Source organism: Gossypium raimondii, chromosome 1, assembly GCF_025698545.1.
Source record: "Gossypium raimondii isolate GPD5lz chromosome 1, ASM2569854v1, whole genome shotgun sequence".
NCBI classification, from domain to species: domain Eukaryota; kingdom Viridiplantae; phylum Streptophyta; class Magnoliopsida; order Malvales; family Malvaceae; genus Gossypium; species Gossypium raimondii.
The window spans coordinates 50483683-50625210 of NC_068565.1; the positions used below are offsets into that span (position 1 = coordinate 50483683).

Below are 141528 nucleotides of genomic sequence, written 5' to 3' on the forward strand. Positions count from 1 at the left end.
TTTTTCTTTAAATAGCACTTAGACATTGGTCCACAATCGGCGCTGCCGCCCTAATTTTCATTGTCATTTCTCAACCCATCGGCCATGAAATTAGTCCCCCGTAGGTTCAAAGTGTAGCATCTAACAATACTTACAGGCTCCATATAATCTATAAATTAAAGTAATTTGCCTACATTTCAACCACTGCCACTCACACAACTTTGTGTAACCTATTCAACGGCTTACTACCTTATTCTTGGTGTTTAACACCCTCGGATGATAGCCAACCTAATCCCCATTCAAGGCCACTAATAGTACTTAAAAAGATGTCCTTTTAAGTCTAAATCTTTTCACCGGTGTATTCGAATGATGTTTATGTTGTTTAATGTGTTATAATTTAGTTTAAGGTTAGGGTATATCACTGGTTTTATAGAGAGCTGAAAGTGGTACTTACAGATCATCCATCAAATGAGACTATTGATGAGACTCGAATTTTGATGCTTGTCAAAGTGTTAATGAATATTCAGCCAATTGAAATACATCATATTTGTGTCGTTTTTTAGTTAAGTTTTTTCACGTTTATATTTGTATTGCACCAAAAATTAATAAATCTTTGTTTATATTTGACTTTTCTGCATCCACTAAGTTGAGGATTAGAGTATGTCACCGGTCAACTTCATAGAGAGTTAAAAGTGGTACTTACAGATCACCAATCAAATTAGATTACTCGTGAGACTTGAACTTGGATGCTTATATTTGATAATAAGTACTCAGCCAACTTAAATATACCATATTGGTGTCAATTTTTAGTTAAAATTTTCATGTTATATTGTATTCTATCATAAACTTTTGGGTCTTTTGTTTATATTTGATTTTTCTACATCCATTAAGTTTTGGGTTAGAATATATCATCAACTAGTCTCATAAATAGTTAAAGGTGGTACTTACAGATTATCCGTCACATGACACTACTAATGAGACTCAAACCCTGTTACTTGCCAATAAACTAATGAATATTTAACTAATTAAAATATATCATATTCATGTCTTTTTTTGATTAATTTTTTGATGTTGGGTTTTTGTTTATATTTTGATTTTTCTAGATCACTAAGCTTTTGCATGAAATAGAAAGGAAAAAAAAAACACTTATTAATGGCTACCATAGAATTGATGAATTTGGTAGCTCCCGAGTCCATCAATTTGGAGTCTAAATTTTACAGCTAGAAATTCAATTAGGTCCTCCTCTACATCTACTTAGGTTTTGAGAGAACCAAAAATATTTATGCTCTTTGTAATTAATGTTGGTGAACTATTTTCAACTAATATTTGCAAGAATGAATAAAGTCATCTACATAGCTAGCTCATGGTGCCAAAAGCAGTATCCACATCTCTTAGGAATCTTTGTACTTTCCTATTCTGGTTTCTAGATTTCTCTTTCAAAGGTCAAGTTGTTTTCATCAAGTGTTTTGATGTATTTATAATTTTGTCACATATTTAGATATATTTAAACAATCTTATTTTTTTTTCAAAAAAAAATGGTATTTTTATAAGTAATGAAAAGCAACTGATTGAGCTCTAGCTAAGTTGATATCATTGTTATTGTAGCAATTAGTAAGACATGATTTGAGTGTGCTTAGGTGGGTTTTTGCTCCTATTTAAGGGTTGTCGAGTCCTTATAATATGAACTTAAGAGTAAATTAGTTCATCTATTATAACTTAATCTTTATTCATTTAATTTTGAAGTCAATAGCTACAAGTGTAAACTACATTAAATTCAATGGTAAGGCATATTGTATTTCAAGGAGAGATGTAGTTTCCATCCTTGAAGATGACATTATTGAAAGGGACAGTCACAATCCTCGAATATAGGCAATTTTAAAATGATATGAAAAAAACAATGAGTAATTTAGTCCTTATAATGTTTAAAGAACTGTTAAACATTGATTTATTTTCATATATCTATAATAGAAAAATTAACTTGCACTTCAATTTCGGGTAAAATGCCCCCTAACCCAGCGGATAAAGTATATTACATAGTCCGTTTTAGGGACTGGCGACTTACCCATTTCGTGACTTTGACACAGGATGTTCCAAAAATGGGTACTATCGGGTCGAGTGAATTCAATAATAGATGTCTGGTGGGATTTCAGCTTTTCTTCTCCTTTCAGGACATATTCGAAAGAGAATCTAGTACTTCTCGATCGTGAATATTCGAAAGGGAAACCAATCAAGTGGTTAAATGTTTCATGTGATTTAATTAGGTTAAAAAAAATTTTAAAACTAAACTCAAATTTAACCCGACTCGATCCGACGGATGATCCTAATTTAATTTTATTAAAATGAGGAAGGAAATAATAACCTCAGTTCCATCTTTTTGCTTAAATGCAATCATAACAGTTTCAGACTGAGATGTTTGCAGTTGGTTTTGATAATAAAATAAGGAAAAAGGCATTGGGGACGACCACACATTGTTTCCATCCTCTCTCTCTCGTGTGTGTGTGTATATGATAAAAGCTAATTGAGAAGCTCTGCCTGCAATTGCTTTAAATTGATTCGTACCCCTACTATGAAACCCCTATTGTTTTACCCTATTGTAATTAGCTTTACTGACATTTATCCCGTATCTGTAAGGGAAAAAACCCAACTTTTTTAGGTAAAAAGGTGAAGTTTTCATTTGATATAACATATATTTTACCGAATAATGTCAAGGAAATTAAGTTTAATCATTGGGGTAAATTACATTTGTAATCAGTAAGCTTTTTTTGTTATTTAATTATAAAAGTTACAAAATAGTCCTTCAATTATTCAATATTTTCCTTTTAGTTACCCATGGTTAGTAGAAAGATGATGTGGTACCTTTTAAAATTGACATAATAACAAATTTAGCCCTCAACAATTACATATTATGTCAATCTAGTCTTAATTTTTTTTTAAATTTTAACCCTCAATGTTTATATATTACCTAATTTTATCCTTTTTTTGCATGAAAATATAATTCAATATACAATATGTAAATTAGAAATAAAAATATTTTGTTTAAAGAAATCCGTTTATTATTAAACTAGACTATCCTCAAATATGTTATTTTTTTTATATTCCAAATGACTAAGAACTTGATATCTTTCAATAATAATTAATTCATTTTCTCTTAGCTTGAGTTGATCACCGTCATTGATGAAGCAAGTCAAAGATTAATTTTTTTTTTAAGTTGATAGACTTATAATTGGGTTGAATTAACAATGCGGTTTTTTTTTTTCAAACAATTGAATTGACTATTTTTCAAATTTTGAGTCGTTTTGTTTCTTGTTGTTGTTTAATTTTCCATTGAATCAAATACAAAGACGTCAAAAAGGGTCACAAAGAGCAAAACTGCAAAAGGATCAAATTAACAATGTGTAAATATTGAGTGTTCATTTTTTTAGAATCAAGACTAAATTGGCTCAACTTATAAATGTTGAAGGTTAAAGTTATTATTATGTTAATTTTAATAGTTACCACGTCAACTCTGTGTTAGTCATTTAACGTATGGTGACCAAAAAAGAAAAAAATCAAATAGTTTAGTGATCATTTTATAATTTTTCATAGTTAGGTGACCAAAATGAATTTTTTAATAATTGAGTGACTATCCATATAATTTACATAATTATTTATTATATTTGAAATAAACCCTAGAAATATAATAAATGAACAAAAAGGTGTGGTCCAAATTGAAATTTTAAAATCTTTTGGGATCCATATTTATGGTTTGTATCAAATCTTTAACCACAAAGAATTCCAAATTTTGTCTGTGCATTTGGTGTACATCTTTATTGTACATAAACAGTTTTTGAATATATAAAAATATCTAATTTAATTTAATTTAATTTATTTCTTCCTTGTTTGCAGATGTCATAAATTCCCAATGTTCATGGGAATTGAGAATAATGACTTTTGTCTTCATTTGGAAGAAGTGTAAATTACTTTCCCCCGTGATAAACACTTGTCGATTCATAAATGTGATTCAAAACATGGGAAAAAAAAGTTGTTACACCCCACTAGATGGTTCGGGGGGTTAGGTCCGTAAGCAATACAAGTAGATTCCATAGATTTTCATGAGTGTTACGTGTTAACCTCTCGTATGAATTTTTGGACTTATAATTTATTTGATAAATGAATTCATTCATTAACTGTCATATTAATGCTTAACTATCACGCTCCATCTAAGATAACTCAAGACACATCATAACACTATTCTACTTAAGCTTATGACACCAAATCACTTGTCATTTATCTCTAATCTACCAATAGTAAATCAACACGTGACACCTCGAGACGAGAGACTCAAGGCACGTCATAGCACCATTCTACTTAAGCCTATGACACCAGATCACTTGTCATTTATCCCTAGTTTACTAATAGCGAATCGACACGTGACACCTCGAGATGGGAGACAACATGTAATAAGGCTCAAGGCTTAAGGTCAAATGCAGGCAACCTACGCTCGACTTTCTCCTCCTTACCTCCTATTCCGGCCACTTAGACTTCTTTACATCAACTGAAGTGTTACTAAATATTTTTGGTACTGATTAAATTCAAATTTGAACCGGGTCAGATCTCTAGAAGTAGGGTAAAGTCCTCTCAATTATGTTTTCTCCATCCATAAAATTCAACCCAAACTTTACTTAAACTACTCCATCCAGGAACCAACGAATAAGACCCAAAAAAGAGGTTCCAAAAATCTCTCCTGTTTACTGAAGTTCAATGCTTGATTTCATTTTTGAGGAATTGACTTTGGGATTAGAGGATCTGGCAAGGTATCTAGAAAGAAGATATAGTTGTAAAACTGTAGATGTTCCTGAGCTTTGCTTTTATGAAAAGTGCAAGTTTCTTGCTATTAAACTAGCAAAAAAGGACTGAACATAAGCATTTAAAGCACGAAGAATCCACATTTTCTTTTTCTTTTTATTCTCTCAAACAAAATCTCTTGGGTTTTTCTTTCTACTATCGTTAATGAATATGAAGTGTTGTTGTCACCTTAATTATAATAAAATAAATATATACTTTTTATATATAGTAATTAATTTTGGGCTCAATGAATATATTATGGGATTGAGTAAACAAAATTATTATAAATTAATGCATACTATATTAACACTGTGTATAATATGATTAGAGGTAAAATATAACGTATTATTACACTCGACATTTTGTCGAAATTAAAGTATCTATCACCGACAACAATAACTAGAAGTAAACATTTTTCATGAGTGAAAATCTATCCCTAATCATATTATTAAAAGACGAAATAAACTACATCATACCACATCTCCTGATTGTATTTCTGATATATATAATCAAATCTTAGTTCTTACCGTTAACTTGTATTCGCAGAAAGACACTGTCATTGCAATCTGCATGCAGTGATGATAGGTATAGGGACGAGCCCACACTAAATCATTGATTTCAAATTGACATTTGGGTTTCAACCAAATCCAAACCCTACCCACTCATCCGTACAAGATCACTGAGGGAAAAAAAAAAGTAGAATGACAGATTTCTTGGATCTACAGACAATCATTTTTAATTTGGTTTATACAATCATTTTAGGGTTAATATTACAATTGACTCCTAAACTTTTATCCAACGTGCAATGCGGTACAAATACGAATAAATAAATATCATGTGTCATTATATGATTGGTTCTGTATTGTGAATATAATTTTCGCCATTTAGTTTTCAACGGGTAAGTTTTGGCTTTTTTGTTTAAAGTTTATTTTCTTTAGCTTATTGTTTGCAAAGAAAAACGGAAGGAAAATATTAAATAATTTAATCAATTTGTAAAAATCATATTCAAAACCCCAAACCAATCAAATAAATGATAGAGTTGTATGACCCGAATTCTTGTTAAAGAAATAAAATACCACGCCGCACAAGTTGACTCCGTATAGAACTACACTTCTTCTATTTGACATTGATTAGAATAGGGCTTTTCAACTTTTAAATAGATGAAGTCCAAACTACTCTTGTATCATTCAGTTCTCAACATTAGTAAATTTCTCTTCCTCTGCTCGTGGTTTTTTTCCCGAAAGGGTTTCCACATAAAATCTGTGTGTTTTATTTTTCCTTTTCTTATTGCTTTGCGATGGTTCTATATTGTCATTATCGATGTTTAGTTTTAACAATAAAAAAAACATTGTATTCATTTATTTGTTGTTGCCAAGTTAGCATATAAATTAAACCATGTTAAAATTTTGGGATACATTGATATATATGGCAGATTGTTACATGTACTAAATGAAACATTTTCTTTATACAGTATCAAATTGCACATTAAATGAAAGTTGAGAGGCGAACTTTGATACAAACCTTGTTTATCTTATTATTAATGTAAACTCCACGTTTCTTTGTATAGAGAAAAGAGAGATTTATTTTACATTAATTAAGGTGGTATTGGAAGGTGAGGTGAAAAGTATAGGATGAGCCCAAGTTATTTATTTATTGTGCTTGTCTTTGTTCTTTATTGTTTGCAGCAAAGACTAGTAGTGTATTGAATTTTCAAGCCACCTCCTCTATCTTGAGGTCGCTTCCTAATGTTGTAATGTGGCCTCACCTATGCCTCTTGTTTTCACTTTTCTGTCTTCACATGTATTTTCTCTCTAATCTTTTTTTTTTTTTAATTTTAATAAATAATATAATGTAATAAGTTGATATTCTATGGTTTTAATTCTTCTTTCTAGACTTAAATGTATCATATATATATATATATATATATGAGAAGAAAGATTGCATGATATTGTTTACTATTATAAAAGATTATTTAATTTAAAAGTGGTTAAAATGAATCTTTTGTTTAAAAGATTAAAATTAGTTAGGTTTATGTTATCAAATAAAGTATAGGTTGAATATGTATAGATACTTGAGTAAATAATTTCTAATTGATGATAAGATAATTAGAAATTAATGTAAATGTGTAAGTGTTACATATTAGGATTATGGTCTCCAAATTATGTTGGAAAAAAAATCTCGGTTTGAAAACAGTTTTGTTTCACAGCGAAAAGTTAAACCAGTTTGTGATATTTATAGTAATAAACCTTAACCGAACTCGTACCTGTGTTTTTGCCTTAGTGGACGTTCGTTGTTTCTGACTTTCAACCAAACGATTTTCTCCACTATTCTCGTACCACGAACTATTTTGAGTGTGGGCTCGAACCAATTGAATCGAAACACAGAACTAGAAAAGGTTTTCTCTCCTTTTGGGGTGAAAACGAAAGTTCTCTTTTCTTTAATAAAAACCGGTAGAATTGTTATTCTCAAAAAATATAGATGTAACAATTGAGAATAAATTCTCTCTATTTTTCAGTAGAATAACAATCTCTCAAAATTGTGTAAATAGCTCTATTGGTGTCATATATTTATAGGAAGAGAAGCTAGAACTCTTATAAAGTTGTAAAAGTTTATTTCCACTAGAAAAACAATATCCTAGTTTATCTAAGATATAGGGGTTGACAACCCTAGTTAATGATACTAGGGTTTTGTTGTCCCACCTCCTTACATAAGGGGTTTTGGGCCTTTCTCACATCAGGTCAAATTACGAGTACTTCTTGGGTCTTTCTGACCTAGTACTTTATAATATGATCCAACCCGATTCAATTTTTCTATTTCCCAAAATAAACTTTAATATCTACATATTAAATAATTTTCTCACCCCAATTTTACCCCAGTAAAATTTTGACAATTTTACCCTCGATAAGATTTTGACGATTTTACCCCCAATAAAATTTCGAGAAAATTCATTCAATATGTCACAACTCAACATGTTCACTGTGATAGGATGATTTATTTTCATTTTCAGGCTTCAAAATAGTCCAAAACATAAACTCATTCTTCCATCATTTTTTAAGTATTCCTATATAGGATTGCAAGTTTCTATTTCCATTTCCATTTCCATTTCCATTTTTGGAAATCTACATTCATTTTCAAATGTTTCCATTTCTCCATTTCGAAGAAAACCATAATCATTCCTGAATATTTCTCATTTCTCTTTTTCTATTCATTTTGTTCATTTCTATTCAAATACGCAATTCATTTCTGGTTTCAACGAGTTAATGAAGGGATCAGTTGGATATATGTGGTTGAGGCTCAAATGATTTATAATTAAGTTCCAGATTTTCACCTATTAATTATAAACTTATTTAGTCACGAATTCATTCCACTACAGTATCGTGACTGAGCTCTCCTCAACGACATACCATTACGAAAGCAACTACTCAGTGTCTATCCAATGACCTTGTCATAAGTGTGTTACCCTCATAGGATATCATTGATCTCTTTGGGATAATATTTTTTCTCCCAATATGATCCTATTTTACCTCATGGTAATAATTACATCTTCTTTCATAAAAAGTCAATTATAATCAAATAATGATCAAGTCATCCATCACAAAGACAGACGACCCGTGACCACATTTACTTTTCATCAATCATGTAATGCAAATAAGAGGATATCATTTACATATGTTTTGGACTATGAATTCCACTATTATGAATGGCACTACATACTACAGAAGTCATACACCCAACGTACCAGCTTTTGATTCTTTATCTATTTGAACTTAGACTTTTACTTACATTAAACTGTACGAGCCACACATACATAGTCCGTCATCCATTCAAGATTTAGGTATGTTACATTATGAACGTCACAAGTGAATAAATCCATAAATGGATTCAGGATCTATTCTTCTTGGGTCATGTCTGATGTACTATCAATCTAGTCATTCACATCTATATCTCTATCTTCTAAGAGTCATCCACTCCGATGCCCAAGACAAGGCATCTCTCCAGTTGGACCTAATAGATGATATATTTGTCTTTCAATCGGTTTGCTCATTTTCAATTAGACTAATGACATGTTTGGGTTCGTCTACTAATACAAATTGTCTTTCTGTATTACGATCCGACCACGTAATACTGGTTAGTATTAGTTAAACATTTAGACAACCAATGAGCAACATTTGCTTCCATTTTGCTTTGCGTGCAAAAATCATATGAGGAAAATTATACAAAGTATATTAATGTAATCAATGAATTTGTTTTATTAACCAATCTATTAAAAAAATTACAAGTGTATATTTACGAAAATATTACACTTAAGGCACCAAATCCAACAAATTATATGTAATGTTTCTAACATCCCGTCTTCATAAAAGAGAGAGCCACAATTTCTAAAAAAATGTGTAGAAAACAATTGCTTTTTTCAAGTTTTAAAGGAGCAATCATAACTAGCGTGTATAACAACTAAAGAACATCAACATAAAAATAATTGGTTATGTAGTTTGGTAAATACCTATATCTTTTGGGTCTTACCCAAAGAGTTAATCCACTATCTTCAACCACATATAAAGGATGATTTAAGTCCTACCATTCACTATTGTAACAATCTCATAATTGTACCTAAGATCTATATCACTTTTCACTGAGTTTTCTCCTTAAAAAATTAACTTGTAAAACCAAGTAACCTGCTTATTTTACTTATAAAAAAATGCATTCACTAAACAAATACATAATGAACAGGTTAAGTGCTAAAATGAACAAATTAAGTGCTAAAACTCTCATATCTTTAACCTATACAAGTCTTGAATATATAAACCATGACTACTAATATTTTAATAAAGTCAAGGGTAATTCAGAGGTCACCAAGATATTCCTTTAAGCCAATTGTGCCAATTTCCCTCAAACAGGGGATTTGATTTACTTGATCTGGATTGATTCAATGTTTAACGATTTATTTTTTCAATAGACCGATCTTCATAGACGGGCCAACATACTTCCATGAAATCAACTTTAAGTCATGCCCCAACTATTTTTTGTTCAAAAGATTGCCAACATCAAATTAAGGAAGTTATGAATCTTTAGTATTTGGCATGGACATCCAACTTGAATCGTTTAGCATGAGTCTTCAACTTCTCCATAGCTTTCAACTAATTCTTCAAGTAAGTGATGGCCTTGACATGTGTTGCAATCTTAGCAACCAAGTGCTCAATCAATGGCGGCCCAAATATTGAATTGTAACAAGCATTGGCAGGAACAATTATAATTAGTCTTGTATTAGCTCCCGTAGTTGTCTCTTGATTTGGTTCCTCCTCACTAGCTACAACTTTAATGTTCACTACAACATGTTTTTGACACCCCACATCTGACCCAAACGACGAGTCTGAATGCAAGATGTCACATTATGTTGCCGAAGTAACTCGAATGTCTTTCGTTCATTAATTGGACTAAGAAATTAAATTTAAAAACATTTGTACAAAATTATGGAAAATAAATAAAATAAACTATAGGACTTTAAAATCATTTTAAAATCACATTATGTTGCCAAAGTAACTCGAATGTCTTTCGTTCATTAATTGGACTAAGAAATTAAATTTAAAAACATTTGTACAAAATTATGGAAAATAAATAAAATAAATTATAGGACTTTAAAATCATTTTAAAATACTTTAGAATCATTTTCTAGGTGTGTAACACCCCTTTCCCAATCCTATCGTCGGGTTCGAGCTACGAAATGCTACAGTCATTGCCGGAGCAACTACGGACAATTAACAATCACATTAAAGCATAATTCATGAAAACACAACCATTATAGATCATAAATTCATTATACAATCTTTCTCGGGTCTTACACGATCCTATGTATGCTCTAGAATTAACCCAAAATCACATTAGGACCAAATTGCAACATTTACAAAATTTCAAAATGACGTTGCAACATGAGGAGTTCCTCGTCGTGACGTGACCTCTTGTTTTCCCTTGTTGTGACGACGGGGTTCCTCGTCACGCTGTGGCCCAAAAATCAGATCTCGTCACGATGACTATCGCCTGACGTCGCGACGTGAACTCTGTTTTTGGCACAAAATAGGTCTTTTATCACCTAATTCAAGCCAACTATACCATTAATTCATTTGGTGCATAATTACACCTTTATTCCTGCACAAAACCAACTAAATTGCATACTATATCATCATTCAATCTTTACCAAAATCATTCAATTCAACATGCCTTAATTGGGCACCAAAACACATCAAACAACTTGTTAAAACACAAACTAATTTTCCATGCTTCTAAGTCATTCAAAACAACATTTAACCATGTCATTTTCATGTTCAAATCATACCATTTCACATTTAAATTTGTCATTTAAACACTATCCATATGGTCTCAACATATGACCAAATCATGCCATAATACATGTATAAGCATTAACATCTCATAATTCACATGCTAGACAAACTCAAACCAAGCTAATAATTCAAAGTTAATACATTTACAGCACCTATGTACATGCCACAAAATCGAGCCTTTGAAATGTTTAAAAGACTATCGAATCAATGACAAGATAATGTGAGCTTCTCGTAGATCCAATCAACATGTTTCGCAAAATGGTAATTTGACAAGGAAAGTGGAAAACAACGGGATAAGCATAACGAATGCTTAGTAAGTTCATATGTATTTAAACGATAAACTTATCTCAATTTACAATTTAACAACTCAAACTAATAATTTTGCAAAGATTGTCTAACATAAAATATCACAATAACAAGGTGAGTGTTAATACAAAATCAATCATGTAATGTACCAAATTTATGATATATATATATCAATATATTACATTTGAGTACTCATAATATATACCAAAGCTTTACGTTCAACTCATTCTTTAATATTATCTGTATTACTCGATGAAACTCAGTAAATGAACTCGAATATACCGGCGTTATCACATTTTTTGCTCGTTCGAGCTGAACATATAATCATGTCAGGTTACCCGTTTGAGCTAAATCTTTATGTTGACACATCAAATAGCTTGGCCAAAGCTATACATGTACATGACAGGTTACTTGTCCGGGCTAAACCTCTGTCACATGTATCTTTGAGTCCGCAACAAATGCTAGAGCTCAATAATCACTGGTAATTAATCTTTATCTGTATCCATGTGTACGATAATTTTTCAAAGTTTCATCAAGGTAATTTCAACATTTAAGTTCATACTTACTTCTTTACAATATAGTCCAATTCTCACCTTTTGTACTAAATTGTAAACAATTCAAATTTAAATAAATTATACATATATTCACAATATTAAATACATAAAGATTTAAACACAATTATACCATATGAACTTACCTGAAAAAATCAGCAAACAAGTTGAATTGCAAGGACTATTCGGTAATTTTACTTTTTTTGGTTATCCTCGATTTTATTCAAATCTTGATCTATATAATAATTCAATTCGATTTATCAATTTAAAATAGTTTATAACAATATACTAAATGTATAAATCAGCTCAATTTTCATTTTTGAATGTTCCTAAAGTTTTACATTTTATTTAATTTAGTCCCTAAAATTGAAATTGCCAAAACTTTCAAATTTGAGTTTTGATTTCAAAATCACTCTCAATTTTATCCTTCTACAGCCCTCTATTATCTATAATTATAGAAATTTAACATCAATTTTGAAATTCTTGCACTATAGTCCCTATGTTCAAAAACTAACAATCAAACTTTACAAATTAGTCATTTTTCATATCTAAGTTTAAAATCTAAAAATTAACACCAATTTCATCACTCATTCAATAGTGGCAATTTTTAAAACTTTAATAGTTTTGAAAAATAATGTTCGGATTAACTAAATCAAGCTTCCATAATCTCAATTGTGGATATGATGAAACATGAAAAGAAATGGCTTTGTTAATTTCTATTTCATGTTTTTAAATAAAATAATAATATAATTATAATAATAACATTATTTACATATAAAACATCACCTAACCTTCCACTACCTTCTGAAGTGGGCTAATTGCCCTTTTAGATCTTGATTTAATTACTATTTTAGTTCTTTATCAATTAAAAATCTATAGTGATTGAACTTTTACCACTTTTATAATTTAATCATTATACCTTAAATTAACTACTCGATTGACAAAATTAAAGGGTCAAACTTTAATTAAACCTTATACTAACCTCATAAATATCAAATAATAATATTTACGGACTCACTCATCGAAAACGGGGTCCCGAAAACACTATTTTCGACACCATTAACTTTTGGATCGTTACAAGGTGTACAAGACCAAATATGAGCCTTGAAGGGTCAAAACAACTCAAAATTGGGGAGGAACCCTGTTCTACCGTATATGTATCAGTACAAGTGGGGAGATGTACCAATACATCTCCCTCCTACTATAACAGTTGACACACTGCTTGACTTGTTGTGTTACAATTGGGCCCAAGTATCAATACCTTTATGCCATGATCTAAAAATTGCCTTAAAACTCACTTTTTTTTTACCCATAACAACTACATACAAAACCTTGACTTATAAAACTCAAAAATCAAGTTTAAAATATCAAAAACACATACCATGGCACTTCCAAACATGATGAACATATCAATATTCATCTTAAGACATGCGCATCATTTAAACTTACATGTAATCAATAAATAACCATCATTTACACCATGTTAATGTTTCATTCAAGTGCTCCAAAACATTAAAAAAGAAAAAACTCTCATTGTAACCTATACTTAGGTACATGCTAAGCCATTAACTAATTCAAAAAGAAGATTACATTGATTTGATTGAGCTGAGGAGTGAGCCTTTAAATGCCATGTCGATTTCACGGGCGTGTGGTAGGTCGCTTCGATTTCACGAGATTACACACCGAACAAAAAAAATCACAATTTTTAGGTTTTTCGGACATTCTAAGACATATATATGATAAAAAAAAAGAAGAAGAAGATAGGAGTGAGCCGTTAGAGAATATTAAAAAATAACTCGAAAAATATCATTGAAGCCAATTTTTTGAAGCAGATTTCCGTCAAGATTGAAGATTCTCAGTTTATTTCTTAGTAAGTTATCACGAGTTTCTTTATTTTTTCGGTTATATTGTATCTTGGATGTTTCTATTTTCAAGCATGAACTAATTTTCTAAATACCTAGGGGAGATGAACCCTATGATGGATTCTGTCGCTTGATTTTTATTTTATGCAATAAATATTTAGTTTCTTATTCTCAATTATGTGTACTTAATTCTTGGTTTAATATTTCTAGAGTATTGATCCATGTTCAATGTGCTTAAATCGGTGGTTGAATAAACCCTATTTAAGAGTAGATCTTGCGTAATTGAGAGGAGTTGCATACAATCCTAAAAATAGGGTGATATAAATCTACCGGATTAAAGTCAAATCTAATAGTGGAATCCATAGCATGAGTTAATGCGATAATAGATGTTTTAATTAGAAATGATTTCAATTAATCAACTTAGAATTAGTTGATCTTATGTCATAATTTAGGTATTTCTACGGATCAATGTGCTAAGTAAAAGAAATTGTGTAATTTAGATTAATAGTGATAGATGAAATCTAGGCGAATTATTTCCTTGGTATTGTTTCGCTTATTGGTTGTTAATAAACTATTTTTCTGATTTGTTCTTTGTTGTGTTCGTTAGTTAATTAAATTAATTCATTTTAGTATTTAAGTCTATCACTTGAATTACTCGACTAAATAATAAAAAGACAGTAATTACTAATACTTTTAGTCTTCATAAAAATAATATATTTATTCACCATAACTATACTACGTGGAATTCTCTTAATCAAATTTCTAGTTATTTTCGTCACATATCATTACGAATTTAACACTTATTACATACTTTCCAGCTCTAATAAATAAGACCTGATTAAAACCGAGTCGATAACCGGTTAGAGAGAGCTAAAGACTAGACCTGTCCATGGGCCGGGCCGGGCCGGGCTCGGAAAAAATTTTCGGCCCACCTCCTAGGCCCGACCCCGGCCCGGCCCAAAATATGGGCGTGAAATTTTGCCCAGGCCTGGCCTGGGAAAAATATCATAAGCCCGAGCCCGGCCCGGCCCGGCTCATTTTTAAAATAAACATTAAAAAATATTTTAAAAATAAAAAAATAAAAAAATATTTTAAAAGTATTTTAAAATTAAAAAATAAAAAAAGTGGTGCCCGAAGCCCGGCCTATTTTTTAAACGGGCCTCATTTTTTTGCCCAAGCCCATATTTCGGGCCTATATTTTTACCCGAACCCTCCTATATTTCGGACGGGCCGTCTGGCAGGGCCGCCCGTCCCATGGACAGGTCTACTAAAGACAGGTAAGGGTGAGGCGTGAGAAAATGAAGGCATAATGTCAGTTTTGATGGAGGCAGGTTTACGGGACCAGATGGAGACCTGTGATTGCACCTTTCCATTTCTCTCTCTCTCTCTCTCTATCTACCTCTTTCCCCCATTTTCACTTCTTGTTATTAGCCGACAAGAGTCCAGCTATTTGCCCCCCCCCCCCCCGCCCCCTTTTTCTCTCCCTTTAAATTCACACACATTAGCACATATTGGTTCCATGCACCCCAAAAGTGAAGTAAAACCCCTGCAACCCCCCCCCCCCTTTCAGTCTCCCCCTCACGCATTGTTGCACCCCCCAAAAGCCAATGTTTTAGACACTACCCTTTGTTAACTATCACTTTCCATGCTTCTTTAAGCTCACTCTTTGGTCTCTTCTGCTCTGGTCTGGTCTCACTTGGTGGTCCTTTTATATATATATATATATATTACAAACGGAGGATACTCTTTGGAATATTGGAGAGAAAGCAAAAAAGAAATGGATTGGAATAACACTTTTCGACCCTTTGTTTCACGACCAGAACCTTCTCTTAACTTCCTTTATAGTAACTATAATTATGATCAATATCCAGGTAATATATACATGTACATATATACATATATATATGTACTCACTTTCTTTTAATTCTATAAGTGTTTATGTTTCTCCTTTTTTTTTTGGTAAGGTATGGAGATGAAGCAACATCAAGGGTTTATGGAAGTGGGTAATGAGATGGTTCTTCCAGGTTTGAATAAGAACAGCTTCAACAACAACGTTAATCAAGACAAGAAGAAGAGATTGACAAGTGATCAGTTAGACTCGTTGGAAAAGAATTTCCAAGAAGAGATTAAGTTAGATCCCGACAGGAAAATGAAGTTGTCTAGGGAACTTGGACTTCAACCAAGACAAATCGCTGTCTGGTTCCAAAACAGACGTGCTAGATGGAAAGCTAAACAGCTTGAACGCTTGTATGATTCGCTTAAACAAGAGTTCGATGCTATCTCCCGGGAAAAACAGAAGCTTCAAGATGAGGTATGTCGGTTTTATAATTCATAATTCATGTTTGATATTCGTAATAAAAAAAATTGACATAGGAAGCATTTATCATACAAATCGTTAAACCCTGTCTTGGGGTTTAACCTATTTCTTTGCTTATACATATATATATATATGTAACTATGTATGTATATGGAGCAAGTACTAGAATTGTTCATGAATTTTGAGATCTCCTAGTCCTTGGATCTTGGAGGATATTCATTATTAAGTAAGAGATAATTTAAGATAGAAACTTTCACTAAAGAAATTAAACAATAACCCTAATTATTCCTTTTGAGTATGATATCTATTACTATTATTCAAGTAAATACTTATACATATTCACATCTTATGTATAGCTTTATTCAAGTAAAATATTCGTAAAATTGAATAAAGAAAAACTTAAAAACATTAAAATATTTTATAGGAAAAATATATATATAAAAATAAAAATAATGCAATATCTTATTATATGCAGGTCATGAAATTGAAAGGAATTCTAAGGGAACAAGTGACAAGGAACCAAGTCTCCACAGTTTATACCGAAATCTCCGGCGAAGAGACTGTCGAAAGCACCTCAATCCGTAGCTCGAACAAGCCGAAGATCGCCGGAAACAACCACCACCCCCACCCAGTCGCCGCGTGCAACTATCTTTTCAATGTAGACGAGTATAACCCAGTTTCATCCCCTTATTGGGGTACTGTTCAACTGCCTTCTTATCCCTAATAAGCTAATTAGTGACTTAAATTAATCTTTAATTAGACAATTAGCTTTAGCTTAATTAGTGTTTTGTTAGTAAGATGAGGGAAGATATGTAGTTGTTGAAAGCCATTGTTGAAGGGCTGACATAACATTAATGAGTAATATATATGTATTGTATGTACTAAAATGTTTTAAAAAGCCAAAAGGCTGCTTTAATGAATATTGGATCAAGAGCTTGAACTACTTTTTTTTTGCATGAATAAGGCTGAATTTTTGTTTCTTTTTGTTTTTATACTCTTTTTTCTCGTTTATTGTGCTATTTTTGGAAATTTGAATGAACACTGTGTTGAGAAAAATTTGTCTTTGAAATTTATGAAAATTTAATCTTATCTTATTATTATACTTAAAATTAAAATCTTTTATATAAAAGTAATGTAGATTAGTTAATAAATGGTTTGACGATAAAAGTATTATGAAGGCTCTTGTATTAAGAGTTGAATTGTATTTTGCACTCTTTACTTAAAAATTGTTAAGTTAATTCGATTAAAGAGCAAACTTACCATACGATCCGTTGTATAAATTGGCAAATGTTCTTTTCCATTATGGATAGCGACAGTATGGTCGATCATTGTGGGTATAATGATAGATGTCCTGGACCAAGTTATTTCGATTTTTTTTAATAAATGATTTGCTACGAAAAGATTTTTTTTAGTGAACGTGTCATTTTTTTACTTTAAATATATATATATATATATATATATATATATATATTGTCTTTGTAAAGACGAAGAAAGAAATAATCTCTCCTAAGTGGAACTTGACATGTCACGCGTACCTCGTGCTGGCATGGAAGGACTAATTCAAGTAAAATGGATGAAATTTTTTATGTGGAGGGACTAATTCAAACAAGCAGACAGTAATAGGTCATCACTTAACAGTAGAAATGAAAGGAATTCAAAATTTTTAAAAGGACTAGCTTGCTAGATAAAGACTAATTTACTCATTTTTAAAAATAAAAAATAAAATACAATTTGATTTTTAATACAAAAGTCCTCATAATACTTTTACTATAATTTAATACAAAATAACAAAATATATATAATAAATAAAAAAAATCTAAAAATTTAGCAAAAGTGAGTCATAACTCCTATAATTTATGTTAGTAATAATCCAACTTCATTTCATTGGCTTTTCGCCCAAACATATCGACACTTCCATTGTCTTTTCGAAGGACATGAAAATATAGTCATCCCTATAACTTAGACCAAAGTTAACAATCAAATAACAACTCGAATAATAAATCTATTGACTCAAGTGAGTTAATCCGATGTTTAAAATCGAGGTTTAATCTACAAATTCGTCTATGTGAGTGTAATATGTGTGTACGTAGAACTTATACCGTAAAAAAAAACAATCAAATAAAAAATAATAATAATGTTGTAAATACATTAAATGAATGTCTGTAAGCCGTTAAACATATTAAAATAATGAGATAAAACTCTTTACTTCATTAATAATCGGAGATCATTAAATGGGGTAATTAAGAAAGCTTAATTCATGGAATGTAAAACATTCACTAATTGAATGTAAAGAAGCTTATAAATAGCACCTTGTAAGTGAAAATTAAACAATGAAAATTCTCCGTATTTTTCACCCACTTTTACTTATTATTATTTTATTAATTTTCTATAACAAATATCACATTTGATGCCTGTATCTAAAGCAGTATATGAACTTTCATAAATTGTTCAATATGGTACATAAATTATCAATATATATTTTATTATGGTACGTGCTATAACACATTAGTGGATGGTTAAACCAACCAATGAAAACTCGACACGAATTTTGTATTATCCATGCGAACTTAATAGTTTGAGTACTACATTAAGTATTTTCACAGTACAAATATCACATTAGACATTTTATGAAACAACATTTATCAAATATTAAATTTTAAAAATTAGGAGAAATAACAAATATTGAATTTGAATTAACACAATAAATTTAGATATTAAACTAAAGCATCAAATATTAATCCCTTTTAGCCTAATTGAGTTTTTTAATTATTTAAAATTTTAATACAAATTGAGTACAAAAATCCTACTAACTCGATAAAATATTTGAACAAAATTCAAAATTTAAATCTAGAATTGAGCTTCCTTGTCAAGGTTATTTGAAATGGATTCAACAAATTGATCAAAAACTGACCAAAGCATCAATCCAAATTAAATCAAGCAATTAAATCGATTGAACTAATGAAACTAATTTTAATATTTTTATTTTTTAATGATTTATTTAATCAAGATCCAATCAAACTCTTCGAACAATATATATATATATATATTTACATGTTTGGAGGAAAAAATAAAGGACTAAGGTGTAAGCTGAAAACAAAATAAATCACTGAAAACGGCATTCTCAACTTGGTACAAGACCAAGTATGCATGGCTGAAAAAGTATAAATTCAAAATCCATAAAAGCACTTCATCACAAAACTTCCAACACTGGGTTCATAGTATAGGATCAAGCATAAATGCAAAAACATCATGGCCATCAATGCCATTAACTCCATAAAATTGGCTTCAAAATAAACATACTAACCCTATTTTTATCTGGCTAGGGAAAAACAGATAATAACTTTAGCAACTTAACGCTTTCCACCACCGCCACCAAGCTTGGGGCCTTTCGGTGCTCCACCCTTTGGAACGTTACCCTTGCCCTGAGTCTTTTGTTGCTTTGCCGCTACTTCTGCTTTCTTTGCCTTCTTTTCATCCTTAGTTTTCTTGATTCTTTCCTTGATTTCTCTGCAAAATTAAGATAAATATACAGATTATTTCCCATAAATACAAAGCTTAATACATGTGAAAATCAGTGATGAAAAGATGGACACACACCGGAGAGCAGCTTCCTGGCAGCATCACGGACTTGGGTTTCTCACTTCTCTTCTTCTGGATAACCTCTAAGGTGGCACCAACAATGGATCGGGAGTAAGGCTTCTTGGCTGCACGTCTTCTCTTCTTCACGGCCTCTTGGGCAATATCCTAAATGCAAGTAAACATGGAGATAGATAAATGATAGGGCACAGAAATGATAAAATATAGACGGTAGCAATTTCTAATTCAATCAACTAATCATTCAACCTTGCCCCAACTTTTATCGTATCGATGAGACGTAGAGGAGATGCACAAATTTGCTCAAAAGTTACAAACTCATATAATTACTTCAAATGCAGAAATTTTCTATATAAACTCGGATTTGCAATGTTGAGACTAACCTTCTTATGCTGCTTCCTATACATGGCTGTCCATGTAAGTTTTGAGGGCTTCAGACGGTTGTGGAAGTACCTCTTGCATTTCGAATTGGAAAAGAGGAAAACCTAAAAGAATCAATAAAGATGATTATTCGTTACAAACACAACAAAATAATATTAACTGCTTCAAATCATAACACAATGAAAATTCACCTGAGAATCTCCACGAACAAATCTGATGCCTTTCCCAGGGTATATCTTGGCACCACTAAATCGGCAAAGCTCCGTCCTAACATGCCAACATCACGCAGTTTAGTAATGCAAGAGCATCAATAGATAATAACAATTTCCACAAGGTAATTTTAAACTGAATCTAATGTATCCAAGACACGAGCCTAATCTTTCACTCGATTATTACTTAATCTGCAGTTGAAATGAACACTAGCATTTTTCAGAGTAACATAAGCTGCAAAAATTTCGATGCCAGAACTAAACTAAAACTCCAATTCCACTCTCATAACACAAAATTAATTACATTTCCTGTTTCCATCAGATATTTTAGTAGCCAATCAATCTATTTTATTTTCTCTCATTGATTCAAAGCATTTAGCTTCATTAACTTATCAAATGGTATATTAAAATTAACCGATTTAAAATATAATAATACTTCAAAAACAGAAATTTCTGGCTTAATGTTCTGAATAAAATCAATGAACATGAAACCTTCAATCACATTTTCAAAATCAAATCAAACCAAAAGCAGATCCGGGTATAAAAGATTGTTTATCCATAAAGAAATGTATTTTTTTTTTTAAGATCAGATCATTAAATTTCGATTAACGAACAATTTCAAAGAAAAACGAAATAGAGAAATAGAGAATAAACGTACTTGAGAACCATGGCTGCTGCTGCTGCTCTGTTCCTTTGGTATGGAAACCCTAGAAACCCTAGCAGGCGTTGCTATGTATGTATATAAGGGTTTCGTATAATCGGCCCCTATATCATTTTAAAATTACGACATTTTAAAAATAAAAATAAAATACAATTTGATTTTTAATACAAAAGTCCTCATAATACTTTTACTATAATTTAATACAAAATAACAAAATATATATAATAAATAAAAAAATCTAAAATTTAGCAAAAGTGAGTCATAACTCCTATAATTTATGTTAGTAATAATCCAACTTCATTTCATTGGCTTTTCGCCCAAACATATCGACACTTCCATTGTCTTTTCGAAGGACATGAAAATATAGTCATCCCTATAACTTAGACCAAAGTTAACAATCAAATAACAACTCGAATAATAAATCTATTGACTCAAGTGAGTTAATCCGATGTTTAAAATCGAGGTTTAATCTACAAATTCGTCTATGTGAGTGTAATATGTGTACGTAGAACTTATACCGTAAAAAAACAATCAAATAAAAAATAATAATAATGTTGTAAATACATTAAATGAATGTCTGTAAGCCGTTAAACATATTAAAATAATGAGATAAAACTCTTTACTTCATTAATAATCAGGAGATCATTAAATGGGGTAATTAAGAAAGCTTAATTCATGGAATGTAAAACATTCACTAATTGAATGTAAAGAAGCTTATAAATAGCACCTTGTAAGTGAAAATTAAACAATGAAAATTCTCCGTATTTTTCACCCACTTTTACTTATTATTATTTTATTAATTTTCTATAACAAATATCACATTTGATGCCTGTATCTAAAGCAGTATATGAACTTTCATAAATTGTTCAATATGGTACATAAATTATCAATATATATTTTATTATGGTACGTGCTATAACACATTAGTGGATGGTTAAACCAACCAATGAAAACTCGACACGAATTTTGTATTATCCATGCGAACTTAATAGTTTGAGTACTACATTAAGTATTTTCACAGTACAAATATCACATTAGACATTTTATGAAACAACATTTATCAAATATTAAATTTTAAAAATTAGGAGAAATAACAAATATTGAATTTGAATTAACACAATAAATTTAGATATTAAACTAAAGCATCAAATATTAATCCCTTTTAGCCTAATTGAGTTTTTTTAATTATTTAAAATTTTAATACAAATTGAGTACAAAAATCCTACTAACTCGATAAAATATTTGAACAAAATTCAAAATTTAAATCTAGAATTGAGCTTCCTTGTCAAGGTTATTTGAAATGGATTCAACAAATTGATCAAAAACTGACCAAAGCATCAATCCAAATTAAATCAAGCAATTAAATCGATTGAACTAATGAAACTAATTTTTAATATTTTTATTTTTTTAATGATTTATTTAATCAAGATCCAATCAAACTCTTCGAACAATATATATATATATATATTTACATGTTTGGAGGGGAAAAAAATAAAGGACTAAGGTGTAAGCTGAAAAACAAAATAAATCACTGAAAACGGCATTCTCAACTTGGTACAAGACCAAGTATGCATGGCTGAAAAAGTATAAATTCAAAATCCATAAAAGCACTTCATCACAAAACTTCCAACACTGGGTTCATAGTATAGGATCAAGCATAAATGCAAAAACATCATGGCCATCAATGCCATTAACTCCATAAAATTGGCTTCAAAATAAACATACTAACCCTATTTTTATCTGGCTAGGGAAAAACAGATAATAACTTTAGCAACTTAACGCTTTCCACCACCGCCACCAAGCTTGGGGCCTTTCGGTGCTCCACCCTTTGGAACGTTACCCTTGCCCTGAGTCTTTTGTTGCTTTGCCGCTACTTCTGCTTTCTTTGCCTTCTTTTCATCCTTAGTTTTCTTGATTCTTTCCTTGATTTCTCTGCAAAATTAAGATAAATATACAGATTATTTCCCATAAATACAAAGCTTAATACATGTGAAAATCAGTGATGAAAAAGATGGACACACACCGGAGAGCAGCTTCCCTGGCAGCATCACGGACTTCGGGTTTCTCACTTCTCTTCTTCTGGATAACCTCTAAGGTGGCACCAACAATGGATCGGGAGTAAGGCTTCTTGGCTGCACGTCTTCTCTTCTTCACGGCCTCTTGGGCAATATCCTAAATGCAAGTAAACATGGAGATAGATAAATGATAGGGCACAGAAATGATAAAATATAGACGGTAGCAATTTCTAATTCAATCAACTAATCATTCAACCTTGCCCCAACTTTTATCGTATCGATGAGACGTAGAGGAGATGCACAAATTTGCTCAAAAGTTACAAACTCATATAATTACTTCAAATGCAGAAATTTTCTATATAAACTCGGATTTGCAATGTTGAGACTAACCTTCTTATGCTGCTTCCTATACATGGCTGTCCATGTAAGTTTTGAGGGCTTCAGACGGTTGTGGAAGTACCTCTTGCATTTCGAATTGGAAAAGAGGAAAACCTAAAAGAATCAATAAAGATGATTATTCGTTACAAACACAACAAAATAATATTAACTGCTTCAAATCATAACACAATGAAAATTCACCTGAGAATCTCCACGAACAAATCTGATGCCTTTCCCAGGGTATATCTTGGCACCACTAAATCGGCAAAGCTCCGTCCTAACATGCCAACATCACGCAGTTTAGTAATGCAAGAGCATCAATAGATAATAACAATTTCCACAAGGTAATTTTAAACTGAATCTAATGTATCCAAGACACGAGCCTAATCTTTCACTCGATTATTACTTAATCTGCAGTTGAAATGAACACTAGCATTTTCAGAGTAACATAAGCTGCAAAATTTCGATGCCAGAACTAAACTAAAACTCCAATTCCACTCTCATAACACAAAATTAATTACATTTCCTGTTTCCATCAGATATTTTAGTAGCCAATCAATCTATTTTATTTTCTCTCATTGATTCAAAGCATTTAGCTTCATTAACTTATCAAATGGTATATTAAAATTAACCGATTTAAAATATAATAATACTTCAAAACAGAAATTTCTGGCTTAATGTTCTGAATAAAATCAATGAACATGAAACCTTCAATCACATTTTCAAAATCAAATCAAACCAAAAGCAGATCCGGGTATAAAAGATTGTTTATCCATAAAGAAATGTATTTTTTTTTAAGATCAGATCATTAAATTTCGATTAACGAACAATTTCAAAGAAAAACGAAATAGAGAAATAGAGAATAAACGTACTTGAGAACCATGGCTGCTGCTGCTGCTCTGTTCCTTTGGTATGGAAACCCTAGAAACCCTAGCAGGCGTTGCTATGTATGTATATAAGGGTTTCGTATAATCGGCCCCTATATCATTTTAAAATTACGAATTACCCATCACTGAGAGGGCTTGCTAATGGATGGGTAACTGGAAATGGACTAAGCCCAATATCTTAAATCAATTTTTTTCTTTATTTTAATGTTAATACAAAGGGTGAATTGCAACCAAGGTTACTAAACTATCAGTACGTTTACATTTTGGTCACTTAACTTCAAAAGGTTTCATTTAAGTCATTGAACTATTCGAAAATTATTATTCAAGTCATTGAATTATTAAGTTTTTTTTTTTTAAGTCTGGCTAACAAACTCCAAGCGGCTTCGATGACTAATACGATGGATCAGTACTCATTGAAGAGTAGAAGAACATACCTTGGATCCAAGTCGATCTGACAGTCAATGTTGAAGATCAAAGAAGAAAATTGTTTGAATTTTGGTTCGTAAATTTGTGGCACTTAAAGTTGTTTTATGAAATACAAATTGAACTGTAGAAGAAAAGGGGAAAGAAGAACTTTTGATTAGTGCAGGTGTTGCGAATAGAGGATGACATACAATAGCCATTTTACAAACCCAATAATTTAAATAAAAATTTTCGAATAGTTCAATAATCATTTTGTAACTTTTAAAGTTAATTGACTAAAATGTAAACTTACTAATAGTTTAATGATCATGGTGTAATTTACTCTAATTTTTATTATATATTTTAATATATTAATTTTTTTTGAATAATCTCATTATAATTTCTGATCATATCTGTTATAACTTCTCCTCAACCCATAATATAAGAGGATAATGTGCTTTAACGCACTCGAACCCACGCCTTCTTACATTGACAATAATATTTATTCCAATTAAATTAAAACTCAATCGGCTAAATTTTATTATTTAATTTTTTTTTTTAACTTGACAAGCATATCATTAATCTCCCTTGTAGATATAGGGAAAAAAAATCCCACTAATGAGATAATTATCCTTTAGAATTACTATTAAAATGATACACGGCCGATATTATTGAGAATTCCCTACCTTGACCAGGAATCTCAATTATTAAATTATTAAATATTTTGAGAAGATGGCGATGACACCTCACTCAGCCAATCTCATCATCACGAAGGATCCAAGCCCCTCCTTAAACACCACTTGTTAAAATTTAAGGTAAATTACACTCAAGATCATTCAGCTATTAGATAATTTACACTTTAGTCACTTGATTTTTTTTATAAGTTGCTAACGGGAATTAGATGTGGCGATGAGTAAATTTACAATTCGATCACTCAATATTAGTAATTGTACAAGTTGGTCATTGATTATTAGTAAATTCGTAAGTTTACACATTTGTCACTTAATCTTTGCACTGTCACTCCCTAAGTTGATAATCCAAATAATATTGACAACAATTCAAAGCCACAATCAAAGAAAACAAAAGTACAATGAAAGAAAGAAATAAATTATATGGTTTTAATAAGCCCCCAGATAAGACGTACAAAAGGAAAGGGATATGATAAAATCATGGAAAAGAGAATCGAAATATTAAAAAATGAGACTCAAACATATTGAATTTAGTCAAGAGTTAGTCGGAGAATTCCAAGCAACGAGCCTCAATCCAAAAGGTCAATGAGAAAGTCTCGTTGAAAAAAGGAACATATTAGAGTTAGATAGTCATCCGACGAAGATGTAAGGAGATCGAAGTGCTTCTTTATTAGGGCTTTGAGCTTAAATCAACGAAGTTTCAAACTATTTTAAGAAAAATTAAACCATAAGGTTGAAAGAGAGGGAAAAAGCTCTGGTTCAGTGTGTTTCTTTGTTGGAAGAGAAGGCTGGACGATGGCGAGATTACTGGAATATAACTGTGATGGAGTGACCTTGGGTGTGTTTTAGTGACAAACTTGTAACTTTTTTGAAATTGAGTGACCATAGTGTAAATTTACTAATAGTTGGTTAAAGTATAGTTTACCTCTTGATGAGTAGTCAAACATCAAATATAGCAACTTAATGATAAATGACTTAAATGATAACTTTTGAATAGTTTAGTAATTAATTTGTATCTTTCCGAAATTAAATGATCAAAGTGTAAACTCACTAATAGTTAAGTGACCTTCCATGAAATTTAGCCTAAAATTTTAAAACAACTTTAAGAGGAGGAAGAGGATCGTAAAATCAATAGAAAGAAAAAGAAAAACACCAAATTTCAAAGTCCCTCGCACCGGGGGAATTAACAGTAACACTCCCGCACATTTCTTTTTCTAAATTAATTTTTCCTTCAATCCAAACAGAAAAAGAAGAGGAAATTTCCTTTCTCTTTCTTTAACAGTAGCTACAAGATCTACTAATCCAGCTGAATTTAATCGAAGAACTGTTGATTATTTTTTTGGTAAAAAGATAGTTTTTACTTTTTAGATTTGGAAGAGAAGGAATGGGGGACAAGAAGGAGGAAGAAGAGTGGAGTGGAAGTGAGAGTAGCGATTACACGTCGGAAGACGAAGGAACGGAAGATTACCGGCGGGGCGGTTACCACGCTGTTAGAATCGGCGACACTTTCAAGAACGGACGTTACGTTGTGCAAAGCAAGCTCGGTTGGGGCAATTTCTCCACCGTTTGGCTCGCTTGGGACACTCAGCTCTCTGTACATCTCTCTAGCTTTATCTTACTCTATTTCTGTACTTGTTCAGCTTAATTACGACATCGTTTAGTAAATCTGTGTACTTTATTCGAGAAGTTAGCTGCTGGCTTTTTAGCTGTAGTTCTTTTTGTTTCTTTCAGTAGTCAATCCTGTAGTTGAAGAAATTTATCTGAAAAAAAAAAAGCAAATTATTCCTCTTTTTTTTTTAGCAATATTTTGATTTGACTTAATGTTTAGAAATATACAAGAGGGAATATGCAGGAGTATAAGAACCATAAAACAGTGGAAAATCAATAGGAAATTTAATTTATTCTTTTTAATAGTTAACTTGCTTTTCTTTATGTTGGATTTTAATAATTCGCTGTTGTTGTTGTTGTTTTTGTTTTTTTGTTTTTTTTAATTACAGCGTTATGTAGCTTTGAAAGTACAGAAAAGTGCAAAGCATTATACTGAGGCAGCAATGGATGAGATAACAATCTTACAACAGATTGCGGATGGGGATAAAGAAGATAAAAAATGTGTAGTGAAGCTTTTAGATCATTTTAAGCATTCAGGTCCAAATGGACAGCATGTTTGTATGGTGTTTGAATACTTGGGCGATAATCTTTTGACGCTCATCAAGTACTCTGATTATCGTGGAATGCCTATTCATAGGGTTAAGGAGATATGTTTCCATATTATAGCGGGGTTAGATTACTTGCATAGGGAGCTTTCCATTATACACACTGATCTGAAGCCTGAAAATATTTTACTCTTGTCGATGATAGATCCGTCTAAGGATCCAAGAAAGTCAGGCACCCCTCTTGTCCTTCCTAATAACAAGGACAAGATGTTGCTGGACTCTTTAAATTCAACTAATGGGGACTTGAGTAGAAATCAAAAGAAAAAGATTCGTAGAAAGGCTAAGCGAGCAGCTCAAGGGTGTGTGGAGAAGGAAGTTTCTGCAGCTGCCGGTATGGATCCTGAAACGTCTGGTGCAGCTGAGTCATCTCTGAGTGAATACACAAATGTGGATTCTATTGAAGAACATCCCGCTTGTTCTAGTAATGCCAATAGATTGTCTGATGCTGATACTACCAAGGATACTGATCAAGCAAGTGTAGGTAATAAGAGAGGAAGCCGCTCCACAAGGAGGAAACTGTTGGCATTAGTTGACTTAAAGTGCAAATTAGTTGACTTTGGTAATGCATGTTGGACATATAAACAGTTTACTAATGATATTCAGACAAGACAGTATAGATGTCCGGAGGTGATACTAGGATCTAAGTATTCTACGTCAGCGGATCTTTGGTCATTTGCTTGCATTTGTTTTGAGCTTGCAACGGGTGATGTACTCTTTGATCCTCATAGTGGTGATAACTTTGACAGAGATGAGGTATTTTATTTACAAAGCTCGTATCTGTTTTATGTTTGTCTTGGCACTGCATATGATTGATGTTTTTGTTTTAATGGTCTCTCTTATGAACTTTTCTTATTCATGCTATTGAAAATGGGGTTGGGGGGATGGGGGATTTTCTTTGGAGTCATCAGTAATGCGATAATCTTATTCCTTTGATTTAGTTCCCAGCTGAAATCCTGTAGTATGTTATTAAGGGGACACAGTACTACTTTGTTAGGTTATTGTTTTGTAGAAGGATAGAAAATGAGAAGAGTGAAAATAATAGAGGTGTCTTGTTTCTTCACTTTTGGAGGGATTTGTAAAGTTTAATAGTGGGAAATCTTTCATTGTGTTTATTCACGGTAAAATTATCATGGAAGCCCTTGTACGAAGAGTCAGATAGCGTTTTGCTTCCTCTACTAAAAAAAGGGAAAATTAGTCCATATACGTTAGATCAAATAGCAAATTGGTTCTTCTTTTACATATTCCATCTATTTCTACTATTAAAAACTGGTCCTTGTACGTCAGAATGAGGTACATGTGGCACGCCACATGTAACTGTTTGGTTATTCTATCAGTCACGCCAGTTTTTTAACAGTAGAAACAGATGAATTTTTAAATGAAATGATTAGTTTTTTCTTTGATCTAATATACAGGTACTAGTTTGCCTATTTTTTGAGTAAAGGTGGCAAAATGCAATTTGATTATTAGTATAAGGGCCTCTATGGTACCCTTACCGTCTATTCATTTATATTTTCATTTATTTGTTATACTTCACCTTCTTCACTTCTTTTAATCCAAGATACTTTAAATTCTGGTGTTCATTTCCACTGTGTTGTAACCGTAAGTTAGTATTTAGTGTCTTTGTTATTTAGACTTGGGTGTGATGGTTGGATAAGGATAAGTCAGATATAAGTATGTTCAATTTTTTCTTTCTTCTATTCATTTGGAGAGTCATATCCATATCTATGGCCCAATATGTATTGGACACATGTATTCCAAGAAAAATAAAGAGTTGGAGGAGTATACTTTAGTATTATATTATTGGAAATGATAGCTGAGCAGAATGTAAGCTATTCATGAGCCCAATATGTATGCATGTACCTATGTCTGCATATGTATACACATATTTTGGCAGCATTGTAGAGTTTATCTTACGTTGTGCTTAGGCATGAGTTCCATTAAAAAAAAGTAAGCTATTCATGTTTGAGATAAAAGTTGAATGATCAATATGGTCTTTTTTTCTGATCTAAATGGTTTGAAATGCCTGTATTTTTGCTTCCTTTTTCTGGACCCTAAACTCAATTTCATAAAAATAACATTTTTTGGTGTACGCTTATAAGCTTATGATGGTGCAAGGATATTGTTTCCGAGCACTATAATGAAGAGTGTTCCTTACTTTGGTTATGTGCTTCTATAACTTTTTGTTTTTGGTATATTTGAAGAGTAGTCACCGGTCAATGTAACTGATTCAGCTTTTAGTTTTGAAAGTGCTCACGAAGCGTTGAACATGCTAAATGGCTGAATGCCATATGTGGATTACTTTTAATTGTTGTTAAATATCTAGAATTTGCCATCACAGTTTATGATATGTTAATAATAATTTTCTGTATTTTGGAATATTTATGTTATGCATATGCCTTGTGTATGCATGTACCTATGTCTGCATATGTATACACATACTTTGGCAGCATTGTAGAGTTTATCTTTAGTTGTGCTTAGGCATGAGTTCCATTATAGAGGACAAATGAACTATGGGGAAAAGCTTGAACTCGAAAACTTAAGAAAATAAATGGGCCGAAAGTTGTTTGTTGTACGGATGTTTTGATTCTGCTTTCATTTAAACAAGCACCGATCAAAATATATGCTTTACATGAATGTAATGTTATTATCCCATATGTTCAGGACCATTTAGCTTTAATGATGGAGCTTCTAGGAATGATGCCACGCAAGGTGAGAATTCTCATTTCGACCTATTAATATTTTTTTGCTTTCTTTTAAGACTCCTGCATTTCAACTTAAATCATGTATCGAATTAATGCGCAGATTGCCTTGGGTGGTCGTTATTCACGAGACTTCTTCAACCGATACGGTGACTTAAGACACATCCGTCGGTTGCGTTTCTGGCCATTGAATAAAGTCCTTATTGAAAAGTACGAGTTCAGCGAGCAAGATGCAAGTGACCTGACTGACTTCCTGGTTCCAATCCTTGATTTTGTGCCCGAGAAACGGCCTAGTGCTGCTCAGTGCCTTGTTCATCCATGGATTGATGCTGGTCCCCGACTTTTAGAGCCATCAGGGTCTTCATCGCAAACCCAAGTAGCGGTTTCTGAGAAAAAAACGAAGGAGATGGATGATATGGAGGCAATGGAGGTTGCAATGGGGAATATTGCCATAAGTGCAGATTCTAAACATGCCAAAGATCACCAGCCTCCTTCGAAACCCTCCAACGCAGCCATTTCTTCTTCCAGGTAGGAGCTTGCCTCTTTATTTTATATATGCGTAGGCTAGTTTTGTGTCTGTATCTATGCACGGAACATGTAATTCTTTAAAAAAACATATTTTTTATAAAATATAACTGAAAATGAAATTACATTCATATGCACTGGAAAATTGCTCTTTCTTTTTAAATTATTTTTCATTTTCCAGAATGTTTTGTTTTCTTTCATCACTAGAAATAGATTGGATAAGTTATAATAATTATTATGGTGGTGTGGGAAGATAACAATAAACAAAGGTTTCAACTTTCTATCATTTTCTTTGGTTTTATTTTTCATCCTTGTATATTTTGGTATATAAAAGAGTTACAATAAAATCATTGAATCTTAAGGATACAATAAAATCTAATGATTGTTTACCTTTTGTATCGATAAAATAATTCATCGAGCATTCAGCAATGTATAACAAAGCTATTAATTTTAGGGTAAACTATCATGTTAGTTACCCAACTTTCATAAATTTTCATTTTGAATTCAAAATAAAAATTTGCAGCTTGAATATTGTCCTTGTATAGTTTTATCATTTTAACCATTTGTTATCAATTTGTCATTACATACTCGCCAACTTCAATAAATTTTTATTTTGGTCATTTTTTCTTTAGAAATATTTTTAAAAAAAAATTTTGGGCTTTTAGAGGAAATTGAGTTGTTTAGCTCTTGAGATGAAACTCAAGTTTACTAAATTCCATATAAATAGACCTGATCATAGGTCAGGTTGATACAAGGCATCTAAGCTTATTTTTTAGGCTTGGGCTCGGGTTTGTCCCAAAAAATAGGCAAAAAATTATGTTCAATCTCGGTCTAGATTTAAAATGTTAAACCTGAACTTGATTTGACCCGTCTATATTAAATTATTTTAGATTATTTTTATATAAAAATAAAATTTTTAAAAATATAATACATCAAATACATTAAAAATATTAAAATAAATGTTTCCCAACACATTGAAAATGCGTTAAAAAATTATGCTTAAATAAGACTAAGATAGTTGTAACTTAGTAAGCAAATGTCTTTAAAATAGTAATAAAATTAATAATAAAACAAGAGCTATACAATATCTAAACAACAACAATAAAATAGTGAATATAATAGCGAAATAACAATATGACAGCAGCAAAACAACATTAAAAGTATCAGTGATTAAGATTCGGAGGTTGGGTAGGTTTTTGGGTTTTAACTTTTGTGTAATAGTTTTTGTTATAATTGAGTTAGTGATTTAGTATAATATATATAACTATATATAAAATTAATATAATTATATTTTATAATATAATACATTTAGGTCAGGCTAAAAAATTTTACTCGAACCTTAATTTTTATTCAAGTTCATTTTTCATATTTATATTTTTGTTTAAACTCTCTCACTTTTCAAAGGGGTCTTTCATTTTGAGTGAGTAGCCTAATCCATGATCAGGTCTAAATGTAAGTGGCCAAAAAAATTTCATGTAAAAATTCATTTTTTTTCCTATAAAATTCAAGCAGTTAAAACACCATACTTTTTTCTTTTTACTAAAAAACTAAAATTAATTTTAAAAATTAAAAATAAAATAAAATTTCTTGTAAAAAGTCAAGTTTTTCAAATAAAACCCCATATAATTTCTTATAAAACCTCAAGTTTGTCCCTCTTACTAATAAAACTAAAATTAATTAAAAAAGAAAGAAATTGAAGAAGATAAATTGGTTCTTTTTATAGTTTTTCTTGTAATTAAACCTCGTATTTTTTTTACACTTCTTTTTTGTATTTTACGATTCATGATTTTATGTTTAAAGTTTGCGGTTGTTCCTCCTAACGTCTTCTTCAAGGATTGAATCTGTGTTCTCTTCTTAAGAGTGTAATATTCCTTACTATTAGACTCAATACTCATTGAACTTTAAAAAATTGAATTTGATATTCTTACGCAAGATATATTTAAACAAAGATATATTATTATAGTTCACCAAAATCCTTTAAATATATGAAAATCTTGAAAAAGAAATAGTATACACCCAAGTTTGACACTCTTATTTAAATTCAGTTACCTAAATCCGAGTAAAAGAAAACCCATCACCAAAGTCTAACATTTAATCTTCTCAACCAAATAGAATGAAGTATCATATGAAAAACATCATATCTCTTTGGTGTAGAATTCAACTCAAAATGCCTTTTAACTTGAACAACTCTTTTTTGCATTCTTTTATATTGCCTTTCAGGTATCCCCATCAATCTTTTCTTCAACTCCCCGATTTCCTCGATCGGAACCGTCACCGAAAACGTTTTCCAATCCAAAACATCGCTAAACGGCGGCACGTAATCTTTCGATATCAAAACCGGGACGCATCCGTTGTACAAAGCCTCCACAACCCTGGGGCTTGCAACTTCGTAGCCACTGGGACAAAGGCAGTATTTACTTTTTCTCATCAAGTCAATGTAAGATAATCCTTTCGGAAGGTACTCGTAAACTTGGATGTCTTGATCTTTTCTTTTCCAATGCTTGAACAATATTGGTCTAATGGGACCATGGTTCCCTCCTGCAAAGAAAGCTAAGATCGAACGCTTCGATGGAGATAGTCCACCGTTATTGAGCCCTTCGAGTTTATTGCCTTTGATATTGATTTCTGGGATCGATACATCTTTCATCGGATCGAACCTTTCGGAGGTGTTTGCGTTGCATAAAGCACGAATTGAGTTTCTCACTAGCTCCGGAACATAGAAGCTACTATAAGGCCCCTGAAACACAACTGAAAAAAGTATTTAGAAATAGGCTAATTCATTAGAACTTCTATCAACCTAGCGCTAAATGTTAATTCGAATATAACGTGAAAAATATTTAAAATATAAGAATAAAAATTTTGAAATGTATGCTTATTGCATGAATAACTTGAATCTGGTGTATTAAAACTTAAAAGTAATGACGTTCCTAAGTTTTAAAGTTAAAATATATTTTAAGTCTCTATACTTTTCAGATATTTAAAATTTAATCCTCTTACTTTCATTTCAATGAATTTAGTCCTTCTACTTTTCAGATTTAAAACTACAAATTCAATTGTTAACATCGTTAAAATTCTTTTGTTAAATTCAAATTCATTACAACATAATTTTTAAGTTATATGGTTATCAAGTAAGTCTTTTTTAATTTCAAAATGTCACACCAATAAATTTAACAAAAAAATAACGATATTAACAATTAGACCTGAATTTTGAAATTGAAAAGTTGATGACTAAATTCTTGGAAATAAGCGTACATAGATTAAATTCCAAATTTGAAAAGTACAAAAACTTATAGCATGTTTTAACCAAGTTTTAATAATACAATATGTTCTTTTAATTGGTTGATACTTTAAATTGATCCCAAATTTTAAAATGTTCTAATCGAGTTATCAAATTATTATATCGTTAAAATCCTTCATCAACTTAGGCTTTAAATGTCAAATTGATTCAGACATGGATCATATTTAGAAACATATAGATCAAATTTTAAACACATGTATCCATTGTATGGACAATTTAGCTTCAAGTATTTTAAGCACATCAAAAATCCAAATTGTCTATACAACAAATATACATGTGTTAAAAATTAGTTCCACATGTCTTACATATGATTAGTATCATATCCGAGCAAAGCATTTAATACTCAAGCTAACGAAAAGATGTGATTGCTTAAATCGATAGAAAACATTAACCCAAAATCATAAATGACACAAAAGGTAAAGTTACCCAATCATGGCAAGCAAGGATGAAGTGATCGGCGCCAAGGCTCCGGTTCCAGTGTGGGTGTTTAGCGGTGATAATGTTGACGTAGTCGGCGACGATCCTCCCAAAGGAGCGCAAATCATGAAGGAAATGACGCATTCTTGTGACACTGTAAGGTAAGAAGAAGGCATGGGCATGGTGGGGATTGTGGGTGCGAAATTTTGTATTGATTTCCATCTTATTGATGAATTGTCCTTCTATGGTGTATATCATCCTGCATGGGCCGTCGTGAAATAATGGAACCTCCCCTTCTTTGTACACGAATATCTTAAACTGTATCTCCATTTCCAGGTAGCTCCTATTTCCATATGGTGATTTTTTAATTAGTTGGCACAATAAGAAGGGTGAACTCAGAAGTTATTTTAGGAAGGGTCGAAATTGAATTATAGATTTTTTTGTGAAGTTAAAGTGTAATTTTATTTTATATTCACTTATGATTTCATCATTTTTATCATATAATAACTTTTAATTCTATCTTTTATTAAGGGCCGATACCTACCCTCTAAATTCACCCTACATAACAAAGGATAACAATGTTAAAACAAGACGGGATGTACCATAATGATAACCAACCTCATCGGCAATGCTCATTTAGTGCCTAACTTTTGTCTTACCAATACGATTATCTAAGTGGCACTATAAGATAAGGAGTGACTCATTATATAAATTCAGGAGCACAAGGGAGAGTGGGATGGATTCCACAACCTCCCTGCCTTCTCATTTTTTACGGCTCCTCGCCCATATAGGTAAATCAGCCTCACTTTGATCACCTCCTACTCTTTGTTGACACTTGATATCAACAATATGTAAGAGTTCTCAAAGTTTTTATTATCAACATTGAATAAATTACATATTATGTGAATTGGATTGGTCAAACTAAAGTCTCGTTTTAAATTCAGAAATGTTTAAATAAAAGTATTAATCAAATTTTGGTAATTGAATTGGTCACATCATCAATTTTCGGTTCGATCAAATAAGTTATTAAAATTTATAAAAATAAAGTATTATATAGAATTTGAGATTTAGTCTATGTGCTTTAAAAGTTAAAATTTCAATCCTCCTATGTTTTCAATTTAAAATTCCTAATTCAATCATTATCATTATTGATAGTTTCGATCAGAATTTGTTAATTTATCATGTTTATTTTCTGTCATTAATCATATGTATTATCATTTAAGGACGACTTAATCAAAATTTCAAGTTGACAAATTTTGACAGAAAATTCTTACGATTTTAATAATTAGACGGAGACTTTTAAATAAAAATAGAACTTATTTTTAATTTTTAAGTAGAATAACTAAATCTCAAATTTCGTCAAAGTATAGGGACTAATAGCATATTTTAACTAAGAAAAAACTGTTTCAACCAATTTAAGTGGTTTTTTAGCTCAGTTCAATCAATCCGTACTAGTTTATAAATCAACTACTTTAACTCATCTTTTTGAATTGATAACCCGACTAATTTTCAATCCAACTCATCCGATCCGATTTATATGGAAGTGATTGAAAAGGTTGTAAGATGCCCACTTTATAAAGTTAGAAAAGAAAGAGAGAATAATAATATGATAACCTAATTATTAAAGTTAATTAGTGATGAAAATATATGAGTACCTGTGAAAGACTTTAGCATTCCAATAAATAGGACCATCTGGGCTATAATCAGGGTCTTTTAATCTACTCCCATTCATAGCTTCTTTAATGGCAGCTCTTGCTCTTTGTAGACCTCTTTCCAACCTATCCAAATCACTCCAATACCACTTTCTTCTTCTATGCTTCAATGGCCGATCATCATTTAACTATGAAATAACAGTTAAATCAACAACGAAAAAAAGCTTGTTTAAAATCAACAAAATCAAACATACCCTTTTCGATATACCACAAGTTGCAGCCAAAAATGAAGAGAGAAAAAAGTATAAAAGAATTGTTTCTTACAGTGTATTGAACATGTAGGAGCTGTTGCTGTTGAGCAACACTTGATGAAGAAGAAGAAGAAGAAGAAACAGAGTTGTTTTTAATGGGGGTCTCATTTGAAAAACCTTCTTTTATGATTTTTGAGTAAGGGTTAGTGTAACTGAAACCCCCAAAGGACCTTTTTGAAACTAATGAAAAAGATAGAAAGCTTGTAAGCAAAATCAATGGTATCGCCACTGATAATAATACTACTTTCATGGATGATGATGGTGATGATGTTTTAGGAAGAGCAACAAGTTTTGAACCTTATCACCATAGCTGAAGCTTTAATGGGTTTTTTTAACTTATGGTGATTGCCAGTTTCTTTCTAGGAACTTGATCTTTGTGTTGGGATTTTTTTTTTCTGAGAAAATCAGCTGTTTATGATATTCAGCCAATAACTGGTTCTAGAAAAGGATAAATATATTTATCATTGTGCAGGACAAAGGCTTTTTTACTGTTTTGAATGGTGATAACGGGGACCATTTTGCAAATATTTAAAACAGTATTATTGAGTTTGATTATAATTTTATATGTTTTTTACAAATGAAATGATTTTCTATTTGGGTTGAAATGTATTGTTATTTCTTATGTTTAAAATTTTAAATACATTTTTCATTTAATAGTTAATATTGTTAGTATTTTCAGTCAAAATTTGTCAACTTGACACGTTGATTAGGTTATTTTGTATGATATAATATATAATTGACGAAAAATAAATATAGTAAGTTGACAAATTTGACTACCAACAATAATGATGATGATTGAACTAGGATCTTTAAATTAGAAAAATAAGAGGATTGAATTTTTAACTTTTAAAATATAGGATTAAATCTCAAATTTTATAAAGTATAGAGACTAGTAGCATATTTTAACCTTCTATTTGATAGGGAAAATCAAAGAGAAAATCAAGTTTGCTGATTCCAGAAAATAAATCTTTATTTTAACTAATTAATCTTATTTTCTTTAAATAAAAAATTAATCAAACACGAATATATATATATATATGATGATTACAATGAATTATTTATTTATCAATTGGGCATAACATCGTTACCATCACTGACCCTAACATTCAATCTTCTTAGCCAAATGGAGTGAAGGATCATATGGAACACATCGAATCGCTTCGGTGGCGAATGAAACTCGAAATGTCTCCGAACTTGCAACACTCGCCTCTGCATTCGTATGTATTGCCTCGATGATATCTTCATTAGTATTTCCTTCAATCTCGGGATATCCTCGACCGAAACCACCACCGAGAACGACTTCCACCTCAGCACGTCACTGAATGGTGGCACGTAGCTTTTCGATATTAGCACCGGGACGCATCCGTTGTAGAGTGCCTCGACGATCCTCGGGCTCGCAACTTCGTAACCACTAGGGCAAAGGCAGTATTTACTACTTCTCATCATTTCGTAGTAATTAATACCTTGCGGAAGGTATTTATGTACTTTGATCTCATCATCCTTACCTTCCCAATGCTCAAGTAGGATGGGTCGTATCGGTCCATGAACCCCTCCTGCAAAGAAAGCCAAGATTGGTCTTCGAGATGCCGATGGCCCGCCGATCAAACCGGTTAATTTGCCAGTTCGAAGGTTCATTTCCGGAATGGACACATCCTTAACCGGGTTGAATTTTTCCGAAGTGTTTGCATTGCAAAGAGCACGGATCGAGTTCTTTCCTAAGTAAGGATTCGAAAAGCTAGCTTCCGGCCCCTGTATTTTTCAAGTCTCGGACTAAATATCTACAATTTCTCTATAATATCCAAATTTGAATTAAATGAAGTCAACAACTTACCCAATCATGGCAAGCAAGCATGAAATGATCAGCGCCGAGGCTCCGATTCCAATACGGGTATTTCTCCGATACAACATTCACATAGTCGATGACGGTCCGTCTGATGGGACCAAAATCACGCGAGTCGCGCAAATAAACGAATCGGACCATCTTTGCTACACTGAACGGAAGGTAAAAAACATGAGCTTTTTCGGGATTGTTAGTTCGGAACTTCGTGTTGACATCCATTTGGTAGATGAAGTTTCCTTCCATTGAATATATGCTCTTGCAAGGACCATCATGAAACACCGGGGGCTCCCCTTCTTTGTATACAAACACCTTGAATTGTTTCTCCATTTCCATATAACTCCTACAAAAAATTACCAAGACATTAAAGACAAATCAGGGACAAGATTGAGATTAAATTATATATTTTTATGAAAGTTAATATGCAATTTCACTCTGATTTATGATTTTTAAACATTTTTTAGAGGCCAAATTATAATTTTATTATAGATTAATTTCAATGGCATGGGGGACATAAATAGCAACTTAACAATGTATTAGGCCCCCACTACCTCTACAAGCAAGGAAAATGACTATTCAAGTATCGGATTATTCCTTTATCTCAGCATATATTCGACTCATTTTACTATTCATTTAATAAATAAATATTTCGAACTTCAGCTCGACTCGATCTAACCATGAGTAATGCGGTTTAACTATGTCTATAGCTAGACCCGAGCCAAGTTTAGATCAAGTGGTATCCATGTTACCTATAGGTGTGCTATATAAAGTATAAATCTCACCAATTTTCTTAATGGGTGAAAGTGTTTTCTTTTTGTAAACCCGACGAGACTTTCAATGAAAACAAAAGAAAAATCTTATCGAGAACAATACCGATCGACCCATTGACGGGTTTATCGACTTCAATGTGGTCCCTATTTAGAGACCCAAAACTCATGTAATCATGCTTATTGGAAGATCCAGTTCAATGATGATGACTAATGATATCAAAATCATGACAGAGGAAGAATATAATTTCATAATGATACTGAATGTTGAAATTTAAAAAATATAGAGACTAAATTTTAAATTTATAAAAGGTACAGGGACCTAAGGCATATTTTAACCCATTTCTTTTCACATGGCTGGACAAAAAATCATCAAATCAAGGTCTATGTCATTCCTTTTTCCACATTGTTCTAATAAGATTAGAACGAAGAGTGGTAAAAAAGATGATACGAGAATTCTTTTGTTTTCCTTTTTACCTGTGAAAGGCCTTAGCATCCCAATACATGGGACCTATCGGAACGTAGTCGGGATCGAGTAACTGACTCGAGTTTTTAGCGTCTTTGATCGCGGCTCGAGCTCGTTGCAGTCCTGCTTCGAGCTTATCCAATTTGGTTCGGACTCGTCGGTTTCGTTTTAAAGGAAGAGATATCGACTCGTTCAGGGATATCGTAGCGTTCGGGACACCGGTGACGGAAATGTTTAAGTTGTTCAGCTCGTTGGTGGTGATATTTAAGCTAGCTTCCTTTGTTTCATCCTGTTGGATTCACCCAATGGCGGAGTGTCACAAAAATTCAGTGATAAAAATAATAAGAGCATTATATTTATATTATGGTTCAATTCGGACAGATAATATACAGTATTATAAACTTTTAACCGAAATTATACTAAATATCAAACATAGTTGAACCGAACCAAACATTTTTCAATTTTTATTCAAATCTTTTTGCTTAACCTTACCTCATATTTGTTGAATACTTGAATTACAACTTACTCATATCAATATTTTTCGGAAAAAGTATTTTTTTATACAATATTAAAAATGAGAGATGAGTTGATAGGATTTGAACCCGTGTCAAACGGGTTTGTCTCATAAAAACTTCAACCATTATTCCATACAAACCAATATTCAAGAAATATTTTATAGATCTAAATTCATATTAAAAAGAATTGTTTTTATTTAAATTTAATTATAAAAAGTTCGTGTCAAAAAACTCGAATTCTACTAGATCCCACGACTTAATTTTACTATTCATACATTATAAAATATTAAAAAAATTATAATAATAATTAAATAAAAATATTTCTTTATTATTTAATTTGAATTTAATAAAATATATTATATAAATCTAAATCGAACCTGATAATCCGACTGGTGGCTCGGACAATATAAGTAATAAAATTAAAAAAAAAAACACCCAAGAGAAATGTTTGACCAGCGGCTGCTAAGGGGTATAATTGTACTTTCTCACATTTTCAATGTCAAATGCCAATCTTCTTAGAAACCAATTAAAGGCTGCCGAACTTATGAAATAAAATTTTAAAGGTAAAAATATGTAATAAGTGCTTATATGTTTTATAAATTTAAAATTTAATCCTTATATTTCTATTTTCAAGAATTTAGTTCTTTTACTTTCTAAATTTTAAATTTTAAGTTCAATTGTCAATGATATTAAATATTTTGAAATAAAAAATACTCATTTGATAGCAATATAATTAAAAGTACATTATGCTAAACTTGAATTTAGCAAAAATAATTTTACGAGTGTTAATAGTTAAAACCTAAATTTTGAAATGTGAAAAAATTGAATGGACTGAATTCTTAGAAATAAAAGGTATAGAGACTAAATTTCAATTTTAAGAAAAGTATGGGAATTATGACATATTTTAACCAATTTAAAAACCCATTAAAATAAAATAAAAAACTAAAGAAACTTGATTATTAATTAAGAGTTAATTTTTAACACTAATTAATAATTATAGCATGATTTACCCAATTGTTTTCTTTATATATATAATATTTTCCAGATTAAATTATTTATTAAATTATATATTTTTCCAAAAATTTAAAAAAAAATTAAAGGAAAGGGACATGCATTATATCCATATTAAGGAATATTAGGAATATAATTCCTGATAAGAATATCAATAAAAAAAATTTTGCATGAAAGAGAAATCACTTACAAATTCGTGAATTTCCATGACTTGAGCTTCAACATCAAGTGACTTATTAGTTGACCGATTAAGCGTCGCCTCACCCGACACAGCCACCGCTTCCGCCGCCGTTGATACTTCTTCACTAACTGCACCGAAATTCCCAGTACTGCTATTTCCAGAAGGAGAAACATAAACCCAATAACTTGAATTCCTCGGAACCAAAACGAAAATGATGAACGAAACAAGAATCAATGGAACTGTAATCATCAAAAGCTTGATCGCCGTTGATGAAGAACCCGCCGGCGTCGGAAGAAAACAGTTTTTGAACCTATCCCCACTCATTTCTTCCCTTTTTTTTTTGGGGGGGGTATTTACAATCTGTTTCCTACCAAAAAATCATCTTTCAAAGCTTTAAAAGGAGGTGATTTCTTGTTTTGTTCTTTATAAATTTTTGTTTTTGATAAGTAAGAAACAGGTGGAAAGAAAAACCAAGAAAAAGGGTATTAAAAGTACAAACATGAATGACAAGCGTCTTCCAGTTTATGTTCTCTTTGTTCGAGTTTCTTCATGCAATTTTGTTTTTAATTTTCCAATTTCACCCTTCTCCTCCAATCACCGATTCTCTCTACTTATTTTGCCTTCACGCGCCCTGTTTTTTTCTTTTCTTTTCTTTTTTCTTTTTGAGTTCATTAGTTTGTAATAAAGTGAATTTACTTTTTATTCAATGATTTCAGAATCGGATCGGTAGTCGTAACTCACAAATTCGGTTAACAAATTATTTAAAAAATTATAATAAAAAAATTAATTTAATCCGTCTGTATCGATTCTCATGTCAATTAGATAAATACTTTTATCCAAATTGATATCTCGACCAATTCGATCAGTTTAAACAACTTTACATTTTTCTTTCCAAGACTTCGATGTTACTTTTTCATCTTTAAAATCTGAACTCGAAATTTTCCTTAAAAAATCCAACGACTTAATAGACATTAATGTAGGTAGTGGACTTATTTGTATGAGATTGGAATAAAACAACATTTAATCTTTAAATTTAGTAATTTTTTTGTTCGTATTAGTTTTAGAATTTGACTTTTTTTCAAATTTGGTTCCTACAATGATACGACACTTTAATATTATGTGATATTAGTAGCTAAAAATAAAATTTTAGGTGATAAGATGTCGTAATTTCATAGGGACATGTCATCAAAAGAACCAATCCCTAAAATAGAAAATTTTTCATTTAAGTTCTTTAAAATATTAACTTAGTAAAGGTAAAATTGCATCGGCCCCTAAAAATATAAAATTTTGATTTAATACTTTAAAATTATAAACAAAGATATAGGCTATTAAATGATGAAATTATATTTTTACCATCGTAAAAATTACAATTTAATTTTGTCCCCTAAAAAATTTTCGGTTTCGCCCTAAGAACCAAAATTGAAAATTGTTATCAAGTTCCAAAACTAATTTGGATCCAAATAAAATGTCAGTGACTAAATTCAAAAGATATTATCAAATTTAAGGATTAAATGTTGTTTTATCCTATTAAATTTTTATTTTTAATAAAAAATTTATTTAATTTTCAATAATTACAAAATTATTCAATTTTTGTACACTATATAAAAATTAAATAACTAAGGCTTCTATTAATTAAAAAATATTTTATTCGTTATTTTTATAATTTTTTGGTAATTTTTTATATATTTTTTGAACGTAAATAAAAGGTAAAGCATTAATAACACTTCCTATATTAAAGAGAACATTAATTAATGTGATTAGGCAGATACTTTTCACATTAACATAAAGTAAAGGAATTTATGAAATTAGGTCATACATAAGTTTCCTATTTTTGGTATATTTTTATCTGGTTAATTTCTATTATTAGTCTTTGTACTATGCATAAATTGTTAATTTGGTCCTTTTTAGTCTTTATACTTTTTAAATTTTAAGATTTTAGTCCTAAATCAATGGTAGTTATTAATTTCATTAAGTTGCGTTATGCTATTTTCAAACTTTGATGCGGCAAACAGTTAATAAATTTAATGATTGTGGTTTGTATTAATCTTGAAATTTTGAAATTGAAAAATATAACAACTAAGAATGATCTAATTGGAGAACATGTACTAAATCTATAATTTTATGCAATACAAGATTAATAGCAAAACTTAATCAATCAGATTTAACTATAATTTTTTATAGGGCTAATAACAAAATTGATCAAAAGCATAGATATTAAATCCACAAGTTATGCAAAGTATAGGGGTTAATAGCAAATTTTGACCTTTTCTTATTTTTACTACTGAAAGCCTGAAACAGCACGTGGGTCGACTTTCACCTTCATTTTTACTTTATTGCACTTTTTGTAAATATAATCTTCATAATTAATAAAAACAGATTTTACTTTTACAGATTCATCTTTAATTTTTTTAGTTTCGATTTTGAGTAAATTAATTTCTTTTAAAAATTAGAGTAATTTAATCTCGTTTATTTGAAAGTGAGTAATTAAGTATAATTAATTACGATACTAATGTTATTCATCAATTGTACATAATTTATATTAGTATAATAATAAATTTAGTCTTCGATATTTATATATTTTATATAAACATTGACTGAATGTGTAATTGTTATGGCTAAATTTATTAAATCGAACCAAAATTGATAAATGTGTCAACTTTAAAATTAAATTTATTATTATATCAATAAAATATGTTATAATTGAGAAAAAATTAACGTTATGACTAATTACCCTTAACTGCTCGCCCTCAAAATTAGAAAATATTAAATTGCTCTAATTTTTTTAGAGGGACTAATTTGTTTAATATAAAATTAAAAGGACCATATATGTTGTTTTACCTATACTTTTCATATTACAGACATTGATCAAACTTCTCACAGCACAGATCATTAAATTTCACATAGGAAGGCTATAATTGTCCTTTTCTTGTTATTTTTTGTTTGTTAGTTCCACTGTCGAGAAAAGCATGCAAGGGGTAGTTTGGTCTTTCAGACATGATTTTAATTTTGCATTATTTATTTATTTATTTATTTTTGCAGTGGGCACCTCCAGTTTATATGCAGAGTACAGAAGAGAGCCAAATTTGAAGCATTGAACTTCAAGCATCAGCACCCTAAATTTGTGCACTATTATTGCCTTTCTTACATCATACCCCTCACATGCAATTTCTTTTATTTTCCAAAAAGTCCACATGCAATTTTCAACTATAGAGGAAGTAACTAGTCCAACCTTCTCCGAGGCGAAGTCAGAAAATTATTTTGGAGGAGGTCAAAAATAAATCATAAAATTTTGGAACGTCGAAGTGCAAGTTTATCATTATATTAACTTGTAATTTTTTAAATTTTAAAGGGGCTACAAGTTAATTTTACCATTGGGAGGATGCCATCGATTACCCCTTGTCTATGCCCCTACCACATCTCATTTGAGATAACCCAAGGCACATCATAACGCTATTCTATTTAAGTTTATGGCACCGAATCACTTCCCTTCACCTATCAATAGCAACCCAACACATGACACCTCGAGAGAGAAATTTTATTTTCTCCTACTATTTCTCTACTCCGCCTACTATTTCTCTTAAATTAATTCTGGGAAGTCAAGATTCAAAAAAAGGTGAAGCCCTTTGAAGAAAGTAGCAAAGAACAAGGACATGATTAGACGATGTTGGATGTGGAAGTTAATTTGATAGATAAATGTATGATCACACTATAAATCTAAAACGATGAAACCACAATGGTGGTTCTTATACTAAGAGTCAAATTATATTTTGCCTCATTTACTCAAAAAATGAATAAATTACTCCTTGTACGTTAGATCAAAGAGTAAATCGATGTTTCTGTTAAAAAATTCATTCATTTCAACATGAGGTACACGTAGACGACACATGTCACTAGAGGTGCTCATGGGTCAGGTCAGACCAGGTTTAGGTTGAGTCTAAGCATGATATTAACATACTTTATGCTTGCCCAAGCTCGGCCCGACCTAAAATTTTGCCCAAACCCGCCTATATTTGCAAAAGACTAACTAAAGCTCATTTTAGGCCCATCCATTTTATTTTTTTATTTTTTTAAATGTTTATATTATATTATTTTAATATTTAATAATTTTTTATTTATTGAAACTTATATAGTCATCTTAACATTATTTTAATGTTTACATTAGAGTAGTATTATATATTTAGTATAAGTTTTTTTTTAATGTATTCTGAATTACATAATATATAAAAATAACATAATATAAAGTATTATAAACTTAAAATAGGTCGAGCTCGGGCCTTGAATGTTCAAGCCTGAGCCTGATCCATATTTTAACGGGCCTAATTTTTTTGCCCAAATCCATTTTTTAGGCCTAATATTTTTATCCAAACCTTCCCAAATTTCGAGTCTGGGTGGGTAGCCTGGCCCATGAACATATCTACAAGTCACGATTTGGTTATTTCGTCAGCCATGTCAGTTTTCAACAATAAAGATGGATGCATATACGATTTAACAAATTAAAACATAATAACATAATTTAACCCATAAATAACATAATTTTTCTATTTTTCATCATAGGTAGTTTTGAATGGTACATCTCACCTTCTTATTTGGTGAAACATTAAATATTTTTGCAAAGAAATAGCATAGTATTGAATTAGGTAGTATCACAATTAGTGGAGTTATTTCCAATTATAGTCCCTTTGATATTTGTTGTTTTCAAACTGATCCGGAAGTACATTTATAGAAGAAATAGCAAATCACATGATAATGTCATCAACAACACGACACTCTTTCTAGTAAGTACATCACATGCTTATTATCAGCATGATTTATAAATGTTTGAATATATACCAATAGTTGTGCTTCTAGAATTTGGATTTATATTTTAAATATAATGTAAATTATAAAATGGTTATTAAATTATTCAAAATTTTTATTTAAATCATTGAGTTGTTAAAATTTTAAGAACGATTGATGTGGTCGTTAAATTATTGTTTAGCATATATAACATAATATATAGTAGACATGCAATTTCCACGTGATTTTTACCGTCACGACTAAAAAGACTCGAACTTTATCGTGTATAAACGTCATGTGCGGGTTCTTTTAAATTTATTTAATATTATTTTTTATTTGTAATATATTTATACCTATAAATTATATATATGATTAATTACAAACCAAACATGAAACTTTTGGCAATTCCTTTCTAAAATTAAACTAACACAACACGTTACAATATATATATATATAAAAGAAAAATGAACTTCACAATCAAATTAATAAATTAAAATACAACTAATTAACTTTAACATAAATATCAATTTGAATATTAGTATACATCCTCTTTAAAATAAAAAATTATATATTTAAGGTTAAAATGCGTTTTTAGGCCTGTACTTTTTATACATTTGAAATTTAGTGTCTTTACTTTTATTTTCAAGCACGTAGTCTTTCTATTTTTCAAATTTTAAAATTCAGGTTGAATTATTAAGATTGTTAGAATCAAGCTAAATGGGCAATATATGTCGAATTTTTTTATTTGGTCAAATAGGTTGTTTTTTTTTTTTTTTTAAGATTTAAGGAAATAAGTTGATTTTGGAGAGAGTATGTGAAAGAACGTCTAACTGGGTGAGTTTTATGCTAACATGTTGGGAGAGCACGCACAGCTGGAAGCGTTTTCTGAAAATTCCAAAGAAAACGTGTATAGCTGGACGCGCTTTCCCTGACATGTCAGCAAAAAGCTCACCTAGTTGGAAGAGCTCTCCTACCAACTGTGTAGAAAGCGTGGCCAGCTGGACGCGCTTTCATGCACTCTCTCCAAAATTGACCTATTTTCTTAAATGTTGAAAAAAACGGCTTATTTGACCAATTAAAAAATTCGGCATATATTGCCTATTTAGCCTTAAAATCTTACTGTTATATTTGTTGATATGACATTTTGAATGAAAGAAATACACACTTAGCAACCATCTAACAAAAAAAATACATTGAATTGAACAAATTATTTTAAGCTATGTCAACAATTAGACTTACGTTTTTAAATCAGAAAAAGAGAAGGATTAAATTTCAAATGTGTAAAAAGTAGAGGGACCTGAAGCATATTTTAACTAATATTAAAGAGTAATCTTTTTACTTTTTTGAAAAAATAGAGCTTAATCAACTCTTAATTATTGAAGAGAGAGAAAAAAGTGAGTGTGTATGAAGCAAGCGTGGCATGGTTGCCACGTGTGATTGAAGCCAAATAAAGAATAAAGACAACACGTTGTCTCTCTCTCGCGTCGGTCCCCACACACTTCGTTTTCTCCGAATCTCTAATTATTTTGGTTAAATTATTTTATTGATGGAGGCTTTATATTATTTTATTTTATTTTATTTTAAGATTAAATTAAATTGATTTTTTTATGTGAGTAAAATAATAGTTTAGAAGATGATAACGTGGAAAATAAGAATTTTTTTTTAAAAATTCAACATTTTCGGAACACGAAAAGAAAAGAGGGATTAAAGTATAATTTTACTATTTATTAACTTAAAATTATATAAAATTTAAAAGTCTAAAAATTAAAATTTTCATTTTAGGGGCGGAGCCTCTGTTAGCCCCCTTCCCTCCGTCTTTGTTTCTAAGTTGATCCTCGATTAACAAATGATACTAATTTGATAAAAGATTTTATAATAAATACAAGTAAGAACTAAATTACTGGATTTTTTTTCAATGTCATTCTAAAATTGGAAATGCTAACATTTTTTAACTCCAACCTTATTGCCATTTACAATTTTACTTGTTTGCTTTAAAATTAAATCATAAGGATTAAATTGTTGACTATAGGTGGATTAATCTGCTTTAAAAATTATATTCAGGGACTGCTAGATAATTTGACCTTTTTCATTTTGTCGGTAATTTCTCAAGCTACTAAGCACGAACAAGCCTGACCGCGAAAACAAAAACACATGAACAAGCCTATTTCTCATATTTGAATCGGTTGAATCGGTTTGACCATTAATTCTTAGTCCGTTCAGTTTAATCTATCGGTTTGTCTAGTTCAATTAAATAAATTATTAAAAAAATATAAATATTAAAAAAATTAATAAGTCAACCAGTCCAACCCTTTAGTCCAGATCGATACCTCCATAAGTTTCCAATTCTATTAGTCCGGTATGGTAGTGAAAGCAGTGGTAAAAACTAATAGGGTAAATTACACTAGTAACCACTCAACTATTGGGATGTTTATTTTTTCTTTTTGCCACTCAATTATGAAAAATTACAAAATGATCACTCAACTATTTGATGTCGTCTTTTTTTATCATTAGCTGTTAAATGGCTAACGAAAAAATAATATGACAGCTTTTAAAATTAACATAATAACAACTTTAACTTTCAACATTTACACATTGTGTAAAGGTTTAAATTTTTAAAATGAAAACTAAATTGATACAATGTATAATTGTTGAGTGTTAAAGTTACTATTATACCAATTTTAAAAGATTCCAACTTATTAGAGGCTAGTGACCAAATAAAAGAATTTTGAATAGTTAGTGATCATTTTATAACTTTTATTATTGAGTGACTGAAAAGAAATTTACTAATAGTTGAGTGACTACCGTGTAATTTACCGAACTAATATTATGTATATTTCCATTGGAATCAATATATAGCAAAGATAAAATAATCACCAATAATCTTTACAACAACACTGCCCATTTCTAAAGCAATGAAAACCAGAAGCATCCCTCACCAAAATCTCTCTCTTTGTAATAATGGATACATATTTCATGAATGTATGGCAATCTCCACACATATGGATGTTCTTCACTATCCTTATGGGTTCCCCATGTTTGGTCATTAAGATCCCATATGTTGCTGCTAGTTTTGCACTATGATACAGCAAGAATTCCTTCTTTTGATGCTCCTCGACCTCGTGAAGGACGAAGCTTGTGTCTGGAACATACCCAGCTTTTTGGCATTCCATCACGAGTATTTCTAACCCCCGATAGATGTCTTTCGTTTGGGGATGTGATTTGTCCCTTGTGTAGAATGGGTGTATGTTGTTTTGATGAATGATCCAACTTCGAGCTGGGTTTTTCCGGAAACCCTTTTCTCTCATGTCTTCCCTGACTGTTTCGGAGCAATGCCATCTCCCTGATGCGGAGTATAGATTTGATACGAGTATGTATGTTGATGGATCTTGTGGCTTCATTGCTAGTATGCGCTTTGCTACTCTTTTCCCGATTGTTGTGTTCAAGCGAATTCTACAACTGTCAAGCAATGCACGCCAAACGGATGCTTTAGGCTCGACAGGCATATTCTCGATTGTTTCTTCGGCTTCTTCGAGAAGACCCCATTGTCCTAAAACACTAACAAAGGAAGCATGATGCTGTGAAGTAGGCTCAATGTCGTAATCGGTTCTCATGGAGAGAAATAGTTTACGACAATCATCAACTAAATCCAAGTTAGTGTGTCGATAAGCCGAAAGAACTAAAAACAAAGTAATTGTATCTGGCCGTATCCCGGCTTCCTCCATTGCGGACCAAACAGCCAACGCCTCATCACCCTGCCTATGAAGAATATGACCAGCAATCAAAGCATTCCACGAAACTACGTCACGTACAGGCATAATATCGAAAACTTTGATCGCATCATTCATGTTCCCACATTTGGCATACATGCTAATTATGGAATTTAACACTCCCAAATCAGTCACAAACCCGGTTTTAAGAGCATAGCAGTGAATTTGTTCTCCCATCTTTTCAAACCCTAAAGTTCCACATGCACCGAGTATGGAAGTTAAAGTTACTTCATCCAAATCCATTGTTCCTTCTAGTCGGCATCTTAGGAAAAACAAAATTGCCTCATCAGGTTGCCCATTTCGGGCATACCCACATAACATCGATGTACAAACAACAGAGTTATCGTGTTCAACTGGCCATATCCGGAACATTTTCTCAGCATCCGCCATCCTTCCACACCTAATGCACATATCTAACAATGCTGCTTCGACACAAACATTTGATCCAAAACCAAACTTGAGACAAAAGCCTTGAATTTGTTCACTAGCTTTCACATCCATGACCAACGCACATGCGTTAATAACGCTACTCAAACTGAAATCTGTTAACTCTAAACCTTCCTCCACCATTTCGATAAACAACTTTACCGCCTTCAAACCTTCACCATTTTTGCAAAATCCCGCCATAAGAGCATTATAAGAAATGCAATTCTTCTCCAGCATCTCATTGAAAACCTTCATAGCCAAATCCACTAACCCGAATTCCATATAGGCAGTAATCATTTGAGTCCAAGTAATAACATCCCTAATCGGCATGCTCTCAAACAAAACCGCAACATCTCGTACTCTACCAAATTGAGTATAAAGTCCGATAAGCACATTATTCACACTCAAATTACCCTCTAATCCAATTCTAATAGCGTGAGCATGAACTTCTTTGCCTTTCATAAAAGCATTACTTCCTTCACAAGCACTCAGAATAGAGGAAATAGTGAAAAAATCAGCTCTAAAACAACCAATTCCTTGCATAACACGGAAAAGTTCAAATGCTTTTTCATACATCCCTTCCTTCACTAAACATGAAATCACGGTATTCCATGATGCAACATCTCTTTGAGGCATTTCATCGAACACCTTAAAAACAAGCCTCAAATTCCCAGTAAATTTCCAGTAAAACCCCATTAAAGCATTGGCTACAAAAGTACTATCCAAAAAACCCATTTTAACAACCAAACCATGAATTTGAAATCCCAATTCTGACTCCAAAACCCTAATACAAGCACTTAAAATTGCAACGAAAGTGAACTCATTAGGCTCAATACCTTCAGTCCTCATCTTCATAAAAAGTTCTATCGCTTTGCTTCCTTGATTCGATTTCGCAAAACCCGAAATCAACGAAGAGTAAGTTACTAGATTAGGGCAAGAAAGAGAGGCAAAAACGTTGAGAGAATGGTTAAAAAGACCCAATTTCAGGTAAGCTAAAACAAGAGAATTCCCTAAATGGGTGTCTTCTTGAAGCTTGAGAGAACAAGCATGAACAGCTTTTGCCAATTCAGCGTCGGAGTACTGAACTGAAAGGTTAAGCAAAGTGAGTAAGGAATTAACGTCATTACAAATGTAGGGTTTGTAGTAGAGTGTGTGACAAGAGACAGCGGTGGTGGAAGCGAGGAGGAGGGGGCGGTGGTGATGGGATTTGGGTTTGGGTTTGGGGAAGGAGAGAGAAGAAGAGCACGGTGGATATGGCGGTGGTTTGGTAGGGAAGAGGTGGCGGTGGTGGGGGACTGGGACTGGGTGGTTTTGGGGATGGATAATGGTGGACATGGATTCAGACAAAAATTAGAGGCGCCAAACATACCTTTCTACTATAGTTTCTTTTAACTCTTGTTTATATCGTTTTATTGCTCGTTAAATTATTACTAAGTTATATTTTATTCATTCTAACTTTAAAAAATTATAAAATAGTCATTAAAATATTTAAATTTTTTTATTTAAGTCATTAAATTATTCGAAAATTTTTATTTAAGTTATTAGGCAGTTATTTTTTTAAAGTCTGACTAGCAAGCTTTAAGCGACAAATCAATGATTGGTATGATGGATTAGCACTCACCGATGAGTAAAAGAATATACCTTAAATTTAAGACGATCTGATAGTTAATGTCGAAGACAAGAGAAATTTTTTTAAAAAATTTTGATTCGCAGATTCATGATGTTCAAAGTTGTTTAATGCAAAAAAAAATTGAATAACAGTAAACAAGGAAAATGACCACCTTTAATTGATATAGATAATACAAACGAAAAGAGCTATACAATAACAATTTTAAAAACTCAATTATGAAAAATTAAAAATAATCATTTAACTATTCGATTTTACATTTTTATCACCGATAATAAAATGAGTAACAAGTATGATTACTTTTAAAATTGACATAATAATAATTGATGATCATAATAGTAATGGGTAATAAAATTACACAATGTATAAATATTAAAAATAATTTTTTTAAGGGTAAATTACACCCATTGTCACTTTTGTTTATCTTAGGTTACATTTCAGTCACTTATGTTTGAAATGTTACGTTTTAGTCACTTACGTTATTGTAACATTTTAGTCACTGAGCCGTTAATGGTCGTTAATGGTGTAATGGTAAGCTAACGTGACATGTTAAATTATCATTTCAAACAAAAACTTTAGGTTAAATTATACAATTAGTCCCCATAATTTTTCGTTTTGAGCAATTTAATTCTTTTATGTTCTTTTAACTTTCTTTTCTTTATTTTCCATTCTCTTATGCTTCTCCCTCTGTTTTCCTACATTCTTTATTTCTTTTAACATATCAGGAAGTCGAATTGGTAGTGAAGAAAGAAGCATGGTATGAGTTTATGGGTTTTAGTTATAGGGTTTTGGTTATAGGCAAATGATGACAGTCGACTTTCTACTTTTTTCACTGCCAATTCGACTTCTTAATATGTTAAAAGAAATGGGAAAGATATGAAAACAGAGGGAGAAACAAAAGAGAATGGAAAAAAAAAAAGGAAAGTTTAAAGAACATAAAAGAAAAAAAATAAATTTTTAAAACAAAAAATATAGGGATCAATTGTATAATTTAACCTAAAATTTTGTTTGAAATGATGATTTAACTTGTCACGTCAGCTTACCATTACACCATTAACGACATTTAATGGCTCAGTGACTAAAATGTTACAACATAGTAACGTAAATGACTAAAACGTAACATTTCAAACATAAGTGACTAAAACGTAACCTAAGGTAAACAAAAGTGGCCATAGGTATAGTTTACCCTTTTTTTTAAATCAAGACTAAATTGACACAAATATCTAAAAATAACAGTTAAAATTACTATTATATTAATTTTAAAAGCTATCAAATTATTTTATTGACTCTTTTGATCAGTAATTTTACATTTGTTAAGGAAAAATTGAATAATTTTATAACTTTTCATAATTTAATTTAATGACTAAAATAATAATAATTGGTTGACCACAAGTGTAGTCCACCCTGAAAAAAATACACTTTTTAAACCATGGAGAAGATTTGGATGAGGGTTATTTCAAGAGGGAAATTCATTTCAATCAACATATTTAAGAGTAAAAATCTAATTGCCTCACTTGGCTAAAAGAGAACATTTGGATGTTGAATTATGCAATTTCCCCTAATTTATGTTATGGGAAATTTCCCCATCGTTCTAAATATTTTTTCTAGCACAAACAGTATGGTACTGCCTGCGTGCAGAGAAAAAGAAAATCAACTAGCAATAGCATGAGCACCAAAAAAAAAAAAAGTGATTAATTATTTGTATATGAGAGCATCACGACCAGGTCCGACACCAATGTAATGGATAGGCACACCAACAAGTTCCTCTATCCTCTCGACATATTGTCGTGCAGCTTTCGGAAGATCCGAATAATTTCTGATAGAAGAAATATCGGATTGCCATCCAGGCAAAACTTCGTATTCCACCTATACACACACAAAGGAAATGAATTGCAAATTGCTTTGTATTGACCTTCTGACAAGTATGTAATAAGCTATTAAGGTAGAAAGTTTACCAACCTTCAACCGTTCGAGAAGCTGAAGATCAGCTGGGAACGATTCCACCGGTGTACCATCAACATGTTTATAAGCAACGCCTAATTTAATTTCCGGAAGATCAGATAAAACATCCAATTTGGTGAGGTTTAGAGAAGAAAAGCCGTTAATCTGACAACAGAACTTGAGAGCAACTACATCAAGCCAACCACAACGACGAGGGCGGCCAGTTGTCGTGCCAAACTCCTGCCCGGCAAACCTAAGGATATCACCGCCTTGACCCAGGATTTCGGTGGGGAAAGGACCAGAGCCAACTCTTGTGGTATATGCCTTCACCTGCACACAGTGTTTAAATTTGATGAACCATTTGATTTTATGTTTGCCTGTAATTCAAGCCACCAAGAAAAATAATAAAAAAGAATATTCACTTACAACTCCAATTAGATCACCCACAACTCTAGGAGCAATACCGAGCCCAGTACAGATTCCACCAGCTGATGGACTGGAGGAAGTTACGAAAGGATAAGTACCGAAATCAATGTCGAGCATAGTAGCTTGGCCTCCTTCCACCAATATCCTCTTCTTCTGTGCAATAGATTCATTCATTACGTGCACAGTATCAGCAATGAAAGGCTCCAACCTCTCGGCATATCTCTTGTAGTTTTCAACCTCTTCTTTGAGCACTTCTGGAGTATAATTAAAATCCGGGAACCTTGAATTCGCGTCAGATAATAGATTATGAAGCTTCTGAGGGAAAGTATCCATGTGCCTCAAGTCACTGACTCTGATACCATTCCTGTTCATCTTGCTCGAGTAAGCAGGTCCAATCCCTCTTCTAGTTGTACCGATAAATGACTTGTTAAGTTCAGCTTCCCTTAATCCATCAACTACTTGATGAAAATCAAATAGCAAATGAGCACGATCAGATACCAATATCCTCCCTTTGCAAGAAACCCCATTAGCTTCCAACCCATCGATTTCTTTGAATAAACCTGGCAAATGTACTACCACCCCATTTCCGATAACACATAGGGTCTCCTCGTTAAGGATGCCAGAAGGAACAAGGTGAAGGGCAAACTTCTTTCCCTCTGAATTGTAAATTGTATGACCAGCATTTGCTCCGCCCTGACATCAGAAAAGAATAATTAGAAACCACAAATTTGAGCTGGCTAATTAAACTCTTTATATTATCATTACACGATGTACTTGCACCCTATCTAATGACTGTGCTTATGCTGTAGGAGTATAGTAGTCATACAAAAGCATGAAACAAATCAGTAATTAGTCTCTACTGTGATATGAACAACAGAACACATGCGTGGGCAAGTCATATCAAGTTACTTCTGATCGGTAAACAAATCAGTAAATAGTCCCTATTGTGATATGAACAACCGAACTCATACTTATGTGTGATGAACAAATCAAATCTAAAAATACCATGGAGGCCTCTATGCTAGGAGTTGATTGCATTTTGCCCCCTCTACTCAAAAAAATAGAAAATTAGTCCCTGTATGTTAAATCAAAGAGCAAATGGGTCCTTTCGGTAATTTCATCCATTTGTACTATTAAAGCTAGCGTGGTTGACGGAATAATCAGAAAGTGACACATGGCGTGCCACGTGTACCTTACGCTGATGTACAAGGATTAGTTTTTAACAGTAGAACTAAATAATTTTTCAACGGAATGACCCGTTTGCTACTACTAATTTGCCCATTTTTTGAGTAGAGGGAGCAAAATGCAATCTGACTCCTAGTACAAGGGTCACCATGGTACTTTTACCAACAATCAAACTCGTATGATATGGAAGGGCAAGTCATACCATGTTACTTATGATCAGTAAACGAATCAGTAAGTAGTCCTGACTGTGATTTGAACAATCGAACCCGTATGCAAGGGCAAGTCATATCATGTTACTTATGTATGAACTGTAAAAGTTCCTAAGACTACCTAAGTCATATCAGAATATATATACACATGATATAAATCTGCTTAAAAAAACGCAAATAGCTAAAAGCTAAATATTCAAACATAAATGACTAATATAGAAGTATAATCATACAAAATATATTTCAGTCATTATTCAATAAAAAAATCAGCTACTATATGTGATATTCCGAATAACAACAAAATTAATAAGATTCCATTCCACCTCAAGCATTTCGTCGACTTGCTAAGTTACATTGCAGAATCAATTAAGCTCATTATCCAAAAATTAACAAATAATAACACTGATAATTAATAATTACTCTTTTCTAGAAAATAAATGAAATTTTTTTCTAAATACATCTAAAATGTTGCCAAAGCAAAATGATATTATAATACATTAATTAAAATAATAATAAAATGGCTTAATTTGCACATCAGTTATCATCTAATCTTCCTCGGCGAGATTGTTTTAATCATCAATAATTCAAAAATAAAATGCATATAAAAATAGGCGTATAGGAGTAGTACCTGACAGCGAGCAACGATGTCGAAGTGTTGAGCCAAGATATCAACAAGCTTGCCTTTGCCTTCATCACCCCATTGAGATCCCAACACACCGGAAACCTGACTCAGCGAACCGATTCGATTCAGAGACTCGCTGGAAGCTGACTCGGCAACGCTCAAAGAAGAGGAGGCGACGGGCTTCAAGGAACAGAAAACGAAGTTACGGCGGTGGTGTTGAAAGTGGAGAGTGGGCCGCCGGTAGCAACACCGGGAGGTGGCGACTGGGGTGGGGTCGAGTACGAGAGATGAGCAATTCATTGTTAAATAAAAACAGGCAATGAGGCGAGGGTTTTGGTTTTTGAAGGCAACAGAGAGAATGAAGTTTTAAAGGAGTTTTTACGCTAAAATTTAGGTCAGCTCTTGGGAGCCGTTAGATCTAATATTTTAAAATCTGAACCGTTTAAATAAAGAAAAAAATCTAAAAAAATAAGGGTACCCTACTTGCTATAATATGGTCACTTAACTATTCAATCCGTTCTATTTTAGTTATTTTAACTATTAATTTTTTCGATTTAGTAACTTAATCTTTTTGAGTTGAATATTTTAGTCACTTTCCTCTTACTTGTGGATAACTCGAAAGTCTTACGTGGGCTTTTTATTGGCTCAATAATAAATTTAGCCTTATAATATTTATATATTTTATCAACTTGATCACAAATAAAAAATTTAACAAATTTAACATTCAATGTTTACAAATTTTAGAATTAAAATTAAAATGAAAAATTCTCGTGGCTAAATTTGTTGACTTTTTATATTTAGGATCAAATTGATAACATTTGAGGCTAAATTTATTATTAAACTAATAAAAAACTCACGTTAACGGTAACTAACAAGAGAGTAACTAAAATATTTAATTTCAAAAGTTGAATGACTAAATTAAAAAATTAATAGTTAATTGACCAAAATAAAATCAATTGCATAGTTAGGTGATCGTTTTGTAGTTTATCCAAATAAGGATAAAAGCATAGAAATCTCGGTTAAAAGAAGGCTTAAATTCCTTCGATACGGATTTAATCATTACACTTTATTTTGGTCATTTTAGTCCGGTTCTTTATGAATTTTAAAATTTTAATTTATTATTTTCAAAATTTAATATGACAAACATATTATCACATATATAATACCATGTCATATTGCTATTTAAATATATTACTCATAAAAAAAGTCAGTTATGGATTTAAAGACTAACGCTTGTGTTGATGTCGAAATTTCAAAAAATATAAGGACTAATAATCATATAATTGAATAACATGGACTAAATCAACAACTTTAGGCATAGTACCAAGGATGTTTGAACCAAACAAAACCGGCCGACTAGGGTCCCAATCCAAAGAATGGTTCTGAATCGATTAGATCGAGAATCGACACAGAACCAGTTGAACTAGTTAAAACAAATGGTTGAATCGACAGTTAAACTGGATTTTTCATTTTTCATTTTTAATAATTTTTAATCGAACCAGTTGGACTGGTTCGACTACCAATGTAGTCTAAAAAACATTGTACACGGCTAATAGCAAAATTTAACCAAACAATTTTAATTTCTATTGTTTGACCCGCATTAAAATTTTAAAATTTAGAAAGTAAAAAGACTAAAATTGATTAATTCAAAAAGTACAAAAATTAAAATTGAACAAAACTAAATTAACAACTTATGCAAAGTAGAAAGACTAATAATAGAATTTAACAAAAAAAAATCCAAGAAAGTACCAAAATAAAATCCAACCGTCCAAGACAAAATTCGATTTTTTGTTGGCAGTTGACAAAAAAAACTTTAAAAAAAAACAAAATTATTTGAATTATTACACTCGGAATTAAAATATTTATAACATATAAAACTTAAAATTATTTGAATCCATCATAACCCGCTTGACTCGATTTGAACTCAAATCCCAAAAGTCTAAACCTGAAAAAATTTGAGTTTTAAAAAACTCGAGTCCGAAAAAATTTGAGCTTGTAACAAATCTGAACTCGAAAAAACTTGAACTTAAATTAACCTAAACCCGAAATAAACTCAATCCGAGTTCGCCCGTTTTCTAACTCTACTTGATATTAATTAAAAGGGAAAAAAAAGAGATAAATATCAATTTATAGATGAAATTTATTGCAATATGATTTAATCCACGAATTACTAACATTATTATTCCATATTTAAGTTATAAATGAAAATAAAATGAATATATTATTTTAAATTCAACATAAATATAATATAATTAAATTATTTCACATCTACTGTATGAGTGAAAAACAAAATTATATAATAAATATATTTATAAAAATTGATATGAATAAAATATTAGCTTTTTTGTTAGAAAACAGGTTAAGTTTTAGTTGAGATGGTAAATTATAAATTTTAAAATTATAGAAGTTTGGGTAAACTACATCATAGGTCATGATAATTTTCTTTTTGATCACCAACTATGATTCTGTTTTAAATTGGTCATCTAACTAATTGAGATTGTATTTTTGGTCCATTTCATTAATTGCACTAACGGGAGAGTGACATGGTAGTTGAAAATTGATATAATAACAAATTTAGCCTTCAAATTTGATATATTATATCGATTTAGTCATAATTTAAAAAAATTAACCTTCAAGATTTACAAATGGGTTTAATTTGATCCTAATTCTAAAAATTCAAAAAAAAAATACATAAATATTTAACAAATTAAAACTTATATTAATATTAAATAAAAATTAAAAAACCTCTCTCCCACTGTTTCTTCCCTAAATTGGCCACCTAACTAATCTAGAGTGTAATTTTTTATCCTAATTCAAGGTGATGGGGAGGGAGGGGGGACGGTGGGGGAAGGGTTTTTTTAATTTTTATTTGATATTAATATAAAATTCAAATTCAAATTTATTATTATTATTTAAAATATTTGTGTATTTTTATATGTTTTTTTGAAAATTTTAGAATTAAGGTCAAATTGATATCATTCGTAAATTTTGAAGTTAAGTTTTTAAAATTATGATTAAGTCGACATAATATGTAAAAGTTAAGGTTAAATGTGTTATTATTCCAATTTTTCAACAGCCATGTCACCCTCTTGTTAGTGCAATTAACGTAAATGGACCAAAAAATACAATCTCGATTAGTTGGTTGACCAATTTAATAAAAAATTATAGTTGAGTGATAAAACAAAAGAAACAAATTCATAGCTGGTTGACGAATTTAAAAAAATCAATGTTAGAGATTAGAGAAAAAAATTATTTAAATTATGATTAGCAGACTCATGATGTTCAAAGTTGTTTAATGCAAAAAAAAAAAAACCTATAGAGGAGAAGAGGAAAGAGAGTCTTCGATTGATGTAGGCGGTGCAAAAGGAGAAAGTCATACAACAACGATTCGATTTTGCCTTTTTTTTGTCCCAAGTAATTAAGCGGCTAACGAAAATATGATATGGCTACTTTTTAAATTATCATAATAACAAAAATTAGAATCATTTAAAATATGTTTTTTTTTCACGTATAACGTATTCATTCATTTAGTTATTAAATTTATTAAAATATATAAATTTATGCTTTTTACATTATTAAAAAATTAGATGGCAATTAGATACTTTTAGACAAATTCGGTTATATATTAACCTAAAATATAATATGTAAAAATTAAAACCAAACTGAATGTTTACATTGTACACAAACAGGGTACTAATATAAGAGTAAAATGCAAAATTTAATTCTATAAAAATGACAAAAGAGAGTGTTTCCAAATTAATTATTGGAATCAATATTGACTTTAACAAGGTTAAAAAACACCTGTGAATAGTAAAAAGAATTAGGAAAAAAATTAAGCTAAAAAAATGGGATAAAAAGAATGATGTGGGTATGAAAAAATTATGTAGGTATCCTATTTTTTTGACTCAAGAGATCCATATCCAAATGGGTTCTTACTGGCCCAGTTCCATTGATCCTTGCACATCTCTTCAATGCCATACTTTGCTCTGTGAATACATCCAAAGTTCAACAATATGAGTGGTGTTTGACAACATGATGTATGCAAGCAGATACTGAAGCTACAATAATATATGTAAAGCTCTTACTTCCATTTCAATTCAGTCTCGGCCTTTTTTATTGAAGCATAAACGACTTCGGCATCGCCGGGTCGACGTCCGGCTATTTGAAGAGGGATTTTCTGATAAATACCATGAATAACAAAAAGTACAAGTCAATATATGAAAATGATAAAGAAAACTACACAAGGGATCATTTACCTTCCCCGATGCCTTTTCAAATGCAGTAACCATTTCTAAAACTGATGTTCCCTTTCCTGTTCCCAAGTTGTATACCTCACAACCTGTGATTGAATAGGTAATGAGGACCAATTCTACTGAATTTTGAACTTCAATATGTATACTATGTTATATAATGCAGATATACCTATTTTAGGATCAGATAGTTTTTTTAATGCAGCAATGTGGCCATCTGCTAAATCAACAACATGGATGTAATCACGAACCTGAAAAGACACAAGGAATATGAATGAAACAAGATTCATTGGAACCTAAGAAGGTGTCATACAGAAAAAATCTTACCCCGGTACCATCCTTGGTTGAATAATCCTTTCCAAACACTGTCAATGCTTGCCGCCTACCAACAGCAACTTGTTGTACAAAGGGCATGAGATTGTTTGGAGTACCCCGGGGATCCTCACCTATGTGGCCACTGGGATGAGCACCAACCGGATTAAAATATCTTAGTAGTATGATCTTCCACTGAGAATCAGAATTCCGGAGATCGCGGCAAATCTCTTCAATGAAAAGCTGAACCACCATGTCAGGTATGATTAGATGACACTATTCCTTGAGCTGCTAAATAGTATGCACTTAAATGCTCATTGCATACCTTGGTTCGTCCGTATGGATTCACTGCAGACAGGGGGAACTCTTCTGTACAAGGAACCTTCTTTGGCCAGCCATAAACAGTAGCAGATGATGAAAAGACAAGCTGCAATGTATCATATTAGATCGATCAACTTGTAAAACTCAAGAAGCCAAAACAATCCATAAACTGAATCTTGGTTCAATCTCTGGTGCTAAAGATGCCAAAAGGGAAAAAAGAGAGCAAAACAAGGGAGGGAAAGAAATGTACATTTTTACATCCATGTGCAGCCATGACTTCCAACAGGGTAATTGTCCCAACGATATTGTTGTCATGATAGAGCAATGGTTTACTTACACTTTCACCAACTGCCTTTAGTCCAGCAAAATGAATCACAGCATCAAATCTGATAATGTAATAACCTTTGAAATTTGAGCAAGTAGACAAGGCACAATAAAAAACCAACATATAATATAAATTCCTGACAGTACTTTGTCTGAGCAAATACTTTTTGAATGGCTGCTCTATCACGAAGGTCCACCTGCAGTTCAAACCAGTGGTCCAAATATTACTTAATACATCAATCACTTCATGATTCTTGTTAAATTTGGGACAACAATACAGCAGCACATGATGGATTTGATTTATGCAGACAAATCCCAATGTATATTAATTGAAGCAAAAACATAATAATAAAGACCCTTCAACAGCTTTCCAGATGCTAACAATTAATTACCAGAGAAATAATTATGTTTAAAGCTTTTAAATATCATCAAGAAAAACAATCAATAGATCTAATCATTTCCCAATCAAAGAGTCCTTCCATATATATATATATATATTAAAAAGGTAAAATACAGATCAAAAGACATAGGAAAAACACTTTTGGGTACCGACAATAAAATAATACTATTGAAACAAAAACAAAACCCAAAGGACTATATTATTATATTTTTATATTTAAGGAATATTTGTGAAATTTTTAATTTTGCAAGTAAAATAAAATCCGCCGAGTCTCTTTTAAACTTTTAAGTATTACTAATTAATATATTGATTGAGTCTTAACTTGATTGACATAGATATTATTTGTGTCGAATATAAATTTAAATGCGCATTATTCTCTGTACTTAATTCTAAACATGTCACCGAAATTAGTCTACTATTTGCAATTATTTCAACAGTTTTTTTTTTTTTTGTGTGTGTAAAAAGAATTAAACATCATATCACCGAAATTTTACAACGCAACACGTTGCCGGCTATAGCAAATTCGATTAATCAAATTTAAACTAATTAGACTAAATTAACAATGAATACACAAAGATTAAATGAGATTTCTTAGCGACCAGGGGCATGGCCCCTAAAACTGTAAATTTTCAATTGAGGTGTTCGATAATTTATAAAAGTTTAAATTAATAATGATAAAATTGTATTTCGACCCTTCAATGATAAAAATTTAATTACATTTTAAAAATTATAAATATAATAAATATAAAAACATATAATTTAATTCCCAGAATTTTCTGCCTGCGCAACTAAATCTAGCATTAACATAGTTACAAAACTACACCTCTTCAAAATTTTTTTATTTAAATGAAAACAAAACGTAAATAGGTGAATTCAATCGTTCAACGAACCTGATAAAAGGAAAGGTTCCTGCCGAATTCACCGGCGAGTTCTTTGACTCTCTTGAGAGCAACATCCGAGGAATTGTCGAGATTATCAACAACCACCGTTTTGTAACCGCTTAACAACAACTGCAACACCGTGTGGCTCCCGATATAACCGGCTCCGCCGGTCACCAAAATAGTCTTCGACATATTCGATCCAATCAAAACCAAAAAAAAGGAAAGAAGAAGAAACTGAGAGAAGAGGCGCACCTAACAGAAGGCTAATAATAATTCTTTGAAATTAAAAGGGTTTAATCTTATTAAAGAGTGAAGAGAATTAAAACGAAAAAAATAGAAGAGAAAAGAAAAGAAAGAGAGATTCTGCGAACGCTTCCGTTTCAAGAAGATGGGAAAAAGAGAGTGAATGAGAAGAATGGCCACGTGGAGTGAACAGGGCGGAAATATAAAGGCCGGGGAGGCTCCTTATGACGTGGGGATTTTGGATGGGATGGGTTTTTGGAGTAAACTATTCTTCTTCTTCTGCTGCTGCTGCTGCTTTTACATTTATCGCTGCTAAAATGTAAACCTTTATTGTGTAAGGTGTGAGCGAAGGAGGTAAGCTAAATAAAAGGGCAGAGGAATGGACAAGTAATAGAATAGAAGGTGAAGAAATTCACAGCTCATATTTGGTATGCTTCATTTTGTCTTTATAGTTACAGCCTCCTTGATCCCCCATTATTCTTAGAGTAGAGAATCTGACAGCCATCGATAAGGACTGGGGGCGGTCCATTTTCATGCCTACTAATTTAATATCTCCATATTTTAGTTTTTTCTTGGGTAAATTACGTCTGAGGTTACTAAACTATTAGTATATTTACGTTTTGATTATTTAATTTCAAAAAGTTATAAAATGGTTATTGAACTATTCGAAAACTAGCGAGCTCCAAGTAATAATTCAACGATTGGTATGACGGGTCAGTACTCATCAACGAGTAGAATAATATACCTTAGATCCTAAGTATATATATGATTGTCAACGTCAAAGATCGGAGAAAAAACTTGTTTGAATTTAGGTTCGCGGATTTATGATGTTCAAAGTTGTTTCATTAAACAAAGCGAACTAAAGAAGAGAAAGGAAATGAGAACTTTCGATTGGTGTAGATAGTGTAAACAGTGAAGGCCATACATTAATAATTTTAACAGTCCAGTAACTTAAATGAAAGCTTTCGAATAGTTCAATGACCATTTTGTAATTTTTTAAAGTTGAGTAAGCAAAATATAAACTTATTAATAATTAAGTGATCTCGGGTGCAATTAACCATTTTTTTTTAAAGAAGGAAAAGAAATTATGATTCTCATATGTGTTATAAACTCACTTTTAGTTGTACCGACGGGAAAGTGCAAAACCTGTGAAATAAATAAATAAAATAAAAAGAGCTCCACATGGTTTTAGAAAACAATGAATATTTGATTGAAATAAAAAAAATTAAAGTTTCTTGAAGATAAAATAAAATAAAATAAAACATTAAAAATAATTTTTAAATTAAAAGTTGAAGCTATGAATTTTAATTTTAATTTAATTAATGAATTGAAATTGGTAAAAAATTAAATTAAATTGATGATATCTAATTCAATATTTATTTATACATCTAATTATTGTTCAATAAAATTGAGTAATTAATTTTTTAAAAATATATATCGTGAGCTTTTATTAACCAACATCAATAATTTGTATATAATCATATTTATGAATACAATCGAATTAATTAGTGTCAAGCAGATTGAATTTTAATTCAATTGGCATGGACATTGTTGGTAATACAGGAGGAAGTGAGTTTGAGTACGGTGAAGCGCATTATCCTCCTATTTATGAGTTGGGGAGGGACTATAAGTAGTTCTAAACATTGTGTAAAAATGAACTAATATAGTCAAAACATATAATAAGATTATTCAAAAAAGGACACGTGTCAAACAAAATCTTAATAATCAAATATAAAAATAAAAAAATAAAAAAATCCCAAACCACCATATTATAGAAATATAAATTTTGAGCATCAAGAATCTCATGTCACATCACATGATATAAAATTTATAATACCACCAAAAATGAATGATTTAATGGATGACAAAAAGAAGGTTCATTGGACTTTTTAAACTCAAATTTGGCATTAGGAGTTTTTTACCAAATTATTATAAAAAATAAAAATATATCAAAATATTATATATATATTTTATTTACCAAAATATACAAAAAAAAAAAGACTGATGGAGGGAAAGAGAATGGCGGCACCAATGGTGGCACCACTAAAGTTTAAATGTGGCTAATTACCTTCTAAGCCCTCTTTATTTATTATTTTCTTTTTATTCCCCTTCAACTCACTTTTTTATTTAATAAACAAGCCCTCAACCTATTTTTGTAGTCAAATAAGCTCTAAATCTATGATTTTTACTCATAAAAGCCCTTTATTTTATTATTAAAGTAAATATATTTTATGTTTATGTGAATTTGATGAGAATAATTTATTAAATAAAAAATTTACTAAATTTGATGATAATAGTTTATAATTATAATTTATTTTTCTATTTGGGTTACATTTATGGGTGGTCAGTTTTATTATTACTTTTGGTTTTTCAATAAAAGGTGCCTGGTATTTCTATTAATTTTTTAATTAAATCTAATATTAGTTAAGTGATAATTAAGATACTTAGAATTCTAATTAAGTAATAATTAACTCTACTTTACTTTAATAAAAGTAGCATTCAAATTTTTAACTAATAACAATAAATTATAATTATAATTATCACAATTTTTTTGTCTTTTTCCTATATTTTATGCTTAGAATTCTATTTAAATAACAATTCTATTTTAAAATTAGCACAATATTTTTAATAATAATTGCAGTTTAAATTATAATTATTTTGAAATATATAATTCTCACAACTTCTATTAAATTATAATTATTTTAAATTTATAAAAAGTATTTATATATATAAAATATTTTATTTAATTAAAAACTTGAATTCTTATTATTTTAAATTCATCCAATTATATTCAATGATTTTATAGATTTATAGTTTTATTAATTAATAATATACTATGTTTTTTAAGTAGAGCCTTTATAATATATGACCAAATTAATTAATTTGACATTAATATATTATTTTTTAATTATATTAATAAATTATTATTCTAATGTAGTTTAGTAATATAATTAACAATAAAGGATATTTTTGTCGGTTCAAAAGTTTTTCAAGACTCATGCTTTTATATATATTATAGATAGATATTTTTATGATTTTTATCGGAGATATGAAAGATTAAATCACAACTTGTCATATTTCATCATCTAATTGGTCCGTTAATTGATTTTAATGGTTAATGTAACGAAATGTGAAAATTATTAATGCAAGAGCTTAGTTAATTTTCAGGTTAATGATAATGGCTCAACTGGGTTCAAATTAAGTCAAGGGGCTTAGTAACTTTTTTTGGTTTTTTCTTAAGGGACTATTATAGCTATAAGCCTTTGATAAACATAATTTTTTTTAGTTAATAAATTATTCTCATCAAATTCACATAAACATAAAATATATTTACTTTAATAATAAAATAAAGGGCTTTATGAGTAAAAATCATAGATTAAGAGCTTATTTAACTACAAAAATAGGTTGAGGGCTTGTTTATTAAATAAAAAAGTGAGTTGAAGGGGAATAAAAAGAAAATAATAAATAAGGAGGGCTTAGAAGGTAATTAGCCACATTTCAACTTTAGTGGTGCCAATGAGAATGGCACCAGTGGTGCCGCCATTCTCTTCCCCCCACCAGCCTCTTTTTTTTTTGTATATATTTTTTATAATAATTTAGTAAAAAACCCCTATTCTGAGCCAATGGAAAATTTAAAAAATTGAAATAGGAAGCTTGTAAAATTAATTAATTTGGATCTTAAGTATTCAAAAATTGGTTGATGATTTTATTTTGAAAAAATTAGAATTTTTTTTTCTTTAGTGAAAAAAATTCCAATTTTTTTAAAATTAAATGGTCGATCAATTTCTTTTAATAAAAAAAACAAATATCTAATACATAAATAATTAAATATTTTAATACACTTTTCAAATAATGCTTTAGTTAAAATGATAAAATTAATTGTTTTAGATTTATTATGTCTTGAGGTCAAATCTCATTATAATTTAGTTTTTATTGATTTTATATAAAATATAAAAAATTATGATAATAATTAACTTAACCTATTTTGTATATAAAAGGATATTTTAATGATTTTTAGTTGAATTGGTGCCCAATTAACTCGTTACACCAATTTAGTCGAGGCCTAAAAAATTATGTAATAAATAGATTCGTTAAAAGTTTATATAAAACCAAATAATCCTATGTTTAAATCTATATAAAACCAAATAACCCTATGTCCGATTCGATATAAAATCAAACCAAAATAATTGAATTGATGCCTAGTTGATTATATACTCATAATAATACAACTTACATTAAGGGTGAGTAAAATCCGATTCGATTCGAAAAATTCGATAAAAATTTTAATTTTGAATTAAATAGTTCGAGATATTGAATCAACTCGAATAAAAAATCAAAATTTTCTGTTTAACTCGAATATGAATTACACAATTCGAGTTATCTAAAAATATGAATAAGAAAAGGCAAAATTACGTCGTTCTGATAAATATTTACCTATTAAGTTAAAAGACAAAACCATTATATTGTTTATATATATAGTTAAATAAGATTGTACTTCGTCTACTAGTTAAATAATCGGTCCATGTAAACACAACATTGAGTATAAATAATAAGATTTGTTAACTCGATTCAAAGCTTTTTGACTCGATTCGGAAAAATTTAAATTGAGTTCGGTTGCTAAAATAGGATTTATCAACTTGACTAACTTGAAAATTTTCCTCGACTCGATCGATTGCTCACCTCTAATTACATTCTAGACTATAGATACACAAATATATAAAAATCTATAAATATAAAATATTCACGTATGAAAATTAAAATATAAAAAGAGAAATTATAGTAGCAACCTGTAATCCCTTTATAGGCAATGATTAGGGAAGTAAGGTGGTATGTTGTCCATGTTTTTGTTGCCACCCATGTTTCCCGCATCTTTATCCAGCTGTGTAGTTATTGAAATGTTTCAAATGGTATTGAACTATTGTTTAAATTTTTCAAAGTTGATGCCCCAAATTTTGACCAATCCAGCCAGGACAAGAATGTTATGCACAGCCTAACTAACTACATGTGTCGCCCATTGGTTAGCCATAGAAACTGAGTTCTTCAGGGCACTGAAAACGGAAAAAATTTGGAAAATATTGTTCACATTTGGCCAGAAATGCAAATAAAATATTTCAGGCTTCCTCAGCAGAAAAGCTTGTTCTGTTTACAAGCTCAAGTTGGGGTTGGCTGAAACACCAGCAGCAATGGACAATGGTGCAGAAAAGCTTGTTGTTTTTACAAGCTCAAGTTAAGTTGGGCCGGGTTGGCTGAGCAACACCAGCAGCAATGGACAATGGTACAAATGGGTGCATGTTACATTACAACTTTCTCAAAAAAGACCCAGAATCAGAATGATTAAAAAAAGGAACATATTTTTTTACGGGTATTGAAAACCTGGTCCATACATAGTCCATATACCTCCTAACCGGAAGAAACTCCAACTCTGGCATATTTATCGATCATTCTAAGAGTATCAGATACCCTTAACGATGGTTGCCAAGGCAAAGCTCTAACGGGAGAGACAAAAGGAAGAGGCGTTGTTGTATACAAAATTTTGGGTGAAAGTTTTCTGTTTGGAGGAGGAGCGAGACAACAAAGATGAAGAAATGCTAATTAAAAATACAGTGGAGGCATGGAGGTGCGGGGAATCGAACCCCGTGCCTCTCGCATGCGAAGCGAGCGCTCTACCATATGAGCTACACCCCCTCATTGTTTGGTTTGAAAGCTACGTAATTTTTTAATATAATCATTATGGGTAAGTTGCCACAAATCTTATGTAGTGCTTTACATTAGAGTTGGCAAAACAAGCACGAGCATGAAAGCTCACCCGTGTCGATCCAACCTATAACGATTCAATTTTAAGAAAGCTCAAGTTCGTAAGGGATCCGAGTCTGAGAAAGCCTAAGTTTAAGAAAACTCGAGCCCATAACAGGTTCAAGTTCGAGATTAATTTGGCCTGAGCCCAATATAAATTCAACTCAAAGTCCAAGAAAGCCCGACTTTATGACTGAAGAACCATAATAGACATTAATAATTAATATAATTTTATCATATTACTTAAAATAAAAATAAAATATAAATAAAGGATAACTTTTTTTTTTTGAAAATGTATTCATACATATTGCATATTTATATTAAAATTTTATTAATAGAAAAAAGTAAATAATAAATTTTTATATTAAATTATAAAGTGAAATAAAAATTGAAAAACATTGATTTAATATAATATTTTTTTAATAATCTCATTTTAAATTCTGATCATACCTGCTCTTTTTGACACAATGCATATAACTACCCGTAGCCCCTCCCCATCTCATAAATAGGAGGATAATGTGCTTTAGCATATTCGAATCCACATCCTCCTACATTAGCAACAATGTTCATGCCAATCAAGTTAAGACTCAATCGAATCGAGTCGAGTGAAATGAAATTCAAGTCGAGTCAAATCAAATTGAGTGAAATTGTTTGAGTTAAATTAAAAAATTAAACATGTCAAATTAAAATATTGTTACAATATAAATAATTCTATGTTAGAGAACATAAATTTGAAACCACATATATTTGAAAACTTAAAAAAAAACTTTAATATGATAAACATGAATCATTAATTAACTTATTTAGGTGGTCAAAATTATTATTTTAGAAAATTTTAAAATTTTAACTTTCTTTATATATTCTTTGGAATTTTTTAAAATTTTATATATTTTTAAAAATATGAATTTTGAATTTTTATAAATATTTTGAAATTTAAAATTATTTTGATTTTTAATTTGTAATTTTGTTGAGAGAAAGACAAATTTATTCATTTTCAAAATTGACAGCAATCAAAAGGGTAATTACACCAATTTGTTATTCAAATTATTCGAGTTGTAAAATTCAACTCGACTCGAACTTGAAACTCAAATTATTTATTCAAGCTGACTCGAAAAAATCGAATAACTCAATTCGATTAACTCGAAAATTAATTTTTTTTCTGATTTTTTCAAATTAAATTTTGATCGCCCCTACGTGGTGCAATGTTAATTAGTCATCTGCGTATTTGGCAGCTAGAAAAGATACTTATCCTCTACAAACACCATTAAGGTATTAACACTTCTCCCAGTGCTCTAAGAACCAATATACAGCTGGTTTGCCACAATTTTCACATAAAAGCTTGAAAGTAAGTTTATGTCCACTAGCAAGTTCCAGAAAACAAGAAGCCGAGCTTGCATCTGCATAGGTAGGCAGTGTTTTTGTCAAACAGCTTGTCCTATCCTTCAGTTGCCAAACCGGCTTCTTCCCCAAGGCATTCTTTGTTGACCACCACCGTTGCGTTGAAAAGCGTTGGTCTGACGTAACAATGCCCTATTCCGCTGCTCCTTCATATTGGCAAACAGTGAGTCCAGTGTTTGAGGTCTATGCTTTCTAACTACATTTCCTTGCTACTCCTGCTGTTGCTGCAAAGATAAACAAATTTCTCACTTGGCAGTCGGCATCAATTCAGTATGACTACTGTAACATCATGTTTAGACATTAGACTACCTTTGGATAGGTGGTCCTCCAATCCTGCACGCAGAGATGAAAACCATAATTGGATGGATGGTTGAAACCGTATAAAACGATTAGAGAGTTCAAGTCCAACAATAGCTTTAACCCAACAAGCCTAGCAACCAGCAGCAAATCTTACCATCAGATGAAGACTATATCAGTTTCCAATAAATGCAAAGATAATACAAACTTCAACAACATAATCATGACTCTAAACCCCAATCTGTAAATGCTTTTCTACCACAAAAACCAGAGAGAAAGCCCTCAAATGCAGTAGCAAAAATGAGGAAAACTGTAAGGGTAAATGCTCCAGACTGTCAAAGAAGCAGCAAACTTCCATTTGAGTAACTTCCCCAAGTCCCATCTTCTGAATAAAGTCAACATATACCAAAGATGACACAAAAGGTAGCATTAAGATGTCAAATTTACTCTAAAGAACAAGATAAAACCAACTTAGTCTTTCAATACTCCCAAACCCAATATTCTTCCTCTTCCTTATTTCTAGCTCAGAGATTTCAATATGGCACCAGGATGTTTTATTGGATCTTCCTTAAAGTAAATTGGGTGTTGTTTATAAACAAGTTGACCGTACACCGGTGGAAGCATTCCCAGCTTCTTCAACTGTTCAAGAAGATGAAGATCAGCTGGGAATGATTCCACCGGTGTACGGTCAACTTATTTATCTAATTTAATTTCAGGTTGATCCGATAAACCATCCTATATATTTATGTATTTTTTTTATGATTCTTGAAATAAATTTATAAAGTAAAATCATGCAATATTGTCCTACTAAATTCATGCTCTCTATATTAATTCTCAACTACATTATTTCTCAATAAATATTGCATTCTTTCATTTAATCACTTCTCACTTTTGGTAAAATTGTAATTTAATCAATCTTAATTTTTCACTTATTCAATTTAGTCCTTCATGCCAAGTCCATGTCATAACAAATTGAGTTATTTTCATTCTTGATCCTTTAACTTACTTATTTTTACACTTTTACCCTCAAATTTTAATTATTTACACTTAAGCCACAAACTTTTCACATATTTACAATTTAGGCCTTGTTTTAAATTAATGTATCACAACATACTTCTTAATTAAAATTTTCCTTGGTATCACTCAACCTTTCTTTTATCACCTTTATATACTTTTCTCACTTTATCGAAAAATCAATTAGACATTATTCAATTTAACACACTGTTCAAAATTAACAAATTTAGTTATCAATATTTACAAATTTGAAAAATTAGAACTAAATTGACAAATATTTAAAATTTTGAGGGCTAAATTTTTATTTTTAGAATTAAAATTAAAATGACAAATTCTCTAACACTAAGTGCTAAAATTGTTGAATTTTTAAGATTTAGGATAAAATTAATAGAATGTGTAAACATTTGAGAGCTAAATTTATTATTAGACTAAAGGAAAAGCCCACGTTTACGACAACTAACGGTGTAGTCACTAAAATATTTAATTTCAATTTCAATTTTAATTTTTATAGTTAATATCTTTATAATTTTTAAAAGATTAAATCAAATTTTTATAATTTTAGGGGCCAAAGTGTAATTTTACCTTTACTAATTCAAAATTTTAAAATTTTTAAAAGGCCAGCCCCATGGATTCGCCTCTAATTGTTTTCAAAATTTAGTATGATAAACATATTATCACATATATATAATGCCATGTCATGTTGCTATTTTAATATATTACTCATAAAAGATGTCAATTATAGATTTAAATACGACATTTGTGTTAAGGTTGAAATTTAGAAAGTCAAAAAAATACTGGTTATAATAATGATCTAATTGAAGAACATGGACTAAATCAACAACTTTACGCATAACACCAAGGATGTTTGAACTAGACCAGACCAATTGCCTAGGGTCCTAGTCCAAAGAATGGCTTTGAACCAATTAGACCTAGAATCAATGCATACCAGTTGAACTAGTTAAAAAAAAATGGTTGAATCGACAATTGAATAGGGTTTTTAATTTTTAATAATTTTTTAATCCAACTAATTGGATTATTGGTCAGGGACTAAATTCACAACTTGTGCAGAGTACAGGGACTAATAATACAAATTTAACCAAAAAATCCAAGACAAGAACCAAAATAGAATCTAACCGTCCAAGACAAAATTCGATTTTTTGTTGGCAGTTGACAAAAAAACTGACAAAAATTAAGGAAAAAAAACAAAAATATTTTAGCTTCGATTAGCTTCCTTTGGATAATCATCTCTCAGTGATGGAGGAACCTCGAAAACAACAGGTTAGGGGCCTTTCGCTTGATCTATCAATTCGATTAGGGCTTTCTAATGATTCAGATATACAATTAAAATATTTGTATTTTCTTCTTTTCTGACTTCATTAAATGTTAAAATCCTCGATTGGGTTACCCCAAATTCAGGTATCGTTGAGAGGAGCAAGCGCAAGAGAAATATCAAGAGATGCGCTGCTTGAGAAAGTTTCTCAAGAAAGAGAGCATCGCAATTATGCAAGAAAAGCTGCCTCCGCTTCAATCTTTATCCAGGTTTACTTTTCACAATGTTTCTGTGTTTTTTTTCTTCAATTAAGTTGAGTTGTATTAAAATTTCTCTGGTTTTTTTTTTAATTTATATATATTTGTAGAAAGTTTGGAGAAGCTATGGTGAGACAAGGAAAGTGGCTATGAAATTTCAAGAAGAATGGGAAAGTTTGGTGAAGTATCAAGCTGGAATTCTGACCGGGGAATTGATTTCCAGCAGTGTTTTAAGGCCTTTTATTTTCTTCATTACACGTTTATCCATTCGGCAACGAAAGATTCTTGCCAGAGAATTAAAATGTATGCAGACTTGCTTTGGGATTCTCTTGGAAAGCATAAATTCAACTGGTATGCTAATACTTTTAAATCGAATTCAATTATCCATTGCTCTATGAAATGTGCTGCTATGTATTAGATGTAGGACCTCCTTTTCTTTTTATCTTGGCTAGGTTAATAGACAGTTTTTATTGATTTCCTTGTTCGCTGGATAGATTCAAGGAAGAATATTTGCTCCCTGATTGTTGGCACGACTGAACAGAGAAGAACATCCATGTACCAAATGCGAAAGCTGATTTCACTCTGCTCATTTATTCTCTCTGAGTGTGATACGTCTCGTGCAGGAAGTCAAGATATTGTTGTTCTGACATCTCTTGCATTGCGTTTTGTTGTTGTCTTAACTGATCTGAAAAGTTGGAAGATTGTTAATGATGAGAATATTGGGGTTGCAGATGCTGCAGTGAAGAACTTTGTTAGCTTTATGGGTAGTTATAGAAGTGGTCTTTATGCATCTCTGAGAAGATATATAAGCAGAATGGATGCTTCTTTTTCTGCTAAAGTGAAAAGTATTGTCCAAACTGATGATAAATTCTTGATCAGCGCAAGTGCAATTACTATAGCTATTCGCCCATTTAGTCTGACAACCTTCAACCCAGCTGATTGTATTAAGTTTGATGTGCATTCTGCTGCTGAGCAGTACTGTTTGTACTTACTCACAATTCCTTGGCTCACTCAACGTGTACCAGCTGTTCTTCTACCTGCTCTAAAGCACAAGTCTACTCTTTTACCATGTTTGCAACTTTTACTGGTAATACCCTATTAAATCCCAATCTCCCTGTGTCCTCTTTCTCATGCATTTTCAAGAATTTTGCTTTGCAATCATGCATATGACCATTAGTTATGCTAACGGAAATTCATATTATCCAAGCATTTGATGCTATTTTTTTTCTTTTTGTTTCTCAGTCATCATTACTTGTCTTTGTTGGCAGTTATATAAAATTTTTTTTCTATGATTCAATTCAGTTCATATATAGCCTACTTTTATTGTTACTCAATATAGTACTCCTTTCAAAGGCCATGTACCGGCTTCCTATATAGCAAGCTGAAATCAATGAAGCCATAGCTAGCATTAGTCTTACTAGTTAAAATAGAGACTAATAGATGTACCCTGGGGCAAGCTGCGGTTATTTTCACTAATTATTGCATCTTTTGGAAGTTCTATGCAAATGTGCAAAGTGCTACTAACTTGGTTCGTTTTGTATTCAAATGAAAGCATAGATTTGCTTTTATTGTCTCTAGAATATCATATTTTATAGAATGTGGCTTTCATATAAATCCGTTACTTGTATACTAGGTTGCCTTTTCATTTATGCTCTTTTACTATTTATCCTTCAATTCATGTTGAAAAACCCTAAATTTCAAATTGTTTTACTTATTAGACAACTCTATGATTTGAGGCATGTGGAACTGATCAAACTATGGCAGGTGATGACAGACTTCAAAAGATAAAATTGTCAGAATGATGTCAGACATTGATCAGTTTAGCATGGACTGTTCTCTGAATGCAGTTCCACCAATTGGTTGGGCTCTTGCGAACATTATAGGCCTAGCTGCTGGGAGTGAGAATGACTTTTTGCATTCTGGAGCCTTAAATCAAGGTCTCGAATATGCATCCTATGTCCATGTTGTAACCATTCTTGCAGACAACTTATTGTCATGGCTTCATGATGCTGGGTGGAACGAAAAGGGGAATCAGAATCTTGAAGGCAATGATGGAGCTTATGAACCACCTGTCAGTATCCAAGAGAACAAGACAATATGTGGGTCCTTAAAGACATCCTTTATTGACCTATTTAGACCTGTTTGTCAGCAATGGCATCTTAAAAAGCTTTTGGAAAAATCAAAAACATATGCTTATACAGATGAGAGTAAGACCAAGATCCTACCTCCAAACAACTTAGAATCTTTGGAGAACTTGAGATTGCTTGATATTGCATATTTTTACTCATACATGCTTAGGATATTTGCGGCATTCAATCCCATGATTGGACCGTTGCCTATTCTCAATATGCTATCTTTCACTCCTGGATTTCTTGGCAACCTTTGGGGAGTGCTAGAAAGTTCCATTTTCCTAGGAAATAGTCACACCATTGGAGATGCTAATTATGCCAGAAGCAAAGTTTCAGGGAAGAAAAAAGGAGTTGATAAAAAACTAAAACAGGCCAGTAATGACGGAGTCAGTAAATGGGCTAATGTATTGCAGAAGTTAACTGGCAAATCACAAGTTGATTTTTCAGATCCAGCTGATGATCATCAGGTTGATGAGGATGCTTCTGATGTTTGGGACGTAGAGCCTTTGAGGCATGGTCCTCGAGGTATTTCAAAAGATATGTCATGTCTGCTTCATCTGTTCTGTGCCACTTATTCTCATCTGCTGTTAGTTCTTGATGACATAGAGTTTTATGAGAAACAGGTAAACTGGTTATTTAATTATCTCTCAGTTTTCTATCTTTGTCTCTGTTGTTCATTGGAGTATTTTGTGCATGATTTAGGTTCCATTCACCCTGGAGCAACAACAAAGAATTGCTTCAATGCTCAATACACTGGTCTATAATGGCCTGTCTTGTAGCGTGGGCCAACAAAATGCTTCCCTTATGGATTCTGCCATCAGATGCTTGCATCTAATATATGAAAGGGATTGCAGGCACCAGTTCTGCCCCCCTGCTTTGTGGCTTTCACCAGCTAGAAGGAGCCGACCTCCCATTGCAGTAGCTGCTAGAACTCATGAAGTTGTATCAGCTAATATCAGATCAGAGGATGCTGTTGTTGTTCACAGCACGGGTTCTGTAATCACCAGTATGCCACATGTATTTCCATTTCAAGAAAGGTACTAAATCTTAAGAAATTTAATTGCTATACCATGTAATTTAGGTATGCACTTTTAACTCACCTTGTTCACCAGAATTTCATCTACCACAAAGTCAATGGTTCTATTTTGAATGTGCTCATAATGTTGTTGTGTTCAAATGAGAAGTTACATCGGACATATATTAGATGATCACTAAATCCTCCTATTACTAGATATAGAATGGCCTAATTTATTTGATCGAGCCAAAGCCTTTTGGTTGACATAGTTTGTATCTTTGGCAGGGTTCAAATGTTTAGGGAGTTTATCAGCATGGATAAAGTCTCTCGGAGAATGGCTGGTGAAGTAGCTGGACCTGGTTCCCGATCAATTGAGATAGTAATTCGTCGAGGTCATGTCATTGAAGATGGCTTTCGACAATTAAATTCACTTGGCTCAAGGTTGAAGTCATCAATTCATGTTTCATTTGTTAGTGAATGTGGCCTCCCAGAGGCTGGTCTGGATTATGGTGGATTATCTAAAGAATTTTTAACTGATATATCTAAAGCAGCTTTTGCTCCTGAGTAAGTTGTACTGGTTTTTATGCTGAAAAAGTTGTTTTATTCTTCCTTCTTTTTTAAACTTTTTAAAGTTAATTTATTTTTTCTATCTAAAGGTATGGATTATTTTCCCAAACATCAACTTCAGACAGACTTCTAATACCTAATGCAGCTGCAAGATTTCTAGAGAATGGTATTCAGATGATTGAGTTCCTTGGAAGGGTTGTTGGTAAAGCACTTTATGAAGGAATCTTACTAGATTACTCTTTTTCACATGTTTTTGTGCAAAAGCTGTTAGGCCGATATAGCTTTCTTGATGAACTGTCAACACTTGATCCTGAGCTCTACCGGAACCTTATGTATGTCAAGGTTAGCCCTCATGAAGATCACATGTGTTATCAATTTGATCTTTATTCTTTTTTGAAGACGACTCTCCTAGTATGGCTAAATTATCTTTTGACTAGACAAATAGCTTTATAGTTTTAGTTCGTATGCCACTTGATGTTTATGTTGCATTTCGAAGGGTTAATGGAAATGAGTTTTCTGGGTCTGCTTTGCATATTGAGCTCATTGTTGGGCAAGAATTAGCAAGATACTGCCATGGGAAGGTAATGAGGTGGGATATGTGTTTAATCTGCAAGTGACTCCTGTAAGTGATAGGATGAAGTATATAATGTCTGCATTTTTCGTCTATTTGATCAAGTCAACAAGGACTGAAACCAAGGCATAAAATTCCTCTAGCTTGCTTCCTGGATATTTGATGATATTTCCTTATTATCTTTTTTGGAGGACAAAATTTTTTATTTTCTTTTCGTGCTCGTTATAACATGGATTCTCCATAAACTACGGGGAGAAGGAAAATGGGAGAAGATTTTAAGCTTCACCAATCATTTGATCAACGGTGAACATAAAGAATGACGAAGAGGCTAAAGAAGAAACAATAGACTTTTTGAGATGGAAAGGCAAGAAGGCATTATATATTCAAAAGGGGGGAAAAGAAAAAAACTAAAAGAGAATGTGATGTTTATATGTTCTCTGTGCAGTATTTCTCCATCTATATGGTTACATACCCAGGCTCAACTTGTTGACTTTTTCAAATAGAAAGTTTTGCCAATCTTTCTGCTCATTGCGATTGCTTAAATATTCCTCAAGGGAGAACAGACTACAAAACCTATATCCCATCTTATGGATGCTACATTCCATTTTTTCCTACATCACTCTTCTAGGATACTGGAAGTATTACCCCCTTTGCATCATGATCTAAATTCTTTTAGATTAAGGATCTAGTATTTGCTTGTCTTGTCTGCTTTAATGTAACACATTTATTTATTTTTTTCCTGTACACGAAGGTCCTAATGTTTGAGATCTATGCATGTAAAGGAAAATCTTACAACTTTTTAATCTTGTTGAATACTTTAACTGCAGCACTATGAAGGTAATGTTGAGGATCTCTGTCTAGACTTCACTGTTACTGAAGAATCTTTTGGTAAACGGCATGTTATTGAGCTTAAACCTGGTGGCAAGGATGTTTGTGTGACTAATGCGAATAAGATGCAGTATGTTCATGCAATGGCATTTTACAAACTCAACCGACAGGTCTATCTTTATTTATTTCATAAATATTATAGAAATATGTCTATGCATCTATTAACTTGTTTTCAATGTTGGATTGCAGATGCTTCCCTTTTCAAATGCATTTTATAGGGGGTTAACTGATCTTATATCTCCATCTTGGTTGAAGTTATTTAATGCAAGTGAATTTAATCAGGTATACTCCTGATGCTTCTTTGTGGAGTCATAATTGTGAATAGTATTAATTAATGATGGGCTGACTAGTTTTCTTTTTATCACTTACTGATAGGCTGACTAATAGCACACAATGCTGACCCACATTACTGCCTGTATGCAGTTGCTTTCTGGTGGAGACCATGATATTGATGTTGATGATTTAAAAAATAATACACGGTATACTGGTGGCTATTCTGAGGGAAGTCGAACTGTTAAACTTTTCTGGGAGGTATTAGCATAATGGAAGTTTAATTGATTTTTCTCATGTTTGACTTAGTTCCTCAAATGTTTTAATCATGTAAACTGCTGCATGAATACAGTTCTGTTTTAAATTTCATTTAGGTTATGAATGATTTTGAGCCCAAAGAACGTTGTATGCTGCTAAAATTTGTGACCAGCTGTTCGCGAGCTCCTTTATTGGGGTTCAAATACTTGCAGCCGGCTTTCACAATTCATAAGGTTCGCTGTTATATCTGTTAAAAGTTTTCCCAGTTTCTACTTAATTAATTTAGTGAACTAGATTGCAACAAACAAAAAAAAAAGGAAGAAATTTCCCAAGATTTAAAAGAAAAATCTATTGTAAAGGGCAGGGATGAACGATAACTGTAAATGGAGAAAGGGGTACACGACTATCCTAAAATCTCATCTACAATTGAAACTAAGTCAGGAATCTTCTTGATCTTGTATAGGTTGCAAGTGATGCTCCTCTTTGGGCTGCAATCGGAGGTTCAGATGTGGAGCGACTTCCATCAGCTTCTACATGCTATAACACTCTCAAGGTACAATAATGGGGGATGGATGCTCTCCAGTTTAATAATTACTATGTTTAAAGGCTCCATAACAACATCAAACTTTAACACAAGTGATTTTTTATCATCTCATATCTGTGTTTTCTTTCTCTATTGGATGGTTACAGCTTCCAACATACAAGCGGTCAAGTACTCTGAAAGCAAAGCTTCGTTATGCAATTAATTCTAATGCTGGATTTGAACTTTCTTAAGGACCTGAGATTTTTAACTGGCGCAGGTGAATTTTCTTATTATCTAAATTCATTTCTATCTACCATAAGGATTTTAAGATATTAAAAATTTTATGTATGTCTGTGCTAAAGGTCAAGTGTCTTTCAAGTTTTAATTGACATATAGTTTATTTATGGTTAACATTGGAGACTGTTCGGATAAACAGAGAATTGTTACAAGAATGGAAGAATTGATTAAATAGAAAATGAAGCCTGCTTGTGGAAGACCTTAAATATCTTGAGCATAATTAAATGATTTCATCATTCACAAATTTTGATTATGTAGGAATATGTGATAGATGTGAATCCCAAAGTTGCATGCTAAATAGGGCAGACTATGCTATAGATGTGAATCCCAAAGTGCAATGCTTACACTATCATATGTCTATATTATACAACAGCCTGCATTTGCTGGCATGCTTGAAGAAAGCTATAACTAAATTATTCACAAAGCAACCATATCATTTTTTATTGAGGCAAGGATCAATAAATTAACTTCCCTGGCAGAAATGCTGCGATATACCCCTGCTAAAAGCATAAATAAGGAGTTTTTACATGTGAAAATATCCTATTAAAACAGTCGTACCAACGAAGTACATATTTTAGACTAATAGTAATGTCAATATCCTCCATATGAGAAGATTACAGGAACAGGTAATAGTGTTTTCCTTTTTCTTTTTTCCTTTTACCCCCTTCCTATGACATAGCTTCAAGATATGAGGGACACTCCCTGTGCTAGCAAATCGCCTGCCAAGACCTGGTTAGCTGCTTCGGAGGGATGGAATCCATCCCAAAATACATATGATGTAGCATTGGAGCATGTCCCTAGGGCCCTGGAATTGCAAAGCAAGGAGGTCTCTAGTGTACCTGTTCCACAGCAAGCTCTTCTTGACTCAAAGAAACCTGCAACAATAATAACACCAAATTCTCAGGGAAAAAGTATATTAATGAATAATGAGTCACTTCATTCAACTGCCAAATCATGCAAGTTTACTAGATAATAAAACAATGGAAGGATCCACATCATTATGAAGTTGATATACATGACTAGATAATAACCCAAAATTTTACTAGTGTCATGTTACTATTATTAGTAAAACTTTATCTTATAATACTAGGTTTTCCTTGGTTAAAGAATGAAATTTGGTAATTGAAAATTACTTTCGGAAAATCCGATCTTGTTGATTCAGTTCACTTCAAGTTTGCAGCGGAGTATATTTCACCACGGAAACTTTATCTTTTAATTTTTCCTACTCATACGGAAGGTTGATTCATTGTATTGACTAACTACTCTATTGCAGAATAGGTGGTTTACCATTATCACTAGGCTTTGTAACCATGTCCAAGAGAGGCTGGTATATGTCGAAGACCACAAGTTTGAGACCAGGCAATCTGTCCTGTAGGCTTAGTGACGTGCTGTTCAGTTTATTGTTGAAGGCAATGGCATCTTGGTTTAACCTTGCAACACACTGATTACTTCCAGCACCAAATAGGGTGATGGCTGCAGGTAAACAACCCGTTGGTGGTAAGGTTGTCACTCCAATCCTCCTTGCTCCCAGTCCATACAGATTCTGTTTCAATCATAAAACAGTTGTGTGCTTTAAAAAAACCAGTATGTAAGAAGCTCGCTTCTCTCTTTTTCTTTTGTTTTCAATAAATGTTGTTTTGAGCTTCCATACAAAAATTCTTTTTTTTTTTTTTACAGTTCACAAGTATATTATTTCTTGTAACATGGTGTCTACTTTCCTGAATGGATAGAGATACATACAAACATGATTCACAACAGACATGAATTTCTCATGTAAATGGTCCAGATATTATATATGTTAAAAGTTGCGTGATCCTCATAAGCGTTTTCAGAAAACATAATAGCCCCTGTAAGTAAATACAAATGCTAAATGATACCTGAATGAAAGTAGTGTAGGATCTTATGAGAATATCAGAGAACTGATCGGGTGTATAGATTCTGCTAACTAGAGGATTGATGTAGTAGTTCTGAATATAATCACTGCTTCCTGCACTCAAAAGATGTATGGCACCAGAGATTATGTTGTTGGCTCCATTGTTTCCTGCCATGTTCACCAGTTTCGTTTGGTACTCCCTGTAGTAGTTTAACTGCTGGGTCAATGTTATGGCACGCTACAAAAACCAATAAATCAGCTCATCTTGTTAGATAATCAGGCTTCAGAGTCAAAGAGCATAGAGAGAAAAAGAGGGTGAATTGAGGGGTTAGGGATCTTAATTGTTTTACATATAGGTTTGCAGTACTGTCATATAAACCAGAGGCAGCTGAAGCAAAATTGGCTCCAGTCAGGAGAGCATTTCCTATGGCATCTCGACTAAGGTAAGCCGGTGGGTATGAAGTAAACCCAAGGTACTCAGCTGTGCATGCAAGAATGAAAAAGCTCCATGAGAGAAGAAGGTGAAGGAACCTAAATTAATGAAAAAAAAGGTACGGGTTCTCAAGGAAACATTACCAGTGAAATCTGTAGCAAGTTTTCCATTGCAGAATCTTCCAGTTGGCCTGTGATTAACAAAATCTCTTCCATATGGTGGAAAGTTTGATTTGATAAGTGTGTTGAGATTGTTGTTATTCCCCACATCAACAACCGAGTCCCCAAAGATGATGAGTGCAGGAACAAGGGGATCTCCATGAGCCACTGAAGAAACCGAAACCAGCACAAGAACCAAGGTAGCCAAAAACTCACTTGAAGCTCTCATTTTCCTTTTCTCTTTTGCTCTTTGACTTAACTGTAAACCTCACAATGCATGTATACTAGAGAAAGAGAGAGAGGTGTAAAAGAGAAGTGAATGGGGTGAAAGAAGGGGCAGGTGAAGGAGAATTTAAGGAGAAAAAGCCATAGGTGAAAGTTATGGTCAAACTGAAACAAATGTCTTTATGAGAATGGTTCCATTAAAGGTGCTTATTTCTAGGAGAAAGAGGCATGTTAGGCTTATAAAAACAAAGTGACAATCATTTTGTATGTGTTCTAAATTTTTTTTCTTTAGGTGACATTAGAATCAGTTAAAAAGTTCTATTTACTTTTTCGAAAAAGAGTTTTGGTTGTTGCCCCTTCGGTGTGCATCCACACATTTTGCATAACGTTCAAGAGTTGGCGTGTCTTCAACAAATTTTGCCATTTTTGTTCAACTAGCATGATCACATCGGCCATCCCAAACAAATCAATTTGTTTCTTGAAGTACTCTTGTGTCTCACACTTGTATCCGTAGTATATCCTGATCCCAAAGACCCCAAATACATGAAGTCCTCTGCGTCTCACACTTGTATCCGTAGTATATCCTGATTCCAAAGACTCCAAATACATGAAAAATCATATGCATTACATGTCTGACATTTTCACCCAAGTTCGATTAACATAGCATAGAGGTTGACCTAATTGGTTAAAATCCTTTTGAGTTGGACTACAACGTAAAGGGATAGTCTTTCTCTTTATCTCCTTTTACCTATATTTTTAGTGTCAAAATTAGGTCAATAAATCTTAAACTTGCATTTAAAGGCATGTTTTTCATCAATATTGCACATTAGCCTAAACAAACCACATTAAATATGAATCCTTCCTTTTAAGAAGGATCTTTTTGAAGTGAGGGTTACTATTATCCCAAATAATGAGGTCACTTCACTAGGGTTTGTTGATGTACATATAAGGGATAAATCAACATTTAGCCTTTGAACTTGATAGTATTTCCCAATTTGGTCTTTGAATTTTTTTGGGTTTACATTAATCTTTGAGTTTGATAATTTTTTCCATTAAAGTTCATGTATTTATACTCATAAATCATTCATTTTAATCGCCACTCTATTCGATAGAGAAATAAATTAGATAAATTTAATCTATTATATAAATATTTATTAGAAATAAATAGATATTATAAAAAGAAACTAGATTATATTAATAATACAAAGTATAAAGATCATTGATTGGTTTAACAAAAACATAAAAAGGAAGTTAACTTTCATTTTTTTCACTTTCATTCATTGATTCAATCATTATTACGACGAGATAGATATGTTTCTATCTCACACTAAGTAGTAAATTAACAAAAAGCAAATTGAGAATTTTTGGAAGAGGCAGTAAGAAATTATCGAAAATCATGTGATATGATACTTTAATATTGTGTCATGTCATCATCATTTATATAGAAAATTTAAGTAATGATAAAGTACATTCTTAAAATGTCACGTTAATTGAAAAATTTTGTCAAATTTAATAATTAATGGAAAAAAAAAGTTTAGAAAATTAACAAATTGAGAGACTAAACTTTATCTTATCCTCGCATAAATTTAAGGCCTCCCATCTTCTAAACACACCCATAAAAAATTGCAGAACATATGCCTTGGCTTTACCCATATTTGTTTCTGGACACGTATTATGGACTATATTCATCATATTCCTCCTTTAAAGGAATATGGAGTTGGTTAGTTCAAGAAAGGTGATAGTGAGGTGGATATGATAAATCACAAAAAGGAGGTGAGTACTTTAAGATGTGTTTCGATACTTAAATTAATATTTAAATTGAAAATCTTTGAAACAGTGTACAAAAATCGAACATTAAATAACATGTCAAGTAAATTAATAATCGATAAATTTATGAGATTTTTGTCTTTACTTAAAAAGACATTAAATTTCTCATCACTCGACCCAATATAAATTTCTCTTTTCATTATGTTTATACAAATTTTATCCGCTCTCACCTGACATAAAAAAGATTATTCAATTCAACCGCTAAAGAAGAGTCTCGATAATAATAATAATAATAATAATAATAATAATAAATAGCATTAAATAATGAAGAGTAGCTAAGAGTGCCTGCAAAAGCAAGCATGCAGGCAAAGGCATTCAAGGACCACAATCCCATTGTTTAAATGCTTCAAGTTCAATCAACAGTTAATGCCTCTTTTCTAAGGGTGAATGTACTTGAGAGATCTCTCTATTAAAGAGATTTAATTGAATTAGTCCTTTACTATTAAATGAAATAATTTAGTCGTTTTACTATTAAAAAGAATTAAATAATGCCGAATTAGAATATAGTTAACATTTAATGTATAAAAAAATCATTTACTATTTAACAAATTTAATATTTTTAAAGTTTTTATGGTTCTATAAATGAAATCTTTTGTTTGGAATTGAACTGCAATTGAAAAAAAAAACTCAAGACATTTTTTATATAGTAAATATTAACTCAATAACAATTCGGACTTATTTGATTTATTTTAAAAGTATATGTACTAAATTGATCTATTTAATAATAGCGAGATTAATGTGATCCAATTCCTATAATACAGGGACCTCCTAAATACTTTAACCCTTTTTCCCTTCAAACAAAGAATCCATATTTGGACCAATTTGTCCATTCACTCTCTTCAATTCTCTTGACAAATGTGGATCAAAGGGTCTCTTGGGGCAAAATTACAACTTGTAAATGAATATGAACAAATCCAAAAAGATAAGAGCTGGTTTTAAAATAGAACAGCAAATGCAATTGAATTAAGTGAGCCCTCATTAGGTGCTAGTAATTAAATTAAGTTAGCCCCCAAATCCCAAAAATTGATTTTTTTTAAATTGTCAATTTTAATCTCAGTATTTTTTTTTTTTGAATTTTGAAACTTTAGTCTTGATTTAAATAATAACAGTTAAATTCGTTCAATTAAATTCAATTACTAGTCTTATATTGTGTGTACAATTGTAGATTTAGTCCATATTTTTAATCGAATAATTCTAAGTAACGCAAATAACATTTGTTAATCCATTAACTGGAATTTTAGTGAATAATATGTGGAAATAACAAACTGACATGCATTATACATATGATAATATATTTGCCGCATCAAATTTTGGAAATAGCAGAACTTAATTGTTTGACGAGGACTGAAATATGAAAATTTGGAAAGTGCTTAGCTAAAAATTATCAAATTAAAGTATAAGAATTAAATACACAACTTTCATAAAGTAGAAGGACTAATAGCAGAATTTAACACAAAAAAAAAAATTTTCCTGGTACAGAGGAATCCTTTAAATATGTGGATGATATTAACCATGTTATCTTCTCTTCTTTCATAACCAAATAGGAAATAACTCCAATGACTTTCACTTCTTAAAACTGTGTCAATGGAGCTCTCCCTCTTCTCTTACCATCAAAACAGCTTCAGTCTCCTCCACAAACCTTTCTTCTCACTTCCCATTTCAGGTAAATAAAAACACATCCATATCTCTTTTATTCGTTTGCGTTAGTATCTACGTGACTCGAAATCGAGTGCGATATTTGTTTATGTATTTTTATAATGCAATGAAACCATTTGTTTGAACCTCAGGGAAGAGAGTACCAAAGAGAGATCCATTTCTATTGCAATGTCACTGCACGTTGTCATCATCTTCTAATGATGATGATAATATAAAAGCAGCAATTGTGTCTTTGCAGCATGAGGCAAGAAGGGTAGTGCTTGGTTCTCTCCTCACAGCTGGTTAGTGCTTTAACATCAGTCCCACTTAATAATGGGTAATTAGTGATGTGTTTCATGTTCTGATGAACTTCGTTTCATGACTGATTCAGCTGCTGCAATGTATATCTCTGATGTGGCTGAGGCGGCTAGTACAAGTAGAAGAGCTGTAAATATAATCCCATTGTCAAGCTTTTTTTTATCCTTTTCTTTGGTATAATTTGTTCGCTATATGTTCGATTTTTTGCAGCTTAGGGGAGCTAAAATACCTGAGACTGAATTCACAACTCTTCCCAATGGGCTCAAGTTAGTAAATTTTCAACCCCTTTCCATTAATTCTCAATTTCTCATCTTATACCTGGAAAAATGTATGTTATATTCAAGATATTAATGTGGGTGAAAGTACCATGGAGGCCCTTGTACTAAGAGTCGAATTGCATTTTGTCCCCTCTACTCAAAAAATGGGCAAATTCGTCGTTGTACTTGCGATCAAGGAGCAAACCGATCATTCTGTTAAAATTTCCATCCATTTTTACTGTAAATTTTTAATAAAAAAGATCAATTTGCAGTAAAAATTATGACATAATCTATAAAATGCAATATGACTTCTAGTACAAGGGCCTCTATGGTACTTTATTGGGAAAACTACATTAAAATGGTCCTCATATATGCAATGCAAACGACATAATCTATAAAGAAAGAAGTGATTTCTTAATGGCAGTGCTTATACAATTTTTGACATCCACAATCTTCTCCAGGTACTATGATTTGAAGGTCGGCAGTGGACTTAAAGCTGTTAAGGGATCTCGGGTTGCAGTACGGTTGTGAACTTGTTAGATTTCATTAAAGCTCTATCATATATGTACTTTTTATGATTTGCTTTTATCTTACATTCTACCAAAATGAGGAATTTAGCTGATTATCATTAAAGTTTGGGAAAACTTTCACTATGTCATAGAGCCATGTTTCCAAGACCGATGATCTAATGTCAGCGATGACAATCCGACACCGTTGTGATATTAATTAGTGTTCACTGAAAGCTGAAGTGATTGAATGGAATAGAAGGAGAAAATCTCAAACATAATTAAGCCTGTTCTGCCTTAATGATCTATGCTCATATGAAGTTTCATGTCACCCTCTGATAAATCCTGTAATTGTTCGATTGTTGCGTTTGTTTGTTGCGGTAAGTTTGAAGCGGTATGGTTGGTTTTTTTCGTAGGTGCACTATGTTGCAAAATGGAGAGGCGTCACGTTTATGACTAGCAGACAAGGACTTGGTGTCGGAGGTGGGACGGTAAGACCGACATGTTCCGTAGGCAGTTTTCATGCTGTATAACTATAACCGCCATTGCTATTAACCTACTGTAATTACATCTTTGGCAATAGTGATATGCTTGAATTCATGCATGCAGCCTTATGGTTTTGATATTGGCCAATCTGAAAGGGGAAATGTGCTTAAGGGACTGGATCTCGGTGTTGAAGGAATGCGGGTCGGAGGCCAGGTGAAGATCATACATACATACATACACGCACACACAACATGCATGCATACATACGGTTCCTTGATGTTTAACAAATAGTTTTGTTTACAGAGACTGCTGATAGTTCCTCCTGAGCTAGCATATGGGAAAAAGGGAGTACAAGAAATCCCTCCAAATGCAACAATTGAGGTAACAATCATCCTTTAAAATTGGACATATAATGTTATGATACCAATCACTGGTGATCAATGGCATGGGCAAATAGTTGCACTTTTTTCACTTAACAATCATCCTTTAAAACTTGGATTGTACTGATATTTGGTCAATTTGTTGGTTTCTAGTAAACAACTGTTAAGCTCCTTCCAATGCCTGATAGTCTTTTATCAATTCGTTACTCGGACTCTTCACTTTCTTTTAAGTTAAATGCTTTGAGATTAAATAGAGTTGCTCACGTATAAGCTAAACCTTTCAAAATGATTATTAAATAAGGATTACACATTTTTTAATATGCTTAAATAAGAGCTTTTCAAATACCGTATATCATATTTCAAATTATGTCTTTATTTCCTCTTTTCTTTTCCAGTAACTACTAACTCCTTATCATATGTTATATTCCATAAATTATTATTGCATTTCCTGAACTCATTTTTCTGCACATTAACTATTTGTATAACATGCAGTTGGATGTTGAGTTATTGTCCATCAAACAAAGCCCATTTGGGTAAGTAATTAAGTATGTATAATAATTAATGATAAAAGTACCATAGAGATTAGTCCTTGTACATTAAATCAGAAAGTAAATCGGTCTCTTCTATTAAAAATTTCATCCATTTCTACTATTCAAAATTGATCCATGTATGTGAACATATTTTTGGTTATTTTGACAGCTACGTCAGTTTTATTAGAAAAATGGATGAATTTTTAACAGAAATGACCGTAATGTACTAGGCCTAATTTTCTCATTTTAAATATAGAAACCAAAATATAATCTAACTCTTAATATAAAATCACTATGATACTTTTACCAACAAAAAAACTTTTCTAGCATACCATAAGTATTTAAATAGTCCCTAGCAATTTGATTAACCCACTAATTTATTTGTGGTGCAGAACTCCTGTAAAAGTTATTGAGGGTTGATTCACAATTTGACACAAACTGGGAAAATTTATACATGTTTTTTTTTTTGTTCTCTTGTAATCTCTCTCGATTTGATATACTACTAAGAAAAAATTTAATTATTTAATTTTTTTTTGAAGTGTTTGGTATCCACAATGAATTTTCACTTTAATTCAAAATTTTCAAAAAATAAACTCAGATAACATAAATTAATAGTACTTTACATTTTAGTACACTCTAATCCCCTGTTTGCATTTTTTGACTGAACAAACAAGGAAAGAATGAAAAATAAGTATGAACATTTTTTTTTATATCACTAAAAAAACCAGACACAAAACAATGAGTTTTACAAAATTGACTTGCAAACTTAGACACCAATTGCCTATTTCTACATCTCTGACCAAACCAAACCCGAAACAGCAACCGTGTAAAGAGAAACGAGCACCGTTTTTCCGCACCCCGAATCCGGTTGAGAGTATACAGATTTAGCTATCCATAAGAGGATAAGACGTCCCGTCCGTCCACGAGCAATCCAGGCCAGAATAAGAACCTTTACTATCTGAGTAAGAAAGCACAAACGCCTTGCCGATCACAATAAATAACCGATCGGACAATCTACTATATAGATCGAAGAAAGAATGAATATTTTTTTCGGGGAATCGAGGGTTTAAATTACAAGAACTGGAACTCAACGAGCTCTAACAGTTGTATTAGGAAGGTTATAAAACTCAAAGGTATGAGCTTGAATAATATCTCTTTCGTCGAGCTACTCACGCTCACCTGCCCTTCGTTTATGAAGTCTTTACTTGAAGTAATCGAGACATTTACAGATAATGAACCTAACAAAGTTGAGAGTCCGAGACGATGTAAGAGATAATGTTGCTAAATGAAAAGCAAAGCTTACGGTAAAAAGCGTATAATCGTATTGTAAAATTGAACTTACAATCATAGTTGGCCCATCCGATTCGTTGATGAGCAAGATCATAAACAAATATCTTATCTTTTAAGACAAGATCTGCAAAAAAAAAAAAATCGAGTAAGTCACCAAAATGGTTAAATTCATATTCTCCGTTCAAAAAGTCCCAGCTTCAATGATTTTTATGAATTCAGGCAGAAATACTACTTACAGTAGCTTTATACTACGGAGTAAACTTTATTTGATTCAAAGAAAACCGTAACTAACCTCCTAAAATCGATATTCCACCCTGAACCTTTTGGAAACCGATGCACCACATTGTGGCACCATCCTGTCCAAAAAGAAACCCCGACCCATTACACATCATGGAACAGAAATTCGATTAACAGCAATCGTTTTTTAAATTCATAACAACTTACGTAGAAACCCGAGCGTATAAGATAGTCTTCCGGTTTTAACATCATTGATGCACCAGAAGCAAAATTTAGACTAACCGGGGGGAATATCTGACTTACACTGACAATCCAAAAACGGTTGTCAGTCTCATTTATACAAAACTATGAAATTACAACATAAAAGATAAAGCTATAGAATTAACCTGGCAGCGACTAGATAACACTGGTTTCCTTTAGAAATGGTGGGAGTAACGGAAGGTGAAACAGTAGCAGTTATCTGTGAATTCAAAAACGAGAGTCAATGATTGCTATATGTCATCGTTTACATTTTTATGTTCAAAGAAAATCGAAAACCGATTCATAAGATATCGTACTTACAGCAATAACAAATGGATCATATGCCTCTTGCACGAGGTATGCCAAAGTTGTTCCGGAGTCAACAATAGTACCACGATTACTAGATGTTGCGAAAACTGATGGATCAATTTGTAGCAACTGTCCGTTGACAGCAATGCTCTGTAGCATTAAATTATAATGAGGCCTGAAAAAGTCAAAACAATGAAATCATCAAACCTGCCATAAACAGAGGGAACTAAACAAAAAAAAAAGAAACTTGTATAATTGTGGCACGAGTGTATGCAAGAAAGGTGACATACTGTGATGGGACAAGTGGACTATAAACAATGCTAGGTTCCATAATCGCACCGAGAACCATTATACCCCCTCCACTGCCATCCCCTTTAAGACAATGTGAGAAAACTCTAGGTGTTATACCCCGTGATGATAATTGTGATATTACAGACAGATCGCCCCGGCCAAACCCGAATATCCCATCCACAGCTTTATCTGTCTTCGTTAAGTCACCGGACTGATATGTGCTGCACCTGTTTCCGTACAATGTTCAAAAAGGAATAAATTTTTAATAACACGGTGAGATTAAAATAAGACATACAACCATGAAGATATTATACATGCAACTTAAATGACCAAGTTTACATTCCTTCTTGTGACTCAATTAATCTGACATTAACCTCATTTCCGGATCCCTTTACTGAAAAAATGAGCAAGTTAATCCCTATATGTTGGATAAAAAAACAAACTGGTCCTTCTCTTAAAAATTCCATTTATTTTTATTGTTAAAAACCAGTTTTTGTAAGTTAGCATGAGGTGTGGCACGCCATGTATAACTGTCTGATTATTCCACCAAATATGCCAATTTTAATGATAGAAATAGATGATTTTTTAATAGAAAAAACCACTTTGCTCTTTAATCTAAGGTATTAGAATTATTTTTTCTTGAGTAAAGATGGCAAAATGTAATCTGACTCCAAATACAGTAGCCTCCATGTTACTTTTACCCAAAAATCTCTATCAAGTCATGGAAGCTCACCCGAACACAATGAGAGCCGAAGAGTTAGCAATCGAAGACTGTCCCATAACAGCATCAAAAGACAACATATCAACCACATAATAACCAGATGTTCCACTTCCATCCCCGTATTGAAATGAGTAACTACACTGATTACTCTGAGAGCACTGAGTTGCAGTTGTTTGATATTCTGAAGAACACATTGGATCCGAACAAGGAACCATCCTAGCGGATGACGAACTCGTGGTGTCAAATAAACCGAGCTGAATCTGTACAATACACAGCATAACAAGTTAGCAATTACATACTCGACCATCATTTTTCCTCTTAAAACTTCTCAAATAAGGGAAAGGGATTTTACTCCAAGTCCACTGGATTGAGGACAATCAGTACAAGAACTGCAAGTCACCCATAGTATATCACTTCCGGTATCTATCTGCACATTGAATTCTCTAGGAGGTGATCCGAGTTTAACCTTTGTAAAATAAAGCCTGAACAAATGAACACATAAAGGATTCAAGAACAAAATCAATGTCACTAATCAAGATTCAAATGCTAAAAGAGAACCAAAGCGTAAAAGTACAAGGCTCCTATACTAGAAGTCAAAGTGTATTTTATCCTTTTACTGAAAAAAAAATTAGCAAGTTAGTCCTTGTAGGTTAGATTAAAGAACAAATTGACCCTTTTGTTAAATTTCATCCATTTCAAATGCTAAAAATAAGAGTGGCTGATGGAATACCCAAAGAGTTACACGAGATGTGCCACATGTACTTCATGTGCATACAGATCAGTTTTTAACAGTAAAATGGATGAAATTTTTAACAGAAGTACCGGTTTGCTCCTTATTCCTTAATCTAACATATTGGGACTAAGTTACCCATTTTTTGAATAAAGGGAGCAAAATGTCATTCGACTCCAGAGCTAACAAGTTTTCATCTTTGGATAAAAAAAATGGGAAAAAAAAGTTTTTTTTTTCCCTTTTTCCTTCAACATTTCATTATCTTCCACAGCTGTTACAAGAAGCGTAAGGATAAAGCACTAAACAATATCCAGAAAAAATAATGAATTGATATATAAAGAACCTAAATTTAGCAAAGTTTCATACTTTACAAATTCACAAAAACAAAACCCATTAAAGAACATAAAACTACAAACTCATTAACAAGCAAAAAAACAGCCATAAAAATGAAAAAAAAAAAGAAACAAGAAACAGAAAAGGGGGGTTAAGTAAACAATTACCCAACGAGATAGGGATCAGAGGTGCCTTGAACAGAGAAATCGACGACTCCACCAACGAGACCTTGCAACATACGAGAGTGCCTGAGTTGATCACGAGCTACGAGTTGGTTCAACTCAACTCGACCATTCAAAGGAAAAGCTCTTTCAAGTGGGATAACAACACAAGAAGCCACCGACAAGACTGTTAAAAATCCCAAGACCAATAGAAGCCTCAAAGCCCGCATTTTTTTTTCCTTCAAAGGCTTTGAGAAACAAAATTTTAATGAACAAAAAAAAATGGGTTTTTGTTTTATAAAGATAGATCGAAATTAAAAGATCGATCTTGTTTGATTCCCTGCATTGAGAAAAGGAAAAGAAAAGAAAAAAAGGAAAGCAAAGAAAAGAAAAGAAAACGAGAGTGTTACTAAGGAAATAAAAAATACTCTTGCGAAATGGATTGGATTTTTTGATTATTAGCCAGCTAAGATGGGGGATAAAATATAGGCGTTGTGACTTAGAAAGACTAAAATACCCTTTATTGAGCAATGATTTTGCAGTAGTTATGGTATATAATTTTGTTTGCTTCATTAAATTAAAAATAAATTAATAGTTGAAATATTTGAAAAAAAATAAAGGATAAAAATCTAATTTTTTATTAAAAACAAATAATAAATTTGATTTCTCAATTTTTAATCGAAGAAAAGTGATTATTTTTCTAGTAATTTTTGTATAATGCGCTTCAACGCACTCGAACCTACCACGTCATCTTTCATTGACAATAGTACCCATGTAAATCGAACTAAGACTCAATAATGAAAAGGACGATATTATATATTATTATGTGTAAAATTGTTAACAAAATTCATAATATACATCAATTAGTACCCTTTTTTACATCAATTATTAATAATCATTTATGCAATTATGTTTAATTTATTTTATTTCTAAAAGTATTTTTAGATATTGGTTTGTGCAAAATTAAATTTTATTTTTTAAAAAATATACTCAATTGGCAAGAAAGGCAGAAATGTAATGAAGTTGACTCAAAAGTCTTTGAGGGTACAATTTATAGGATATTTATTATCATTTGACTTTAAGTTGACCCTCTCATTAAAGCAACAAAATATTAATAAAAATATAGTAATTAAATAAATATTTATATTATGTTACTCTTTATTGAAATTTTGGTATTTTGAGTTCGAATAGATAGAGAGAATTCTCACAAAAATCTATTGTGAATAGTCGTATTGTGAATAGTCGTATTTTGTTACAAATATAGAAAAATTAAAATAAATGAAAAATCAACCAAAACATAATAAAAATCTAAATTTTAAAAAATTAATAACTTTGGTTTCTGATTTTTAATTGATATTCTATCCTTGATTTTCAATTTGTTACTGATTATTTACAATTATATATCACCGGTTGAACAATCAATTCTCGATTTTCTACTTAAGAAATATTGTCTCCTTACCATTTGACCCAATAAATATCGGTACACGTGGTATTTTGTTCTTATGAGAAAAAAGATTATTATTTTTCTAATATTTTTTGTATAATGCATTAAAATGATAGATAAAAATATAAATTATTATATTTAATATAATATACATCAATTTCTGATAATAATTTATGCAAATATACTTAATTTTATATTTCTAAAAAATATGTTTAGAAGTTGATTTGAGGAAAAATAAATTTATTTAAAAAAGATCATGTGATCAATGTTTGGATGAAAGGAAAATGACAAGAAAGGCAGAAATGTTATCAAGTTGACTCAAAAGTCTTTTGAGGGTACACATTTAAAATGATAATTATTATTATTTGAGTTTAAGTTGACTTAATTCTCTCATTTTTGGAGTGTTTAAAATATTAATAATAAAAAGTTAACTAAGAATAGAGTAATTAAATAAAATATTTATATTATTTGTTACTTTTTATTGAAATTATGGAACAATTATATAAATCTCTCGTGAAAATTATTTTCGACAAGTAATTTACATAACTGACAGACCCATTCGTTAACTGCCATATCATTTTCCGCTCGAAAGAACTCGAGTTACATCACAATGCTACCTTACTTAAACTAATAGCATCAGGCCACTTGCCTTTGATACACCAATATCGATTGGTCACATGACATATCGGAACAAAGGAAAGAACAAAGCAACCGTTTATCTCGGTCTTTCTCGCTAAATCTCAACCTACTTATTTCTTTACAATTCCGACTACCTCATTCATCAACCATTCCTCTTGTCATAAATGGGATAAACTGATCATATTGTCACTTGTTTTTTTTTTTGTACATTAACACATTCGATGTAAATTTATATTATTATCAATTAATTAACTTTTTTCATATATTTTAAATTTTTAAAAATCGTTACCTTATTATTAAAAAAAAATTATGATACGATTAAATATTAAAAATATATCAAATATTCTTAAGAAAGTTTTAAATAGTTTCGAAATGTGGACAGCGTACGGTGCGTATTTGCACGCCTGAATTGACCAAAAGAGTCAGCAGCATACCCACGCGCAGCTGTTGGGAGAGACGACCAAGACCATAGACTCGTATATATATATATATGTATATTAGCATAATAATCATGCTTAAAATCTCACATGTTTGATTAAATGAAGAACTGATTATCGTGGGCTGAGGAGGTGGGTTAAAAAAGTGGAAGGATTTAGATAAAAAAGTAAAGTTCGTTTTTTAAATAGATCGGACTTTGGATAATATTTTTTGGTCCAAACTTGAATTTGTAAAAAAAAAAATTATTGCTTTTTGTTGTTGTTTTTACTGCTTTTGTTGTTGTTTGTCATTGTTTTGGTGCTGTTTGGCTATTATATTGCTATTATTTTGTTGTTATTGTTTAGATATTATATAACTCTTGTTTTATTGTTATTACTATTATTTTAGAGTTATTTTTACTATTATTTTAGAGGTATTTGCTTGATAAGTTGCACCTATCTTAATAAATAATTTTTAATTTATTTTCAATTTGTTGAAAAATATTTATTTTAATATTTTTAGTACATTTGATATATACTTTTTAAATTTATTTTTATATAAAAATAATAATATAAAAAATCTCAATACAGGCAGGCTAGGCTGGGCTTGAGTTTTAGCATTTTTATTCAAACTAGACTTGAGCAAAATTTTAAGCCCATTTTTCGGATTAGACCAAGCCTGAGCTTAGAAAACAGACCTAAAATTTATATAAATTATTAATTTTGTTTTAGTTTATTTGAAAAGTCAATATCAATCAATAAAAATATTTTTTATAGGATCTCATATGCTTTAGGGGTAAAACGGGATAAAAATCGATAGTTTAAGTATCAATTTTGATCAAAATAAGTTTAAGTACTAATATGAGAACATTGAATATTTTAGGAGTCAAATTGCTTATTAAGCCATTTGAATTTGAACTCAACCCAATTTGATAAGGAGCGGAAAAAATTAAACTCATCCAACCCGAATAAGGAAATAATTTGATTCAAACTGAAATGATTCGTACAGATAATTCAAAATATGACTCCACTCAAAAAATTTGACCCACAAACTCAAATGATTCAATTTTAAAATGACCCCAACTTTAAATTATTTGAATCCAAATATACCAGTTCGAAGAAGGAGGTTGAACTGGTTGACTCACAAATCAGTAGGAGCATATTGAATTGGGCTAAAACCCAATTGAATCGAATTTTTCTATTTTTAATGATTTATTTAATTAAACCGGACTAAACAATCAAACTGATAATTAAAAATGTAGTCCGATCACCGATTCAGTTAAAAAAACATAATTGTCAGCAATAATAATTATAAATTTTATTTTATTTTATTTTATTTAGATAGCCTCTAACTTTTAACTTCAATCCAAATAAGCTTGTAACCTATATCTAAAAATCTCTTCAAATAAGACCTTACTAGTATGGATGAAGTTAAAATTTTGTATTAATGGTGGGATAAAATGGATTAAATTATAAAATATTTTCTTTAAATAAAGTTATGAAACATTGACCAAGTTTTCCTTATTAAAAGATAGCTTTTCTTGTTGAATAACACTTTACAAAGGGCAACACTCATCCCTTTATTTATTCGGTTTTATTTTCAAAAGTCATGCATTATATATATATATATATATACACACACTGTTGATCTTGAATTCAAGTAGCGGGTTATTCTGTTGTTGATTAGAAAATATTATTAAAGTCTTCGTATTAAAAGTTAGATTATATTTTTTATATTTTCTCAAAAAATGAGTAAATTAGTTCATATATGTTAAATTAAAGAGTAAACTGATTCTTCTGTAAAAAAATTCATCTATTTTATTATTAAAATTTGGTCATTGTACATTAACATGAGGTGCACGCGGCACGCCTGATATTACCGTTTAGTTATTTCAGCTACGCCAATTTTTAATAGTAGAAATGTATGGAATTTATAACTATTTGCTATTTGATCTAATGTACAGAGACGAATTTGCCTATTTTTAAGTAAATAAGACAAATTCCAATCTAACTCTTAATATAAGGGTGTCTGTACTACTTTTACCTCCTTAATTTTAATGTAGAAAGAAAAAAAAGTGTTAATCTAAATATTAAATTATAAAATAAAACAAATAGTGGGAGTACTCAAGGTTTTGTCTCTTGAGAAGGGGTGCTTCGTGGAGAAGGAGGTGGTTCACAGAGAGTTTGCGTTTTTAGATGACGAGATTTGAACCATTATAGGTTCTTATCATATATGTTCTTTTTTATACAATGTCTAGAACTACCTATAGCCCCTCCCCAATTCTTAAATAAGAGGACAATGCACGTCAACGCACTCAAACCCACATCCCCCTGAATTGACAACACCACCAATGCCAATCGAACTAAAACTACTATAACGGCATACCATTTTAAAAGTTGAATCTTTTATTGAGATTTCCCATGTTTTCTGCCATGCAAGTATCATAAACTCAATCTTGGATCTTTTGTATTGTTTTTATTAGCTAGCAACATTAGAAATTCTATGAAGTATAACACACTCAAAACAATACTCTCGTCTGGTGAAATCATTTATACGTCAAACATTAGAGATATACATCAATGAAGAAATCTTATTTTGCTTCATTCTTTAGCAAATTACCAAACCCCTTTAATAAAACATCAACCCATTTTTCTTTTTCTTTTTCCAATGTAATAAGATTGCTTTTCTTGCTTACAAATTGACAATTCTTCCTTTCCATTTCCACTTTAATGCTTACCAAATTATCTTCTTCTTTTCTATTTATTAAAATCGGGTTTCTACTCCTAACAAACGGGCTTTATCTTTACGTGTTTGAATTAAGCTCGAATTTTAAAGTTGCTAATTAGAGACATGAATTGTAAAGCAGATTAAGATATCTATAGTTACGGAGTAAATTAGACTTTCTATTGAAGTAAATGACATTTCTCAGCGTTCAACCTTATCATTATTTAGAATTTTACCTCTTTGCTTCGAAACTAAATATTTTAAGAATTAAATCGCTCGCTTTCATCCTAGAATGACTGACTTGCTCCCAGACCTTTTATGAAAATGAATTATTTTTCGTTTATTTAGAGAATACAAAAGTGAAAATAATATTTAAAGAGAGTTGTTGATATTGGCTAAAAGGGTAAAAAAAAAATAACTCAAGATTGAAGTGCATTGTTCACCTAATAAATTAAGAAGGAAAATTTGAAATTTGGTGAGAATTTTATTTGAATTGGATGATTTGGTCCCTATAATATTTGAAAATTTCAATTTGATGGTCAAAAATCATATGGTAACTTTTATAAGGATCACCTTTTTTTTCTTTCTTTCTTTTGACAAATTTATTTTCAAAAGAAAATTTGTGGGGCAGAGGTAGATCTTCAATATTCAATAATATTGAATCTTGATTTCAATTTTCAACACCCCCTGTTCAATTTGCATCAATAATAAGTGGATCCAACTTTTGGCAGTCCAACTTGAATTTGGGTCAAGTTTTTGGCCCAAAACCCAACAAAAAAAAAGGACCAAAATAAAAATTTTGAAAATTGATCATAATATTTTTTTTAATAATTTTTCCCAGCATTATATAGAGCAGATTAAGCCCTAAAAAGAATTATCAAAATTTTATTTGAAATAATTGAATTAAATGATAGGGTAAATTACAATAATAGTCACTTATGTTTGAAATGTTACGTTTTAGTTACTTACGTTATCGTTTTGTTATGAAGTTGTCACCCTACTATTAGCGGTCCTACGTGGCAATCCAAATGGGTTTTAAATGCCAACTTGGATTTTCTACATGATAGTCCAAATTAAATTTATTTAATTAAAAACCTATTTTTATCACAGCAACTGGACATCTAAGTTGGCATTTAAAACCCATTTGGACTGTCACGTAGGACTGCCGTTAGGGAGGTAACGGAGTTTAATGGCAGAGTGGCCACTTTGTAACAAAACGATAACGTAAGTGACTAAAACGTAACATTTTAAACATAAATGACTAAAATATAATCTGAGACAAATAAAAATAACTATTTTTATAGTTTACCCTAAATGATATTATATAATTACAAACAACAATGTTATATTGCATGATGACTCTTCAAAAGTTCCAGAGGCATTACGCCATGAAAAGAAAATGAGTATCAAAGTAATGTGCTTGAGAGAACAAAAGAATGATACTCATGCATGTGTCACCATGAATATGAAAGAAAAATCTTAGTCACCTTAATTTTAGAGTTCGATGAAATAGTAAGGGTTTTTTTTTTTTAATTAGTGATTGAGAGTTCGATCTTTATCTTAGGTATGGAATAACTTTAAAATTCGTGATCAATATCTACTCCCTTAATAGATCTACAGAATACGAAAAATTAATTACTGGTTCGCTCCAATAAATACATTGAAAAAAAAATCTTATTCACACTATAAAAAAAATTGCTTAAGAACGAAATTTACTTTTGAGGTTTTAATTTTGTTGCAATAAAAAATGGACGTCACGTTCCACAAATCTATTGATGATATAATATTAAGTAGCTCTAGCAGCCTGCCAATGGCTAATTTAAGTATTCAATATAAAATCAATTAAATTAAAGAGATTTAATATCAACAGATGTTGTTGTGAAACTGATTGTAAAGGAGGGAGAATCGATCACATTAAAATTATCTTTTGAAGAGGTTTGTTTGATATCCGAAAACTACTCAACAACAGTCGGACAGGTGAGGAATGTTGGGGTGAACCAGAAAAGTTTAGGTAGAGCCATACCTAAATGTTGGCTAGGTAAACGTCTTGTAGTAAGAGTAATTATGAACCCTAGACCATCCTCATGGGGGTGGTAAACCGGTGAAGGGAGGGCTCCAATTAGTTAAAAAGAACCTGCAACCCCTTGGGGTTATCCTGTACTTAGAGAACTAGAAAAAGGAATAAATTTGGAGTAAGTAGCAGAGATATTTCTTTCTTAGAGCAATTGCTAGAGTTGATTATTTGATGTGTTCCATTTACATTAGTACGGATTGAACCCCTAATCACATAATTAAAGAACAAAGTGAACTACCACAACATCTGTCCTTATGATACTCTTTTATTAGTTAGTAAAAAAATAAAAAACTTGTAATTCCCTTGATGAATCACATCTCTACTATTGAAACACATGACTCTCATGAAATTTAGGTATCATCAGCTATCATCTCCCCATGTGATAAAGAAGAAAGGCTAGGCAGCCATTCCCAATATAAAACGTGATGGGCTTAGAAAAAGAAATAAAGAAAGAAAGAAAAGGGAGATGTCGTAATGGCATATCCTTTGGAAGATGCTCAAACTAGTTAGCCCCCTTCAATTGCCACAATAGAAAAGAAGCCCTATATCAACTCATACAAAGCTTCAATATCAAACCCTCTTAATAATTCAGCACCATCAAGGCCACCCTTGCCAATGGCTTCAATTAGACAAGGGTGGCCAATGGTACGTAGCTCTTTCTTTTATAGGGCTATTTTATTTTCGTAAAAGATGTTCTGAAACTTGAAGTTATCCATCGCTTTTCCTTTTAAAGACGATCTTCTCTTAATAGGGCAACTTCGATCCTTTGGCATTTGGCTTCCTCGCCTGGCATCTCTCTTCACTTCATTACACACACACACACACACACATATATATATATATGATTTGTGAGGCTCGAGGACAACTCATATTATATGTTATATTTCCAAGTTTTTTCTTGTTTATCTTTATAATTTGGTGGTTTGTTTAGTGACCTTTGTATTTGTAAGCCAGTGGCCAAAGTTTCAGTGTGCTACAGCCTTCTTGTAGTAGCTTATCTTTGTATTTGATCTTCCTACTAATATTAATTTTATGTCGTAGTTAAAATTATTGGAGTTCTTCAAAAGGTGAAATTGGTTAAATTTTGTTATTAATTTGTATATGATGAAGAAATTATAGATTTAATTTTTGTATTTTTTTTTGTTTTTTAAATTTCACTAATGGGATTTATTAAATTTATTAAGATTTTCTATTTTCAAACTCTTATGAGCTTGCTATTTCATACTGCTTATAAAAAAACTAGTTATTGGGTTAACATTTTTCATTTGCGGTCAAAATTGATAAATATAGGCACTAAAATAATTAAAATGGAGAATATGGATTAAATCTACAACTCTATACATATAAGCTTCTATTTCAACAAATCACACGTAGAGATATTGATAAAACACATAGAGTTAATGGTATTTCATAACTAATCGATTGAGCAGCAGCTTGTAGACCACCTAAAAAGGAATATTTATTATTTGATCCATATCCTGACATAAGAAGTCTAACAGGAGCAATACTTGAAATGGTAATCCATAAAAAAATATTGATATTGAGATCGGCTAAAATAAGGCAAGAGCTAAAAAGAATTACTGAAAAACTTAGTAAAATTGATACATTGCCTCTAGATGGAAGAATATTTTCTTTGAAAAGAAGTTTTGTTCCACCTGCTAGTGCTTGAAGAATGCACAAAGGAACGGCATATTCAGGCCCGGTACGTTGTTGTATTTTTGCAGAATTACTAGTAAAATTTAAATTTAACTACTATGATTTTAGATTAAAACTAGAATTTCAAAATTAAAAAGATACCAACATTAAAATTAACCAATTAAAAATAACTAAATTAAAATATAATTATACAAATCAAAATTACAAAAATAATAATCAGTAAGGTCTTATAGTTTCTTTTTTATTACATTTTAAAACCTTCCATCTTTTACACAAGACGAAGGCCCATTTTTTTCAATTGTAAATATAAAATGGTTAAATTTCTATTCTGGTCCTTTTATTTTATATAGATTACATAAAAATGTTTAAATGTCACTTTTGATCTTTATACTAAGTTGGAATTTAAGATTTAATCATTGTACTTTATTTTTACATGATTTAATACCTCAATGTTTATAATTTCATTACTTTTTATATAAAATGTCCGAAGAAATTTTATCGTTACACGTGTCCTTTTTTTGCCGTATAAGATAACGGTAAAATTTTAGTATTTATCCTCTACTTTGCTAAAGTTTAGGATTTAGTTTATAATACAATTTTAATAAACATTTAATAAATAATTATAAGGGATAAATCTCAAAATTATACATGAACTTTGGCTTAATGTGCAATTGTATACATGAACTTTAACTTGGTGCAATTATACACGTGAAACTCTAATTGTGGTTTCAACGTATACCGAAACTTTAATTTTGATTTAATCATACACATTTAAAGAAATAAATACACAAATTTATTTTTATATTGGATAAATATAATTATTTATGTATGTAATATATAAACATAAAATTATGTTATATCAATAATTGTGTTAATAAATTTACAAGAATTGGATCAAATCAAAATTTTATGTATAAAATTGCACAAAATCAAAATTCATGTATTCAATTACACATTAAACCATAATTCATATATAATTTTAGCATTTATCCTAAATATAATTATAATTATAATTATAATTATATTCCAAACGACTTTCCTCATGCTTTTTTTCATTTTATAAAAATAGTTCATTTTCAATTTTGGTCATTCTAATATGCTTAAATTTTGAGATTTAATATTTATACTTTAATTTCTAACATAATTTGATCTCTATATTGTTATAATGTTATTAATTAGTTTAATATTTTTATAATGTTATTAATTAGTTCAAATAGTTAATATCATTAACTTTTCAATTAAACTGTTACATGGTTATATATAATTTGAAAGCAGATTTATAAACCTAAAAAGTATAGGGATTAAATTATTAAAAATAAAAATAGGATGACTAAATTCCAAATGTACGATGTGTAAAAACTTAGAGTCATGGTTGTTTTAACCGAACTAAACCGGCCGGGGTATCGATTCAGAGAGATACATCAGACCAATTGACCCACAAACCAGTATAGATTAATTGAACAAAGCTAAAAAATCGATTCAACCGCTTATTATTATTTTTAATGATTTATTTAATCAAATCATACGAAGCAGTGGCCTGACCAGTTTGACCACCTATATAGTTCTGGAAACCTTGTTTAAAGCATATTTTTAATTTTTAAAATTTTATTCTATAATTCTACATAAAAATATAATCAGTGCGATAATCATACTAGTTCTCATTAATATGATCATGGGATTCTTTTACCTTTAAAAAAAAAGGAAGAGAGCAGCTAAAACAACATTGTTCCTATATACGATCCTCATACTATTATTAAGTAATTTACATCTAATACTAGTTTGAACTTCATACAATTCGAGCAGCTCAATCAGACTATTTTTTTTTTATAAATTTATTCAAATAAACCAATTAAATCGATCAAATAAAAAAATGATGATCCAACCGTTTTGATTCTAAAACCTTCCTAAAATACCCAAAAAGGTTTTCTTTTAGTGTAAAACTAAGTTTCAAATGACTTTGAAAATCAGTTTAGATATTAAAATCCAACCAACCGAATATACTCACTAAAATATCTTCTCTCGATTATATAAATTTATTTATATATTCTTGAGCTTCAAAACCTTTTAATAAATATTTCTATTTTTAATTTAATTACCATCTCCCATTTTTATAAGACTTGACCACCCATATATGATTTATTTTATATAAATTAATATACAATATTAAAACATCATGTAAACTTACCAAAACGAATCAATGCCGGATGCAAAAATATTAAATTACAATACCGTACAAATAATAAAACCAAACCGATCAGTCCACTACTTCCTCCACTAAATCAATTCTGATTAAATAAATTCCTATAAAACCCATTTTTCATAAAAAAAATTTTAAAAAATTTTGATTCAACCGGTTTCCAACAATTCACAGGTCAACCGATTTGTTGGATATATAGAATACACTAATAATGTACTATTTTTATTCCACAAACAGCCTTTAAAAATTATCATTTATTTTTAAAAAGTATTTATTTTTAAAAACTCTACTGACAGTATACAGTACCAAATATTATTCTGGGAAAAACTTGTCAAGTCAGGCCAAACAAAAAGGTACACGATTTCAAGCACCAGATAAGAACCAGAGATTTTTGTAATATATACATATATTCCTACTAATGAAAATAAATGTATGGCTCTGCTTCAAAATCATTAAGCTAAAAATTCAAGTCTCGTATGTGGGTGGCTATTTCATAATAGTAGGGAACTGGAATGGATATTTTAACAGCATTTGGTTCACTTCTGGAAGCTCATTCCAGTTCACAAATTGAGTTCACTTCTTTATCATCTTCACCTTAACAGGTGAAACAAAATAACACAACTTATGTAACCTTAATACCTATCTAATTCCATGCACAAATTAAATTAAATTTAACATTTAAAAAAAAAAAAGAAAGAAAAAAGGACACCAACAAATGCATTTCCTTACTCTAGAAAATCAGATCTTCCTTGGTTCAAATGTTCATATAACTCCCTGCGCTCGATACTACTAATGAGTTGATGGATTGGAACTTCTTTCTGTAGCATCGAAGTTCCTTGGAAAATAACCATCTGGCAGCATGATTTTCTATATTCACTGAGCTGAAGCACGAGGGAAATGTAATGTTTTCAGAAACATGGGAGTTGAATTGGATAAAAGGGAAATACAAGCATGATTATGATGATGTTATTGACAAACCTGGTCGGGTCTTAACTTCTTGAAACCAAATTTATCTGTCCAGATTGATTCAGCTTCTTCAGCAGCTGGGAGAATGATATTTTTTACATTCAAGAATGCCAACAGCTTTTCGATACAAGAGAATAACAGCTGGAAGTAACCCTGTATGGTAATTTAGTTCCACTGAATCAAGATTGAACAGAGATGATATCGGAACAGGTAGAGGATAACAGCAACATGCATTCCAAGCTAATAATTTTGTAAAATCACAGGAATTATATGATAAGTGTGTCGGCAAGAAGAATATCTCTTGACTGTTTTGAGGGATGGGCAACGATTCCAAATTAGAAAAACTCCAGCAATCATCAAAATTACCAAGCCGGCAATTGGAAATCAGAGTAAAACTATTTAGAAAAGGTAGGAATTGTAGGCAAAGTTTATAAAAACAAACTGGGGTCCATTAACCTCACCTTTCCATGGTTAGCAATGCTTGTAGCAACTAAAGGGATTTCAGCAATTTCTTGCCCAAAAACTCGAATTATTCCAGCTGATACAACGAATGAGCTGCAACATTATCCAAAAGAGAACATTATCAACATTCAAATAGCAAAAGCATCTAAAGCTTTAAATGTTAAGCAAATATGTCTTACTTAATTGTCAATACAGCACAATACATTCCACCGTATTCTTGGCCCTTTAAGTTCCTACTGTAAGAGAGAAGGTAATACAAATTTGTCAAAAATATATAAATAAATAAAAAAAGAGGGGAGGGAGGTGGGGGAGGGGGGAACACACTCAAGTAGAAGAAATAAAGAAGGCTCGTGCTTACCCATAAACCATGCATGGGATAAGGTCCCTCCCAGTTGTTGCATCAACTATGGGGTTGAAACATTCCTTGACCCAAACAGAAAAGAAGAAAGTTCAGTGGTAAGCCATGCATGACGCATTTTTTATGTTTTGAAAAAGAAAACATAGCCAAATCAGAGCCCCACAACGCAAATATCATCATACACTGCTAAATCACAGTTTTGAATGCAACATGCAAATCACAGCGGCATTTTGCTAAGCAATGTTTCAGATTGGCAGGATAAAACCCTGGTTAGATAAGTCTAGCTAGAAACATACACTTACGATCTGATATCCCCAAAAACCTTTAAAGCAGCCATAAACAGAGACATCAAAGCAAAATGCATCAATTTATCAATCGTTTTGGTTTCAATGCTCTTAAAATATCACATTTGAACAATCATGTTCTTTTACAGTATATAGTATTTAATGGGTGAAAAACTCCACCACAATAAGGTCAAAGCAAGGTACTAATAATAGAATAGAAAATGCTAAGGAGAAGTATATTAGAAAGTAAGAGATGAAAATATATTAACTATATAAAAGTTATAAGCTCAATATTTTGCCTTTCCCAGCCACTTTAGCAGAAGGGAAAAAGAAAATTAAAAGATAAAGAAAAGAAGATGACTGATGAGAAGCAGCATAAACGTTAGTTACAAGCTACTGATGTTTCCGTGCAACATCCAACCCAGAAAGCATACTTGGCAAATAAAAACTTGAAAATAAACATATAATAATTGCAATAATTACAAAATAGCATTGCACGACTACTGTTTATCAACGTTGGCAAAATAACATGAACAATACTTACATGGAAGATACCAACTGCTTGAGAAAGCAACAATCTAGTTTCAGGAGAAGCGAATTTGCTGCTAAGAAGCCTCCATCTCACATCAATATTGATATCAGCATCTAAACCTTTTTCCGCATATTTCTTCTTTAATACATCCAAAAGGGAGTCAGGGAGCCTTTCAGCTCCATGAATGAGCAACTTCTGCAGTGTAGAATGGATCCTACCGCAATCTGAGCAGCAAAACCACTTCCCTTTTGGTATTTCCTGTTATACAAGCGGCATCAATATTTTCATCCATTAACAGATAATGCGTCCAACAGATAGGAATCAAAATTTCCATATTTAATAATCAAATGAATAATGGTGATAATAAGACATGCATACCCTTAGATCAGCCATTTTATGAGTCCTCAAACAGCCAATATGATATTCTTTCTCACACTGATACAAAATTATTTTTAAAAAATAAATGAGCACATCAGCGAAAATGAAATGAAGGGGGGGGGGGGGATTTTTAGCAGTGTTGAAGCCCAATGCAAAGACAAGATGAAATAAAAAATTAACATTATACCTGATCACAAAGTATAACTGTCCGAGGACCAAATCCTGATTTGCTAAAATCGCATGCCCTATATAAAATAAAATCAAAGAAATTTATGGAAATATCGCAAATGCAAACTGTATACAAATAGTCTTCATGAACTACAGGCTCCAAGATTCATCCTTGTGTATACTCATAACCTGCATAATGAGCATCCACTAAGTTCTGTCTCGATGTTCTTCACAATTCGTACACATCTGCTGGTTATTTGCTCTATAGCATCAACTCCTAAAATCCTTCCAGCAGCAGCAGCATTAGCATTATGTTCTGCACACTTTTCTCTCATCAACATGTTCTGGCAATATTTGCAGTACCAGCGACCATGAGGAATTGTTGGTAGAGAAGCACATTCTGCATAGACCCATAAAGTTCTACTCAATAACAATCAGCTAAAAAAGAGCTGTAAAACTTATCATCACAGGCAACTATAGCAGTCTTAAAGTTGAAAACAAAAAGACTGGATATAGTAAATCTGCAAAGCAAAATGCAAAGAAAAACATCTAATAACATGCACATGAGGGACAAAGCAAGACTTCATTTGTGTTAATATGCAATGCCACTGACTGAGTGATCTCCCACCAACTCTCAGCCTCTGCTTATTGTCTAAACAAGTCAGCCTTTCATCCAACTCAAACTCCACTTCTCTTGTTTATTTCCCTCTACTCCTACCATTTTGAATAAAGCATTCCATTTAAAAATCATGGTGCACATTTGAGAAACTGTAGGCACTATTTTTCTTTTCCCTGATTATCTTCTCTTGGTGAAATATATAAGTTCTTTATCATCTATATAGGCAAAGACATGAAACTAGTACAGTAAATCTCATGCATATCAGGCACAGGAGTGGAGACTTCACACCTCAGGGCTCAGGTCACGCAACTATCATTCTTGACACAACACACACACACACACACAAAAAGAAAAAAAACACCGCTCCAGATCTATCCCTAAAACCCCAAAGACAAATAAATAAAGTCTCAAAGTGTCCAAGCAAAGTACCTATGAAACCAAGAAAACAAAATCAAACCATCCATCCATGCATTTCCTGATTATAATAAATTCTTAATATTTACAATCAAACCTTTATGAAACGCCCTTGGGCATCCATCACAAAGCAAAAGATTTCCACCATCAGCACAAATGATGCATGCAACATCATTATCCTTGGCAGAATAAAGACGACCTTTTGAGAGAGATATTGCCAGTTCATGCAGAGACACCCCATTAGACGTGTAAATGTACGCGTAGCTGCCAAAGTATACAAATATAATCAAGAAATATTTAATAATGTAACTTACGAAGGAAGCTGTAAAGCATCTGATATCGAAACATACGGTTTTCGACGAGAAGCCCAACCAGCATGAGCTTCAAACTGTGAGGGACTAACCTGCGCAACAAAAGGAATAACATAAACAGACAAAAAATGCAATTGTGAAATTCTGAAGCTCAAGCAAGAAAAGCACAATACCTCACAATTGCAACAACGACAAATTATCCCAAAGCCCTTTTTGTAACCCTCAAGCAATCTCTGCCCATTAAAACTAATCACACTTCACACACCACTGATATACGAAGGCATAAAATAAATTACTTTCATCTCTATTACCTGTCCACGGGCATAGTATGCAACTTCAGTTCCATCAGGCAGTCCATCTTCCTCAAATACCAACTTATGCAATCGCTGGTCTCTATAGAAAAAGATTCCAAAGAGAAAGGAGATTCCATCAGAAAAAGGAAATAAGAGCTTATTAAAGAAGTATATTAAAAAAAGTACCAACTTTGTTGTCATCTTCCATTGACTTCCATTGGGTGAATAAATTGGTGATGAAGCTCCTTTGAACATCTTTGACATCAACACTGGTTTCACTGGCCTGAGTACCAATAAAAGCACAAAAATCACAAAAGGGGAATGACAACGACGAAAATACTACAGACTCAAAAGAAACTTCACTGAAAGCAGATCCTTGTCTCAAAACTTGCAGGCATAGGACAACAGAAGAAAGAAACCATCATAAAATGACCAAAAAGAAAAACAGGATAAAATGTTACTAACTTCTTTTTTGTTCTCCAATGGCCCTTATCTTGAGAGGAAATATGCACTGAAGCGCTCTTCAAGGACTTCGTGAATAACCCTGGCTTCGTTAACCTGGAAATAACAAGACGGAAGTATGATGCACCAACAATAAACCTACAAGAAAAGGAACACTATTTATAGTTTAAACTACCACCTAGCACTGCTCTATAGCTTCCAAATAGAACAATTCACTTTCCATGAACGGAAAGAAATTAGTTAAAGACAGAATTATGTGACAGCAAATGACAATTGTAAGAAGGTCACCAACTTTCTTGTTGTCTTCCATGGACGTCTGTTTTGTAAAGAAATAGATGACGAAGAACATTGAGGTGAATTTGATGTCAAATCGAGCTCTGATGACCTGAAACAATGCAGGAGGCACATGATAAAAGGCAGTAAAATATTAAAAAGAAAAAATCATCTTACTTAAATACATCAGCCTGTTTATGAGCCAAAAATGATGGCAGGAAATGGCACAGAAAAGAACAAAGAGAGATATTAAGAGACACTAACTTGTTTGCTTTCTTCCTTTGACTTCTATTTTGTGGAGAGACACTCAATGATGCACTTCCAAAGGACTGCAACATCGAAACGGGTTCTTGTGATCTGAAACAACACAAAAATAAAACATATAAATTAAGAAATTTAGATATGAAGTATTAACCCCAGGTACAAACTGATAAACGTTAAGAAAAATTATATCAAGCATTAACAAAAAGTTACTTTCTTGTCACATTCCATTAACTCGTGGATTGTGGAAAAGATAAACATTGAAGAGTTCCAAAGGAATGTGATTTGAAATAAAATAGTGCAACCATATTAAATAATGTATCTACACGTTACTAATACAAACTATAAACAAATGTCACTCTAGCATTACCTTAAAACTTCAGTTAGGTTAAATTTCATACTGTAAGTCAGTTTTATACCCTCCAAAAGAAAAATAAATAAATTGCATTTTTATCAAGGAGTACACATGCTGAATAAATTATCAGTCAAAAAACTTAACATGTCCCTTTTATACAATGCATCAATCAACTAGAACTGAATGGACAATCTAAAACCCATAAAATGTCATACAAATAATTGAATCTAACTCCCTAAATTACAAATTTGCAATAAAGTTCTAGTTATCATGAAAAGATTTTGAATATTACACATTAATTGCAATGATCATACAGTGCAATTGTCAAACAAATAAAATATTCAACTAATGGCAAACATTAAGGACCCTAACCAACTAAACTATAAAGCAGAAGAGACAACAATTGCTATTTATTAATTTTATTATTTTACAAAACAATGCCTAAGGAATGCATACCTGGTTCCAACACTGGGTGAACTCATTGTGATGAACTGAGATTTCTTCAACTCCACGCATGAATTGCAAAGCGGTCCTACTTGGCCAACATGTATTACAGGAAATGAACCTAGAAACAAGTGAATGACAAAAGGAATAAGACCTCAGTACAATAAAAATATTCTTTTTACTTGCCTCTGTCAATAATAATGTATTTAATAAAACAAAAGGTCACCTTTGCATCTTCTACAAGTGAAACATTTTTGCTCAGGTACAGCTCTAATGATATTTTGAATTGTTGCTTCTAATGTATGCAGAGGTCCTCTCCTGCATGCCCGCAACACCTCAAGCAGGCTCTTCCCATTTTCAAAGCAGATATATTGAGCTGCTCGTTTGTATTGTTTACAAGCATGAATCTCAAATTGGGAAGGTGGAACAACCTAACATGGGAAACAGAACAGCAGCAAGAAGATCGATAACAGCAATTATTAATCACAGAGTTACATAGAATCCAAAACTGCAACCTGGGAAAGCGATTGCTTACTCTGCGCCCTTTACACAAGGAACATGAACACAAAATTCCTCCATCTGTTATGATGCCCCGAAGACCAGCTGTCTGGAATTAATATAAAACTAAGCTACACACTATATTTAAATTCCAAAGAGAAACAAAAAATTAAAGGATATATTCAAAATTAAAAGAAACAACGGGAGCAGCCAAGAAACACCTTACTACTAATTGTACCCATGTAAACTACCGGAACCCCATCAAGCAAGCCAGTGTCAAAGAGCTCTTTAACAGTCATTGGGCACTTATTAAGTGAGATCTTTTTTGACATTTTCAACTCCAAATTCTTCCTAGGAGTCGTCAATCCACTTTCTTCAGCTGCTTCTTCTCCACCAAAATTTGAAACTAACACATTCTCAACATTCTGCTGTTCGCACCCCAAACTTTCCTCTGCTTCAACCTTTGGTCTCCATAGTGATTTCTTGGGCCGCCTCAGGGTCTTCAGGAGTAAATCATCATCATTACCGTCACTACTGTCAAAGCCTCCTTTCTCTACCGGACGAGTCTCAAGCTCATCCATAGACTGACAAGATTGAACAACAGGCTTACCATCTACTCCAATTGCCTCAACTACCAGGTTCCCTACAATGGCATTTTCTCCAATGGTATGGCTTTCTTCAATCAAAGCCTCTATAAATGGACCCCCTTTGACAATATCTCGAACAACTAAGCTCTCATCAACCACATTTTCTATTACCACTTTGTCCCCTGCTAAATTTCCATTTCCCGATCTACTTTCAATCAAATTATTGTTTACACCATTTGCGTCAGCTAAAATTCTATTCTCCTGATCCTCATCAATTAAAGACACTTTAAAACCATTTATCGGTTCATTAAAGTCCTTGAGCTTTTGGTTATCTAAATTCTCAGAAACACGGCAATCAATTCTCGACTTTTTAACTCGAGTGTACACAATGTAACCATTCACTTGAGTACTATTAACTCTTTTACAACAACTACTACTAGAACTCGCCTGAGTTTGAGACTGAATCACTGCCTCCCGAGTTTGACCGAGTGAACCATCCACTCCGTAATCCAACTCTCGCTTCATGCCTCACTCAATTTACTCTCAAAATCCACTAAAATTCACCAAAAAAATGAAAAAAATCAAATTAAAAAGAAAAACGAAACGAAAAATTTAGCAGCTGTAGAGTGAAAGATTTTACCGATTAAGATCGTATAAAGGCCATGAGAGGCTTGATTTTCTTGAGAGAGGCAAGTAAAAATTTGGAGGGGAGAGTTAAAATGGAAGAGTCCGAGATCGGATTCAACAAAATTTAGGGTTTTCGATTAAAACTCAAAGGATTTGAAAGATAAATCTATTAATATTATGGGAGATTTTTTTCCTTCTTTTTTTCCCCTTTGGTGTGTTGTTAACCGACTAGAGAAAAAAAAAAGAGATGTGGGACTTTCAACGGAACGGAACGGAACGGAACGGCAAATGGCAAAGATCCATGAAATAAAACAAAACGGAGAAAGGTTTTATGAAGGTTAAACTATGCTGTTAGTCCTTGTATTAGGTATAAATTGTACATTTAGTCCTTTTGCGTATTATTATATGTGTTATAACTTGTCAGCTTGCTGTTTTTACATAAAAAAATCTCATTACTTCAGTTAGTAAATTTAATTGTTATTTTTTAGATTAAAATTTTAAATTCAAAATTATTAAAAAATTAAAAATGATCAAATTGAAGAAAAATTAATTTAATCCATAACTTACTATGTACGAGGCTAATTCTCTAAAACCCAATAATATGCCATTCTTTTTGGGTTATGGTGTAGTAACTAAGGTTTAGAGTTTAAATTCATTTGTGGACATTTCTAAATGATTTTTAAACCCTCAAAGTTTTAATTAAATTACACATTTAAGAAAAATATTACGCACTTAAATTCACTCAAACTCATATCTTTATGAGTTTTCAACATCATCTTTATGAGTTTTTAAACCGATGAGATTATTACAGGTCGGATGACTACCACCAAAAATGGGTTGGATAGAATTAATGCAAATGGAAAAGTCAAAGCAAGGTCAAGACTTTCGTACTCGAGGTAGGAGCAAAGCCAGAATTTTTCTTTTTTGATGGGTTGAATTTGAAGTATAAATTTTTGAGAGAGCTAAGTGAAATTTTATCATTGTATTAATGTAAAACTTTACAATTTTTAAGGGATTAAACTATAAACCTTTTTGTTTTTTGAGTGGTTATAATTTATTTTTTAATTTTAGGAGGGCCCCAAATACAATATTACCATTAAATTAACTTAAAACTTCGTAAATACTCAAAGGATTAAAGGGATAATTTTTTATTTTAGGGGGCTAGCCCCCTACTTGCCCCATTAACTCACTGCTGTGAGGTGGAGTACTTTCCAACTCAAATAGTGGGTTTCGGTTTCAATAGAAATTTGAGAATTTGTTCAATCACCCAAGCCAAATTGTGGGTGTCTTATGATGAATTAATGTTAGACTAGGGAAAGGACTATAAAAATCGTGGTCAATATGGACAAAATATCAATAATACATATGCTCAATGGAACAAGAGAGGGTGTTAACAAATTTCCTTTTAACTAGAAGTATTCAAAAATTGAAGAAAAGATATTGGGATACGAAGGGCTTCAACAATGATTTGAAAGGAGTTTGAACTTTTGATGTCCCACCAATTAGTATAAAACACAAATTACTTAGCAATAGCATGAGGATCACATGGTTGTCCTTATTTCTTTGTAACTCGGGGTTTTGTATTTATATTATCTTAAATATTTAATGGAATAGAGCAAAAGGGTTTGAAGTGTCAAACTTAGGTGATGTTGTAGTTATCAACTTAAGTGAGTGGTCATGTAGTTGTAGGAGATAGAACCACATTGGCATCCCATGTCCATATATTGTTGCAACAATTTTGTGAAAGAAGCTAATGTTTCTGATTATGTGTATAAGGGGTTTAAAAACGAAATGGATGAAAAGTTGTATGGAATTGTATTGCCTGCTGTCGATAGTGAAAAATATTGGCATAAAACTAATATAGGACCAGCTGGCCCCTCAATACCAAGGAAAATACCTACGAGACCATGAAAAAAATTGAGTATGATAAGAGGGAAGAATGAGTGGGACTAAACTGTCTAGAAGAGGGAAAAATATAAAGTGCTAAAAGTGTTTCAATTGGACACAACTCTAGAAGGTGTCAAACTTCATCTATTATAAGTGTCGAGTTTCCTAAAAATTATAATGCATTATAATCCAACTCCAACATGTCAATTTTGCAGACTATAGCTCCAACAACTCCTAATCCAACAACTCCATCAGAAGCATCTACATCATCACTACCAGTTCCACCAACATCACCCTCAGATGTAGCAAGACCAACAACACCTCAAGCAAATCCAACGGAACCTCTAGTTACTAATAAGCTATTTTGCAGAACCTGTAGCTTCCACTTATAAATTTGCAAGTCCTCCACCTCATGTTGATTTTAACATCATACTTCATGTAACCAATAGTTAAGGAATTTCATTTTTTTTAAACAAGCTCATACATAACCTATATAAACATACTTATTTCCTTTTTTAAGACCAAAACATGTTCACTATATACAAGGCTTCGATAAAAATTATAGTACCATCTCGCTCAACCACTAATCTTGCTAGAATTACATATTGTGTGGTAAACTTTATTATTGTTTTATTAGCTATTGATGGTCACTAAACTAACTATAAATACGACAAAGGCAAGTACATCTATCAAACAATAGTATAGCTATGGTAAGTAGAGAATATCGTATCTACGAAGACTAAAAGTATTAGTAATTACCGTTTTTCAATTATTTAGCCAACAATTTAGAGTGATGTGTTTTAAAATAAATTTACTAAACTAATTTAACTAAGAACGCAACAGAGAATGAATCAAGATAGTAATCGAATATTAACCAATGAGATAGACAATAACCCGGAAAGAATCCACCTATACTTTATATATTATTATGAATATGAATTAAACGATTTATTCACTTGTGTCTTGATCCGTAGAAATTTCTAAATTATGTTAATATCTCTTTTGAGAGTAAGAACAACTGACAATTGAAATCTCTTTCTAATTAAAACCCCTATTGTCGCATTAACTCAATCTATGGATTCCCCTATTAGATTTGACTCTAATCTAGTAGATTTATGTCGTCCTATTTCTAGGATTGCATGCAACTCCACTCAATTATGCTAGATCTACTCTTAAACAGAGACTTTTGTTCCACTGAATTAAGTACATTAAACATGAATTAATATCCCGAAAATATTAAAACAATAAATAAGCATACATAATTGAGAACAAGAATCAAGTATTTATCTCGTAAAAACAAACATTAAATAAAATGATTCATCATAGGTTTCATCCTCCCTAGGTATTTAGGGAATCAGTTCATAATCCTGAATGAAAACATCTCAAAGTTAAAATAACCACAAAATATAAAGAAACTTATAAAAACTTCGAAATAAATTAAAATGAGATCTTTGATCTTAATTGAGATCCGTTTTCGAGTTGATTCCGATGGCGTTCTTCGAGTGTTTTCTTTGACTTTCTCTGATTGCCCATTTATGTCTTCTTCTAATGGGTATTTATATACTTTAGAAAGCCTGAAAATTGGGTTTTTCCATATATTTGGGAAACAGGGTAAGAAATCGGCACGGGCTGGCACATGAGCATCTGTCTAGTCCGTATGGAAATGCTTAGGCCATGTGGCTCCTGAAAATAAATTTATTTGTTCGATTTTGGCTCTTTTTTCACTCTTTTCGCTCCCAAATGCTCTCCTAAGTATAGAAACATGAATTTAAAGGATTAGGAGCATTGAATTCACTAATTTGCATAATTAATCATCCAAAAACGAATTAAAAATGAGATTAAAATATGTTACTTTTATTGCTTATCAACTATTGTTTCATAGTTTTGACTAATGTTACGACATCTACTACAACAACCACTAGCTTCTTCAACACGACCAACTCCTTCCACTATGCAAACATTTTCAACAAAGCAAATACTTACAATACTTAGTAGAAGAGGAAAACAAGTTATGCAAAGGATTGGGCGATACACAAAAGAGAGGTCAGGAATGCAATTTTTGAATTCAAGTAACCAAAAAAGCAATTGTTGAACCATAAATGCTTAATTTATTTCAATTTGTTTTAATACATTTCAATATTAATAAAAATACATTATAAGCATGGATTAATAGTTTTTTTTGGATAATCTCATTGTAGATTCGGATCATATATGCTCTTTTTGACATAATGCCTACAATTACCCATAACTCCTCCCCAACCCATAAATAGGAGAATAATGCGCTTCAATGCACTCGAAACCACGTCCTTCTATATTGGCAACAATGCCTAATCCAATCGAGTTAAGACTCAATCGACAGTTAATTTAGTATTTTTAAGTTGCCTTTGTGTTTGTAAGTCAGTGGCCAAAGTTTTTAGTGTGCTGCAATCTTATTTGTATTTGGTTGCGTTTGTATTTGATCTTCCTGCTAATATTAATTTGGGTAGATTACACCAACAGTCACTCAAAATTGGGGTAGCTAACAAACTAGTCACTCTAGTTTCAATTCAGTCACTTAACTTTCAAAAAATAAGAAAACAGTCATTACCGTTACAGATGTAATAGAAAGCTGAGGTGGCCCGTTAACGCTTTCTAGTGGCCCGTTAACTTGCCGTGTTGGCATCCCACGTGGAAACGACGAAAAAGAAAAAAAACTCGAATTTGAAAAAAAACAATGGGAAAGCAAAAGATGAAATGAGAGACCCAAATTAGAGGTGCTCATGGGCCGGGCCGGGCCCAGAAAAAATTTCGGCCCGGCCCGAAATATGGCCTAGATTTTTGCCCAGGCCCGGCCCGGGAAAAAATTCATAAGCCCAGGCCCGGCCCGTTTTTTAAATAAATATCAAAAATTTATTTTAAAAATTAAAACAAAAATTAAAAAAAGTATTTTAAAATATTTTAAAATTAAAAAATTAAAAAGTATTTTAAAAAATTAAAATTTTAAAATTTTAAAAATATTTTAAAAGTATTTTAAAATAAAAAATAAAATATTTATTATATTGGTAGAAATTTGGCCCGCCAAAAAGTGGTGCCGAGGTCTGCCCGCTTTTTTAATCGTGCCTCATTTTTTGCCCAAGCCCATATTTCGGCCTATATTTTACCCAAACCCTCCCATATTTGGCGGGCCGTCAGGCGGGCAGCCGCCCGACCATGAGCACCTCTAACCCAAATCTTAAAGCTCTTTTTTTTTTATTCTCTGTGTTGAGTGTTTTTGTTTTTCAACTTATTTGCTTCCTCTGTCTAATCACTTTGAATTGAAAGGAGAAGACAATAAAAAGAAATTGAAACCAACATTAGGATTTAGAAACTGTTAAAATATTAAAAACCCATATCTTTCTCTCTTTCTCCTGCTTTATTCTTCTTATTTTCCTTCTATATTTGTTTTTTTGTTCTGGTTATTCATGTATTGTTATTGACCAAAAACAGACAGAGAAGGCTTTTTTTTTTTGTGATTTAGTATTTTAGGAAGAAGTTTCTCAGTGGGACAGAGTTTAGCCTTGGAAAAATTAGTGAAGTATATATTTGGCTATGCAAGCATTGGGGGAGGTTGAAATTTATCACAACAGCAGCAACTAAGGGAAGAAGAAGAAGAAGAAGAAGAAGAGAAGAAGAAGAATATTGGGGAAAAAAACTCTAACCCAGTTTAATAGCGGTGCAAGTGGTGGTGGCCGGAGCACTTGTCGTCGGTGCTACTGGTTTGTTTGTGGGATCGGTTGTATTGGAGTCGTTGAAGACTTTGAAAGGGATTTTACAGTCTATTCTTCTTCTTCTTCTTTTCCTCTTCTTCTTCTTCTGTTATTAGAGTTTTTTTTTTCAATTTCTTCTTAAACTGGGTGGGTTTCCACTGTGGACATCCAACGTGGCCAGTTAACTGGACACATCAGCTAGTTAACTAGCCACATCACGTATGCCATAAGGTCTGTAACGAAAATTGTTAATAGGTGGCTGATTTATCATTTTTCAATAACGTTAATGACTGTTTTGTTATTTTTTTAAAGTTGAGTGACTGAATTGGAACCAGAGTGATTGTTTTGTCAGCTACCCCAAAGTTGAGTAATTATTGGTGTAATTTACCCTATTAATTTTATGTCCTAGTTTAAATTACTAACATTAGTTGGTTGATGGATTTCATTTTTAAAACTTGAAAGGGAAACTGAAAACTCATCATTTAAAAAGTTAAAATTATGATTAGTTAAATTCTACTATTACTTCAATACCATTTTTGGCTAGAATAGGATTGAATTTATACTATAAAACAAATGAGGACACTTATGGTTATAAAAGGAATGTTTTAATTTTTCATTATGCTTAAGTTGTGGATTTAGTCTCTATACTTTAATTTGATTGTTTTTAGTACTTGTATTTTCTTTTTAAATCTCAATCCTTAATAAACACTATTTGTTAAATTCATTAAGTTTTTCTATTTTCAAAATTTTGTACAACAAATGTATTATTACATGCGCAATGCCATGATGGCTTACTATTTTTACAGATTACTCACACACGTAAAAAAAAGCCAACTAATGGGTTCAACGACTATCATTTTGCATTGAAACTAAAATTTCAAAATTCAACAAGTATAGAGGCTAAGAATAGTCAAAGTGGAGAACACAGACTAAATCTACAACTTTATAAATAGTACAAAACTAATAACATAATTTACCCAAACAGATTTAACTACTATCGTTTGGGTCAATACTAAAATTTCGAAGATTAAAAACTATAAAGATTAAAATTGACCAATTCGAAAAATATAAAAATATAATGACAAAATCCATAAAATCAAGATTACAAAACAATGATGAATAAGGTGTGATAGTCTTGTCTCTTTTTCCTTTAACGGTTAGTAAATACTATAAAGAACAAATGACCTCACATCCCCTACTTTAGACAAATAACATTGCTTTTCCCCCATTTTTATTACATTTCCAAAAGGAAAGAGAGGTTGATCATGTGTAGACCTGATCATGGGTCGGGTCACCCAATCCGGCCTAAAGGCCCGCCCCAAATGTGGAAGGGTTTGGGCAAAAATATAGGCCCAAAAAATGGGTTTGGACAAAAAGATAAGACCCGTTTAAAAAATAGGTTGGGCCTCGAGTAAGGTATTTTTGACCCAGCCTGGCCTGAATTACTAAAAAACAAAAAAAATGTTTTTTTTTAATTTTTTTCTTGTTATTTTCTCCTTATTTTGCTACTATTTTACTATCATGTTGCTACTATTTTATTGTTATTATTTGAATATTGTATAAAACTTATTTTATTGTTAATTTTGTTATTATTTTAATGGCATTTGTTAATTTTGCTATTATTTTAGAGGCATTTGCTTGTTAAATTATATTTATCTTAGTGTTATTTAAGTCTACATATTTTTTAAAATTTATTTCTAATTTATTGGGAAATATTTATTTTGATGTTTTTAGTATTTTTGATGTATTATATATATGTATAAATTATATAAAAATAATATAAAAATTAATACAGGTGGGCCGGGTTGGACCCGGGTTTTAGCATTTTTATCCGGGTCGGTCTTAGGTAAAATTTCAGGCCTAGTAAATGAGTCTGAATTTTTAGTTGAGCTTGGCCCGGTCTAGCCCATGAGCACCTTTAGTCACATGCTCATGAACTATTGTGTTTAGTTTGATGGTTAAGGGGTGTTCATTTATAAAATTACTAAAGTTCAAGCCTCAAGGGAAGCAAGCGCGAAATTTCTCTGTCTAAACATGGTAGGAAAATCTATTGACATCCATTCTTATTCCATTTAGTACATGTGCTATTGATATGTTGTCCGTCTTGAGTGTATTTTTCTCTTTAGCCCTTTTCCCAAACTAATATTAATCCATCATGACAACCATAATTCAACTTCGATGTTGAAAATCATAAAGATTGCAAGTTTGAGTGAATTTAAACGCATAATCTCAATGTGTAATATAATTAAAGCTTTTGAGGGTTTAAAAATAATTTAAAATGTAAAAAAAAAAAGGGAAAAGAATTTAAACTCAAAACCTTAACCCAAAAAGAATGGCATGTTATTGGGTTTTAAAGAATAAGTCTACTAGGCCTCAACAAACAGAAACCAATGGGCCTGACCATAATCTCCTTTGTAATCAGTAAGGGCTATTTTGCTTCTTTAGAGCCGCAAGAGAAAATCAAGTAGGGCTAATATCGTAAATTCCTAAAATGTTAAAATTTTCTATTAGTCTTTGTATTATTTGTAAATTGTGAATTTAACCCTTATACTCAAATTTGGTCAAATTTAATCCTTGCAATTTAATAATTTTGAAAATTTCAATCTTGCCTCAAACAATTGTAGTTAAATCTATTCGATAAATTCTACTTTAAGCCTCATGCCATGCATAAGTTGTAGGGTTAGTCCATTTTCATTTAATTTGATCATATTAGTCCTTAATACTTTTTGAAATTTGAAAATTTAACCTTAACTCAAACAATAGCGGTTAAATCTATTAACTAAAGTAATGAGATTTTTTTTGAATGCATAATTAGTAGGCTGACAAGTCATAACACATATGATAATATGATTACTATACATAATTTCAGAAATATAAGAAATTAATTGCTTAAGAACTGAAATTTCAAAAATTTAAAAATGCACCACTAAATTAGAGTAAAGGGACTAAGTGTACAATTTAAGCATAGTACAAGGATGAATAGCACAATTTGACCTTCCTAAAACCTTTCTCCGTTTTGTTTTATCTCATGGATCTTGCCATTTGCCCCTCCGTTCCGTTCCCCCTTGATTATCCCACATCTCCTTTTTCTTTCGCTGGTCGGTTAACAACACACCAAAGGGAAAAAAGAAGAAAAAAATCCCCCAAAATATTAATAGATTTCTATTTCAAATCCATTGAGTTTTAATCGAAAACCCTAAATTTTGTTGAATCCGATCTCGGACTCTTCCATTTTGACTCTCTCCTCCAAAATTTTCACTTGCCTCTTTCGAGAAAATAAAGCCTCTCATGGTCTTTATACGATCTTAATCGGTAAAATCCTTCGCTCTACAGCTGCTAAATGTTTCGTTTCGTTTTTCTTTTTAATTTGATTTTTTTTTCAATTTTTTGTGAACTTTAGTGGATTTTGTGAGTGAAGTGAGTGAGGCATGAAGCGAGAGTTGGATTACGGAGTGGATGGCTCACTCGGTCAAACTCGGGAGGCAGTGACTCAGTCTCAAACTCAGGCGAGTTCTAGTAGTAGTAGTTGTAAAAGAGTTAATAATATTCAAGTGAATGGTTACATTGTATACACTCGAGTTAAAAAGTCGAGAATTAATTGCCGTGTTTCTGAGAATTCAGATAGCGAAAAGCTCGAGGTCTTTAATAAACCGATAAATGGTGTTAAAGTGTCTTTAATTGATGAGGATCAGGAGAATAAAACATTGGCTGACACAAGTGGTGTAAACAATAATTTGAATGAAGGTAGATCGGGAAATGGAAATGTAGCAGGGGATAAGGTGGTAGTAGAAAATGTGGTTGATGAGAGCTTAGTTGTTCGAGATATTGTCAAAGGGGGTCAACTTATAGAGGCTTTGGTTGAAGAAAGCCATACTATTGGAGAAAATGCCATTGTAGGGAACCTGGTAGTTGAGGCAATTGGAATAGATGGTAAGCCCGTTGTTCAATCTAGTCAGTCCATGGATGAACTCGAGACTTGTTTGGTAGAGAAAAGAGGTTTTGACAGTAGTGACGCTGATGATGATGATTTACTCTTGAAGACCCTGAGGCGGCCCAAGAAATCGTTATTGAGACCAAAGGTTGAAACAGAAGAAAGTTTGGTGTGCGAGGAGCAGAATGTTGAAAATGTGTTAGTTTCAAATTCTGGTGGAGAAGAAGCAGCTGAAGAAAGTGGATTGACGACTCCTAGGAAGAATTTGGAGTTGAAAATGTCAAAAAAGATCTCACTTAATAAGTGCCCAATGACTGTTAAAGAGCTCTTTGACACTGGTTTACTTGATGGGGTTCCAGTAGTTTACATGGGTACAATTAGTAGTAAGGTGTTTCCTGGCTGCCCCCCGTTGCTTCTTTTAATTTTGAATATATCCTTTAATTTTTGTTTCTCTTCGGAATTTAAATATAGTGTGTAGCTTAGTTTTATATTAATTCCAGACAGCTGGTCTTCGGGGCATCATTACAGATGGAGGAATTTTGTGTTCATGTTCCTTGTGTAAAGGGCGCAGAGTAAGCAACCGATTTCCCAGGTTTCAGTTTTGGATTCTGTGTAACTCTGTGATCAATAATTGCTGTTACTGATCTTCTTGCTGTTGTCCTGTTCCCTATGTTAGGTTGTACCGCCTTCCCAATTTGAGATTCATGCTTGTAAACAATACAAACGAGCAGCTCAATATATCTGCTTTGAAAATGGGAAGAGCCTACTTGAGGTGTTGCGGGCATGCAGGAGAGGACCTCTGCATACATTAGAAGCAACAATTCAAAATATCATTAGAGCTGTACCTGAGCAAAAATGTTTCACTTGTAGAAGATGCAAAGGTGACCTTTTGTTTTATTAAATACATTATTATTGACAGAGGCAAGTAACAAGAATATTTTTATTTCACTGAGATCTTATTCTTTTTGTCATTCACTTGGTTCTAGGATCATTTCCTGTAATACATGTTGGCCAAGTTGGACCGCTTTGCAATTCATGTGTGGAGTTGAAGAAATCTCAGTGCATTACAATGAGTTCACCCAGTGTTGGAACCAGGTATGCATTCCTTAAGCATTGTTTTGTAAAATAATGAAATTAATAAATAGTAATTGATCCTTGCAATTACTTTAAAATTTTTTTTGTCATTAGTTGAATATTTTATTTGTAAAATATCCTTGCAAATAAAAATGATTCACTTGTAGAAGATGCAAAGGATCAATTACAAACTTTATTTGTAAAATATCCTTGCAAATAAAATGTTTCACTTCCTTAATATTTGTCATTAGTTGAATATTTTATTTGTTTGACAATTGCACTCTTATGACTTATGATCCTTGCAATTGCTTTGAAAATTTCAAAACCGTTTCATGATAACTAGAACTTTATTACAAATTTGTAATCTAGGAAGTTAGATTCAATTATTTGTATGACATTTTATGGGTTTTAGATTGTCCATTCAGTTTTAATTGATTGATGCATTGTATAAAAGTGACATGTTAAGTTTATTTGACTTATAATTTGTTCAGCATGTGTACTTTTTGATAGAAATGCAATTTATTCATTTTTCTTTTGGAGGGATAAAACTGACTTACTGTATGAAATTTAACGTAACTGAAGTTGTAAGGTAATGCTAGAGTGACATTTGTTTATAGTTTCTAGTAGTAACGTGTAGATACATTATTTAATATGGTTGAATTGCTCTATTGCAAATCACATTCCTTTGGAACTGCTTCAATGGGTATCTTTCCATAATCCACGAGTTAATGGAATGTGACAAGAAATTAACTTTTTGTTTATGCTTGATATAATTGTTCTTAATGTTTATCAGTCAGTACCCGAGGTTAATACTTTATATCTAAATTTATTATTTTGTATGTTTTATTTTTGTGTTGTTTCAGATCACAAGAACCTGTTTCAATGTTGCAGTCCTTTGTAAGTGCACCATTGAGTATCTCTCCACAAAATAGAAGTCAAAGGAAGAAAGCAAGCAAGTTAGTGTCTCTTAATATCTCTTCTTTATATTCTTTTTCTGTGCCATTTCTTGCCATCATTTTTGGCTCATAAACATGCCAATATATTCAAGTAAGATGATTTTTTCTTTTTAATATTTCACTGCCTTTTATCATGTACCTCCTGCATTATTTCAGGTCATCGGAGCTAGATTTGACATCAAGTTCACCTCAGTGTTCTTCATCATCTATTTCTTCACAAAATAGACGTCCATGGAAGACAACAAGAAAGTTGGTGACCTTACAATTGTCATTTGCTGTCACATAATTCTTTCTTTAACCAATTTCTTTCCATTCATGGAAAGTGAATTGTTTTATTTGGAAGCTATATAGTAGTTTAGGTGGTAGTTTGAACTTTAAATAGTGTTCCTTTTCTTCTAGGTTTATAGTTGGTGCATCATACTTCTGTCTGGGTTGTTTCCAGGTTAACAAAGCCGGGGTTATTCACAAAGTCCCTGAAGAGTGCTCCAGTGCATATTTCCTCGCAAGATAAGGGCCAATGGAGAACAAAAAAGAAGTTAGTATCATTTTATCCTTTTTTTTTTCATTTTATGACGGTTTCAAACTTCTGTTGTTCTATGCCTGCAAGTTTTGAGACACAAGTATCTGTTTTTAGTGAAGCTTCTTCTGAGTCCGTGGTCTTCTTCATAGTTATTCCCCTTTTGTGTCTTTTGTGCTTTTATTGGTTTTCAGGGCGGTGAAACCAGTTTTGATGCCAAAGACATTCAAAGGTGCCTCATCACCAATTTATTCTCCCAATGGAAGTCAATGGAAGAAAACGACAAAGTTGGTACTTCTTAAATATATTTCTTTAATAAGCTGTAATTCCCTTTTCTGATGGAATCTCCTTTCTTTTTGAAATCTTTTTTCTCTAGGGATCAGCAATTGCATAAGTTGGTATTCGAGGAAGATGGACTGCCTGATGGGACTGAAGTTGCATACTATGCCCGTGGACAGGTAATTGAGATGAAAGTAATTTATTTTATGCCTTCATATATCAGTGGTGTGTAAAGTGTGATTAATTTTTAATGGGCAGAGATTGCTTGAGGGTTACAAAAAGGGCTTTGGGATAATTTGTCGTTGTTGCAATTGTGAGGTATTGTGCTTTTATTGCTTGAGCTTCAGAATTTCAAAATTGCATTTTGTGTCTGTTTATGTTATTCCTTCTGTTGTGCAGGTTAGCCCCTCACAGTTTGAAGCTCATGCTGGTTGGGCTTCTCGTCGGAAACCGTATGTTTCTATATCAGATGCTTTACAGCTTCCTTCATAAGTTACTTTTTAAAAAATATCTTGATTATATTTGTGTATTTTGGCAGCTATGCGCACATCTACACGTCTAATGGGGTGTCTCTGCATGAACTGGCAATTTCTCTCTCAAAAGGTCGCCTTTATTCTGCGAAGGATAATGACGTTGCATGCATCATTTGTGCTGATGGTGGAAATCTTTTGCTTTGTAATGGATGCCCAAGGGCGTTTCATAAAGGTTTGATTGTAAATATTGAGAATTTCTTATAATCAGGAAATGCGTGGATGGAATAGTTTGATCTTGTTTTATTGGTTTCATAGCTCATATTTGGTGGTATTTTGCTTGGACTGTTTGAGACTTATTTGTCTTTGGGGTTTTAGGGATTGATCTGGAGCAGTGATTTTTTTTTTTGTGTGTGTATGTGTGCGTTGTTAAGAATGATAATTGAGTGACCTTAGCCCTGAGGTCTGAAGTCTCCACTCCTGTGCCTGATATGCTTGAGATTTAGGGTACTAGATTTGTGGCATTGCCTATATAGATGATAAAGAATTTATATATTTTACCTAGAGAAGGTCATAAGGAGAAAAGAAAAAAAGTGCATTTCTCAAATGTGCGGCATGTTTTTTAAATGGAATGTTTTATTCAAAAGGGTAGGACTAGAGGGAAATAAACAGAAGTGGAGTTTGAGTTGGATGAAAGGTCGACTCGTTTAGACGATAACCGGAGGCTGAGAGTTGGTGGGAGATGACTCAGTCAGTGGCATTGCATGTTAACACAAATGTATTCTTGCTTTGTCCCTCCTGTGCTTGTTATTAGATGTTTCCATTTGCATTTTGCTTTGCAGATATACTTTACTCAGTTCTTCTGTTTTAAACTTTAAAACTGTTACAGTTGGCTCTCATGATCAGTTTTACAGCTCTGATTTAGCTGATTATTATTGAGTAGAACTTTATTGATCTATGCAGAATGTGCTTCTCTGCCAACAATTCCTCATGGTCGCTGGTACTGCAAATATTGCCAGAACATGTTTATGAGAGAAAAATGTGCAGAGCATAATGCTAATGCTGCTGCTGCTGGAAGGATTTTAGGAGTTGATGCTATAGAACAAATAACCCGCAGATGCATTCGAATTGTGAAAAACATTGAGGCAGAACTTAGTGGATGCGCATTATGCAGGTTATGAGTACACACAAGGATGAATCATGAAGCCTATTTGTATACAGTTTGCATTTGCGATATTTCCATAAATTTCTTTAGTTCTTTCCCCAATGCCTTTTGGTTTGGCTTGAAATTGTCCTCCTTTGATTTTATTTTATATAGGGCATGTGATTTTAGCAAATCAGGATTTGGTCCTCGGACAGTTATACTTTGTGATCAGGTATAATGTTAATCTTTTATTTCATCTTGTCTTTGCATTGTGCTTCAACACTGATAAAAATCCCCCCCCCCCTCTCTTCATTTCATTTTCACTGATGTGCTCATTTATATTTTAAAAATAATTTTGTATCAGTGTGAGAAAGAATATCATATTGGCTGTTTGAGGACTCATAAAATGGCTGATCTAAGGGTATGTATGCATTATTGTCACCGTTTTTTCTTTGATTATTAAATATGAATTTCTTGATTCCTATCTGTTGGACACATTATCTGTTAATGGATGAAAATACTGATGCTGCTTGTACAACAGGAAATACCGAAAGGGAAGTGGTTTTGCTGCTCAGATTGTGGTAGGATCCATTCTACACTGCAGAAGTTGCTCATTCATGGAGCTGAAAGGCTCCCTGACTCCCTTTTGGATGTATTAAAGAAGAAATATGTGGAAAAAGGTTTAGATGCTGATATCAATATTGATGTGAGATGGAGGCTTCTCAGCGGCAAATTCGCTTCTCCTGAAACTAGATTGTTGCTTTCTCAAGCAGTTGGTATCTTCCATGTAAGTATTGTTCATGTTATATTTTGCCAATATTGATAAACTGTAGTCATGTAATGCTATTCTGTAATTATTGCAATTATTATAAATTTATTTTCGAGTTTTTATTTGCCAAGTATGCTTGCTGGGTTGGATGTTGCATGGAAACATCAGTAGCTTGTAACTAACGTTTATGCCAGTCATCTTCTTTCTTTATCTTTTAATTTTCTTTTTTCCCTTCTGCTAAAGTGGTTGGGGAAGCCGAAATACTGAGCTTATAACTTTATATGGTTAATATATGTTCATCTCTTACTTTCCTAATATACTTTTTAGCATTATCTATTCTATTATCAGTAAAATATGGAGGCATCTTAATATTACCTTGCTTTGACATTATTATGGTGGAAATTTTCACCCATTAAATACTATATTCTGTAAAAGAACATAATTGTACAATTTTGACATTTTGAAAGCATTTAAGCCAAAAGGATTGATAAATGGATGCATTTTGCTTTGATGCCTCTGTTTATGGGCTTCTTTAAAGGTTTTTGGGGATATCAGATGATAAGTGTGTGTTTCCAGGTAGACTTATCTAACCAGGGTTTTATCCTGCCAATCTGAAACATTGCTTAGCAAAGCCGCCATGATTTGCATGTTCCATTCAAAACTGTGATTTAGCAGTGTAGGATAATATTTGCCTTTTGGGGCTCTGATGAGGCTATGTTTTTTGTTTTCAAAACATAAAAGATGCATCGAGCCATGGCTTACCTTATTTCACTGAACTTTTCTTTTTTGTTTGGGTCAAGGAATGTTTCAACCCCATAGTTGATGCAGCAACTGGGAGGGACCTTATCCCATGCATGGTTTATGGGTAAGCATGAGCCTTTCTTTTTTCTTCTCTTTTGGTGCTGGATGTTGCTGGTTGTAGATATATACACCCCCCTTTTTTTTGACAAACTTGTATTACCTTCTCTCTTACAGAAGGAACTTAAAAGGCCAAGAATATGGAGGAATGTATTGTGCTGTATTGACAATTAAGTAAGACGTTTTTGCATAACATTTAAAGCTTTAGATGCTTTTGCTATTTGAATGTTGACAATATTCTCTTTTGGATAATGTTGCAGCTCATTCGTTGTATCAGCTGGAATAATTCGAGTTTTTGGGCAAGAAATTGCTGAAATTCCTTTAGTTGCTACAAGCATGGCTAACCATGGAAAGGTGAGGCTAATGGACCCAAGTGTTGTTTTTATAATCTTTGCCTGCGATTCCTACCTCTTTTAAATAGTTTTACTTGGATTTTCAATTGCTAGCTTGGTAATTTTGATGACTGTTTGAGTTTTTCTAATTCCACGAAACAGTCTGAAGACATTCTTCTTGCCAACACACTTGGAGTTGCTTTTTCCTTCACGTCTCGTAAATTCCTCTGTGATTTTACGAAATTATTAGAGCTTTGATTGTATATTGATGTTATCTTTTACCTGTTCTGATATCATATGTCTTCAATCTTGATTTACTGGAACTAAATTACCATACAGGGATACTTCCAGCTGTTATTCTCTTGTATTGAAAAGCTGTTGGCATTCTTGAATGTAAAAAATATCGTTCTCCCAGCTGCCGAAGAAGCTGAATCAATCTGGACAGATAAATTCGGTTTCAAGAAGTTAAGACCTGACCAGGTTTGTCAATAACATCATCAAAATCATGCTTGTATTCCCTTTTATCCAATTCAACTGCCATGTTTCTGAAAACATTACATTTCCCTTGTGTTTCAGCTCAGTGAATATAGAAAATCATGCTGCCAGATGGTTATTTTCCAAGGAACTTCAATGCTACAGAAAGAAGTTCCAACCGATCAACTCGTTAGCAGCATCGAGCGCACAGAATTATACAAACATATGAACCAAGGAAGATCTTATTTTCTAGAGTAAGGAAATGCACTTGTGTGTTATTTTTTTTTTAAATGTTAAATTTAATTTAATTTGTGCATGGAATTAGATAGATAATAGAGGTGACATAAATTGTGTTATTTTGTTTGTCACTTTTTAAGGTGAAGATGATAAAGAAGTGGAGCTCAATTTGTGAACTGAACCAAATGCTGTTAAAATATCCATTACAGTTCCCTACTATTGCGAAACAGCCCAGCCACATACAAGAACTTGAATTCTTTAGCATAATGAATTTGAAGCAAAACCATGCATTTATTTGCGTTAGCACATAGCACCAAAATCTCTGGTTTATATCTGATATGTGGCCCTAAGTACCTTTTGTCTTTGATGACTTGTCATAATTAGGGATGGCAACCCGGCAGGGTGAGTTGTTTTTAGGTTCGGCCTGACTCAACTCGGTTTTGCCTGTTTAGTGCTTTAGCATTTGATTCTGACCTCGACTCCTTCCTCGATCTTGCATCTTGCCTTGATCTGTATTGTCAAGTTTGAAATTTTACATTAAAGTTTTGATATTATATTAATGGTTAAAATATGCCACAAGTTCTTATACTTTTTGCAAGTTTGGAATTTAGTCTTTATTGTTCAAAATTCAGATATAACGGTTAACATTGTTAAATTTAAGTTAATTACAATTTTTTAATTATATGGCTACTAAGTAAGTTTTTTAATAATTTTATTTTAAAATATCACACCAACAAATTCTAAAAAAATTGTAGTATTAATATAAAAGTAGAAGGATTAAATTCTTGAAAATAAAATTGCATGGATAAAATTTTAAAGTTTATAAATTTTAAAAGTAGAAGGTTTTGTGGCATATTTGAACTCATATTAATTTATACGGAAATAAATCGTGTACGTCTAATAATCTCTTATAAAAATGAGATTGTGATTACAATAAAACTATGTTATATGTTTTAAAATTAAAAGTACTTATATAATTGAGAGAAGGGTATTTTAGCAAAGTATAAATTGATTTTGAGTGTCAGCTGACTCATTTTGTCCTGAAACTTAGTTTTAGATGTACTTAAAAAAAAAAAAGCCTTATCTTCAATAACATAGTTGGTAGAATTGGATTGCATCGATTGGAACTGGTTGGTACATCAGATAAAAAGAATCGTTTATTGGTTTGATTGAGTTCGGTTAGGTTTTATAAGTTTTAAATTTTTTTTAAATTAACAATTTTCTAGATTGATGATTGATCTAAGAATCTGTAATTTGATCAATCAATTTGAAAATCGATTTAGTTTGGAAAGCCATACTAAATAATAATGTTATTTGGTTTTTATTTTTGTCATTCAATACCTCATTGCTCTTAATCTTTACGTAATAAGGTTATTAGAGTACTCAATCCTATATCCAAAAACTCTTATTCATCAAACATTTGGTGGTGCGCACATAATTTATGAAATTGACTTTGATAATTTCCATCCTCCACTTTATAACAATGCTAAATAATCTTATCATAGTTTTCGTCATAACCCACACACACACACACACACACACATATATATATAATATGTACATAAAACGAGTGGTCAACAAATGGAAGAAGATGATCATGCAACCTAGTCGAAGTTCCAAAAATATTAATATTAAATGTGAGGTTACAACATCCTCTTATTGTGATTCTTAATTTTCTTCAACAAATTGCCACGCAATTCCACCAAGAAAAAAAAAAGTAAGCATAATAATATTTAAACTACTCCCACCCGTGTTAGGACACACAGCAAGTGTAGAGGACATTGAAATATTAAACCTACCACCGATAAGTAGGGAGGTTACCTGTGGAATAATCCTCTTAAAAAAAAAACTATCACCAGATAATGAATAGTTTAGTTTTCATTGGGAACATGAAGTTTTTTGGTCACCAAACCTCACGTGAGTTCAATTGTTTTATCTTATCAGAGTCAGAATGAATGGCAAGATTTATCTTGTCACAGTCATCTTCGTCCCATCGAAGACATCCCTTTCATGCGCTCCGTAATGATAGCTAGATGACAAGTCCAATGCGTTAACATCATATACACGGGACTCTTGTCTATAAATACCCCAAAAGCGATAAAAAAATATCAACATTCGAAAAATGCTTAGCCTACACTCTCTCTGTACTCAGCCTTCAAACTCTCCACCTTCATTCTCCATAATCTTTTAATTAAAACTAATAACTTAGCTTATATTTTGCCAGGAGACCTTGCTTCTCTTATTATTATTATTATTATTTGATTATTAGTCCTACTTTAGAGATAAAAAGGGGCATGAGCTTTTTGTACGTGATATGCTCCTGTCTCTCTCTCTCTCTATACTTCTGATTATTTTAGTAGATAAAGACGGAATTGTTAAAATAAATGTAAAAGGAAAGGAAGAATCAAAGTATAATGTCGAACAAATAGGTTTAATTGTTAAATTTTATGGTAACGAATTCAACGGAGTAAGTTACAGTGATACTAGTGCTATAAAAAAATATTAAATGTATTCAATCGAGTGAAAATTTTGAATTAATTCATACTATTTTGATTGAAATCCGATGATGTTTCTTGTAGCCGTCTGTCGGGTTGGTTTACTTTTGAGCTTGTTTTGTTTGATTTTATTTTTTTTTCTTAAGACACATTTAGTATGGTGCTAAAATCTTGTTAAAGATGTTCTAGATTGTATTAATTAGAGTTTGATGTTGAAGGGATTTAATGTAAACTCTCTACTAAAAAATAACTTAATTCTTGTAGATTTAATTTCGATACACAATTATAAAATTTTAGATGGTGATAACCTTCGATTTTAAAAAACTCACTTTTTATGTTTAAATTGACATGACAAAAATGAAAATTCAGTTACTCTTGAACATTTAGGGTGGGTTTGGATGGGCGATTGGGTGCGGTGCGTTTAGCTTATTTTTTGTCTCACGCTACAGTATTGCTACAGTATCTAATCTCACCGCCACCGCTATTTTTACACTAATCGCAGGTAAACGCACCGCTAGACCTGTCCATGGATATGGGAGGGTTTGGGTAAAAATATAGGCCCGAAATATGGGCTTGGGCAAAATTTTAGGTCCGTTTAAAAATGGGCAGGCCTCGGCAAGATTTTTTGGCCGGCCCGCCCGAAAAATATTAAATATATATTTTTATTTTAAAATATAATATTTTTTATTTTAAGTTTATTTACTTTCATTTCCTTAACTAGTGTTACAAAATAATAATAATAAAACATCAAATTTGTTTTACTAATCAAATGTTAGATTTTGTTACAACAATTAATACAATTAATAATTTGATAAATTTACTAATCAAATGTTAGATTTTATTACAACAATTAACAATTAATAATTTGATAATTTTACTAACAATTAATTTTAATAACAATTAGTTTTAATTTTATTAAAAAATAATTTTAATTTTAATTTTAGTTAAAAAGCAGTAGGGCGGGCGGGCTCGGCCCCATATTTTTCTTCGGGCGGGCACAGGCATAATCTCAGGCCCATATTTTGGCCGGGCCAGGCCTAGTAAACGTCTTTGAAATTTTTGTGGGCCGGCCCTACCATGGACAGTCTCACGCACCGCCCATCCAAACTCACCCTTAGTATAAGAAGCAATAAATGTTAGGTATAGTGATAAAGTACATTACCTTTCCTAAAGAAAATGTACATTTGAATTTTGAAGACAATGTTATTAGAAGTATTTGTGAACCTCGAACCATAAAACCAAAGTTTTTTTTTTCTTTTTTTGGGGGGTAAGGGTTGAGAAGGAAAAATATCTTTATTTTTGGTGAATTATAAGAGGAGGAAAAAACCCTAACATTAACGCGATTAGCGCGATTCAGACCCAAGCCACACCTGAGACGGCGACCACCCTAATCATTAGATCAACACACGGAGTTAGGGAAAAGTTTCTTAAACAACCCTCTAAATTGATTGTATATGAAAATATCGTCACTCAATTTATTGAGGTTATGAAATGATAATAAAAACAATACTAACAAAACACGCACGCCTATGATGAGAAAGCACTACAAAACATAACGCTTTCTTTATTGGTGGGTCAATAATATATGTACATCTCTTCCATTCCTTTTTAACACCTCATTTTACTAACAAACACATGCTTTCTCACCTTTTTCCCTTTTACCTTTTCCCTTTTCCTACCTATTTTTTGTGTTGTATTCATCTGTTTTGTTTTTCTGATTGCTGAGAATCGAATTGGATTGATCTATTAAAGTAAGAATCGAAAGGTTAATCGATTCAATCCAAAATAATTTGAATTAGTCAAAATCATAAAACCAAAAAAAAAGATTAAAAAAAAAAACCTCGAGTTTTTGTCTCATGATTATATTTCTACATTGGGTTATGTTTCGATATTTTCATTATTATTATTATTATTTGGTTTTGAGAGCTGCAAGATGCTCTCGATTATTCGATGGGATGGAAAGTGTTATATAAACTTATATCACTTGAATTTGGTTCAGGGACGAAGTTAGAAATTTTTGTTTGGAGGAGCTAGAATTAAATTGTATATTTTTATGATATAAAAATATAATTTTACCATTTTAATAGCTGATATCTTTATAATTATTAAAGGGTTAAATCAAATTGTTATCGTTTTTGGAGGGTCAAAGTGTAATTTTATTATTATTGATCTAAAATTTTATAAATTATAAATAGACTAAATGAAAAAAAAAATCATTTGGAGGGAGTGGGGCCCCCTACCAGCTCCCTTGACTTCGTCCTTGATTTGGGTGTAAGCGTCGTGATATAAGTACGTTTAATTTTTTCTTCAAATTTGAAAATCTAATTCAATTGTGAATGTATCCGAAAGGTTTTAAGTTGATACAATATTTAGAACTACTTATAACTCATCCCAATCCTTAAATAGGAGGATAAACATACTTCAGCACGCTTGAACTCACGTCTTCCTGCACTGACAACAATGCCAATACCAACCGCGTTAAGACTCAATCAGCTTAAAAATAAAGGAGATAGAGATTGTTTAATTTTATTCCATGGCTTTTGTATGGAACTAGCAAGCAAACTAAGGGCATTCACATAAGATTATAAATGCCAAAGGCCCTAATGAAATGGTTGAATTGAATTGGTAGGCAAGTCCCCCTTTGCTCACCAATCATATATGATTAAATAGAGTTGCTTTTGATGTGATAAAAGGGTTTGCTTAGTCCCATCACTTAGATTTATATATAACAAGTGAACATCAAGATTGGTCTCTAAACTATATAGCTCCGACATACCACGTGCATATCAATATAATATGTTCCAAATACCATCTACAGGGTTATCAATTTTGACCAATCATCATTCTAGTGTCATAGGCATCTTGGACATATAATTTGCAACTTGGTTTACTTCTATATGCACACACGAACCTCACATTGTGGTTTACACAGTTTGCTGATACTTCTAATTAGGGTGGAGATCACAATGGGGTGGATGGAAGTGATTTGTTGCCATATGATAAAAACTTATTCCGACTTTGATCTGACTTCAATTTCAATATAATTTTATCTTTTTCGACTCTGATCTTGAAAATTGATGATATATCTAATTCAGATCCAACCCAACTCAATTTTATATTTTTAATTTCAATTTAACATTTACACTCATAAAATTCTAAGTTTAAAATGATATAAAATAACTTGAGGTGGGTGGATTTTCTTAAATCTAACTTTGACCCTAATTCAAACACTTATGTCACTTGCCCCGCGTAGCCTCAAACTCAGCTTTTAAAAAAAAATTTCAATTTCAAATACCACTTGGTTGAAGGGTAAGACTTATGCTTGTAACTTTTCGAATAAATTGATAAATAAAATTTTCATAGTTAAATTATTATCTTTTGTATTTTGTTCTCAGTAATTTTTGCATGAAAAGTAAAATGAACAAAGCAAATATTGGCACACTAATTATGATGCGAGAAAACAACTTGTATTAGTAAGTAATCTAAATGGTTCTTAGCCCGAGGAATCAAATTGAGCAACTAATTCAAGGAATTATTATGTTGTATATCAAATCCAATTGGAGAGAAATATTGTCTTGGATATCGAAATAAATGACTCCTAGAAAGATAGAAATATAGTGTGGCTTACGTCAATCCCAAGTAAGTGTATATTAAAAGCTTGAGCTCAGTTGATGTTAGAGTTGAAAGTTGGTATATTGAGTATATGACTTATGTATGACATAGCTCCATTTACAATAGTAGAATTCATAGCTTGATTAAAAGGTAAATGCTATCCTCTCATTGACATTGGATGGATTATGAAAAAAGAACTTGGTCATGGGTTATTTGTCAGGAACGAATAATTGTTATTACTATTTGTTAGTAAGAATCTTTTTCATCATAGAAAGATGCAATTGTGACTGTGAGATAAAATAAAAAAGATTATGATTATCCTATAAAAGTAACATACTTCTGACAAAATTGTTTTCCTAATGGTATATAATGGGCAGGGGAGTTCAGTCATGGTACTTTTAGTGGGTTGACTCCATGACTAAATAAAATAATGTTATAATTAATAAACAAAAAATCCTAATTATACATGTCCAATCAGTTCTTTTGCTAGCTTAACGCAATCTTGAATGGATTACAATTAGAATCGATACAATGTATAAATGAAAATGAGGAAAAGAGAAATAGATTGCACATGTGATTATCCGCAGTAAATGCATTTTCTCAGATTTTACCTTGCTTTGACTTTATTAAGGATTGTTTGAAGACTGACAATGTAATAGAAGTCTCCTTATTTAAAGAGATTTGAATTTAAAAACGAAAAAAATATTACATTAAGAAGATCTTTGCTAATTCTATCCCATATCGAAGACCTTATCAAGTTGAATTCAAGGAGATATTGATTCACATTGATTGTATTAAGCAAGTCATTATATGCTTAGTTAAGAGAAGACTTGTTTCAATTTTACGTATAAGATTGAAAGCACTTATCATATTCGTTTGAGGAACTCATTTTAGTACAAAATTATTGTAAGCAAATCGTTCTTGTTGTTCAGTTGGCAACTAAATTTTCAAGAGGAAAGTCTTAATGGAGAGAATAATCTAAATTATATATAGGAGTAGGTCGAATATAAATCAAATCTCGTACAAGCAAATTTATAGATAAAAATAGACTTTGTATATATATAGAAACTTTTGGCTTAAAAATGATATAAAATGATGACCCACTTCATCATCTTTTAGGAAAATATAAAATTTATACATAAACTTTGGTCCAATGTCTAATTTGATACATAAATTTTGATTTAGTGTAATTATATAAATGAAACTTTAATTTTAATTCAATTGTGCACGTTTAAAGAAATGAATACATATTTTATTTTATATCGGATTAATATAATTCTTTGTGTATGTAATATATCATCGTAAAATTGTGTTAATTGAATAATGTTGTTAGTGATTTGTGAAAATTGAATCAAATCAAAATTTTATGTATAAAATCGCACAAAATCAATATTTATGTATGAAAATAGATATTAGATCAAAGTTCATATATAATTTTGATATTTATCTCCATATTTCATAATATCTTATTTTATTCTCAAAACATCTCTTCGACTCTTCCTTTATAAAGAAATTAAAAAAAAAAAGCATGATGTTGGGGATAAACTCGTGTAAGCAACGAATAAGAAAAATAACAAAGAAATTGAAAAGATCGAACACAAATATTTTATGTGGAAAAACCCCTTCGAAAAGGATAAAAAACCACGGGTAAAGACAATTTCACTAACCAACAAAAAATCGAAGAGTAAAAAGATGGAGATAAAAACTAAACCCCAAAACCCAAAAATAAAAACCTTCAAAACTTAAACACAAAATTCTTTGAAAGCTTGTAAAAGCTAATTCTTAAATGCGTTATGGGTTAAAACTTTCTAGGGTTACCTATTTATAGACTAAATTTCCTGTACAAATTTGACTAAAACATCCTTGAAATAATCAGAGTTTAAGTAGAGAAAGAAATCAGAGTTTAACCGAGAGAACAAAATCGAGAAGTTTTGGGAACATATCACCACATCAAAATGCTTTACATCGCGTCATCGGAACATGGTGAATCTTCTCGTCGTGACGTCGAGATTTCAATCTATTTCAGCTAGAAAATATAAGGCACACTCCGCACTACCTCTTCATAGTTCATAAATACTAAACTTAGAATATGTCTAATTTTCTATATATTGTGATTTGGAACAACATGATAAAAAGAAGTAGATATACTTTTTTTTTTTAGTTATATATACAGCCGCCACATGAGACATTACTTTACGTACTTAAGAATAAGACAACGAAAATCCTCAAATTTATTACAATTATCTTTAAAAAAAAACATTTTAAAAAGCACATATTTTTATTTAATTTTTAAGAAATTACAAGTTTATGTACTAATATAATCATAATTATAATTACAAACCGTATATCCAAATAACTATAATTAATTACGATATTATAAAGTATAAATATTTTGATATTGAAAATATAATCAAACTTAAATCATGGTAAATTTAGACAGTGTTCACATGTGGTGTGATTTAAACAAGAATAGTACGAACTAAAAATTCATATATGGTTTGCATAAGGAGATACTCGGATACGTACGTAATCTCAAAATTCTCTTGATTTTGATATTGTCATCATGGCTATTAGAACTACTGGAAATTGGTTGTCCAATTGATACCATAAAACAACTAAAAAACGATTGAATCGCTAAAAAAATCAATCGAATCGATTAAAAAACCAGTTGAATCAAATTAAAAGGTTTTTTAGAAAGGTAATTAAGTTAAAATTAATATTTAATTTTATCGTTATAATTTATAAAATAGAGATTTGTGTTTATATTATTATTTATTTAGAAATGCTTAATTCTTACAACATTATTTCCCATTAAACTAAAGATTGATAAATATTATTTATTTTATTCAACTATTAATAAATTGTATAATTTTATAATTTAAAGAGAAATAATATAATATCTCCACTAGCAATTAAAATAAATAAAAATATGATAAGGACAAAGACATGAGAGTGGGAAAATAACTCAACTTATACGAAAAGTGGTCCTCGATTAAATTCAAATAAATCTTTTTATTTTTATGAGAAATTATTCTTTTTTCTTCAAATAATTGTTGGCTATTTTTTTTATTGCTTAGATAAACATGTGAAAAATATATACTATTTTGTTATTTGACCATATATATATATATCTGAACAAAAATCTCAATTGATACTAAAAAGATCATCGCTTTAGAATGTTTTTTGTCCTCACAAAATAACTGGATGAAACTGTAATTATTAAAGCAGTAATTATTAGACTTGTCATTGGGTCGAGTCATCCGGCTGAGCTTGAAGGTTTGTTTGAAAAGTGGAAGAGATTGAGAAAAATATAGGCTCGAAAAATGGGTTTAAACAAAAAAAATGCATGTTTTCTAAATGGGTCGGGCATTGGGTAAGTTTTTTTGGCTAGGGCTCGGCGGACCCGACCCAAATTTGCAGAGAAAAAAATATTGCTTCTATTTTTTACTGTTTTTTTGTTGTTGTTGTTTTTACTCTTTTTTTCATTGTTTTGCTATTATTGGTGATAGGGAAATAAAACCACTTTAATTAAACCAAAATGTGGTAAAGACAATGAAATGATACTTATATTCTCTAAATAAATATATTTATTGATAGATATTTTCATAAATAAAAAATAATTAAAAAAGTACATACATTTAGATAGTTGCAATTAAAAAAATATGAAATTAATTAAGAAGTAGACAAAAATTAGAAACAACCAATTAATTTCTACACAATGGAAATGGTCGGTCGCCGGCATCAAACAAGAGGGGTCACCAAGTTGGAAATGGAAAATTGGAAAATATTTCAAAAAATGACAAATATATATATATATATATATATATATATATATCTTACCGACTTTCTTTTTATTCTTTATTTTAATGGAAATATATATATAGGTAAATATTATTTTAATCACTATTATAAATTTTATTTTAGTCATTAATTAATAACGAAATGATGACAGGCCAAATGATTAGTAAATCCACATTATTTAAAAAATGTCGTTCTCTGGGTTTTTTAAAATAATATTACAAAAATAATAGGGAAACAAATTAAATATGAAAATGAGATGTTTTTAGGTAATGTCTGACGGGTTGGTGGCACCACTCTATTTTTTTAAAAAAGAAGTTTTTGCAATAAAATTGAAGTGTGATAAACTAAAACGTTCAGGGACTTGATATGAAACTTTTCATTTTGGATCGACAGTTGTAAAGAAGAAAAAAATTAAGGGGCTGTATTTATATATGTATTTATATATGTTGGAGGTTACAATTAATAAAAAGATTATATTTTTAGTATATATTTATTTATGCTAAAAGTTTTGAATATAAAAATTATTAATTTTAAAATTTATATCCAATATTTATATCTATCTATATTATTAATTTAAAAATATTTGGGGCTGTATTCTTAGTATTGGTTAAATAGGTCATATATACCAATAAAATTATTAATTGGCTAAATAAGCTAGGTTTTTTTTTTTTTTAATTTAGGGAAATAAGTTGTTTTTAGAGTGTGTGTGATGAGAAAGCACGCCCTGCTGGAGGTATTTTCTGAAAATTCCAAAGTAAACGCGTCTAGTTGGGCACGCTGTCCTTGACGTGTCAGTAGAAAGCTCACCTAGTTGGACGAACTTTCCTACTAACTGTGCAAAAGACACGCAAAACTGAATGTGCTTTCACATACTCTCTCCAAAAATAATCTATTTTCCTAAAATTTTAAAATATTAACCTATTTGATTATTATTATTTTTAACATATATAACTAACTTAGCCGATAGTAGAGGTGCTCATTGGCCGGGCGGCCCGGGAAAATATGGGAGAGTTCGGGTAAAAATATAGGCCCAAAATATGGGTTTGGGCAAAAAAAATAAGGCCCGTTTAGAAAAAGGGCCGGGCCTCAGACACCACTTTTTGGCCCAGGCCCGAATATATAATAAATATTTTTTTTATTTTTTTATTTTTAAAATAAATTTTTGGTGTTTATTAAAAAAATAGGCCGGACCGGGCTCGGGTTTAGATATTTTTCTCAGGCCAAGTCCGGGCTTAAGACGCGGGCCAAATTTTTTGGGCCCGGCCTGAACCCAGCCCGGCCCATGAGCACCTCTAGCCGATAGTATTATATATAATGGAGTAAAATGTTTGAAATTGAAGGGTTGATTTGACCCCATTAATTAACATTTTTATCTCAATGGGGGTCTCACCAGTCTTAATCATTAGCTTTACCGACCCAATTTGTTCCATGTTTCATATTCGTCCCATGTGCTTTTGCCACATTATTATTTTATTGAAAATTAGAGGAAAAAAAGGTATAATCCTTTTGATAGCTACTTATCAATTAAACTTGTTTTAAGGGTCAGGTCATAATATGATATATGATAATTTTAATTTTTAAAAAATGATTTATTTTCTAATTTTAACTATTATTAATATAAATTTAAATATGATAATTAGAATATTTAATTTAAAAATGAAAATTTCAATACTTTAATTAAAATTACATCATATTAAAATATTATTATTTTTATAATTGAACTCATTTTTTCATATTTAATTAAATTAAATGTTGAATAATGCATCCTATGAAGTTAAAATGTGGTGCGTATTGATTTGAAAATTCAAGGTTGGTCACCAGGAATAGGGTTTAGTCCCCCATGCAAATTAGTCAACATGATTGGTTTTATTTTTATTTTATTTATTTAAAATGTTTTTGAGATACCGACACCAATATGTTGATTAAAACTTTAATTCAATACCTAATATATATGTGGAGTATGCCTCGCATTTAAAATAAAATAGGATTGACGTCGGAACAAGAAAGATCCAATGTCTTGAGGACACGACATCGACGTCACGGTGTGACAACATGTTCCCACCTCAACCGAATTTATTCTCTTAGTTAAACTCTGTTATATTTTCCCAGTCTAACTTGATTACTCTAGAGATGTTTTAGATATTTTTTGTACACGAAATTTAGCTTATAAATAGACCTCTTAACAACTCTAGATAGTTTAGAATAACAACAGACTGAGAGAGAGTTTGTGAGAATTTTGGGGAAATCTTTGTATTTCGAGTTCAGGGTTTATTTCTCCATCTTGTACTCCCTTTTCGATTTTTTCCGTTTTAGTAAAGTTTTCTTTACTCGTGATTTTTTAACCTCTTCGGAGAAATTTTTTCACGTAAATATTTGTATTCAATTTTCTCGATTTTCGTTATATAATTCAGGTTTCGAATTAAGGAATCTAATTTTTTAATTTCCTCTATTATAATTAAAAAATAAATGCTATAGAATATATTGATTCAGTCCATCAATATTATGGAAGATTTCTCAGTTTCCGTAAACAAATTTGCATCAATATTATATATTCTCTACTTTATTTTTAGATAAAATTTATATATATCCTCAACTTAGAACCACATTATCTTGAACATGAAATAGACATTATAATATATGATTGGGGCAGCGGCAAACCTTTTCTATTTTTTTTTAATTTAATTACAATTGGCAAAAATTTAGGATCCGAATTTTAAAAATTCGAGTTAAGGATGTAAAAGAAACCCTAACTCAATGGTTTCAACTCATCAATCCATTAGGCTTGATTTTCTTTTGAAAAATTCGAGTTAAGGATGTAAAAGGAACCCGTTGCCACCCCTAGCTTGAGTTTCAGTCTCATCATCCAACAATTGCAATATATGAGTTTCACTCTCACCATATGCATAAGCTATACGTGAGTTTTGTCCGATTCTTTTCAGAATATTGATCCAATTTTATCTGATTCTTCACCCTTTATATTTTGTACTTACCGGATTTTACATTGTAGTACAATATTTATATTTGTGAAACTTCAAAAAAAATACA

At 31.6% G+C, this 141528-nt stretch overlaps 15 protein-coding genes and 1 non-coding gene across 23 annotated transcripts; 5 read left to right on the forward strand and 11 right to left on the reverse strand.

The window, feature by feature from the left end:
• The first annotated feature begins 15419 nt into the window (after window positions 1–15419).
• On the forward strand, window positions 15420–17117 carry LOC105786382 (homeobox-leucine zipper protein ATHB-22). Its single transcript, XM_012612770.2, has 3 exons — window positions 15420–15728; window positions 15822–16168; window positions 16650–17117. The coding sequence occupies exons 1-3, from the start codon at window positions 15635–15637 to the stop codon at window positions 16896–16898; spliced, it is 690 nt and encodes a 229-aa protein (XP_012468224.2). The 5' UTR covers window positions 15420–15634; the 3' UTR covers window positions 16899–17117.
• Window positions 17118–19336: 2219 nt separating this feature from the next.
• Window positions 19337–21144, reverse strand: LOC105786383 (60S ribosomal protein L24). The gene is given in 6 exon segments (XM_052620406.1): window positions 19337–19679; window positions 19772–19804; window positions 19807–19918; window positions 20152–20253; window positions 20341–20416; window positions 21017–21144. Coding segments are annotated over 6 exon segments (489 nt in total). The 5' UTR covers window positions 21028–21144; the 3' UTR covers window positions 19337–19524.
• Window positions 21145–22606: 1462 nt separating this feature from the next.
• On the reverse strand, window positions 22607–24446 carry LOC128032392 (60S ribosomal protein L24). The gene is made up of 5 exons (XM_052620403.1): window positions 24285–24446; window positions 23614–23689; window positions 23425–23526; window positions 23043–23191; window positions 22607–22951 (listed from the first exon to the last, which is right to left on the reverse strand). Exons 1-5 carry the CDS (start codon window positions 24293–24295, stop codon window positions 22795–22797), a joined length of 495 nt encoding a protein of 164 aa, XP_052476363.1. The 5' UTR covers window positions 24296–24446; the 3' UTR covers window positions 22607–22794.
• A 2081-nt stretch (window positions 24447–26527) lies between these two features.
• Window positions 26528–33460, forward strand: LOC105786381 (uncharacterized). Its single transcript, XM_012612769.2, has 5 exons — window positions 26528–26984; window positions 27388–28356; window positions 30265–30312; window positions 30406–30830; window positions 33048–33460. The coding sequence occupies exons 1-5, from the start codon at window positions 26775–26777 to the stop codon at window positions 33271–33273; spliced, it is 1878 nt and encodes a 625-aa protein (XP_012468223.2). The 5' UTR covers window positions 26528–26774; the 3' UTR covers window positions 33274–33460.
• LOC105787113 (probable glycosyltransferase At5g03795) lies at window positions 33429–36925 on the reverse strand. The gene is made up of 4 exons (XM_012613558.2): window positions 36519–36925; window positions 36198–36382; window positions 34552–34885; window positions 33429–33575 (listed from the first exon to the last, which is right to left on the reverse strand). Exons 1-4 carry the CDS (start codon window positions 36753–36755, stop codon window positions 33531–33533), a joined length of 801 nt encoding a protein of 266 aa, XP_012469012.2. The 5' UTR covers window positions 36756–36925; the 3' UTR covers window positions 33429–33530.
• A 589-nt stretch (window positions 36926–37514) lies between these two features.
• LOC105786384 (probable glycosyltransferase At5g03795) lies at window positions 37515–41929 on the reverse strand. Its single transcript, XM_012612772.2, has 4 exons — window positions 41292–41929; window positions 39587–39864; window positions 38337–38685; window positions 37515–38254 (listed from the first exon to the last, which is right to left on the reverse strand). Exons 1-4 carry the CDS (start codon window positions 41604–41606, stop codon window positions 37571–37573), a joined length of 1626 nt encoding a protein of 541 aa, XP_012468226.1. The 5' UTR covers window positions 41607–41929; the 3' UTR covers window positions 37515–37570.
• A 6942-nt stretch (window positions 41930–48871) lies between these two features.
• Window positions 48872–51632, reverse strand: LOC105786385 (pentatricopeptide repeat-containing protein At5g03800). Its single transcript, XM_012612775.2, has one exon. The coding sequence runs from the start codon at window positions 51584–51586 to the stop codon at window positions 48929–48931; it is 2658 nt and encodes an 885-aa protein (XP_012468229.2). The 5' UTR covers window positions 51587–51632; the 3' UTR covers window positions 48872–48928.
• A 1697-nt stretch (window positions 51633–53329) lies between these two features.
• On the reverse strand, window positions 53330–56611 carry LOC105786386 (adenylosuccinate synthetase 2, chloroplastic). The gene is made up of 4 exons (XM_012612776.2): window positions 56268–56611; window positions 54246–54938; window positions 53838–54149; window positions 53330–53744 (listed from the first exon to the last, which is right to left on the reverse strand). Exons 1-4 carry the CDS (start codon window positions 56559–56561, stop codon window positions 53574–53576), a joined length of 1470 nt encoding a protein of 489 aa, XP_012468230.1. The 5' UTR covers window positions 56562–56611; the 3' UTR covers window positions 53330–53573.
• Window positions 56612–59930: 3319 nt separating this feature from the next.
• Window positions 59931–63410, reverse strand: LOC105786387 (UDP-glucose 4-epimerase GEPI48). Its single transcript, XM_012612777.2, has 9 exons — window positions 62759–63410; window positions 61616–61665; window positions 61395–61530; window positions 61149–61250; window positions 60839–61066; window positions 60684–60762; window positions 60518–60600; window positions 60347–60438; window positions 59931–60247 (listed from the first exon to the last, which is right to left on the reverse strand). The coding sequence occupies exons 1-9, from the start codon at window positions 62939–62941 to the stop codon at window positions 60154–60156; spliced, it is 1047 nt and encodes a 348-aa protein (XP_012468231.1). The 5' UTR covers window positions 62942–63410; the 3' UTR covers window positions 59931–60153.
• A 5194-nt stretch (window positions 63411–68604) lies between these two features.
• TRNAA-CGC (transfer RNA alanine (anticodon CGC)) lies at window positions 68605–68677 on the reverse strand. Its single transcript has one exon. It is a non-coding gene; the product is annotated as a tRNA-Ala (tRNA).
• Window positions 68678–72655: 3978 nt separating this feature from the next.
• Window positions 72656–81361, forward strand: LOC105786388 (E3 ubiquitin-protein ligase UPL7). 4 transcript variants are annotated; one of them, XM_012612778.2, is made up of 15 exons: window positions 72656–72772; window positions 72911–73033; window positions 73132–73372; window positions 73516–74108; window positions 74796–75773; window positions 75853–76187; window positions 76451–76729; window positions 76822–77074; window positions 78131–78301; window positions 78381–78473; window positions 78615–78722; window positions 78836–78952; window positions 79183–79272; window positions 79410–79519; window positions 80813–81361. In XM_012612778.2, the coding sequence occupies exons 1-14, from the start codon at window positions 72749–72751 to the stop codon at window positions 79491–79493; spliced, it is 3489 nt and encodes a 1162-aa protein (XP_012468232.1). In that variant the 5' UTR covers window positions 72656–72748; the 3' UTR covers window positions 79494–79519; window positions 80813–81361. The 4 variants fall into 4 exon arrangements, 3 of the variants coding, with proteins under 3 accessions (XP_012468232.1, XP_012468234.1, XP_012468235.1); XM_012612780.2 differs by having other exon boundaries at window positions 80818–81361; XM_012612781.2 differs by lacking the exons at window positions 78836–78952; window positions 79183–79272; window positions 79410–79519; window positions 80813–81361 and having other exon boundaries at window positions 78567–78716.
• Window positions 79953–82467, reverse strand: LOC105786390 (GDSL esterase/lipase At5g03820). Its single transcript, XM_012612785.2, has 5 exons — window positions 81989–82467; window positions 81763–81893; window positions 81417–81650; window positions 80827–81082; window positions 79953–80414 (listed from the first exon to the last, which is right to left on the reverse strand). The coding sequence occupies exons 1-5, from the start codon at window positions 82230–82232 to the stop codon at window positions 80221–80223; spliced, it is 1059 nt and encodes a 352-aa protein (XP_012468239.1). The 5' UTR covers window positions 82233–82467; the 3' UTR covers window positions 79953–80220.
• A 3105-nt stretch (window positions 82468–85572) lies between these two features.
• On the forward strand, window positions 85573–88705 carry LOC105786391 (peptidyl-prolyl cis-trans isomerase FKBP16-4, chloroplastic). The gene is made up of 10 exons (XM_012612786.2): window positions 85573–85718; window positions 85843–85992; window positions 86082–86137; window positions 86219–86274; window positions 86727–86784; window positions 87188–87262; window positions 87381–87470; window positions 87561–87638; window positions 88130–88170; window positions 88560–88705. Exons 1-10 carry the CDS (start codon window positions 85640–85642, stop codon window positions 88585–88587), a joined length of 711 nt encoding a protein of 236 aa, XP_012468240.1. The 5' UTR covers window positions 85573–85639; the 3' UTR covers window positions 88588–88705.
• Window positions 88706–88745: 40 nt separating this feature from the next.
• On the reverse strand, window positions 88746–92930 carry LOC105786389 (aspartic proteinase 36). Its single transcript, XM_012612784.2, has 10 exons — window positions 92486–92930; window positions 91608–91737; window positions 91268–91515; window positions 90534–90761; window positions 90256–90418; window positions 90081–90154; window positions 89902–89998; window positions 89750–89813; window positions 89510–89581; window positions 88746–89405 (listed from the first exon to the last, which is right to left on the reverse strand). The coding sequence occupies exons 1-10, from the start codon at window positions 92707–92709 to the stop codon at window positions 89239–89241; spliced, it is 1467 nt and encodes a 488-aa protein (XP_012468238.1). The 5' UTR covers window positions 92710–92930; the 3' UTR covers window positions 88746–89238.
• An 11152-nt stretch (window positions 92931–104082) lies between these two features.
• Window positions 104083–112175, reverse strand: LOC105786392 (hypothetical protein). 3 transcript variants are annotated; one of them, XM_012612789.2, is made up of 22 exons: window positions 111936–112174; window positions 110930–111848; window positions 110746–110817; window positions 110437–110641; window positions 110223–110331; window positions 109415–109507; window positions 109170–109262; window positions 108881–109015; window positions 108606–108698; window positions 108434–108515; window positions 108296–108355; window positions 108162–108214; window positions 107909–108075; window positions 106968–107178; window positions 106798–106855; window positions 106611–106667; window positions 106245–106490; window positions 105417–105481; window positions 105238–105294; window positions 105058–105151; window positions 104609–104749; window positions 104083–104511 (listed from the first exon to the last, which is right to left on the reverse strand). In XM_012612789.2, the coding sequence occupies exons 2-22, from the start codon at window positions 111818–111820 to the stop codon at window positions 104356–104358; spliced, it is 3138 nt and encodes a 1045-aa protein (XP_012468243.1). In that variant the 5' UTR covers window positions 111821–111848; window positions 111936–112174; the 3' UTR covers window positions 104083–104355. The 3 variants fall into 3 exon arrangements, with proteins under 3 accessions (XP_012468243.1, XP_012468245.1, XP_052476391.1); XM_012612791.2 differs by having other exon boundaries at window positions 108881–108973; window positions 111936–112173; XM_052620431.1 differs by lacking the exon at window positions 108296–108355 and having other exon boundaries at window positions 111936–112175.
• Window positions 112176–120585: 8410 nt separating this feature from the next.
• Window positions 120586–129163, forward strand: LOC105786394 (hypothetical protein). Of its 3 annotated transcripts, none has more exons than XM_012612794.2 (23): window positions 120586–120846; window positions 120935–121853; window positions 121966–122037; window positions 122142–122346; window positions 122452–122560; window positions 123403–123495; window positions 123652–123744; window positions 123938–124030; window positions 124207–124299; window positions 124389–124470; window positions 124550–124609; window positions 124691–124743; window positions 124830–124996; window positions 125725–125935; window positions 126080–126137; window positions 126270–126326; window positions 126447–126692; window positions 127475–127539; window positions 127650–127706; window positions 127793–127886; window positions 128204–128344; window positions 128441–128592; window positions 128716–129163. In XM_012612794.2, exons 2-23 carry the CDS (start codon window positions 120963–120965, stop codon window positions 128717–128719), a joined length of 3096 nt encoding a protein of 1031 aa, XP_012468248.1. In that variant the 5' UTR covers window positions 120586–120846; window positions 120935–120962; the 3' UTR covers window positions 128720–129163. The 3 variants fall into 3 exon arrangements, with proteins under 3 accessions (XP_012468248.1, XP_052476395.1, XP_012468249.1); XM_052620435.1 differs by having other exon boundaries at window positions 120935–121044; window positions 121970–122037; XM_012612795.2 differs by lacking the exon at window positions 124550–124609.
• The last annotated feature ends 12365 nt before the right edge of the window (window positions 129164–141528 follow it).

Bases quoted from the DNA above. Each gene is read 5' to 3' on its own strand.
- LOC105786386 (XM_012612776.2), bottom strand. From the start codon at position 56,561: ATGAATTGCTCATCTCTCGTACTCGACCCCACCCCAGTCGCCACCTCC. The intron at 54,939-56,267 runs GTACTACTCCTA...TTCTGATGTCAG, and splicing joins ACATCGTTGCTCGCTGTCAG to GGCGGAGCAAATGCTGGTCA. The intron at 54,150-54,245 runs GTAAGTGAATAT...CACTGTGTGCAG, and splicing joins TGGGTGATCTAATTGGAGTT to GTGAAGGCATATACCACAAG.
- LOC105786392 (XM_012612789.2), bottom strand. From the start codon at position 111,820: ATGAAGCGAGAGTTGGATTACGGAGTGGATGGTTCACTCGGTCAAACT. The intron at 109,263-109,414 runs GTTAGTGTCTCT...GCATTGTTTCAG, and splicing joins CAAAGGAAGAAAGCAAACAA to GTCATCAGAGCTCGATTTGA. The intron at 109,016-109,169 runs GTTGGTGACCTT...CTTTTCTTGTAG, and splicing joins CCATGGAAGACAACAAGAAA to GTTTATTGTTGGTGCATCAT.
- LOC105786381 (XM_012612769.2), top strand. From the start codon at position 26,775: ATGGGGGACAAGAAGGAGGAAGAAGAGTGGAGTGGAAGTGAGAGTAGC. The intron at 28,357-30,264 runs GTATTTTATTTA...CCATATGTTCAG, and splicing joins ATAACTTTGACAGAGATGAG to GACCATTTAGCTTTAATGAT. The intron at 30,313-30,405 runs GTGAGAATTCTC...ATTAATGCGCAG, and splicing joins TAGGAATGATGCCACGCAAG to ATTGCCTTGGGTGGTCGTTA.
- LOC105786390 (XM_012612785.2), bottom strand. From the start codon at position 82,232: ATGAGAGCTTCAAGTGAGTTTTTGGCTACCTTGGTTCTTGTGCTGGTT. The intron at 81,651-81,762 runs GTAAAACAATTA...TGGTTTTTGTAG, and splicing joins ACAGTACTGCAAACCTATAT to CGTGCCATAACATTGACCCA. The intron at 80,415-80,826 runs GTAAACCACCTA...TTATTGTTGCAG, and splicing joins TACAAAGCCTAGTGATAATG to GTTTCTTTGAGTCAAGAAGA.
- LOC105787113 (XM_012613558.2), bottom strand. From the start codon at position 36,755: ATGAAAGTAGTATTATTATCAGTGGCGATACCATTGATTTTGCTTACA. The intron at 36,383-36,518 runs GTAAGAAACAAT...GTTATTTCATAG, and splicing joins TCCTACATGTTCAATACACT to TTAAATGATGATCGGCCATT. The intron at 34,886-36,197 runs GTACTCATATAT...ATATGGAAATAG, and splicing joins AATGCTAAAGTCTTTCACAG to GAGCTACCTGGAAATGGAGA.
- LOC105786384 (XM_012612772.2), bottom strand. From the start codon at position 41,606: ATGAGTGGGGATAGGTTCAAAAACTGTTTTCTTCCGACGCCGGCGGGT. The intron at 39,865-41,291 runs GTAAGTGATTTC...TGAATCCAACAG, and splicing joins TCATGGAAATTCACGAATTT to GATGAAACAAAGGAAGCTAG. The intron at 38,686-39,586 runs GTAAAAAGGAAA...AATTTTTTGTAG, and splicing joins GATGCTAAGGCCTTTCACAG to GAGTTATATGGAAATGGAGA.
- LOC105786394 (XM_012612794.2), top strand. From the start codon at position 120,963: ATGAAGCGAGAGTTGGATTACGGAGTGGATGGCTCACTCGGTCAAACT. The intron at 124,031-124,206 runs GTTAGTATCATT...ATTGGTTTTCAG, and splicing joins CAATGGAGAACAAAAAAGAA to GGCGGTGAAACCAGTTTTGA. The intron at 124,610-124,690 runs GTATTGTGCTTT...TCTGTTGTGCAG, and splicing joins GTCGTTGTTGCAATTGTGAG to GTTAGCCCCTCACAGTTTGA.
- LOC105786387 (XM_012612777.2), bottom strand. From the start codon at position 62,941: ATGTCGAAGACTATTTTGGTGACCGGCGGAGCCGGTTATATCGGGAGC. The intron at 61,067-61,148 runs GTATGCAATGAG...ATGGTGGTTCAG, and splicing joins ATCCATACGGACGAACCAAG to CTTTTCATTGAAGAGATTTG. The intron at 60,248-60,346 runs GTAAGAGCTTTA...ATGTATTCACAG, and splicing joins GAGACTGAATTGAAATGGAA to AGCAAAGTATGGCATTGAAG.
- LOC105786382 (XM_012612770.2), top strand. From the start codon at position 15,635: ATGGATTGGAATAACACTTTTCGACCCTTTGTTTCACGACCAGAACCT. The intron at 15,729-15,821 runs GTAATATATACA...TTTTTTGGTAAG, and splicing joins TAATTATGATCAATATCCAG to GTATGGAGATGAAGCAACAT. The intron at 16,169-16,649 runs GTATGTCGGTTT...TATTATATGCAG, and splicing joins AACAGAAGCTTCAAGATGAG to GTCATGAAATTGAAAGGAAT.
- LOC105786385 (XM_012612775.2), bottom strand. From the start codon at position 51,586: ATGTCCACCATTATCCATCCCCAAAACCACCCAGTCCCAGTCCCCCAC.
- LOC128032392 (XM_052620403.1), bottom strand. The intron at 23,192-23,424 runs GTTAGTCTCAAC...ACTTGCATTTAG, and splicing joins ATAGGAAGCAGCATAAGAAG to GATATTGCCCAAGAGGCCGT. The intron at 22,952-23,042 runs GTGTGTGTCCAT...TTAATTTTGCAG, and splicing joins GCCAGGGAAGCTGCTCTCCG to AGAAATCAAGGAAAGAATCA.
- LOC105786391 (XM_012612786.2), top strand. From the start codon at position 85,640: ATGGAGCTCTCCCTCTTCTCTTACCATCAAAACAGCTTCAGTCTCCTC. The intron at 86,785-87,187 runs GTACGGTTGTGA...TTTTTTTCGTAG, and splicing joins TTAAGGGATCTCGGGTTGCA to GTGCACTATGTTGCAAAATG. The intron at 87,263-87,380 runs GTAAGACCGACA...TCATGCATGCAG, and splicing joins TTGGTGTCGGAGGTGGGACG to CCTTATGGTTTTGATATTGG.
- LOC105786388 (XM_012612778.2), top strand. From the start codon at position 72,749: ATGGAGGAACCTCGAAAACAACAG. The intron at 74,109-74,795 runs GTAATACCCTAT...AGGTGATGACAG, and splicing joins CATGTTTGCAACTTTTACTG to ACTTCAAAAGATAAAATTGT. The intron at 76,188-76,450 runs GTACTAAATCTT...TATCTTTGGCAG, and splicing joins GTATTTCCATTTCAAGAAAG to GGTTCAAATGTTTAGGGAGT.
- LOC105786389 (XM_012612784.2), bottom strand. From the start codon at position 92,709: ATGCGGGCTTTGAGGCTTCTATTGGTCTTGGGATTTTTAACAGTCTTG. The intron at 91,516-91,607 runs GTAAAATCCCTT...TGTATTGTACAG, and splicing joins CTCAATCCAGTGGACTTGGA to ATTCAGCTCGGTTTATTTGA. The intron at 89,406-89,509 runs GTAAGTTCAATT...CAACTTTGTTAG, and splicing joins CGGATGGGCCAACTATGATT to GTTCATTATCTGTAAATGTC.